General features: G+C 44.6%; 1 protein-coding gene across 4 annotated transcripts; it reads left to right on the top strand.

Moving 5' to 3' along the window:
• The first annotated feature begins 33,452 nt into the window (after positions 1–33,452).
• On the top strand, positions 33,453–104,290 carry UCK2 (uridine-cytidine kinase 2). Of its 4 annotated transcripts, none has more exons than XM_075616804.1 (7): positions 33,453–33,630; positions 91,150–91,309; positions 92,852–92,948; positions 94,547–94,689; positions 95,904–96,001; positions 98,844–98,892; positions 100,500–104,290. In XM_075616804.1, the coding sequence occupies exons 1-7, from the start codon at positions 33,457–33,459 to the stop codon at positions 100,640–100,642; spliced, it is 864 nt and encodes a 287-aa protein (XP_075472919.1). In that variant the 5' UTR covers positions 33,453–33,456; the 3' UTR covers positions 100,643–104,290. The 4 variants fall into 4 exon arrangements, with proteins under 4 accessions (XP_075472919.1, XP_075472920.1, XP_075472921.1 ...); XM_075616805.1 differs by lacking the exon at positions 33,453–33,630 and adding an exon at positions 49,125–49,319; XM_075616806.1 differs by lacking the exon at positions 33,453–33,630 and adding an exon at positions 57,008–57,077.
• The last annotated feature ends 5,982 nt before the right edge of the window (positions 104,291–110,272 follow it).

The raw sequence follows: 110,272 nt of genomic DNA, 5'->3' as shown, positions 1-110,272 counted from the left end.
AATAACGTACAAATAAGGACACACGTGCGCCAACAGATACGGAAGGTAATGGCAATCTAGTGGGAATAAGGGACAATGTTGAAACAAAAGTGGCTGCTCATTGTGGGACGCAGTGTGTCTCGGGAAGGGTTATGGTCCAGCTGAACAGTTGATCCCATTAATGTTTAGGGGTTGAGGATGTTAGGGGGTGTTAGCGTAGAATTTGGTTCAGCCGCAGATTGGGTTGGAGGAGGGGGTGGATAACTCAGGAAGTCTGTCAGGTTGTTTTTAAATGTGTGACAGCTGGGGGAGAGTCTCCTGGTACGTGCAGGGTTGCCACCTTCTGTTAAATGATAACCCGGAAACTTTTTTTTTTTTAAACGTTTTTTATTTATACATTTAACTGTATTACCGCACTGGCGGCATCTACCACGGCATTCTCCCGTCAAAATGGCTCCACGATGTCAAATGGCGTCGCGTTGCAATGACAATGTGACGTCACGTTGTCATGGCAACGCGGCACTGCAGGGCATCCCATTATCATGACAACGTGACGCTGCATGGCGCCGTGACGTCACGTTCCGTTGAGATGACAATGCGACGCCATTTGACATCGCAGAGCCATTTTGACAGGAGCATGCAGGGAGTGAAGACTTCCAGGTCGGACCGCTGGGGTGCGCCCCTCCCTGATCGTCCTCCTCTGCCGCCCTGCTTCAAGTTCACTCACGGCGACGATCCAACTCGTCTGCCGCCCTGCGCCCACGAGATTCTACATCAACTCCTGTAGCCCCGGGGATAAGTATCTCAAACCTATAGTCTCAGGGTTAAAGCCGGAGTGGTGGCAACCCATGGGTACGTGGTAGGGAATTTCAGAGAGGGGGCAGCATGGGAGAAGTCTTGTAGGCAGGAATGAGAGATGGTAAGAAGGCAGGAGCAAAGATGAATATTATGGGCAGAATGTAGGGGGCATTTAGGGATGTATTTGGGGATGAGGGCTGAGATGTTAAGCGCTTTGTAAGTCAGAGCTAAGGTTTTACATTTATTTGTAGAGGCTATGGGAAGCCAGTGTAGGGATTTGCATAGAGGAGCAGCAGAAGTGGAGCGGTGAGTGAGGTAGGCAAGTCTGGCCAGTGGCGGATTTAAAATTTTGCCGCCCATAGGCAGGGCCGGCGTGATGGTGGTGCCACTGCACCGAGCCCCGCGGTTACAAAGGCCCTGTGCTCTCCCCCACGACAATTAAAGTGATTGCGGGAGGAAAGCGAGGAGCCTCTGTAACTCTTACCTTCTTCGGTGGCATCTCCCTGCATGGTCCCATTATCATAGCTCTGCGACGTCCAATGGCGTCTCGTTGCCATGACAACAGGTCACGTGTCGTCCCGTTGTCTTGAGGAGGCATGAGGACTGGAGTTGAGCACCCCTGATTTAGAACAAACTAGGGGGGCTTGAGATTTTCTAGGAGACGCGGCAGTTACAGAGGCCCTGCACTCTTCCCCAAGGCATTTAAATAAAATGCCGCGGGAGGCACGAGGCCTCTGTAAATTCCCTTACCTTGGCTTCGGGCGACACGTCGCCATGGCAACGCGGTGTCAAATGACGTTGCCATGGCAACGTGCCGTCACATAACCCTGCTTGCGTCATTTGACGTCAAAGCCAAGGTAAGCGGGCGCGAGCAGGGGTGGAGAGAAGACTGAAAAGTTTGCACACCCCTGATTTAGAGGACTAACCACACCATCTGCTACAGGTCAGCGCTGCAACTTTACAATTTAATATTTTTCACAGGGCAAAAATTCCCTTTCCTAATTTTTTGAAAGACATTGGAGTCACGTTTTCTTAATTGTAGATTTTTGTATATATGTGTCCCGTTATTAGAAAAATAACACTTATTATGTCATGGGTGGTAGCGCTTCTTATCTGTGGATGCAAATGTCATATAGTGTTGTGAGGACAATAAAATGATAAGATTTCATGCTTTTAAATGCTGCTTTAAAGGGGAGGTCCTGCCTAGGATGAAAGTAAATGAAGTATAGTGGCATGTTTAATAGGTTGAAGGAGCTGTCCACCCCTTCCTCCCTGCACCCCTCTTATTTCCATGGTTGGGAAGCAGGGGGTCCCCGTAGCTGGACTGTGTTAATTTCAGCCCTGGAACCTCCTTGTTTCTGGAGATACATATCAAAAAAAAAGTGCCACTCGTACATCCTGTACATTTAAATCTCCTGCGTCATGTAGCTTCCTATTGGCCCGCGTAATGTGGTCCTCCATTTTGTTTTCCCTGGAGGGGACAGTACCCGCGCTACCTTTGCAGATATGTATTTCGAGAAGCAGGGGGTCCCTGCAGGTGAAATTAACACGGTTCAGCTCTCGAGACCCCCCCGCTTCCTACCTAGTGCAAAAACAAAATCCCAAGCAGAACACCCACTTCAAGTCTCCCAAGAGCCCAGTGTGGTGTAAAGGTTACCTTGGGAACCTCAGGAGCTAGAGATTAAGAAAATCGTTATTTTTAACACTACATTTTTTTCACATTTATTTTTCTTAATAAGGAGAGCATGCACAAGGGGCGATACTAACATGATATGAGTTACACTGATATAGGCTTCAGGGGGGGGGAGGAGGGTTTCTGCTTTAAATTGGATGCTGTTAAATGAGGAATTGAATCCGTGATCTGCAAACCTAATTTGTTTTCGGGAATGGATTGTCACCTAGCAACAGCTGGTGGGAGCAGGCAGGTCTCCCGGAGCACTGACCGCGCTCACGGTATTGATAACGGTCAGATAACGCCAGGAATAGTCAAAGATTGCGTAATATTCACACTGGATTGATATTCTAACACACATTGTCCTCCAATTATTGTCCATAAAATTAAGTTCATATGGGGTTGGTGCTTCCTCTTCAAGAGTTTTCCCAAAACTCTTTGATAAATACAAAAACTGCAGTGGACACCCTTATGCCCCTGAGGAAGTGATCTGCGAAGTGGATCTGCGAAACGTGCAGGGTGTGTCTAAAGGAGAAGGCAGGCCCAGTCGGAGACTCAGACGCTGAGGCATATCCATTACAACGCGACGTAATCACAGAACACCCGGTGGTAACAGTACACGATGATTAGTAGTGGCCTCAGTGGGGAAGAAGGTGGAGACAATCACAAAGAAATTTGCCTATTGACAGAGCGTCTACTCCACTGACCTGAATGCCACATTCTTCTGCTTGAGTGCAAGCAACTTAGCTGTGAGGGAGAGAAGTTATTTTGCTTTTAACTGTGTTAATACATTTATGTGCACCGTAGAGGGGTGTGTTTGTGCTCTTCTACCCCCCTGCAGATAACCCCAGAAGCCTGTTCTAAACAGATACAATCCCAACCCAAACAAAAGTTTGTATACAGATCGTGTAAGTAGGAATTATAGAATATAATGGACATACTGTTTCTAGCTCATGTATGCTAAATAAGAGACCCTGAAACGAGTATAGCTCTTTTAATACGGAACATAACAGATGTAAGACACTAAACAAAATAAAAAAGCCTTCTTGCATCATAGGAAATCTAGACCCAACTGCAGTCCTAAAAGAAGAACACTTCCAGAACACTGAGATAACTTTGAAGGATTCTAACACTTAAAATCACTTAATAGGAATTTAAAAAATATGTTGGGTTGTGAACCAGTATACAGTAGTTCTGTGACATCTAGGCAGCCTATAGAACTTTGTGTACCTTATTTAGGTGTGTGTGTGTGTGTGTGTATCTGTATATTTGATGAGGGTTGGTCCTCTTTACGATTTGGAGCTGAACCTGCAAAACAGGTCTAGAATAATACATGAATAAAACCAGACTAAAGTGTAGTGCAACTAACAGGGCAGCAGAAAGGTCAATTTTGGGAAAAGGGAGGGACACGTTGCTAGGGGACAATCCTTTTCCTAGAACAAATGAGGTTTGCACCCCATTGATTCCTGCAAACCTCAGCTTTGTTCTCCGGGAGATAGTGGTAGGGTGTGGTGCTCAATAATCAGGTATGGTTATGTCTAAGAAGCATATATTCCATAAGTATCCAGATATTAATGAAATGTCCACAGAATAGTCGCTGATAGTAACTGAGAGGGATATGTGCATAGTGGTGTCCACTTGACAACCACACAGATTGACACACCAATAAACACCCAATCAGTCTAAATACATAAAGCAATGTGCAGTATACACAGGAGAAATTACAGGGCACTAGGGCCCTTTACCTGTATACTTTCAGGGACACTTTCAGCACTTTATCAAATGCTGTTGCATGAAACGCGTAGGTGCGTTCATGTAGTCCATGTATTGTTTATAGCTTGCAATAAATTTTGATCTGCTATTTTGCCATTTTGGAATTGCCTTGGATATTTTTCCCTTTCTTCAAAGCTGGCAGTTGGAATTCGATGGCAGTGCTCTGTCTACACATGCTATCTCCTTGTTCGCCGGGAGGCTTGCCACCCTAGCAACAGCTCGTGCAGAATAGCCCTCAATTGGTAGTTGCTCTAAAGAAGGGAATTATTTGGAGCTCCAAGGGTCTCCAGTAATATTCCACAAAGGTGCATGAGGACCTACCTGCCCCCATGATAATTGGCACTGATCCCCTCCTTGATGCTGCTTTAGAAGTATTACCCTCTCTAAGAGAAGAGCAAGGCTATCCAAGTCCACAAAAAGTGTATAAATACTGTAATACAATGTGTTATCACTGTGTGAGATCAATTTATGACCTAAAGTGTGTTGGACGTGCATTTCATAAATAGCACTAACGTACAATTATGTTGTGATATAAAAGTGAATTATACCCACAATGTGTATATAGAGAAACAATTCTTAAACAACTTCCATTTGGGGATATGAGGGCCCGCTGCTGATTCAAAAGGAGATGTAAGGGCATCACCATCTATTAAGTGGGAAACATAAAAGAAAGCGCAGGACCTCTCATAGTATAGTAAATATATTAAATGCATTGGTATAAAATAATGAATGGTAAGATATGCACGTCCAAAAATGTAGACACTATAAAGCATGTTAGGTATAGTAACCCAGATAGCTGGGTACTGTACATGCTTTATATTGTGTACATTTTTGGATGTGCATATCTTACCATTTTTTTATACCAATGCATTTGATATATTTACTATACTATGAGAGGTCCTGCGCTTTCTTTTATGTTTCCCACTGAGAATGCCAATTAAAGCAGCAATCTCCTTCAGAAGCCTACAGTATGTGAGTTTAACTCTTAGGCTGCGCTTATAGGGCGACGTCGCTCCAAAACAAATCGATCGACTCCGTCGCAAGTGCTTATAGTAAGCGCGACAGCGACGGAGCGACTAAAAATTTGGAAGCTGGGTAAATTTGATTTTTTTTTAGAGACAGTCGCCACATGTGACTGTCTCTAAACTAATCAAATTGCGCGGCCCGCCCCTTTTAGTGACATCACTGGCCTTGTCGACAGCAACGTCGCTAAAAATCAAATTACAACTTTTGCCGGTGGCGACGGGTGACGTCATCGGTCGCGTCGCCAGCACTATAAGCGCGGCCTTATAATGCAGTATCTTGCCCTGCGGATATCCGGCTCTTTTTTAAAGTTTTGAAAATCATTGTTTTCTTAATTTCTAGCGTCTGATGTTACTATGGGAACATCAAACTTCACTGGGCTCTGGGGGGACATTTGTTTGGCCTCCCAGACATGTACTATTGTAACTGTTCATATCTTCCGAACTAAGCATTAGATTTTACAAATAATAACATTATCTGAATGTGCACAACGAGATCTTTGAAAGTGAATATAACAGACGTGGTGCAAAAACGACAATCAGTGCAGACTGCTGCATTCAATAAGGAGATCACAATACCTAACTCTTTCACAGCAATTAAAATCCATCCCCATCTCCGGCAATACCATTGATAGAAGTAAGGGGGGGGCAAGGATAATTGATGCGAATATAGAGCCTCTCATTATCATTTGACAACCCTGCCTTCACGTGGTGCCCCTCGCTTCTAACAAAATGGGCTCTGTCGACCCTTGGGCCTAGGGTTCCCTTGGGTATATCCAGCTAACAACTTCCATGGATCTTTTTAAAGTGAAGTTTTCCGTGGAAGTCGCCTATACCCATCCGTGGGTGAAGAGGCAGAAAGTAAATAAGATAGAAGTAAAAGAGGAGGAATTGCATAGGGACAATGTAAGTATGCCCAAGGAAGTAGAACGCACCCATTCTCCATGAGTCCAAACTCGAGATACAAAATCTTGGTGTTTGGAATGTCAGTGGTAAGTTAAAGAGACCAAGAGATCTCAGGTCGAATTTCTCCTCTATTTGTTGGAGTAGGGACCTCTTTAAGGAGACCATATTTAGAGTGATCTCCTGTCGGGATAGGGCATCTGCAACACCTGGGGCATAGGTCGCCGCTATGCGGATCTCCCTCTGTAATGCCCAGATTCACAATTGCAGGGCTTCTCTGTAAAGGGCTCCCACAACACATACCTCTCATCTAATTTCAATAAGATACTGCCATCCTGCTTCTATTTGAAAGAGGATAAATATCTCTGTTGTCTGGGAGCAACTAGGAGTAATAGCATTTAATGCCACTCTCAACTGTAAAATGTTTATGTGAAGGGAAGAATCTGTCGTTATGACCATGTCTGGCCTGTGGAGGAGGCATATCCACCTAACTGAAGTTATTTTCTGATCGAACAGTAGAGGGGAATTGGTTGTTTGCACAGTGTGCCGAGAGACAGGTGAGTATTGAGAGGAAATGTTGATGTCCTGCATTGAAGAGAAGCCAAGCGGAAACCTGGAGTAATTCCCAAAGTCTTTCAACGAGTGTCCAAAATAAAACCTAGGAATTTTATGGATAGAGTCGTTTTCAAAACCAATTTTTTCCAATTTATAGTGAAACCAAGATCATCTAACAAGGATAGTGTATAGTGTATTTATTTTGTTATCGCTGACTTGTCTCTATTCAACAATGGGAGATCATCTAGATACATGACACAAGTTGTGCCTCTGAGCCTTAGGTGGCCTACCACTGATTTGATCATTATTGTGAATGTAAAGGGGGCATGCAAAAGGCTAAATATCATAACTATCCATTGAACCTGAGAATCCTGCCATGACTGGTAAATAGGGACTGAATGGAAAGTATCCTTCATATCTTTTTTTTTTTTTTTTCATAGCCAAGCATCCTTGATGTGTGTGTGGAGATATCTTGTAAGCTCTCCACTCCAATTTTTGGGGGGTTTGACAAACTAGTGGTTTGACACTGAGGACTGGACAGGAGGAACATCCAAAAATATTTTATAAGAAACAAATGGCCGATCCAAACCTTTTTGGACAGGTCTGCCAATTCTATTTTCTTTTGTTCTAAGGCAACAATCGGCACAGGGTCTAGGATCTAACTGGTCATGAATACTAGAAAGAAAACATCCCTATGCAGGGCACTAGTCTCCTAAATTCCAGACTTGTCAAATGTGACACATTATAACTTTTACTTTTATTAGATCATAAATAAAATAATGTTATAGTGATTGATAATGACGCAGTGAATGAACAATTGAACTGGAGATAAAAGGGGAGGGTATTACTGCCTTGGAAAAGCATATACTTATGTGAAACGCGCGTCAGCCCTTGCTGATGGCGTCAGCAGGGAGAGTGTCTCGCTATGGTGTTTGTATACAGCTCGTGCTCTCTCTCCTGTCAGGTGCCACTAGGGAGCTTTTCTTTTAAAAATCACCCGTTTTAAGGATTTCAGTTAGTTTGAACTGAGGGAGTTAAAACGGAGACAATCACATATCTTTGGGGCGGGGAGGAGGAGGGTGTAAGAAAACCTATGTATTATGGTGACAATGCACCAGATACATAGATGCATCATGCATGTGCAGAGAAAATGACTGCTACTGGGACTGGAGGAGGGGTGCTGAGGACACAGAATAAAGTGTCATGGGGAGGAGTTCGCGCTGGTGGGCCATCTGCCCGAAAAGCGAAGCAAATGGTTGCCCCTCCACCCAGAGCGGCGCCAGCCCAGTGGGAGATATCCTGTCAGCTGGAGTAAGTCGTTGCTGAGTCCTTCTGGTAGGTGTTGCTCCCATTGGCCAGTTTGTATTTTTCTCCACAAGCCCTGATTGGCCAATGCAGGTGAGCCCTCGGCTCCTGATTGGTCCGTGTACAGCAGCGTTTCCCAAACTTTTTTTTTCCTTGACCCGGTTATTTTTGAACTTCTACTTCGTGACCCACTAAAATTTTTATATCGCCTATAGGTAAAATAAAACCGTTATGAATGTCCATACAGGTTTCATATATTCTCCCAATCCCCTCTATTCTCTCCCCCCCCATTCTCTCTCTGACCTGCACAGACGCACACAGTCACTGACCTACAGACACTCACACAGACAGACCAACACACACAGCCACTGATACACACAGTGGCTGTGGCTGATACACACACAGATCCATACACACACAGATCCATACATACACACACACACACACACACACACTCCCCATACACACACACAGATACATACACACACTCCCCCATACACACACAGATACATACATACATACAGATACATACACACACACACAGATACACACACCCACACCCACACAGATACATACACCCACTCTCTCCCCCATACACACATACAGCCACTGATATACAAACACTCCCCTATATATACACACACACTATCTCTCCCCTATACACACACACGCAGCCACTGATACACTCACCTATACACACACTGATACATACTCTCTCTCTTTCCCCTACACACACACACACTCTCTCCCTTATATATACACACGCACGCACCCACTGATGCACACACTCTCTCTCTCCCACACACACACACACTCTCTCCCCTATACACACACACTCCCCTATACACACACACAGCCACTGATACACACTCCCCTACACACACACACACTCCCCTATATACACACACACAATTTATTACAGAGGCAGCGACGGATGTGAGTGACTGGAGGGGGGGGGGGGCGGGGAGAGAGGAAAGGCCAAGTGATCAGAGCAGGCGGCTCCACGCCTCCCTCTGCCCGCCAGCGACCGCACAGCCACCACTGAGCCTATCTCCCGCACCAAGGGGACTGAGGGGAAGGGAGCACCAGGAACGGAGGCACAGGTGCGCCCCCGCACCACTTCCTACCTCATGCCGGGCATCGTGTCCTGTGGGGGGCGGAGCATGTCATGGGCGGCAACATCATGATGCGGGGCTGCAGTTGGAGCCCGAGTCAGCGAATCCCCGTTGACACCCCAGCGATAGCAGCCTGCACCACTTCAGCACTGTCCCACACCTCACCTCGGGCCGCCGCAAGGAGGGAGGGGTGGACGCCGCAAGGAGGGAGGGGGGGACGCCGCAAGGAGGGAGGGGGGGACGCCGTGCGGCCAGCCTCGCTGCGACCCGGCAATTTTGCTTCCGTGACCCGGTGCCGGGTTGCGACCCACCATTTGGGAAACGCTGGTGTACAGCATTGGTGTTGTGATTGGTCGCCAGCCGCTCTACCATGCTTTCCTATGGCAGCGGGGAATCTACAGTAGATAAGGGGAACCCGATCAGCGCTCCACAGCTCATTCGGATCCTAATGTGTAGGTGATCTAAGCGGTGTGCTCCGAAGCTTTGCTGGAGACACCCGAAAACGAGGCTGAGAGCCTTACCAGTGGGAAATTCAAATGTGCTTTGTGCTACAGGAGTGTAGCTGTGCCAGAGAAGTGGAGAGCAGGACTTTTCAGTGGGACATTTGAAAGTGGTCTGCCACGAATCGTACCAGATAGGTCTGGATGGTCCCTACATCCTCGGAGAGTGGAAGCCAACCCTGGGTAAGCCTTTGATGCGGCCATCAGCACTTAGTTAGCTACAATTCCCCCCCGTATGCCCCGTTTTTGTGATTATAGCTCTGATTGTGTTTTGTGCTGTGCTTCTTTATTGAACTGCTTTGTTCTGTCTGGTGAGTTGATCCCTAGGTTAAGTTCTGGTCTCCCGTGGCAGTCGCTATGACTTGATGTCTCGGAGGAGCAGTCACGTGATCACGAAATGCCGGAAAGACGGCTCCTCCACCACTCAATGGCCTAGATTCACGAAAGGTTGCTAAGCTTTAGCACACTTTAACGCCCGTTCAAACTAGCAGCCAAATGATAGCTTTGAGCACAGTTACTCACCATAACAAAATACATGTCTCTTTTCTTTTTACCTTTGCAAAGATCTCACTCTTTTCCAATTCTGTTGTTGATTTCTGGAGATATCCGTTTCTGACAATTTGCCTCCCTGGGATGTTAAAATGGCCACTGCAATTCACACTCATTAAGACAACAGGTTTTGTCATGGTAACAGCGAATGCCAGGGAAATATGAAACTGTTGTAAACTCGGCAAAAATGAAGATTAAATAAAAAAAATAAACGAATAGTAAGAAATACCAGCGATTGCACTTTCAACCCACATGCCAATATGCCCTCTCCAGCTCATTATAAACATATATCCATCCGAAAGAAAGCACGTCATATTTTCCCCCCTACTCATTTTCTTCTAATATTAACAATCTTTACAAATATTTCTTCCTTAATGATAGACGTAGGTTATGCTATGCAGTCGTTAATTACTCAACATGCTTATACATGTCCTTGTTACTCAACACTCAAAATGCTACAAGTTGCATATTGCTCTGCCCACCTTTCTCCTCCGCAATCTTTCTAGAACCCTGCAGGAATAATCATTTCTATCTGTCTTAAAGGAGCAATCCAAGCAGGCGACTCTTTTTCTTCAATTTTTTTTTTTACCATAGGATTGAAGCAGGGGGTCTCCGGAGTTGAACCCGGTTAATTTCTGCTCTGGGGACCCCATGCTTCCAGAGATACTTACCTACGAAGGGGGTCTCTCTGCTTTTTGAAGCTCTCCCATTGGCCAAAAGGAAGTCGCATCTGATGACGTCACGGCTTCCTATTGGCCCACAGGGCGCAGGAAAAAGCTTTGAAAAGCGGCTATTACGTGATCCCTGCTTGTAGCGCGGAGAGGCTACTGGCGCCCCCTAGGTAGGTAAGTATCTCTGGAAGCAGGGGGTATCAGGAGCACGGGGTTCAGCTCTGGAAACTCCCTGCTTCAATCCTATCTAAGAAAAATTGCAAAACAAAATAGTCCGCTTGGATTGCCTCTTTAACCTCTCCTATACTGGATTTGTATAACGTTGCATTGTTTCTCCTACACCCATCCCAGACCTACAACCGGGACCTACTGAAATAAAACATATAGGGGAACGAGGAAGGCAAACAAAGGGGCGGGAAACATGAACGGGAGCAGGGAAGCTGGCTGCCAGGGTATTGGGGTCTGTATGCAAAGTTTTATTGAAAAAGGAAGGTTTTTAATTCATTTCTGAATTGAAGAAAAGCTTCCTGATTTCTTAAAGCAGCAGGGAGCTTATTCCACCCTCGTAAGGCAGCTCTTGAAAAGCTCTCACACCAGCTTTATTGACCTTAAACTGAGGCTCAATCAGTTGAGAAGCGAAGGCAGATCTGAGAGTCCGATAGGGGTGTTACTGATTAGGCAGTTCTGAAGGTAAGGGGGGGCTAGTTCATGGATAGCCTTAAAGGTAAGGGTCAAGATCTTAAAATGAATCCTTTGCTTCCCCGAGATCCATTGCAGATCTGATAATACAGGCGAGATGTGATCTCTCTTTGGCTTGCCTGTTATAAGATGGGCTGTGGCGTTTTTCACCAACTGCAAGGCTTTGATATTATGGTTTAGGAGACCCATCAGCAGAGAATTTTCAAAATCCAGTCTGGAGAGGACCAAGCACTGAGCTACTATCTGTAGATTAATTTTCGAGTGCAATGCTTTTCATTTCTCTCAGCTGATGGATTTGGAAGTAACAGATTTTCACAATATCTGCAATATGAGGCCGATCAATGATGTTTATGTCAAAAATAGCTCCAAGGCTTCTCACCTTCCCTTCGGATGGCATAGTTATTGATTTTTAAGTCTTTCTAGGTGTCACTCATGGCATCTGTTGGTGCTTTAGCGCCTATCAGGAGCAGCTCGGATTTAGAGGCATTAAGTTGTTGCCAGTTCAACGCCATCCAATTGTAGACGTCACTAAGGCAATTATTGCGACCGCTCACCGTGATGATAGGATCGGTGGAGATGTCCAACATCAACTGGATATCATCTCCGTACTGATGGAACTGAATTTGTTTTCGACTAATAATGTCCCTGTAGGACACGAGTGCACAGGTATAACCAAGGAGGAGAAGAATGGGGAAAAAGGCAGAGCACTACATATAAATTGAAAAAAGGATTAAAGAGAAAACGTTCCCAAAGTGAAAAAATTGTTATTTATTGGATCAAAAAAACAGGCTTATAGGCCATAAACAGTGAAAAAAGTGCGCAACCCAAAAAAGACCAAATTGTGTTAAGAGAACAATGTCTATATAGTGAAACCTCTAAATTGAGTAAACCCTCCTTGATAATTTGTTAAATGCAATATTATCAAGCACAACCCTACTGTGGAAGTGATAAGAAATAACCATACAAAACCGTTGGTTCGTTACGTATGCTGCTAGGGTTACAGAGTGGCTCAACACTCCCAAGAGCTAGAGACAAAAGACAAAAAAACAAGCGCAAAACACAAATGGTGAAGTATATCAAAACTTATTTAGTGTTAAAAAAGGGTAAGTATTCTGCGTACATCAAAAAAATAGAACATAAGCATTTCGTGTAACATTACACGAGTTACCACACAGCTGTCAACAGGATACATGATGGAAGGGGATGCCTCAGGTATGTGGACCTCCGCACTTTCCAGATGTCGTCTGGCTCCGTAGTTGTGGTCAATCACCAGCATCCAGATCGTCTCCAGGTCACTCTCGTCGTAGCCTCCGTGATGGTAACGGGAAGTCTTTGCTCCAACAGGGCACACTATGTGTGCGTTAGAACAGAGTCTCTCAGTCCATTCAAGTGTATACCGATACGGGCAGGACACAACGGCGTGTTGGCGTCCACGCCTAGCAGTCCGTCAGTCGGCAGTGACGTTACACTTCGCGCATACGTGTGACGTCACACAAGGGGCGTAACTCCAATGGGAGACACCCGACGGGATAAATTATGTGCAGGATAACACGAAATTGGCATAAAAAGGTATCAATAAAAGCAGTAATCCAGATTGGATTACACTTGAATGGACTGAGAGACTGTCCTAACGCACACATAGTGTGCCGTGTTGGAGCAAAGACTTCCCGTTACCATCACGGAGGCTATGACGAGAGTGACCTGGAGACGATCTGGATGCTGGTGATTGACCACAACTACGGAGCCAGACGAAATCTGGATAGTGCGGAGGTCCACATACCTGAGGCATCCCCTTCCATCATGTATCCTGTTGACAGCTGTGTGGTAACTCGTGTAATGTTACACGAAATGCTTATGTTCTATTTTTTTGATGTACGCAGAATACTTACCCTTTTTTAACACTAAATAAGTTTTGATATACTTCACCATTTGCGTTTTGCGCTTGTTTTTTTGTCTATAGGCCATAAGCTGACACCAAACACGTTTCAGGCATAAAGCCCTTTATCAACCTTGCGATATTCAATGCCAATGTGAGAGAGAAAGTATTGTGGATAGAGGGAGGAATGTAAGACTTTCTAAAATGTTTAGCAAAAATACTAGTCCATATCCTTTTTTACTCTGGCTAATACTTTTGTGGTTGAAGGAGGTTTTGGTTTGTAGGTATTATCTGGCAAGTGCAGGATAAATTCAATGAATGCATGATCCGACCAATCCAAGCTATGGACTTCCTTCAGAGTTGAGGATATATTGTAGGTAAATACTTGGTCACGAGTGTGACCAGCAAGGTGGGATGGACCCAAGAGTGGCGACTCAAACTATACGTTGCTTCTAGAAAGGTTTTGAGCAGAGGAGAGTCGATTTTCTCTAACCAGAGATTGAAATCTCTTGCAATAAGGATGTTGTAATTGGCTAAGGATAACAGTGTTAACAAATCCAGGAATTCTTGAATAAATGCTCCGTCATTCCCTGGAGGGTGGTATACCACCAAAATGATGGCTGAAGCTTTAGCGTTGATAATCCGTTTTGGGTAGAGGAATTCAAAGTTAGTGGCTTTAAAGGAAGATCCTTTAGCCCATAAATTACAATTGAGATGAAAGTTGTTGATAAGAGCAACTCCTCTTAATTTATCATTGGCTCTGTGGGTTTGGAGGACTGAGTATTATTGAGGAATGGCCTCATTGAAAGTACAAATGGGGCTTTCCTTTAGCTAAGTCTCCGTTAAACCCCAGAAATCTGACTTATGCTCAGACAGAATGTTGCGAATTTCCATGTTGTGTTTGAGTACTGACCGGGAATTCTGTAAAGCACAGGAAATTTCACCAGGGATGTTCAACACCATAGGGCAGGGGTCGGTAGCCTGCGGCGCGGCTCCTCCCGCACCTACATGTTGCTGTCCCAGGTTGCCGCTCCCCAGCGGCTGACTCTCTCTCTCACTGTGCTGCGGGGGTACCCCGGCTGGGGCGGGTTAGGCCTCTATTTGCCGCCCAACCAGCACCAGCCGGGGTCCCCCTGCAGCACAGTAAGAGAGAGACAGCAGCTGGGGAGCGGCAACTCCCCCAGCCACCGACGGCACCACCAACCCCCCTCACAGCAACCAGCAGCACATTAAGGGGAAGAAGGAAAGGACAAGGATTAGGGAGTGATCAACTAAATCATACAAATTGTAATGTGGAAAAATAATAACTTCCAATCGATAATTATTAGTAGAGGTAGGTGCAACTGCGAATTTAAGTGAATCAAGAAAAATACATTAGCGGCGTGTTGTTAGTGTGTCCATGACAACCGTAGTGCTTAAATAGCTTCCGCTTCTCCCTATGTGCAAAATTGTCCCTGACGAAGCTCCATAGTAGGAGGGAAACGCGCGTTGGACGCGTGATCATGTCATCAGTCCCCGTTATGGGGCTGTTTTAACATAGTGTTTCTCCAGTAGCTCACTAGCGCAGCCATATATATATATATAAAAACAGTGTAGCAGCTAGGGAATGGCTTCACTGACAAAGTGTTGCTAACTGAATTTATGTGTATGTAGTGATCAATCCCTGCTGCTGCTTGTGGCAATGCATTCACTGTGCTATTGTGGGTAATTGTTGAGCCTTTGGGCTCACCCGTGCTGGTGGCACCATCTTCAGCCTCTAAGATTCCAGTATCAATCACTGACTGGATTATTTACATTTATGAGAGCTGTATTTTGGTGCTTGTGTGCTTATAACCATTTAATCTATTTTTAATGTTTAGTATACCATTCTTTTCGGTAATATATGTTTTAAGTAATAAATAATAAAAGTTAGATTTTATACCCTAGTAGTGTGCATATAAGTAACTTGCTTAAAGAAGCATACGAATAGCACTGTGAACATTCTGAACACATGATACATAAAGCTTGGCCCCCTGCAGACGCACTTACCAGAAGTCCCTCCTACTGTCTCTGTACGTTCTCTCTACCTACCAATTAGATTGTAAGCTCCTCGTGGCAGGGACTCCTCTTCCTTAATGTTATGTTTATGTCTAAAGCACTTATTCCCATGATCTGTTATTTATATTATCTGTTATTTATTCGATTACCACATGTATTACTACTGTGAAGCGCTATGTACATTAATGGCGCTATATAAATAAAGACATACAATACAATACAATACACTAACAGGCCCACCATCCCTTTAAGACAAAACAAAATCATAAAATAAACACGTACTCGTCTAAGGAGACACATGCAGCTTCAGCCCTTACTAACTGGATGAACAGCTAAGCCGGTTACCACCCCAAAACAGGTACTATTATAGCTACACATATACAGTCTCTGCACACAGCAATATAGTGTTCTCTTATCTGTTATTCCAGGGTTTGGAGCAGACGTCCCCGCTTCAGCGCGTCCTTCCTTCCTAGGGGTGCTCCGCCCCACGAGAGCTCAGAGAATCTCTTCTCTGTAAGTCCAATGTTAAGGACAGGACATCCCCGCTTCAGCACTCTCTCGCGTCCTTCCTGGGATAAACAACCCAGGCAGTCCTACCGGACTCCGCGACCACCGCCCAGCAGGCCTAGGGGTCTATGCCAGAGAACCGTGGGGAGAACTCTTCTCTGTCCCCCTTCTCTGGGAACAGCAGTCAGTCTCTCTCAGCATGACAGCTCTGTGTCTGCCTTAAAACACTTCTTTGTTCATTCAAACTCCATGAGAAATCAGTTGCATACAGTTGTGATATGTGATACGGTGATATGTGATAATGTGATGTCGATAGGGAACATACCCATGTGTTTGGAGATAGGAACCCCTATCGACATCACATTATCACATATCACCGTTATATAGATGATCTCATTATAGTTTGGTCTGGTACAGTTTAACAACTGCATGTCTTCTAAACTTATCTCAACACCAACACTTATAATCTGTCATTCACATATCACTTTCACCATCTCTGCATACAATTCTTGGACTTGTGTCTTTATGTAGGCATGGATAGTTAAGTATATACCAACATATACCGGAAGCCCAATTCCAGGAATACACTTTTGCACGCATCTAGCTGCCATAGCCCAAAGCTACTTAAAGGATTACCCTATGGACAGTTCCTTTGTTTACGTAGGAACTGTTCCACGATGGAACACTTTGACAATAGTTCTTATGATCTCATTAAAAGGTTTTTAGATAGAGGCTATGACCCACGATCAGTGCAATTGGCATATACTAAGGCCAGAAATAAACCTAGGGATGATCTTATCAATACTGATCTCTCCAGCTTTGCTCATACAAAACAGAGCAATAAATATAAACAGAATGACATAAATCAATGTGAACCACCATTCTTTATCACTCAATATAGCTGTCAAGCTATGAATATCAATTCAATAATTAGGAAACATTGGGCCATTCTCAATACAGATGTTCTCTTAAAGGACATGGTCTCTATGGACCCAAAATTTGTCTTTCAAAAAGCACACACATTAGGCAGCCTAGTCTCACCAAGTATGATCTCAGACAAGAATAAAAACAACAAAAACATGCTATTCCCAGATCTAATAGGGTGTTTTAAATGCGGAAAATGTAAAATATGTCAATATGTCCAAAAATGTAAAAGTTTCACTAACACTGAACAAACTAAAGAATTCAGAATCCTTTCATTTGTGACGTGTAACACGGATCATGTAATATACATGATCACCTGCGGATGCAATAAACGATATGTGGGTCTAACAACCCGCTTATTTAAAATAAGGATGTTAGAACATATTAGACATTAAGAACTTGGATATTACACATCCCGTGTCTAATCACTTTACGGAATGCCAGTTAGGTAGTCTCATATATTTCAAACAATCCAGGAGGAGCATATAAGGGATAAAGAGAAAGAGAGAATACACAAATTTAAGTGCAGATGTATGGAATGCAGAAATCTGGCTTATGCTGTAATCTTGGCTCGAGTGTTCAGCATACTCACAAGATTCAGATGTATATTGAGCAGTTTGCAATTTGGGCTGCTACCCGTATGGAATAAAGGCAGTCAGGATCTCCCTCAAGGGCACACTCAGCAATATGTAGGTGTATATAGGAGAGATAAGAGAACACTACATAGCGCGATCAGTCTAATAAACAAATTTTATGTATAAAAGATATAAAAGTGCGCACTTACAATGTGCATAATAAAATCGAGCATTTATCACATCATTAGTGAAAAACAGAGGGTCACCGCACTCTCACCGCCTCCCCTGGGTCTTCTGAGCCTCCTCTGCGTGTAGTCTGCTGTCGGGGCCTGTCTCGTTGCGCCCGTCCCGGCGTGTGACGTCACGGCTCGGCTTGAGAACTACGGATCGCCTTCAAGTCCTAAAAGATACCACTCTACGCGTTTCGCCCAGTCTGAATGGACTATCCGGCTTCGTCAGATAGTTAGGTAGTCTCAGAAATTTCAAATGTGTCATTCTTGAACATATTAGACCCCACAAACGCGGTGGACACAGATCCAGGGCTCTTTACCAACGTGAAGCGTTCTGGATCTTCACCATAGACACATTAATACCTAAAGGTCTTAATACAGAATGGGACCTGAAGGTATTTCTGTGATCTCACACTAGAGTTACTAATGGCTATTACTGTATTCCATGTTTCATCCCTACTACCCTCATACATTTCTCCCCTCCCCCCCCCCCCCTTTTTTTCCTTCTTTCCTTCCTTGGGTTCCCCCTATTTCAACATCATAAACATTATACAATATATTAATGGAATTATATATTCATTATACTTCTACTACTGTATCTGTATTTGTTATTCATGTGGAGCATTTATAATGCTGTATTATGTATTGAGAGATATTTTATATATATATATATATATATATATATATATATGCAAATATAACTGTATGCTCATCTGCATGTCTTAGGCAGGTCTGCAACCCCGCCTTTCCCCATTATCACCCAGCATACAGCACTTCCACTGCAGCAAGGGATTCTGGGAAATGACATGCAAATGAGCACACAGTGTCACTTTTTGCCTCAATAACCATTTTTAACATGGTTCCCTATTTAACCCTGGCTGTGCTCAAAGCTGTGACCATGCAGCAAGCTTAAGCCTATAGGGAACCATGTTAAAAATGGTTATTGAGGCAAAAAGTGACACTGTGTGCTCATTTGCATGTAATTTCCCAGAATCCCTTGCTGCAGTGGAAGTGCTGTATGCTGGGTGATAATGGGGAAAGGCGGGGTTGCAGACCTGCCTAAGACATGCAGATGAGCATACAGTTATATTTGCATATTTGCTTTCCTGTGGAGGGTTTTTGTCACTTTTTTTACTCACCATAACTTAACTCAGTATTATGGTTTAGCCTATCCCATAGCCTCTCTTGCATTCCCAGTAAAATCAACCCCACACTGATGAGACCCATCAAGGTCGAAACGGCTGTCTGTGGGTGGTTTTCTGGGTATGCACCTTAACCCTGGCTGTGCTCAAAGCTGTGACCATGCAGCAAGCTTAAGCCTATAGGGAACCATGTTAAAAATGGTTATTGAGGCAAAAAGTGACACTGTGTGCTCATTTGCATGTCATTTCCCAGAATCCCTTGCTGCAGTGGAAGTGCTGTATGCTGGGTGATAATGGGGAAAGGCGGGGTTGCAGACCTGCCTAAGACATGCAGATGAGCATACAGTTATATTTGCATATTTGCTTTCCTGTGGAGGGTTTTTGTCACTTTTTTTACTCACCATAACTTAACTCAGTATTATGGTTTATATATATATATATATATATATATATATATATATATATATATATAATATTTGCCTTGCCCTAATCAAGTGGTTTTGATTGGTTAGCATTATATACTTACCTAATAATTAACAATGATGTTTCCTATATGTATTTTTCTATGCAATCTGTGGACACTAGATATAGAATTCATACATATTATTATTTAAGGTATTATATCTTTGCATGCTATTGTACTATGATAATGATACCATGGTATGCATATCAAACTATTTTATTATATTTGTGTATATATGTGACTAACGAGTTTGAGTCCAATGTATTGAAATTTGCATAAATTTTCCAATTAGGTGCAACACATTAGTCAAATAGTAGAAGGGAGGTATAAATAACACCCTCCCTGCATGCTTGTGATACTCCTTGAGAAAGGGCAAACTTGCCCGAAACGCGTGGGAGGAGGTCCCCTAGTCATGTCTTGTTGGTATCTGTTTTATGTAGTTCAATAAATTGATTTTACCATCCTACCTGGTGAGTCTGACATCTAGAGGAGCCGCACTGGCATCGATCTTCTATCTTCTTAAAAATACTTACATTTATCTTTTTTTTTTTTTTTTAAAGATTTAAAAAATAGATTTAACTCTTAAACATACAGTATCACTGCCATTGGTTATTTGATAAATTAATTGATGACCATAAAAGTCCTTCACGTCTGTTGCTATAACAAAAGCTTCTCTTCTTCTTTAGACATTCTCAACATCTGTAGAACCTATTTCCAAAGAGATGTCCTTGGTGCTAAAAGCGTGTGTGCAGATCTATTTATGAAGAACTCGTGTTGGTCCGGTAAAATGTATCATAACCTGCAATGACAGACAGACAAAGAGGAACAGCTTCCACCTACGCCGGTAAGCAACACAAGAGCAAAAGTGCTTAACCAATGCAAACGTATGTGTAGAGCAAAAAGGAAACCTCTAGCGAAAAAGTGCAGTGAAAATAAGCCAAATAAATGCATTTGGTTAAGTGCAAAATAACTAAATATGAAAGGTTGTATATAGCGGCGGATTTCAAGATCCGCTGTCCCTAGGCATTACATCTGGCAGGCCGCCTTCTTGCTGCCGCCCTCCTCCTTCCGAATCGCAGTGTCAAATTACATCACAATGTGACGTCACACGGCGTCGCGTTGCCATGGTAAGGCAACTTCATGACGCCATTTGATGGCGCGATGTCACGTTGCCATGGCAATGAGACGCGGCATCATTTGACACTGCAATTCGGAAAGGAGGAGGAGGGCGGCAGCAAGGAGGCGGCCGCCACATGTTAGTGCCTTCCCATCAGGCCCCATAGGCCTGAGAGTGCGGCATCTGTATGTGGGGCGGACATTTTTGCCACCCCCAAATTTTGCCGCCCTAGGCCCGGGCCTAATTGGAAATCCACCACTGGGTGTATAGTTTGTGCTTAATCAAAAAAAAAAATCACTTGTTGAAATAAAACCCACTGTGACATTGAATGTGATTTTTATATTTTTATATTAGAAAGTGCAAATCTCATTAATATATATACATACAGATAACTGAAAATACTAAATTTCTTGCTAAGGTAACACCCTTACCCCCCCGCCCCCCCCCCCAGCTCACCTGTAGGTTTCCAGGAGGTCTGAGTCTCCGCAGATGGTAGAGGTAGTAGGCAACAGGACAGGCTTTCAATGTTGTTGGTGCAGCGCCTCCATCCTGCAGAGCTCTGCTAGGAGCAGAGGTATTCTCCACAGGAACCCTCCTAGTAGCTCACACGCCAGGCAGGGAAATATCATGCAAGAGAGGTACTCGTCACACTGCATTAGTCGTGTAATAATTCCCTCGCAGCTTGCATAGTGATCACTCCTTGACTACGCCCCCAGGAGCTTGAGGTGATCAGATTTTTTGGGGGGAGCGGGGCAGTTATAGAGGTCCCGCACTCTCCCCCAGGCATTTAAATTAAATGCCGGGTGACAACGAGAGGCCTCTATATCTCACTTACCTTCCCTTACAGTGTCGTGTGGTCCTGGTAACACGGCATCAAATGACACCGCGGGTCACGTTACACCACGTTACCATGGCAACGTGACGTCACATGACACCGTGCGTCATTTGACGCCGGGGTCGAGCAGGAGGGGGGGGTGGGGCGAGGCATGGAGGCGAGCAGGGAGGGGTGTGCACGGGGAAAAGTTTGCGCACCCCTGCCCTAAGGAGCAGACTAAACTAGAACACACTGAATTTGATAGAGAGCCATCTTTTATACCAGGGGAAGGTCCCACTCCTAAGCTCCGGTAAAATGGCAGCACGCCTCCAGTGAGAGCCCCCCCCCCCCCCATCCCGCACATGCTCCAACGGTTTCCAGACTGCACCGGGAAACCCGTAAAAAAAAAAAAAATTAACTCCTTGCTTGAGGAACTCACATGCTGGCCCATGTGAGAGGGATTTAACTGTAACACTGCCTGCTCCTTACCAGGATTTACCGGGCTAGGGCCAGGAAACACATAGCCAGGGGCACTGGGGTACATTAATATAGCCCTGTACTTCCCCTGTACAGCTGAGGCGCTGCTAGTTAAAGGAAACCCTCTCCAGGTCCGTACAGTAAGTATAAGCTGTTGGAAGATCTCCAGCACAAAGTTCACAGCAAACAGGGAGAAATAGAAAGAAAAATATATATAGTGTAATACGTGAAAAAATATATAAAAACGAATTAAAAAAAGAAGAAATACACTCACTTGTAGTGTACATAAATTAGACAATGTATACTGTAGCTGTGGCTGTAGCTTTGAATTTCATCCTATATCATACATGCATAGTTTCCTTAATCACGTTTGGACAGAAAAGGAACAAAGGAGAATAAAATAGAGACTGTGTAATCTTTTTTTTTTTTTTTTTTCTAAAGAGCATTTTGTGGGATTAAAAACGCTCCCAGATTTACAACTTGAATAAACATGGTAACAGGAGAGGAATCGGCACGTTGATGTTTGCAGGAAACGTCACAGGCGCCTGGTGTGAGCTCCGTCTATGGCATCTGACGCCACTTCCAGTTTCCACGTGACCACTGTTGTAAATCCTTCTCTCTGCCCGTCCAACTCGCTTGGTTAACCCATCGTGTTTCGAATTCTGCACCACTTCATCAAGGGATAAATTAATTTTTTTAAATGTATTTATAAAAATGTTTTACCAGGAACTAATATTGAGAGTTACCACTCGTTTTCAAGTATGTTCTGGGCACAGAGTTATGATGACAATACATGGTTACATTAAATGAACAGAGGTTATACGTTGTATTTAAAGACAGTTCATGGACAGTTAGAGAAAATATATGAAAAATGGGGGATTAGGGAAAGAAGGGGAAGTGACTCTCGCATCAGCTTAATGTACAATGTTGAGAATAATAACAAAGGTGCAAAAGGGGATAAGGAGTAGTTATAAAGTAAGAGACAAGAACACCCTCTTGAAAGCACTCATTGTAGTGTATGATATGATGAATAAATTAATAAGTAATACTTTTTTTTTTTTATAACTTAAATTTTATTGAATCAAGACAGCATAAAATACATTACAGAATACTTTATTAACAATGAATTAAAATAAATGGATATTAAACTAAAGTAAATAATGTGGCAATAAATGACTCACATGGGTGACCTAACATATAAAACAAACCAAAGTGCTCTATACAAAAACTGAAACAGAGGGGAAATCCATAACAAGCGATTACTTAATAGTAATGAAATAGCTCACGATTGATATAGGAGGACCCCTAGGTCCAGCACTAGAAAATGATTAAAAACCTGTACATTCTAAACAGGTAGCATGAGACTGACCATTTAGATATTCGTAAATGAATGATATGTGGACGTTCCTACAAAAACCACAGATAGCATAGAGTGGTCCGAAAATAATGTGTCAAATAACACAGTCAATATTACCAAGGTGCACAGCAAGTATAAAGGCACCTAGAATACTGAATCCAGGATCACAGCAAATAACTGAATAGTTGCCTAATCTATATATATATTTTTGAAAACATTTTATGTCCCTGTGTCTAGGGGCAATCACATTGGACCTTTGGCCCGTCACTCCACCTCAGGCCAATAAGATGACTCCCTTGGCCCTCCCGCCCCCGCACACCTCTCATTGGCCGGTGTGGTCTAACAGTGACACACACACACGATGTGCACCAGCCGCCGCCACCTCCCGCCCAGGTAAGTAAACCGCCGCCTCACACCCCTGCGCCTACAGCCTCCCCTCCCAGCGCAAACCCCTGCTGCCGGGCCGCCTCAAACCCCTTCGCCTCCCGCTGCCTGAAACCCCTGTGCCTCCCGCTGCCTCACCCCTGTGCCTCCCTCTGCCTCAAACCCCTGCGCCTCCTGCTGCCGCAAACCCCTGCGCCTCCCGCTGCCTCACCCCTGTGCCTCCCGCTGCCTCACCCCTGCGCCTCCCGCTGCCTCACCACTGCGCCTCCCGCTGCCTCAAACCCCTGTGCCTCCCGCTGCCTCACCCCTGCGCCTCCCGCTGCCTCACCCCTGTGCCTCCCCTTCCTCAAACCCCTGCGCCTCCTGCCTCAAACCCCTGCGCCTCCCGCTGCCTCACCCCTGTACCTCCCGCTGCCTCACCCCTGCGCCTCCCGCTGCCTTAAACCCCTGCGCCTCCCGCTGCCTCACCCCTGTGCCTCACCCCTGTGCCTCACCCCTGTGCCTCACCCCTGTGCCTCACACTACTGTGCCTCCCGCTGCCTCAAACCCCTGCGTCTCCCCTCCCAGCGCACACCCCTGTGCCTCCCGCTGCCTCCAACCCTTGCGCCTCCGCCCTCCCTTCCCGCATTGCCTCCAAGCTCACACCCCGGCCGCTAGAGTCAGCGGGGGAGCGGCTGCACGGAGAGAGCGCCCGGGACAAAGCAGGGGAGCGGACAGCCGGCTGGGGGAGCGGACAGCCGGCCGGGGGAGCGGCCACAACAATTTCAGACACGCTGCCTCTTGCCTCAGATCTGCGTGGGAGCGGGCAGACGGTGAGGGAGCGGCCGACGCATGCACGCGCCCCCATCTGCAGACGTCCACAACAGACGGAAGGTTTTGGGGGGGGACAGACGGACGACCGGCAGACAGTGGGGGAAGGGGGAGCAAGCGGCCGCCTGATACATTAATTGTCACTTACCTCCCCTCCTTCAACTGCCCCCCTCCCCCCTCCCCCCTCTCCTCCACCCCCTCCCCTTCACATCCCCTCACCACCACCCCTTCAGATCCCCTCACGACCACCCCCTTCACCTCCCCTCCCCCCCTTCACCTCCCCACCCCCCCCCCTTCACCTCCCCTCCCCCCCTTCACCTCCCCCCCCCCTTCATCCCCCCCCTCTCACCTCCCCTCCCCCCCTTCACCTCCCCTCCCCCCCTACCCCGCCTTTCGGCCGCCCTCCCGCCTCTGCCTTTCGGCCGCCCTTCCGCCTTTCGGGAACTCTCCCGCCTTTCGGCCACCCTCTCGCCTCTCTGCCTTTCGGCCGCCTCTCTGCCTTTCGGCAGCCCTCCCGCCTCTCTGCCGCCCTCCCGCCTCTCTGCCTTTCAGCCGCCCGCCCTTATGCTTTTCACCTCACTTCCTGTAGTGAGGAACAATCAAATCGTAAATCGATAAAGTGTAACACACACACTTAATTCAGCAGCCAACTGCTGTGTAGATTAAATGTAGCAACAAGAAAGGTACTACGATCATGCTACAACAGTATCAAAATCAAAAGGCTACTGTGTTACTCGCGTCATCGTCATGGCGTAGTAAACGTACAGTTAAGATAACTCCAAATAGGGTTATATTAAGCCCAGAATGGCGGTTTAGTAAAGTGTGTGGAGATCAAACCTGCGAAATAGCAATTTGCGGATAAACCAGCACTCAACGGTGCCTCTCACCCTCATCCCTGCATGTATGCGTCATGACGTCAGCCTGGTCCCGCCTCCCACCTGACGTACGTTTCATGGAGGCGCTTTGTCGAAGGTGGTCGTCACTACAGATTTGCTATGAACTACCTATTGCTGCCCAAAGTGCATTTTTTACATTTAATTTAGGAGGCGATAACTTGATACGGACTAGATCCGTGCCTCAGAGCCAATTCAACACACTTTGTGGGCTCTTATGCACTTTATTTATTAGGATCTATCATATTAATGTTTATTTAGCAATTAGGCAACTATTCAGTTATTTGCTGTGATCCTTGATTCAGTATTCTAGGGGCCTTTATACTTGCTGTGCACCTTGGTAATATTGACTGTGTTATTTGACACATTATTTTCGGACCACTCTATGCTATTTGTGGTTTTTGTAGGAACGTCCACATATCATTCATTTACGAATATCTAAATGGTCAGTCTCATGCTACCTGTTTAGAATGTACCACAGTTCCCAAAATGGAGGCTAAGCTCGTCCGTTGTCTTCTAAATGTCTCTCAGAGTAAGAATCTTCTCCCGCAGCTCCTCCACTCTCCGGTGATCACCCTGGCCAACAGTCATCCACAAATTATAAAAAAGTTGGAGCGCAGAGAGAAAAAAAGGCATTAAACAAACATTCACTTTATTTGGTACACTGTGCATATATAACTTACAATCAGTATAGCTGCATAAGCGATGGGGTTCCCACGCCCGTCCATCACTGCCCCTGCCCAGACTTGCTGTCTCCTGCTGCGGATCACCACAGTGCTCCGACACCCGGAAGCGGAAGTCTGCCCAATGCTGGGTAATGGGCGGGCTCTCTCGCGAGATTGCTCTCAGGAAATGATGACGTATGCGGGAAACGAACCGGACCCCTCTAGCGTGCAGGTATCACACTCCAAAAACGAGTGTGTACCATAGAATCTATGCAACCCCTCAACGCGTTTCGCGCACACTTGCGCTTCGTCAGGAGGTAATGGGACATGTCAGGGGGCTGCCTTATATAGGCCACCACCCCCCTAATTGTCCTTAACACAAAAAACATGTGCATACTTGTTACAGAAAGATTCCTAATGATACTGTGACTAAACACATACATAAACATTGCAAAAACATTACAAAACATGAGGATCATATACATTGTGTGCTTAACCCTATAAATTACATCCTAAAAATCTCTAAAATGTTATTAAGAATCATAAAAAAGGTAATATAAAAGGGGGGAGATTTGATTACTTACAATACAGTTATTTACCTACACATACTATTTAAAAACCTATTCTAGAATTGCTAGTCTGCTAAAACCCTATTATAGTCAATCATCTAGCTTACAATTTTAACTGATAAACTCATATATATCTATATATATATATACATAGATCTTCTCTTACAACTTACGATTATCTCTTTCAAATTTAAATTAATTAAACCCAAAATAAATTCATAAAATTAATAACTCTTAAGAATAACAATTAATTTACCCCTAATTTATATCAATACATAAACCTATGCATACTTATGAGACTATCTTATTAATAACGTATATACATATAGAAAAAACGTACATTATTATAATATCCCATTTATAACTAATTATCTATTTTTCATAATTTAATTACCTAACGTGGGTTAGACTCACATATCTATCTAAGGAAGGGGTTAAGTTCTATCATATCATTTAATCCACCGGGTATTTTGCTTCTTAGTGTATATATCCAATACTGTTCTCTTTGAAGTAACTTTAATTCTCTATTACCCTTCCTAATATCCCTTTGTACAATCTCTAAACCTCTAAAACGTAGACTTTCTGTTACCCCATTATGATATTCCAAAAAATATAGTGCTAAATTATGTACTTTTTTACCCTGTTCTACATGGCGTTTGGCATTTTTAATACCATTAACATGTTCGCCAATTCACACTTTTAGGGGCCTAATAGTCTTCCCCACATAACATTTATTGCATGGGCAATTGATGACATAAACTATAAAATTTGTTTGACATAAAATTAAATATTTTATTACATGTTGTAGCCCTGTCTGCTGATCTACACATCACACATTTGCCACATCTAAAATTACCCATCGGTTTGGTTAAAAAAATGAGTTTTCCTATCAACTAAAATCTTAGATCCCTTTAAAAAAAAGAACAGGGTAAAAAAGTACATAATTTAGCACTACATTTTTTGGAATATCATAATGGGGTAACAGAAGGTCTACGTTTTAGAGGTTTAGAGATTGTACAAAGGGATATTAGGAAGGGTAATAGAGAATTAAAGTTACTTCATAGAGAACAGTATTGGATATATACACTAAGAAGTAAAATACCCGGTGGATTAAATGAAATGATAGAACTTAACCCCTTCCTTACATAGATATGTGATTCTAACCCAATTTAGGTAATTAAATTAAGAAAAATAGATAATTAGTTATAAATGGGATATTATAATAATGTACGGCTTTTTCTATATGTATATACATTATTAATAAGATAGTCTCATAAGTATGCATAGGTTTATGTTTTGATATAAATTAGGGGTAAATTAATTGTTATTCTTAAGTGTTATTAATGTTATGAATTTATTTTGGGTTTAATTAATTTAAATTTGAAAGAGATAATCGTAAGTTGTAAGAGAAGATCTATGTATATATATATAGATATATATGAGTTTATCAGTTAAAATTGTAAGCTAGATGATTGACTATAATAGGGTTTTAGCAGACTAGCAATTCTAGAATAGGTTTTTAAATAGTATGTGTAGGTAAATAACTGTATTGTAAGTAATCAAATCTCCCCCCTTTTATATTACCTTTTTTATGATTCTTAATAACATTTTAGAGATTTTTAGGATGTAATTTATAGGGTTAAGCACACAATGTATATGATCCTCATGTTTTGTAATGTTTTTGCAATGTTTATGTATGTGTTTAGTCACAGTATCATTAGGAATCTTTCTGTAACAAGTATGCTCATGTTTTTTGTGTTAAGGACAATTAGGGGGGTGGTGGCCTATATAAGGCAGCCCCCTGACATGTCCCATTACCTCCTGACGAAGCGCAAGTGTGCGCGAAACGCGTTGAGGGGTTACATAGATTCTATGGTACACACTCGTTTTTGGAGTGTGATACCTGCACGCTAGAGGGGTCCGGTTCGTTTCCCGCATACGTCATCATTTCCTGAGAGCAATCTCGCGAGAGAGCTCGCCCATTACCCAGCATTGGGCAGACTTCCGCTTCCGGGTGTCGGAGCACCGTGGTGATCCGCAGCAGGAGACAGCAAGTCTGGGCAGGGGCAGTGACGGACGGGCGTGGGAACCTCATCGCTTATGCATCTATACTGATTGTAAGTTATATATGCACAGTGTACCAAATAAAGTGAATGTTTGTTTAATGCCTTTTTTTCCTCTCTGCGCTCCAACTTTTTTATTACCTGTTTAGAATGTACAGGTTTTTAATCATTTTCTAGTGCTGGACCTAGGGGTCCTCCTATATCAATTGTGAGCTATTTCATTACTATTAAGTAATCGCTTGTTATGGATTTCCCCTCTGTTTCAGTTTTTGTATAGAGCACTTTGGTTTGTTTTATATGTTAGGTCACCCATGTGAGTAATTTATTGCCACATTATTTACTTTATTTTAATATCCATTTATTTTAATTCATTGTTAATAAAGTATTACTTATTAATTTATTCATCATATCATACACTACAATGAGTGCTTTCAAGAGGATGTTCTTGTCTCTTACTTTAGAGAAAATATATGTTATGGGCGTATGTAAAAGTTGCAGACAAGATTAAAATGTGAGGCAGCTGGAGTCTTTAAAGAACTTGGCCTGGTGGCGGATTTGAGAGTCTCTAGTAGGTTGTCCCAGACATGATGAGCATGGTGACATGGTCTCCCGTAAGTTACAATACTCCATTCCTAATATTTTTTTTAACTGCTCGAAATTTAAATATTGCCTATTTGGCAAAAAAAAAAAAATCTAATCAGTTTAGTTCCAATTTCAAGTTAAAGATTTTATTAATTGTCAGAGTATGAAACAGATATATCTGATTGAGAAAAATAAAATGAATAAAGAGAATCAGTGAACGTATGAATAATATATTCAAAAGGGGATAGTTTGTCCAATCACTTTAAAAAGGTACACCAACAAATCCCCAAGGGACTCAAGTTTATGGGGATTGATAATTGATATAATCACATTTTAGAAGAGGCGATATTGTAAGAACTTTATCACAAAGAGAAACTTATTGGATCCATAGTCTTAAAACCTTAGCCCCTTTAGGACTCAATATCGATTAGACTTCGTTGTTTCTTATAAATGTATGAAAAATTCAAATATACAATGTAAATTCAGGGATAACAGCTGCCCATTGGAAAGGTCTCTATGTGTAGACTAGAGTCTTTCCATATTATTATTATTATTTTTTTTTTTAATGGTGCATTGATATGTTGATCCTGTTCTGGAGTGTTTATTTTTCTGCGCTCTCCATGTGTTGTTTGTGAGACTGTGTTCAATGCTCCTTTCCCTCCACTTGATGAGAGACACAGGCATTGAACTTGTTTCCCTCAACAAAGGGTTGCTACATTTGGGGCAAGAACCACATGAACCTCTTTGAGAGTTGTAATATCTTGGGATATCCAAGGCCGTATGGAAATGTTATGATAAATCCCAAGTAAAGTGAGTGTGGCTTTTTAATTTTCAAGGGTACATTGTTGGTGTTTCTGTAATGATGTATGTCATTTGTTTCTAAGAGGTCCAATACAATGTTTTTGTTTTACTGTGATTTGAGGCAACGACCCAATAAAATCAACAAACAAACTGTGTCTATTCTGGCTAAGGAGAAAATTAACATTTAAATTATACAAAAGCCAATGATATATTTGTGGACAATGGGAGATTTAGGAATCTTTTTATATAACGATAAACATGTTAATTTTGTATTATACATTCATGGGTTTATACATTAAGGGAGGTGTCTGGATAATCTCAGATCACTTTAAAACACATAAAATGAATTTAGAGATTTCATCAAATTATTTGTCCAAATGTATGATATTATTGTCAGTGGAGCCGTATATTAGATGTTATTGTTATAATGTTATTTTAATTTCTTTTATAATTAAAAAGAATCAAAATTGTATTGTGTTACAGGGGGAACCACTCCAGTAATTATTAAACTAATAAAACATATTTTTTAAATATTTTTGATAATATATTTTTTGTATTGTAGATGCTTGATTTAAGTTATACATATGCTTTATATTTTTTGTATTTGAATATGCATGTTGTCTACATAATTACAGTGGTAGTATTTCCCTCTGACTTATTTAATTATTAAAGTGTACCTGATAGATTTTACATGTTACAAATTGAGAGATAGGCAGAGGTGAAAGTAGATTTTTATTCTTACAGGAACTACAGTACTCCCCGCCCCCCTCCCCCCACCTTGTCGGCAACCTTGCGAGCCTCCCTCCCCTCTTCCTTCACAACTCCTTGCTCCCACCATCCTCTATTCCCTACTTCTCTCCATGTTTCCCCTCCCCCCCCCCTTCGGTGGTCTTAAGCTTTCCCACTCTTTTCCTCTCTCTCTCCCCCCTTCACTCTTCCTGTCCCCCACCTGCCCCTCTCCTCACACTCTCCCCCCTCTCCGCTATCACTCAATGATCCCCATTTCACTCAATCCTGCTCTCTCAATCCCCCCTCCACACTCATTCCCACCTCCCTGTCTCACTGCGTCTCTCTCTGTGCCTCCCTCCCTCCGTTTCCCTGCATCTCCCTGCGTCTCTCTCCACGCCTCCCTCCATTTCCCTGCGTCTCTCTCCACACACCTCTCCATTTCCATGCATCTCCCTGCGTCTCTCTCCGCGCCTCCCTCCGTTTCCCTGCGTCTCTCTACGCACCTCTCTCCCTCCGTTTCCCTGCATCCCTCCATTTACCTGCTACCCAGCGTCTCCGCGTATCTCCCCTTCCACAGAGCTTTCTCCGGTCAGTGACATAGGATGCCCTAATATGAGCATATCCATATATAGCCCCTATAATTCATACCGGTACTTATTGTTTTACCGGTACTGCATACCGGACCGGACCACATTCACCACTGAAGATAGGATAGGGCTACAAAAAGGCTGGTGGGAGACCAGGAACTTATCCCTTGATGAAGCGTTGCAGACTGCGAAATGCATAGGGTTTAACGGGCGAGCGAGTTGGACGTGCAAAGGGGATGAACGGCAGTGGTCATGAGGAAACAAGAAGTGACATCAGATGCCATAGGCGGAGCTCACACCAGGCACCTATTGTAAGGAATACACGCTTGGCTTTGATTATTGCTTTTGCAGACTTCTGCAGTTGCAAAAGCTTCCTCTGGCAATCAATGGCACATGTGCTGCCTCTCATTGCAGCTTCTGCTCTGTGCTCCATCATTGGAGGAATACTCACACACCCTCCTCCTGTGATTGGATCTCCGCCCTTTATATCCTGGGCTTTGGCACTGAACCAGTGCCGAGCATAAAATCCTACCTTGTACGTTACTGTCTCTGCCACAAACCACTCAGGCCTCTCTCCTAGTGTTCTAACCTCTCTAGTTCCTGAGTATCCAGAGGCCTGTTCCTGTCTCCTGTGCTGAAGAGTTGTAAAGCCAGCACTGGTACCTGCAGCATTCTCTCCTAGCAGTGGTTACCCTTAATTTCCTTAGGCCTGCTGCTAATCTCCATGCAGTGGCCTGCCTTGGACTTCTGTGCTGAAGCGTTGGTTTCCCGACGCTGCCCCGCGGTGTACTTCGACCAGCCTGCTGTCTCCCCTGCTGAGACCGGCATCATGGGCCGAGGCCGCTCCTCGCGCAGAGGCCGTTCACGCTCCTAAGCTTAAGCGGGGAACTCCTGACTACCTGTTGCCGAACTCCTGCTTGAATAACGACGATCCTGCCTTCTCCAATCCTGACCCTGCTACGTACGACTACGAACTGCGCACTCCGGATCAGTCTGCGCGGACTAAGGTCAGTGATTATATAACCCCACCTCAGCCCCGCGGTCTGGTCCCGGTTTGTGGCGAGCACCGGCGTAACACCTATGAAGTTTCCTGCAAACATCAACGTGTCAATTCCTCCCCGTTTCTATGCTTTTTTGAAGTAAATTTGAGAGTGTTTTTAATCTCATGAAACACACATAAAAAAAATAATTATAACATTACACTATTGGTGTTTCTCTTTTTCCCCCTTTTGTTTCATTTCTGTCCAAACATGATTAAGGAGAATATGGAAGTATCATCTGGGATTATATTCAAAGCTACAGTCACAGCTATACATATGCCTAATTCAGGGGGGCGCAAACTTTTCCCTGCGCCCCCCTGCCGGTGGTCCCCTCACCTCTGCGCTCACCTCCGCTCCGGCGTCGGCGTCATGACGTCACATGACCTTGCATGGCGTCATTTGACGCCGCGTTGCCATGGCGACTCGTGTGAGAAGCCGCCGGAGCCAAGCAAGGTAAGTAAGGTTTACAGAGGCCCTGCAGCTCCCCCGGCACTTAATTTAAGTGCTTTCGCGAAGGGCGCAGGGCCTCTGTAAACCCCGCGCCCCCCCCCCCCCGCAGGCAGTCTCACGCCCTCCCTGGGGGTCGCGCCCCCCCAGTTTGCGCACCGCTGGCCTAATTTATAGACACTCTATATGAGTGTTTCCTTTTTTTTAGAACGGAATACACTCTATATATTTTTCCCTGTTTGCTGATACATTTTCCCTGAAAATCTTCCAAAAGCGTCTATTATTCTTGTGACAGGGCCTTTCCCCGGTTTAAAAAGGCAGCACATCTAGAGCCTGTCTGTGGCTCATGAGTGCAGCAAGGAGCTGGTTAATTGTTGCCAGAGTCAATTAGCCAGTCTCCATCTGGCTCATCAAACAGGTATAAAGGTGTGCTGCACACTCTGCATGAGGTTCTCTAGCACAGAGGGACTGTGCTGCCAGAGAGAGATCCCAGGGAACCAGACCCTCTATTCCAGGGTGCAGCGGACCCTGGAATTCGCCAGAGGGGGGCCCTCTCACGAACATCAAACCAGAGACGGATGTAAAGAGCCCTTGCTTACAGATACCTCTTTGGACTTTGGGGTCAGAGGTTGGTAAGAGGGCTAGCCCCCCAGCCCTGTAGATAGGGACTGGGAAGTGTGAGTTAGCCCTTAGAAAGGGATAGGCTGTTTTTGTTTTGCATGCTGACATGAAGCTGTAATGTTTAAAGCCGTGGGCTAAATAAAAGCCAATGTTATTTTCCCTAACGTATGTCTCCGTGGTTATACCTTTGCACAGGTCTCCTATAATGCTGTATATTGAATTAGCACTGATGGCTGGTAGGTCCTACAAGAGTAGGACAGGCAGGGAATGGGACATTTGGCCACGACCAACTGACTGCCGGCGTTCAGCCGCAGATGGACCCTCTGCCACAGCCGATCCGCCGCTGAACACTGAGCTGCCTCCCGCTTCTAACAAAAAGGTACGTTTTAGTGGTTAGGGTAAGGGGTTAACTTTAGAGGTTTTAGGGGAAGAGGCTTATGATTTTTTGGGTATGGGGTAGCATTAGTGTTAGGGTTTAACATTAGGGGGTTTTACGCTAAGGGTTAAGGTTAGGAACTTAGCTTAGCGGTATACACACACATACACACACATACATATATGTAAAGTCAGTGTAGTGTAACGCGTAGCTCACTACAAACGAAGCCCGACCGCGGTGCTGAGGTAGGGAATTGAGAAACGCCAACCCACATCCACGCGGGCGCGTCTAGGATGTAGATTGGTCGTGCAAGCCGGATCAGGATTAGAAAGTGCAGAGTAGTCGTATATACTTGCCAGGTCTGGATTGGAGAATAGCGGATCGTTGGGGTACTTTGCCAAGTTTAGGATTGTAGAAGAGCGGATCGTCTGAGTACTTTGCCAAGGTCAGGAGCGGAGAGAAGCGGAGTCCAAGAAACTAGCTGGGTTCAGGCAATAAAGGGTTAATCAGGCAGACAAGGCAAAACAAGGTATCAGGAAAAGAATGCAGCAAGGCACGGCGTCACACTGACTATGCTCAGCAAAGGTAAGCTGGAAGTGCAGGGTATATATAGGAGGAGGCTCCAATAGCAAGCAGGGGTGGAACCAGGAAGTGAATAGTCATAGGCTACTGGTACACACAGGTGCGTCCAATGATGAAGCCGATCAGGTAGGAGGTTGCTTGCAGCCTGCACATGTCACAGGGTTCAGAGGGCGGGACTTGGAGTGTGTGATACTCCCACGCCGGTTCCTTGAGACATCAGAGCGGGGGCGGAGCCTGGAACACGCGTCACTGCCATGCTGGTGTTGTTTACCAACAGAGCGGGGACAGAGCCTACCGCGCGCATCAGCGGGGAGACTAGACGAGAGCCCACGACGTACAGCCAGGTGAGGGACGCTGGAACGGCGAATCCTCACAGTACCCCACCCTCTAGGAGCGATCTCCGGGCGACTCCATGAAGGCTTATCAGGAAATTTGGAATGGAAGTTACGGATCATCCTGGAAGCATGAACATGATGACTAGGAACCCAGGATCTTTCCTCTAGGCCGTAACCCTTCCAGTGTACCAAATACTGTAATGAGCCTCTTGAGAACTTTGAGTCCAGAATGGATTGTATTTCATACTCAGGTTGGCCTTGTATCATATGAGACGAAGTGGGAGGCGAATGAACCAAGTGAGTATTCTGGACCACTGGTTTAAGCAACGAGAAGTGAAAAACGGATGGGATCCGCATAGAAGGAGGTAACGCGAGACGATACGCCACGGGATTAATCCTTTCTGAGATAGAAAAAGGACCGAGAAATCTAGGTGCAAACTTCATAGACGGTACCTTCAGCCTTATGTTCTTGGATGAGAGCCAAACCTTGTCGCCAATCTTGAATTCCTGAGCAGGTCTACGGTTGCGATCAGCCTGGGTCTTCTGCCTATTGGTAGCAGACTTGATGTTTGCCTGAACCTTTTTCCAAAGATCTTGCAATGCTTTAATCCTGTCGTCTGCCACGGAAACCCCCGATGAAGATACAGAGAGAGGGAGTGTAGAAGGATGGAACCCGTAGTTTACAAAAAATGGGGATTCCAGAGTAGATCCACTTTGTGCGTTGTTATGGGCGAATTCTGCCCAGGGCAAAAGTTCAGACCAGTCATCTTGGGAATCTGAAACAAAACATCTTATGTATTGCTCTAGGGACTGATTGGTACTTTCAGTCTGACCATTCGTCTGTGGGTGGTACCCGGAGGAGAAATGTAGAGAAATGCCTAGTTGTAGGCAAAAAGAATGCAAAAAGCGAGGCACAAACTGAGAACCCCTATCAGACACGATAACCAGGGGTACTCCGTGAAGTCAAAAGATCTCTCTGATGAATACATCGGACAGTTTGGAAGAATTGGGAAGACCTTTGAGAGGTATAAAGTGGGACTGCTTAGAAAATCGATCCACGACCACCAGGATCGTATTCATGCCCTTGGATACCGGTAAATCCACAATGAAATCCATGGACTGGTGTGTCCATGGTCGGTTGGGAACAGGAAGGGGCTGGAGAAGTCCTGAAGGAAGATTCCTGGGAGTCTTAGTCCTGACACAAGTTGGGCACGCGGCTACAAAGTCCTTGACATCTTTCTGAATCTCGGGCCACCAAAAAGTTCTGGAAATCAGATCTAAAGTTCTCCTGGTACCTGGGTGACCAGCAGCTCTGGAGGAGTGGCTCCATTGGAGAACTTTCCTGCGGTGCGTAGGAGAAGTATACAGAAGACCCTCTGGAATATTGAGGTCTGCAGGGGTGTGATCTTGTTCTCATACAATATCTTTGAGAACATTGAAGGTGGTTGCAGAAAGAATCCACTTAGCAGGGAGAATAGGCCTTTGTTGGTCCTCGGATTTATCGTCCGAAGAGAATTGTCGGGAAAGGGCGTCAGCCTTGACATTTTTTGTTCCAGGCAGATATGATATTATGAAATTGAATCTTGAAAAGAATAATGACCATCTGGCTTGACGGGCTCCAAGACGACGTGCGCCTTCGATGTATAACAGATTTTTATGATCTGTTAAGATAGTTATGGGATTCTCAGTGCCCTCCAGAAAATGTCTCCATTCTTCTAATGCTAATTTCACAGCCAGGAGTTCCCGATTCCCGATATCGTAATTGCACTCAGCAGAAGAATTTTTTTTGGAGAAAAATGCACAGGGATGCAATCTGGATTGAGGATTCTTCCTCTGGGAAAGGACAGCACTAACACCGACGTCTGATGCATCTACTTCTAATGTGAAAGGCAGTTTAGGATCCGGATGAGTAAGGATAGGTGCGGAGACAAATGCACTCTTAAGACGAGAGACGGATTGAATGGCCATGGGAGGCCAAGAAGTAAGGTCAGCTTCTTTCTTGGTCAAGGCAGTAATAGGAGCTACCAATGAAGAAAAGTTCTGGATAAATCTACGATAATAGTTCGAAAATCCGAGGAACCGTTGAATGGCTTTGAGAGTGGTGGGTTGAGGCCAATCCAGTACCGCTTTGACCTTAGCAGGATCCATAGTAAGTCCAGTGTTGGAGATAATGTATCCAAGGAAAATGGTGGAGGCTTGGTGAAATTGACACTTCTCAAGTTTGGCGAAGAGTCTGTTTTCTCGTAGGCGAAGAACTACCTGCTTTACATGGGACACGTTCTTGTTTGGATTTGGAGAAAATCAGAATGTCATCTAAATAAATGATCACAAAAAAGTTGAGAAGGTCCCGAAAGATTTCGTTGACAAAATCCTGAAACACAGCTGGGGCATTACATAGACCAAATGGCATGACTAAGTACTCGTAATGTCAATCTTTGGTGTTAAAAGCAGTTTTCCACTCATCACCCTGGCGTATCCTGATGAGGTTGTAGGCTCCACGTAGATCCAACTTAGAGAAGATATTGGCGCCATGTAGGCGATCGAAGAGCTCAGATATAAGAAGAAGAGGGTAACGATTCTTAATAGTGATTTTATTGAGACCCCAGTAGTCGATACAAGGGCGTAAAGAACCGTCTTTTTTCTGCACGAAAAAGAAACCGGCACCTGCAGGAGAAGTAGAGTTACGTATGAAACCTTTCTGGAGATTCTCAGTAATATACTCTCGCATGGCCTTGGTCTCAGGCATGGACAAAGGGTAGGAAGCCCCTCTGGGTGGAGAAGAACCCGGGAGTAGTTCAATGTGGCAATCGTATGGACCATGTGGGGGTAGTACCTCAGACTTAACTTTATCGAAGACGTCGCTGAACTCTGCATACTCCTCAGGCAAAAGTACCCTTTCCTTTGCCTAGGCCGGGGTAGTACCACAAATGCTACTGGATTTAATGATACAGTTCTTGGTACAAAAAGAGCTCCATTGAATGGGATCCTTATTTAGCCAATCCACCCGAGGATTATGAATCTGTAACCAGGGAAGGCCAAGGATTACTGCTACGGAAGGCGTATGAATCACATTAAATTGGATGTCCTCCAGGTGATCAGTACCTGTCTTGAGATGAAGTACCTGGGTCTCCAGTAAAATAAAGGCTGGCTGAAGCGGTCTTCCATCAATGCCCTCAAGTCCAATAGGTTTCTTCCTAGGTATGAGGGGGATATTGTGACATTCAGCAAAGCCTTGATCTAAAAAGTTGCCCCCAGAGCCGGAATCGAGAAAGGCCTGGGTGGAAACACGAAACCCATTCCCAGAGAGAGTGATGGGAAGAAGGATTCTAGAAGGGTTATCAACAGAAATAGGAGAGAGAGAAATGGTTCCCAGTGAGACTCCCCTAATTCTCATGGAAATTTCGCGTTTTCCTGGCTTATTGGTACAAGAGCAGGCCAGGTGTCCAGGTTGTCCGCAATATAGACACAGACCCGCATTCAGGTGATGTTGTTTCTCTAATTTGGAGAGACTCGTACCTCCCAGTTGCATGGGTTCAGAAGTATCCATTGAAGGAAATTCCGTCATGCTCACCTGGACCGGAGTGATTCTGGATGAGGATGATCTGCGGTGTACTCTCTCTGCTTTCCTTTCCTGAAGACGGTGGTCCACTCTGATGCAGATGGCGATAAGGTTCTCCAGATCCGTGGGACAGTCGAAAGTCGCCAATTCGTCCTTTAGGGTTTCAGAGAGGCCCCGCCAGAAGGCAGCAGACAAAGATTCTTTATTCCAATCCGTCTCTGCGGCCACAGTTCTAAACACAAGTGTATATTTTGCCACAGGACGATTACCTTGGGATATATAGAAAAGGGTAGAAGCAGCAGATACCTTGCAACCAGGCGTGTCGAACACCCTACGGAACTCCCCGGTAAAGGCTCCGATGTCCTGAGTGAGATCAGACCTTCGTTCCCAGATAGGAGAAGCCCAGGCAAGTGCGTCATATGTGAGGAGAGAAATAATGTACGCCACCTTGACGCGTGGAGAGGTGAAGCGGGAGGAATTTATCTAAAATTGAATGAAACATTGATTCAAGAACCCCCGACATTCTTGGGGGCCCCCTCCATAACGGTTGGGCGTAGGTAACCGGGGTTCGTGGAAGGAATGAGGAACGGACATAACTTCCCCAGGAGTGGCAGGACTAGGAACAGGCCAGGATTCATGTACAGAGAGAGCGAGAGTTTTAAAATTCTCCTGGATAGTTTGCATATGATGGTCATAAGATGCAAGTCTTTCCTCAATGCTAGACAAAGCGTTGGCGTGCGTGCTCAGGACTCTTCCTACCTCAGCGGGGTCGAAGTTTGTGTGGCTGAGCATACTGTAACACGTAGCTCACTACAAACGAAGCGCGACCGCAGTGCTGAGGTGGGGAATTGAGAAACGCCAACCCACAGCCACGCAGGCGCGTCTAGGATGTAGATTGGTCGTGCAAGCCGGATCAGGATTAGAGAGTGTAGAGTAGTCGTATATACTTGCCAGGTCAGGATTGGAGAATAGCGGATCGTTGGGATACTTTGCCAAGGTCAGGATTGTAGAAGAGCGGATTGTCGGGGTACTTTGCCAAGGTCAGGATTGTAGAAGAGCGGATCGTCTGAGTACTTTGCCAAGGTCACGAGCGGAGAGAAACGGAGTCCAAGAAACTAGCTGGGTTCAGGCAACAAAGGGTTAATCAGGCAGACAAGGCAAAACAAGGTATCAGGAAAAGAATGCAGCAAGGCACGGCGTCACACTGACTATGCTCAGCAAAGGTAAGCTGGAAGTGCAGGGTATATATAGGAGGAGGCTCCAATAGCAAGCAGGGGTGGAACCAGGAAGTGAATAGTCATAGGCTGCTGGTACACACAGGTGGGTCCAATGATGCAGCTTATCAGGTAGGAGGTTGCTTGCAGCCTGCACATGTTACAGGGTTCAGAGGGCGGGACTTGGAGTGTGTGATACTCCCACGCCGGTTCCTTGAGACATCAGAGCGGGGACGGAGCCTGGAACGCGCGTCACTGCCATGCTGGTGTTGTTTACCAACAGAGCAGGGACGGAGCCTACCGCGCGCATCAGCGGGGAGACTAGACGAGCGCCCACGACGTACAGCCAGGTGAGGGACGCCGGAACGGCGAATCCTCACATGTAGTAACACACTCCAAAAAGTAGAAACCAAAGTGGCACGGAAGGAAAGTATAGTATAGGAAGTAGATGTCCAGCACACTTTTTGACAAAGGGCCCAATGGGGACCGACACGCCGATCACCTAATAAATTCACATTTAGAAAAATACTACGTGTGCTGGACTTGGACTACTTTGTTTATATATATATGTGAGTGTGTATGTATGTATATATATATATAATTTTATTTTTTTTTAAGTTATGGCGGGTGAAAAAGGCAACAAAAAACCTCCACTGTTAGCATATAGCCAATAAAGAATATCACTTGTGAGCACAGTCACAGGTCTGCAACCCTACCTTTCACCATTATCATCTAGCATACAGTGCTTCCACTGCAGCAAGGGATTCTGGGAAACAACATGCAAATGAGCACACAATGTGTCACCTTTTGCCTGAAAAATTATTTACATATATATGTGTGTATGTATATATATATATATATGTGTGTGTGTGTGTGTGGTTATAAATTTTTTACTTGTGAGCATGTCTTAGACAGGTCTGCAACCCTGCTTTTCGCCATTATCATCTAGCATACAGTGTCCAATGCAGCAAGGGATTCTGGGAAATGACATGCAACTGAGCACACAGTGCCACCTTTTGTCTCGTGTCCACATTACATGGAGAACCCTTAAGCCAATGCATGCTGCTTTAAACACAGCTTGGGATGAGATGCAAAGCCAATAAACCCACTCAGAGAGAGAATGTTTCGACCTTGTGAGTCTCATCAGGGTGGGGTTGGTTGTACTGTGTGTATATATACAGTTAGGTCCGTAAATAATTGGACACTGAAACAATTTTCATAATTTTGGCTCTGTACGCCACCACAATGGATTTGAAATTAAACAACCGAGATGCAATAGAAGTGCAGACTTTCAGCTTTAATTCAAGGGGTTGAACAAAAATATTGTATGAAACGTTTAGGAATGCAACCATGTTCATACACAGTCCCCGTATTTCAGGGGCTCAAATGTAATTGGACAAATTAATGCAATCATAAATAAAATGTTAATTTTTAATACTTTGTCGAGAATCCTTTGCAGGCAATGACTGCTTGAAGTCTGGAATGCATGGACATCACCAAACGCTGGGTTTCCTCCTTTGAGATGCTTTGCCAGGCCTTTACTGCAGCTGTCTTCAGTTATTTGTTCGTGGGTCTTTCTGCCTTAAGTTTTGTCTTCAGCAAGTGAAATGCATGCTCGATCAGGTTGAGATCAGGTGATTGACTCGGCCATTGCAGAATATTCCACTTCTTTGCCTTAAAAAAACTCCTGGGTTGCTTTCGCAGTATGTTTTTGGTCATTGTCCATCTGTAAAGTTAAGCGCCGTCCTATCAACTTCGATGAATTTGGCTGAATCTGATCAGACAATATATCCCTATACACTTGAGAATTCATCTGGCTGCTTCTGTATTCTGTCACATAATCAATAAAGACTAGTGACCCAGTGCCATTGTAAGCCATGCATGCCCATGCCATCACACTGCCTACAACGTGTTTTACAGATGATGTGGTATGCTTCGGATAATGAGCCGTTCCAAGCCTTCTCCATACTTTTTTCTTCCCATCATTCTGGTACAGGTTGATCTTGGTTTCATATGTCCAAAGAATGCTGTTCCAGAACTTGGCTGGCTTTTTTAGATATTGTTTGGCAAAGTCTAATCTGGCCTTTCTATTCTTTAGACTTATGAATGGTTTACACCTTGTGGTGTGAACCCTCTGTATTTGCTCTTGTGAAGTCTTCTCTTTATGGTAGACTTGGATAATGATATGCCCACCTCCTGGAGAGTGTTCTTCACTTGGCTGGATGTTGTGAAGGTGTTTTTCTTTACCATGGAAAGGATCCTACGATCATCCACCACTGTTTTCTTCCGGGGACGTTCAGGCTTTTTTGTGTTGCAGAGCTCACCAGTGCGTTCTTTTTTTCTCAGAATGTATCAAACTGTTGATTTGGCCACTCCTAATGTTCCTGCTATCTCTCTGATGGATTTTCTTTTTTTTTGCAGCCTAAGGATGCCGTGTTTCACTTGCATTGAGAGCTCCTTTGACCGCATGTTGTGGGTTCACAGCAACAGCTTCTAAATGCGAATGCCACACCTGGAATCAACTCTAGACCTTTTACCTGCTTAATTGATGATGAAATAACCAAGGAATAGCCCACACCTGTCCATGAAACAGCTTTTGAGTCAATTGTCCAATTACTTTTGGTCCCTTGAAAAAGAGGGGGCTACATATTAAAGAGATCTAATTCCTAAACCCTTCCTCCAATTTGGATGTGAATACCCTCAAATTAAAGCCGATAGACTGCACTTGAAGCCCATATTCATTATTTAACTGTAACTTGAATTTTATTTGGTACACAGCCGAAATAACAAAACTTGTATCAGTGTCCAATTATTTCCGGACCTAACTGCACCACCTTGAGACAGGTCCCACTGGGGGACCGAAACGTCGGTTTTTGTGTCTTCTATCAAATATAGAAAATGTATGATTTACTTACCTGCGTGCTGTCCCTTGATGTCGTGTTTCGTATGGTCTGTTATTGCTTTATGGGATAAGCACCAAAACTTATTTACTTGCAAATGGTGTGCCAGCTGTGCTTTGGATTCTCTCTCTCTATATATATATATATGTGAGTGAAAAGAGAAAAAAAGTAACCCGTATGGGAGCACTCAGGTATGCAATTTATATATTTGTTTATTTATTTGACACAGTGCAAAAAGGGATGAATAAACAGTACATGATTAAAAACACTTAAAAAAGAGGCATGTACCCCTGTCACGGGTGTTACCCTTAAACACTGATGAACAGCACTAGGGAACGACACACATTGTCAACCCTAAACATGAATAGGATAGTGACTCAAAAAACACTAGGGTAAGTCAAAGTGAATCACAATTGGTTATTGGGTTCAAAGGCACCTATACAACGCTAAGGATAATGCACACTACACACCAAAAACTAGACTGGTCGAAGTATAAATGACAGTCTCAAAGCATCACACATCTGCATGAGCATACAGTAATATAACCAATACCTACAGCGCAAATCATGTGTAGGAAAGGTGGTGAGATGGAATGAAATCCCTAGATGTGTAGAACAATGAAGTTAGTGAATAGCATATATAGGAAAATACCTAATGAACGCCTATTGTATAACCTTGTGTTTGTTATCAGTGTCCCTAATGAAAAAATTAAAAGTCACAGTCCAGAAAAATAGTTTGCATGAGTGCTGGGTAGCATAGTTACGTGAGCCATGGGTCAGGGGTCCTGCCTAGCACCCCCACTCCGACGCGTTTCGTCCAGAGACTTTGACTAGGAGTGGTGAGGGAACTAAAGCTGAATACTGTTTATGTAGGGTTGTTTTTCGCGCCAAAAACGGATGAGGGCGACAGCAGCTGCAGGTGCTTAAATGAATTACTGCTAATGTGCCGTGTCTGCGAGTCAGTCTGGCACGCATGATGTCAGCTCGAGTAATATGCGCATGCGCGGCTTGTAGGTACTAAGTCCTACATGTATATCTAATGCGCATGTGCAGAATGTGGCGTCCCAATATTTACGCCTAATATAATGATATACAAAGCGTCACGACACTCTATTAGTGCGTGTCAGCTTGGACCGCACACCGCGCATGCGCGCTGAGTGTGTCAGTTGATCCATGCGATCCTGCACGGTGGCGCTCACAAAAATGACTGTAGTGGCAGTGATGATTGCCCATTATCACATGTATACAGGGTATTGAGGGGATTGATGTGATTAATGTCCACTAATAGTAAAAAGAGCAGCAAGCATAATTCAAAACTAATCTAAGGAGTGCCACAGAGAAAGGCCCATGTATGGGAGCTGCAACAGCGCTCCCTAATGGAGCGGAGGCATATTGAGTGCATATTGTTATATCACAATGAGCTGTATACCCTCAGTATTTGGGCCAGATAACATAACACATCCAACATTGTGCAATACAAAAGAGAAATGAAAAACATGTACAACATGTATCAATGTAGTCAAAATATGACAGAGTCCAGTGAATAGTAATTAAATCCATGGTATCCAACTTTTTATCCCTATTATTCCAGGGATGTGCCAAGTGTGTTTAGTCCAGGTATGTCCAAAATTGAAATGTATTGGCATCCACGGTTACGGTGAACACATGGAGGTAAATTCCTTCCACATGATTACTGATGACTTATAATGTCTCTCTGTTGTATTAGTCCGTGGATGTTATCCATTGTTCTGTAGTGTATGGATCATGTAGAGACTTTTTTACACAGGCATGGAAAATTGGGACGATGTATTCCAAATTCCATGGTTGATATGGCTTTTGGTCAGGAAAATCTCTAACTTGAGCCTCTCAATAGCATGCAGTATCTAAAAGATTAGACTAAATACATGCAGTAAGTGCACTCATCAAATTGAATGTAGATTATTTACCCATAGACAGACAAAGTTAGAGCAGTTGTGTGTTACAGGAACATGGCATAGCCAATATAGTCATTCAGACCTTTCGGAATCATTGAGATGATTTGTGTAATCCACCTGGTCTCTTTTTTTAGGAGAGCTTTTTCCAGGTCGCCTCCACGTATGCCGAGGGAGACTTTGTCAAGCGCAAAGGCCCTTAGTAACGTGGTGTCCGCCGCATGTTTGTTCAAAAAATGCCTGGCGACACTTGTAATTTTTTTAAAGCTATCAAGGTCCCTTTGCGCATATATATATATATATATATGTAACCCATACTCCCCCCCCTTTCCCCCCAGACACAGATGCGCTATATCTAGGGTGTGTGAGGGCTGGCTACACGTGCTTGAGTGGGGCGTACCTGTAGGTAACAGGAGGGCCTGAGCTTCCCGCGATGTTGTTGGGGACACAGGACCAGGCTTCTGGGGTAGCTGCCTCATTCTTTAGTGGTGGTGCAGCGCCTCCATCCTCTATACCTTCCCAGGGATATGGGGTAGGACCCGTATAGAAGAAATGACACTGGTCCCAGGGTGGATGCTCCAGAATCACACAACAGTCTCTGGTAAAATCAGCAATGTCTCTCTTTATTGTCTCTAGCTCGCACACAGCAGCCTTGGCAGCGCACAGCAGCAACAACAGCAGCAACAACAGAAGCACACAAGGAAATCCCAAGGTGTACAGCCTTTCTCCTCTCCTCTCCTTTCCTCCAAGAGGTACTCCGACAGGATGGTCTGTGAGGGGCCTCAATACCTCAGTGCCCACCTCAGAGGATACCCTCTGGGTGGGGGTAGATCCTCCCCATCACCCCCTCATCAGGGTGAGGGGCATTGGTCCACCGGAGCTCTGCTCACTCTCCAACTATCATAGGCCAGAGTTCTCTTTCTCTCTCTCCTGCTCCCAGGACAGAGGACAGAGGACAGAGCTCGACCTACTCCTCTCCTCCAACTCCCAGGACAGAAAAAGAACCACTGTCACTCACAGGAACTGGCTGTTAAATAGAGTCAGCCCCACCCCTCATGATGTCAGCAGGACCTCCCCTCTGTCTCTTGCCGGCAGCAGAGTCAGGGGCCTGCATCTATCACTCAGGGCAGGGCGTGAAGGAGGAAAACCCATGATTACTACTGGCGCCTGCCCTTAACAGGACTTACCACAGTAGGAGAAAGATATATATAGCCCGTGCTGTTCACAGGGGGCTACATATATATAAATAATTTCCCCAGAAAATCAGCTGACTTTTAGGCAGCTCATTGACATATAATTTTCAGTGTTGGACTTTATAATATAGATGTGCATACAATATTGATAGTAATCACTTTTCACTTGTTACAGTATAACTAGTGCTTGTTCACTAATCACTACCATATATATATATATTAATTTTTGTATTTCTTTTTTGCACTGGAATTTTCGATTTGAAAATAATATGTTTGTACAAAGGTCCCACAGTTCTCACAAAGTAAACATATGTCACACATGTCATTTTAATATATAATAATAAACACACTAAAAATAATGCCTGTTAAAAATTAAACACAGGAAAAGTTTTTTTTCCTAAAAATTATTTGAAACGGCTTAATACGTTAAGAAAACAGTAATTAATAAAGACTCGGTTTCCCCTAAAAGGAATCACCTTCCAATTAATCCATATAATGTATTACCAAGAAATATAGGGAAAACATCAATCCTCAAATAAATGATATATAAGAAATGAGGACACCAATTCAGAAAAATGCAAAAAGTGTATTCAATAATATTACAAACATAGCATAATTAAGTATGAAATGTGAATATATAACTACACAAATACATGTATTCAAAAAACTTAAATAGGCTGACATACTCGCTCAGAGACTGGACGTTTCGGACGACCGCATACGTAATTTCCTACACCGACGTCATTAACCATACAGACACCATAACTCTCACGGAAACACATTTTAATCACTGGAAAAATAAGAGCATGGGAAAATAGCTACACCACACATACCACTATCTTCTTGAGAAAGTATATTCCGCAGTCTGTATTTCCCAGTGCTATTATTTAATACACAGACAGTGGCGGATTTCAAAATCTGCCGCCCATAGGCACTTACCTTGGTGCTGCACTGGCCGCCTCCTCCTACAGCACCGCCCTCCTCTTTCTTCAGTGTTGCGGCGTCAAATGACGCTGTGACGTCACATTGCAACCCGCATGCACGAACGGCAAGCGCCATCACGCATGCGCAAACACAATCTCCCATAGCGCTTGCGCAAATGGCAAGTGTCCATCGCGCATGTGCGAAAGGCAATTTGGCGGCCGCTCATGCGAGCCGCTTGTGCGCATGCTCAATCGGCGCTTGCCAGCCGCTTGTGCGCATGCGCGATTTGTGCTTTCCGGCCATGAATGCGCATGAGCGGACGGCGATCGTGCATGTGCAGCCAGCAAGCGCTGAAAAAATCGGGACTTTTTAAAAAAAAAGTCAGGATCCGGGACAAAGTCCAAAAAAAAGAGACTGTCCTGGTTAAAACGGGACATATTGCCACCCTACCCACGCTCTCCCCGGCAATCAGTGGAGAAGTGGAGAAGACCTCTGAATTTGGGAAAGGAAAAAGGGAAATCTGGCGCCCCAACATTTCACGCCCTAGGCCCGGGCCTAGTGGGAAATCCGCCACTGTACATACAGAGGTATCTGTGACATTGCATCCATTGTCACAAACACAGCAAGGGTCTATATATCGTCAATTTCGGCTCAAAACCTGCGGTATCTTCATCCTCCCATCTACAGTATGTAGCAAAATACTTTGCTCTCATTTTGTCCTGTCTGGCCCAGCCTGCACATTGGGGAGTGTCAATAGGAGGAGTTGGGTGGGGAGTTACATGGTGCACAGATTATAATGAGATGAATCACATTCTGCGTCTCTGTGCACCATTCTTTTCCCCCTTTTATTTACCAAAAGAAATCGGCCATATCTTAAGCGGCGCAAGTCTGAAATTCTACATCAGTTCTAAGGCTTCGTCCAGGGTAACGCAGACCGTGTGGACACATCCGCATGCTGAGCGAACAGACTGACTTAAGGCAGTGTTCGTGTACATGGTGCGGGCGCGTGCGTGCGGAGGCAGGATTTCTGATTTCTAAGCGCGACAGGGCTGTCACGTGAGCGGTTCGCCCAATGAGGGCGAACCAGCTCTGTGACGCGCCTAGGCACGCACCTAGACACACCCCCAACGGCTCATCCACTAGGGCCAGGGAAAGCACCCGCTTTCCCACAGACTCCACCTGCCTCCGCACGGGCGAAGGCACCATGTGCGTGCATACAGCCTTCGTCCGTGTGGAGGCGTACGCGTGCGTGACGTCACCCGTGTGAAGCGTTTTCAGGACATGGTAGTCGTGCCATCGGGGGGCGTCTGTGAAGGCATGGAGCTGATTCGCCCTCATTGGGCGAATCGCTCACGTGACCTGCCAGTCGCGCCGAGAAATCAGTTTCAACTGATTCCTCGCGCAACGTGTGCCCCCTCCTGCTGTTGCCCGAGCGGTCTATGGGCACGATCAATGCCTTAAGGCAGCGCTGCGCAAACTTTTTCAGCTGCAGCTCCCTTCCTGGGAGCCGCAGCGTTCGCGCCCCCCCCTCCCCCGAAGGCACGGCTTCAAATGACGTTGCGGGTCACATCACGTGACATTTGACACACGTTGCCATGGCGACACGTGACGACACATGACCCTGCGGCGTCATTTGACGCCGCTTTGCCATGGCAACATGTCGCCGTAGACCCGCTGCCAGTAGGTAAGTGAGGTTACAGAGGCCTCGCGCCTCTCCCGGCATTAAATTAAATGCCTGGGGGAAGAGCGTGGGGCCTCTGTAACAGCCCGCGCCCCCCCTGCACATTCTCCCGCCCCACAGTTTGCGCACCGCTGCCTTAAGGCAATGTGATCGCGCCGCGCACGCACGCATCCGCGCGGTTTTCGGCAGCATGGACAACGCCTAAGACGCAGAAGCAGTGCATCAAAGCACACTTTTCTACATTAATACATAGACCTCTATGACTATAGGGCACAGGTTATTACACCCGCTGATAACGCAGAATATTGCGTTATAACACAGAATATCACTGATTTTCTATAGGATTCAATAGCAGTGATATATCACACGAGCCGATGCAATAACCTTTGCTACATCTGTATAAGGCCAAGTTCAGGGTGGCTGCTACAGACGCGAGCGTCCGTGCGCGCCTCCCCTGTGTGCTCCTGCAGCCCAGCGATCTGTGTTCAGGCTGCAGGAGTCGGGTCGCGGCGTTTGGGGGCATGGCGGGGGCGGATCGAACGTGTCACGGAGCTGGTTCGCTGAACCAGCAAACGTGACGCGACTGCAGCCCCAAATATCATTTCTGGTTGTAGCAGCAAAATGTAGCAGCGTCCACGCTGCACTTTGCCGCCGGTGATTTTCAGTTTGAAAACTCCCACCGAACAACCTGAAATTGCGACGGACGTGCGCGCGTAACAGCCACCCTGAACACGGCCTAAGAGTAAGATATATCTGACACTCCTTTTTTTTAGAGACCCTGGGCACACATATATTAAAGAGGAAAACTGCTGCAGTACACTGCTTAGAAACAAAGAATAAAATACAGCTGTACCCTCCATTGCTGTGCACCTGGCAGTCTGATTTGGCAATACAAATGGCATCAGAAATCAGTAGGAGTATAATTATGTATGTTGGCATCTCTGGGAAGAGAAGGGTCTGAGAGAGGCATGAACTTGTCCCCCACCCTTTACAGCAGCAGCCTGGCACTGTGCCTACCAAACACCACCATGCCTACACAAGCTAAACGGCGACTGGGGGGGGGGGGGGGGGGGGGAGGTTTGGGAGAGAAGTGACGGGGTCTCGCTAGATCCAGCCCCCACCGATGCTTCAAATAAGAGATCAGGGCATCATCATTAAGAGGTGGAGCAGCAGACACAGCCGTACTAATAGCAGGCGTGAATCAGACAGCAGCACAGAGACTAGAGGGAAAGGGGAGGAGGGATTGAGCTGAGATCAGACATAAAAGAACGGGAAAGCATGGCTGGGGACAGCGAGCAGACACTGCCCCACCACCCCCCGCAGAATGGGCAGCCTTTCCTGATCGGGGTCAGCGGAGGCACCGCCAGTGGCAAAGTGAGTGGGACTTGCGAAACTTTAGCGGGGATCTTTATTAGGAAGCAACGTGCTTATTGGAGACTGTCTGCTTGATCACATGGAGAGGAGTTTTGTGAATGGGGTATGTCGGCAGAGCTCAGGAAATCCAGTTAGGGGGGTGGGGGTGGGGGAGGGGGTGGAGTGCCGATCAATGGGTCAGTGTTGAGGGAGGGGGGAAAGCGCTATGTTGCAGAAGGGCATCCGTTTAGCAGGGTCTTTTCTCGGATCTCCGCCTCCCAATGTGAATCTGAGCCGGAGATGACCGCGTGGCTCTCTTCCTCCCCCCCCCCCCCTCACCACCAGGCTCACATGTGTCCGGGTCGGTGGAACGCATGCTCTCCATGCTGTAGCCATCATTATAGTGGGTGAACTTAGTCAACGTTCTATGGAACAGTGGGGGGAGAACCTCAACGTTCCATGGAACATTGGGGGACAACCTTAACATTCTATGAAGCAGTAGGAGAAGAACGTCACTATTCTATGTGCCCCAGTAATCTGTAATGCGAAGATGAAGTGAAACCCCAGCATATCATTGCCACCGATCGTTTCTCCTTTTGCTAAAGTGTTCTACATGGTGTATCCGGTATTGTTGGAAGGATGCAGTTAACCCTTTGAGCAAGGTCTGAAACTGTCTCGTCCAGCTGCTTGCTTGGCCTAATCCAACTGTAAAGTGGGGGAGGAAGGGAGAGGCATGTGTGTTTTAATAAACCGCAGCCATGGTAATACATCTGTGCCCGAATTCCATATGCTTTCCTATTGCTATAAGGGCAACGTGGTGCATTTCCTTTTACATACAGCATGTGGTTATAATCATAAAACCATGTGCATGAATATACCAGTCCCAGGAAAGCAGATCACGTCTCTGTCATAGTAATATTATGTTTTGAATGTAATTCTTTCCTGATTCTCTGCCTCACTCCTGCCTGATGTTAATAATTGCATTGGATGCCTCCACGGAAGGAAGCTGGTGGGAAACCGTACTGCATAATACACCCTAAAAGAGGCCCACTGCTCACAAGAGGTTATTAGAGACAGCTTCGAGAGATCTATTATGAGTCACGAATGTTGATTCTTCTACCTTTCGGTAACTGAATTCATTTTTATATTCAAGGAGAGTTCAACGCGAAGATGAAATCTAAACTTGATTTTTTTTTGTCCCCATTGTTTGACAATACCTAATTATATTCAGCTGTTCAGAGTGGCATTTGTCACCGTCCATTCCACTCTATTTACTTGCTTTAAAAAAAATAAAAATTGGCAGTTAAAATAAAAACATATAAAAAATACAACCTGCCATTAAAACACCAGATTTTTGTTAATGAACACGCACAGCTGCTTGCATATTCGTTTAAATGGCTGAAGTGGGAATTTACACTGATGATGCTGCAGACACGAAAAATTAGGTCAAGTCTGTTGTGAGTATCTTCCCATTGCTCATTGAGTCCCTGCTCCTCCCTCCTTTTCTAACTGCACCGTGCAGACAAAGAACAGATGTGATTGAAGCAGGTGCTTATTAACCTCTTAACGACTGAATCACTGAGATGCTGAAACATCTCTCCCTCCATCATATATTGGATTTATAATCAAATGACACTGTTGGCTGAGGGGTCTTGTATTTGCACATAATCGGATATTGACATTTTTGTTTTAGCTGCTCAAGATATATTGGTTTCTCTGGCATTATATGAGCCTTTTCCTACTAAATCACCAATTCATACACCATACTACATTATAACATAGATGTTTTGATCCAAGGCTTAATATTAAAATAAATAAATAAAATAAAAAAATGTAAATGAGACATTTTGAGAAATTGGGTAAAAAGACAAGTTGACTATATATAATTTTTTTTTTTCTGAATAGGTGTCTGAGTAAATTTTAGCAAGTATTGGTAATGTTAGCGAATGTTTTGCCCATTGCAGAAAAATAAATAAAACGAACTCTTGCCATTTTAAACTACTGTCGGTGAGTACATTTACTGACTGCACTTCTTTAACAAGGCTGTGCGGAAAACTGTATAATACTGCAGGCATACTGAAAGCTTATAGGGGGTTCCTTTTTAAAATGGATAAAAAGCAAATGAGCGCAGTGTCCCCTTTTGCATGTCATTTCCCAGAAATCCCGGCTACAGTTGAAGCACTGTATGTTAAGGCCGCACTTAGTGACGTCGCCCGAAAACAAATGCATTGTCGCCGCGGCGTGCGCTTATAGTAAGCGCGACGTGGTGACGCAATTTTTTGTAGTCGTAATTATTTGATTTTTCGGGGGCTGTCGCCTCATGACAGCCCCTGAACCAATCAGGAGCCTGGTCGCCCGCAACGCAAAGCGAAATAAAACTTTCGCTGACGGTGATGTCACGCGTCGCCGGCACTATAGGCGCAGCCTAAGAGATTATGGGGAAAAGCAGGATTGCAGACCTGTCTGACGTGGATGTGCCCACATGTGATCTTTTAATTTGTTGTACCATTTTAAAGATATTCATCCCAAACATTTAAGTTCTAAAAGTAGCGCAGTAGAATCTCGCTTTTGTCTATATTAGGCATGTCTTTAAATATATATGTATCCCTGAGCATTTTTTTTTCTTTAGGTACTACCTATGAGACAATTGTAAAGTTGCAAGGTCCAGTTTGTATGAAGGAAAAGTTTAATTGGGTCTCATTAAACTCCCTTGTACAGTTGCAATATCATGCCATAACACCATGACTTCACTGATGTGGCACACCCAAGTCCACAGCCGCAAACTGTTATGAGCAGGAGCTTGAACATTTTATTACAGTGTCATCAAACCTCATGTGGGCTTTCGTGCTGTAGCTCTTACTTAATGGCTTTTATAACTTCAAGTGCCTACTTGATTTGTATTTTTTAAGCAATTCAATAATTAACGGTTGGATATTATTATTAACTTTAGTTCACATAGCACTTTTCTCCCAATGGGATTCAAAGTGTTTCACAATTTACAGTCTAGTAGGCAGCATGGTCCATAGGATTGATGCAATGCTTGCCCAGATGAGCTTACAATCTGTTTTTGGTGCCTGGGGCACAGGGAGAAAGTGACTTGCCCAAGGTCACAAGGAACTGACACCTGGATTTGAACCTGTTCTGTACATTGATGACTGTCTTGGTGGTGACCTCCCAGAAAAGCAATGAGTACCGCTGTGTAGGACTACTCAGAATAATGGGGAGGAGTAGTTGAGCCTTGGTTTAGATTGATGTTGAATACTCAAGCTTGTTGATTGAATTCTTGCCTCAGCCGTTTACGCTCCATGTGGTTTTATGCAAATCACTTGTCAGGAAATACTTTGAGATGTAGATATCGATGCACCTTGTGACGGAAAAAGGGGCTCAGGAACCAGCATAATTAAGGTTAAGCCCTGTCACTGACCCCTTGCCCATCTCCCCGTGGGCTCATCTGCCCACCAGATCCCAGAGTTAAACCATTTTTATATGCCCGGTAGCCCCTTTCTTATCCTGACATTGTATTCTTGGTGTGATCATGTACTGAAAGTGTAAAAATGTTTGTGCCCTCAGTAAAGCATAGCCAAGGTGTCTGTGCATACGGGGCTGAGAAATACTTTGTGCAGCCCACATGTCTGAAGAAATGGCTATTGCAGGGACTAGAGGGGGAGGAAAGGATTCAAGGAACAGAGTGGCAGAGGGCAGCGATCGGGCTGAGAGGCCATCTGCCCCAAAAAGCGGAGTATTTGGCTGTTTCGCCAGCTGGGGAAACTGTTGCAGAGCTCCTGCTTGTAGGTGCTGCTCTTACTGGCCCTGTTATATTTCCCGCCAAAGCCCTTTAACTTATTCCGTCCCGCCTCCAGGCCCGATTGGCCAATGCAGACGAGCCCTTGCGTCCTGACCTGGTTTCTGAGCGGCATCCATGCTGAGATTGATCACCATACTGTCTACCATGATTTCCTATGGCAGTTGGGAATCTATGTAAGGGGAACCCGATTAGAGCTCATTCTTATCCTGTCATGGAGGTGAACTAAGCGGTGTGTTCCCAGGCTGTGCTGGATACACCTAAAAACAAGGCTGGGAGGTTCAAAAGTGGGATTGTGTGTTGCCGGAGAAGTGGAGATCGGGACCTTTAAGCGGGAGATTTGCAAGTGCTGAGTCGCAAAGTGTACCACAGGTGTCTGGATGGTCTCTACGTCAACGGAGCGTCGCAGCAAACCGCGGGTTATCCTTTAATGTGGTGCTTGGCACCTACTCAGCTAGGATTCTCCCCCATATGCCCCTGTTTTAGCGAGGATAGATCTGTGCTATTTGCTGGCTTCCGGCTGGAATAAAAAATATTTATTGAACTGCTTCGTTCGGTCTGGTGCCTTGATCTGTTAAGTTCTTGTCTGCAGTGACGCACCTGAATACACACTTGCTAGGTATGCTATTGCACAGGGGAACGCAAACTTTCACCCATGCGCCCCCCTCCTTACCATGTGTCCGGAGTCAAATGATGCTGCGGCCTTGGCGACGCGTCGTCGGAGACAAAGGAAGATGGAGACCTCACGCGATCCCCGGCATTTAAATTCCATGGGGAACAGTGCGGGGCCTCTGCAACCACTGTGCCCCATAATTTGCGCACGCCGGCTATAGTGAATCACAAGCAGATACCCAGTTTCTTGTGCACAAATAGTGTTGCTGTTAATACACAAACGGTGAATAATTTTGTCCAGTGTTGGTGACATTTATGACGCTACCTTTGAAACCGCTGTTCAGACAGAAATGATAAGCCTATGTTGTAAGCTATAAATACTTTTTTTTTTTTAATTTTTTTTTTTAGTCTTATTGCTATCTCTTTTTATACAGTGTTATAACTTCAAAAAAACATGGAAGATACTTGTGCTGAGTGGGGAATGTTGCTGCACCAGATATTTGCTCAGATAAGATGTAGTCTGGGGGGGGGAATGAAACGCTACGAAAATGTATGCATTTCATAGTTGACAACACACTCTGTGCTTTATATTCTAATCTACACGTACAATGGAATTACTGTTGCTATAAACCACTATCATTGCTGGGGAATAAGGCCCTATATTGGAAAGCTACTATCTTTTTTTGTTTTTTTGTTTTGTTCCTTATCTCTCCTTATCTCTCCTTGTCTTTTAGACCCCTTTTCTCTCTCTCTCTCCAATAGACCTGCTCTGTTACCGCCTCTGCTTATAAGACTAAAAAGAGTAGGGGCCCCAAAACAGAGCTTTGCAGCACCCCACAGGGGACATCCAAAGGGAATGACGTTAAATGCAGGTCTTACTGCTGTATGGCGAGTAAATAAGGCTGCGCTTATAGTGACGACGTCGCGTCAAAACAAATGCATTGCCACCGTCGCGTGCACTTATAGTAAGAGCGACAGCTTGATCGCGGGAAGTCATCTCAATTTGATTTTTCCAGCGACCGCAGCCTGATGTCCCCAGCACGATAAGTGCAGCCTAAAACATTAAATGCAATATGTAACGAGTAGCAGCACTGGATCCGCACCGCTGTGCTGACCTGCTGCTGCAAAGTGAACATACTGGTTGAACATGATGCATATCAGGGGCGTAGCCGTGGCCCGTGCTCTCGGAGTGGCCCAGCTGTCTAGCAGAGGACCACAGAAGTCGGGGCCCCCTTCCTCCTCTGGTCCGTTAACCGCTTGCTGGCAGGCCCACTCCTAGCAGTGACTTGTGATCACATCACCACATGAATGCTGAGACGGAGAGCTGCAGAGCTCTGCCCGCCCCTGCGCTCTGTGACATCAGGGAGAGGAGTGACTATGTGCTGCTGTTTGGAAGGGTGTCTGTGTGAGCTTGCGGTGTGTAGATGTTAGTTTGCTCAGTCTGTGTTCGCCTCGGTGCAATTGAGGTTACACATGATAACAATCTTTATATTGGAGCATTTTTAAAATAGTTTGTGATTCTTTACACAGTTGTTTATACAGGCATACCCCGCATTAACGTACGCAATGGGACCGGAGCATGTATGTAAAGCCAAAATGTACTTAAAGTGAAGCACTACCTTTTTTTACACTTATTGATGCATGTACTGTACGGCAATCGTCATATACATGCATAACTGATGTTAATAACGCATTTGTAACAGGCTCTATAGTCTCCCCGCTTGCACACAGCTTCGGTACAGGTAGGGAGCGGGTATTGCTGCTCAGGACGTGCTGACAGGCGCATGCGTGTGCTGCCGTTTGCCTATTGAGCGATATGTCCTTACTCGCGAGTGTACTTAAAGTGAGTGTCTGGGGTATGCCTGTAGTTAACTGTATTAAAAGAAGTTACTGTGCAGTATACTGTAAAAAAGTGTTTTTCAACCACTTGGGGGGGCGGGGGGAACATTTTGCCTGGGGGCCCGCACCTAGCTACGCCACTGATGCATATATTTATTTGTATAGCACTTCACAGCAGTAATGCACATGCCAAAATAATAGGGAAAAAGCAATACAGATATTAGGAAACGGAATATGTCCCAAAGAGCTTACAGTCCAAGTACTTGCAGAAATGCATTCATATGGGGAGGGGGGGGGATGTGCTCTTAAGCACTGGGAAGTCACCTCACTGCGTGTTGAATATAAAGAGGCATTGGGCTGCGTCCATGCTGCCGCTGCGCGCTCACTTCAGTTAAAATCAATCTGTATGCTCGCGCGGCTCGTGAGCGTCCACATACGCTCTCCCAGGCTTGGCTCTTGGGGAGACAGAGCAAATTGATTTTTTTAAGCGCCCTTCAGCAACGAATCGGCACCCTTCAATGCGCACTGCGTGCACACACACACTTGAAATCCGGGGCGGGGGAGTATGCATAAAAAAAAAAAAGGAATGCAACACAAAAAAAATAAAACACAATCTAAGTGCAGGTGCAGTGAAATGCTGAATCAATTAAGAGTTGTATCTTGGCTCTATATCCAGCTTACTCACGAGATGCAAGTTGTTTTCAAGCGGTACCAAAAAGCTGTGGAGGTTTGTAGTCTGTGTAACGGTTAAGCTGTATCACCACCCAGAAAGCTCAGGAGGGACGGACCTCAGCAGTGAAAACCAGGCTCCATAGCACAGATCAATAAAGTAAAAAATGTATGGTAACCGCTGTCTCTGCTCACTCGCGTCTCGGAGAGCAGAGACAGCGGTTACCATCAGCTGGTGGCCACTCCACCTCAGAGGGGGCTGATCAACGGTGGGGTGGTGAGCGACTAGGCTGTGGGGCTTATCCAAGTACACTCGTTCGTGTGATGTGCCTGTTTTATACTGCACTCTTGTAAGTGCGCTTTTTATACGTTTTAATATAAAGTGTGTGTGTGTTATCACTTTCACAAACTATTATTCACTTCAAGAATAGTGATCACCTTTTTTGTTTTGATTGCCCCTCATTTAATCACACACTTAGGGCTGTTCTATAGTGCGGCTGCGTGCTACGCCGTGCGCGCAAAATGCCGTTATAGATGGCTGAGGTTAGTCAGCGCGTGCATGGCGGGGAGCCGACAGACAGCGGGGAAGACCAGAAAATAAAGATTTCGCGCCGTTTCTGCCGATTTAAGTGTGTCAATAAGTGCACAAATACTTTTTATTTATTCAACTTTTTTTTTCTTAAAAAAAAAAAAGTGTAAATAAGATTATTTTTTTTTTTAAATTACACACACACACACACACACACACACACACACACACACACACACACACACACACGATCCAGCCAATGCCACGCCCCCCTCGATCACACTTGCAAAAGTTTGCAGGACAGCGTGTGTTCATGCTTGGAGAGTTGGTGAGTTCACCGCTGTCAAGCATGCGTGCGCTCTGCGGCAGCGTTGCTGCAGCCTTAGACATTATCTGTTAAAATAGGCTAAGGTGTAAGTCACAGGATGATCTCTAACCCAGTCTGCCGTTAGTCTTCGACCCGAGATAGAACAAGATGGCTGTAGGGTATTTTATTGCTTCCCCATTCTGCAAGTCTTCGAGGTGAAGTCAGAAGTAGTAAGGAGAACATACTTTATTTGAACAAAATCACTATCTTCTAGAAAGCAAGATACAAATTCCTTTAAAAATGGATCATTGCTCATGTAATAACTACTAGAAGAATTGTTGACTAGAAGCTCAATAGCTACAATTGGTAGAGGTATCACCTTTTGTGTTCTATGTTCTCTCGTATAAAGTAAAAACTGAGGTAGGCGAGGCAAGGAACCAGTGCTGTTTAAAAAGGGGGGGAAAAATTATGCACACTTAACCTTATGTATATGCATATGTTTCTGTCTAGGAAAAATCCAGCATATTTACTTTTCCAAGAGCACGGATGATCTGCCTTATTAAAATCATGCAGGTGTAATTCATGTTGATACTGAAGTGTTTAAAGCAGCATTTCATTGTAAATACTGTGTATGTATTTGACTAAGTCCGTTGTAGTATTGGATGCTTACTGCATTTTTTTTTCTTTCTTCACTACCTTTTCCCAAATGTTTTTTTTTTTTTTTTGTAGTTTTATATGTATTAAGCGTCGTTGGGTTGCTATTGCAACTATTTAGGAAGCTACACCACTTCCTCTCTTGACCTAGGCAGCCATATTGCATGCCCTGTGGAGCAGGATCTTCGATAATTGTATTGCTGTAAATGTAAGGAGCTGCTGTAATTATTCAAACCAAAATACTGTAGGTAATTGCCCCTATTTATTTTTTTAGTCTCTAATTTTTGAGAACTAGAAACTTCTCCTCCAAGGTCAACTGCAGTGTGTACGTGGTCTCGAACACATCAGAGGCTAGGAGTTGCCCTGCAGCAGCATGATCTCACATTAGCAACCCAATGTTTTTGGGGTTTGGCTGCTGTAGAGGAGCTGGCCAACCCTTCCTCATTTTAGAGGAGAATCCTTGTCACTGTTATTGATGTTCTGCTTTCTCCTAGGGAGGGAGGTTCCCTCATGTTGTGGGATGATGCGACTTATCTGCTTTCACTTCCCACATTTTCCTCATAGAAACTTTAATATATGTTGGCCCAGTGATTTAAGAAACATACCATGTTTGTGTCTACAGGCGGCAGACAACAAGATGTGCCATGACCAGTAAAGTGTTATTTGCGGCAATTATTTATTTATTTTTCTTATGTTTTGTCCTTGATGTTTGTTTTGGCTTCATATATTTACAGCACATTTCTTTCATGATTGTCCTACTGGTTTTTTTTCCCCCTCCCCTTCTCCCTGTGCTTCTTTCCTCCTGCGTCTGAGAAATTGCTCACTTTATTCCATCTCGGCCAGAGGTCTAAAACTTGCAGCATTTTTTTCTTTTCTTTTTATAAAGGATCCAAACATATTAACTAAAGCTATATCTGTTCTGGAGTCCTTGGTGGTGTAACATTTTTATGCTTCTGGGGGGGAAGAATGTAAAATTTGACCCTGGAGTTTTTTAATGGACATCTTTATTGTCTGTTTTTGATTTGTGTGTTTTATTTAAACCAGCCTCAACCAGAGGGATTGAAGGAACAAATCGGCACATTTTTTATTAAATGGTCTCCACCTTTTCCATCTGTAGGACTCTGCACCGTTTAGTAAATCGGTAGCAATGAAAAACAATATCTGCTAATTAAAACGTCAGTGAATTTAGACCTTGTGGTAAACTATGCAGAGGAACCAACACTGCGCACCAATGTAAAAATTCCTTGGAGCCGGGCAGGGACACACTATGTTGAACTGCAGTTCAACATAGCGTGCGTGTGTGTGTGTGTGTGTGTGTGTTCCTGCCCGGCTCCAAGGAATTTTTACATTGATGCGCAGTGTTGGTTCCTCTGCATAGTTTACCTCAACTCGGGGTGCTGGATTCCGGCGTATGGGCGATGAGATGGCAAGTGTTAAAATTATGTGCGCCAGGAACTTTTGTAGTACAACTGTCTTTATTCACAATTCCAGGCACGGGGGACACATCATACACGGTATTTTATATACTCGTAATTATTCATGACGGTTTCCGTAGGTGCCCACTTTTAACACTCAATAGGAGGTTTATTTACTTGGCTGCCTTTCGTACATTGGACCGGTCCCACTTCGGATAACATCTGTTGTACCATGTTTGCTGTGGGCCCTTAAAGCTGCAGTTCAGTCTATATCCTGCATGTGTGTTTTTTTTAATAAATCAGTTCTGTAGTAAGAAAAAATACTTTTAGCATTTTCGGTTTTTAAAAAAACAACTTTGAAAGACCAATTTTCTTGTATTCTATTTTAACAAGCATTTGCTTAGGCACTGCCCCTTCATGGCCTGTCACAAACCCAGGCACACCCCTTTGTCAGCACTGCCCTCCCTCTCTCTAAACGTGCACTAGCATCTGGTCACATGATCTTCCTCATACAGTAGTACATTCAAGGAAGCTGGAGAAAAGGGATCAGCCATGCATAGCAGCTCGGATAGGCGATTTCAAACTTATTACAGTGTTTATTCCATTCATTGCACGTGTATATAATGTAAAAATTGTAATAATTCCATTTATAGCAAACGTGTATATGTGAATATTATTTAGATGTATATGTATGTTACTGAAATGTGGAGTGAGTGTGTAGGTAAATACACACAATACACTTCCACTGCATATATATATATATATATATATATATATATATATATATATATATATATATATATATATATATATATATATTATATATTATATATGTATGTATATGTGAAGTTATGTGAGTAAAAAAGTGACAAAAACCCTCCATAGCAAGGCAAATAGCAAATGGAAATATTACTGTATGCTCATTTGTATGTATATATATATTTATATACACACACACTTCAAATACGGATAGTGATTCACGTAAATGATATATATATTCACTTTCTGGGAGTATAAGAGTGACTGTCCTGTTGTTCCTTTTTTTGTATCCATCATTGAATGGTATGCACCCTCTCTTTACGTTTATTTTATACTAGCTGAGAGACCCGGCGTTGCCCGGGATGTAATGTTCCCGCTCCTCTCTCTCTCCTCACCCCTCCCCCTCTCTCTGTTTGTCCCCCATTCACATCAATCCAGTTCCCCCCCTCCCTCCTTTACAGCTTCATGCAGTGTGTGTGCGTCAGTCATTGTGTGTGCGTCAGTCAGTCAGTGTGTGTGCGCGCGCGTCAGTGAGTCTGACGCAGAAACACAAACACACACACAGACTGACTGACGCACACACACACACAGTCAGTGTGTGCGTGTGTGTGTGCCTCAGTCAGTCAGTGTGTGCGTGCGGCAGTCAGTCAGTCATTCAGTAAGTGTGTGGGTGTGGGGGTGTGCGCGCGCGCGCGTCAGTAAGTGTGTGTGTGTCAGTCAGTGTGTGTGTGTGTGTTTGTTTGTGTCAGTGTGTGTGTGTGTGTGTCAGTGTGTGTGTGTGTCAGTGTGTGTGTATGTGTGCAGCAGTCAGTGTGTGTGTGTGCAGCAGTCAGTGGGTGTGTGTGCAGCAGTCAGTGTGTGTGTGTGTGTGCGCGCGTCAGTCTGTGTATGTGTGCGTGTGGCTGTGAGGGGTTGTGTGCATGCGGCTGTGAGGGGTTGTGTGCGTGCGTCAGTATGTATGTGTGTGTGTCAGTCAGTGCGTCAATCAGTCAGTGTGTGTGTGTGTGTGTGTGCGTGCGTCAGTCAGTCAGTGTGTGTGTGCGTCAGTGTGTGTGCGTGCGTCAGTCAGGGTGTGTGCGTGCGTCAGTCAAAGGGCAGGCGTGGGGGGGGTGAAGGGCAGGGGTAGGGGGGGTGAAGGGCAGGGGTAGGGGTGGGTGAAGGGTAGGGGTGGGTGAAGGTCAGGGTTAGGGGGGGTGAAGAGCAGGGGTAGTAGGGGGGGTGAAGGGCAGGGGTAGAGGGGGGTGAAGGGCAGGGGTGGTGAAGGGCAGGGGTAGGGTGGGGTGAAAGTGAGGCACAAATTGTTGGCAGGAGTAAAATGTCCCTACACACACACACACACACACACACACACAACGGGAGTGAGAGGTGGTGGAGAGTGGGACTGGCGCAGATCCGAGGCTGCTTGGCCCCCCAGCGGCTGGGGAGTTGGCGGCCGGGGGGGTAAGGGAGCAGGCGGGGGGGGGGAAAGGGAGCAGGCGGGGGGGTAAGGGAGCGGGCGGGGGGGGGAGGGAGCGGCGAGGGGGTAAGGGAGCTTTGGCGGCTGGGGTAGGAGGGCCGCGCTTACCCCCTTTGTGAGTGTTTGTATGATATAGATATATATGCACACGCACGCATATACATGCGCACGCGCACACATACACGTGCACACGCACACATACATGCACACACGTATACATGCGCACACGCACACGCACACATACATGCGCTCACGCACACGCACACAAACATGCGCACACGCACACATAAACATGCACACACGTACACATAAACATGCACACACGTATACATGCGCACATAAACATGCGCAAACGCACATATATACACACAAACATGCACACACGTATACATGCGTACACGCACATATACATGCGCACACGCACACATATGCACACGCACACAAACATGCGCACACGCACACATAAACATGCGCACACGCAAACATATACACTGTGTGCGCATGTTTATGTGCGTATATATTTATGGTATTGCTTGACCTGAGGAAGAGGAAAACTCTTGAAAGCTTGTCCCATGACACAAATTGTTGGTCCAAATAAAAAAAAGGTATCAATAAATACTGAAGAACATATATATATATTTTTTTATATATACTGTATGTATATATGTATATGTATGTATGGATATATAGCGAAGGTCAGCAGCCGGCAGCGGAGGGAGAGAAGGACGGCATCCTGCAGCGAAGCTCGACAGCGGCAGAGGACAGTAGCCGGCGGCGGAGGGAGAGAAGGACGGCATCCTGCAGCGAAGCTCGGCAGCGGCAGAGGACAGTAGCCGGCGGCGGAGGGAGAGAAGGACGGCATCCTGCAGCGAAGCTCGGCAGCGGCAGAGGACAGCAGCCGGCGGCGGAGAGAGAGAAGGACGGCATCCTGCAGCAAAGCTCGGCAGCGGCAGAGGACAGCAGTGGTGGAGGAAGGGAGAAGAGGACCATGTGAATGGGACAGGAGCGGGACAGGAGGGCGGTAGGGAGGAGTTACGCTGTAGCAGCGGCAGACACTGGAAGTCAGAGAATACTTCTGTCAGACCGCTTGTGTGTGTGTGTGTGTGTACACACACACACACACACAAGCGGTCTGACAGAAGTATTCTGACTTCCAGTGTACACACACACACACACACACCTCTATCTAGACAAATCACCCAAAAATCTACTCGCCCCAGTCCCACCTTTTAAAAAAAGAAATGGAATAAAATTCCTAGTAAGAACTAATAACATTTGTTTTTGACATAACCGTTTATTTATTGTATTACATTTATACTTTACTTCAACTTGTCCTTGTTACTGTACATAGTTCCTTACTAATCTAATAAAAAAAGCCAGATATAAATGAGTGAGGGAGAGGGTGGGCGGGAGAGAGTGGGTGGGTGGGTGGGCGGGAGAGAGTGGGTGGGTGAGTGGGTGGGTGAGTGGGTGGGAGAGGGTGAGTGGGCGGGAGAGGGTGAGTGGGAGGGTGAGTGGGTGGGTGGGTGGGCGGGAGAGGGTGAGTGGGAGGGTGAGTGGGTGGGTGGGTGGGCGGGAGAGGGTGAGTGGGTGGGTGGGTGGGAGAGGGTGGGTGGGTGGGTGGGAGAGGGGGAGTGGGTGGGTGGGGGGGAGAGGGTGAGTGGGTGGGTGGGTGGGAGAGGGTGAGTGGGTGGGTGGGTGGGAGAGGGTGAGTGGGTGGGTGGGTGGGGGGGAGAGGGTGAGTGGGTGGGGGGGAGAGGGTGAGTGGGTGGGTGGGTGGGTGGGCGGGGGAGTGGGTGGGCGGGAGAGGGGGAGTGGGTGGGTGGGCGGGGGAGTGGGTGGGTGGGTGGGAGAGGGAGTGGGTGGGTGGGTGACTGAGTACTTGTGGTGGGTGGGTGTACTTAGTACACACTAATATATACACACACACACACACATATATATATACACACACACACACACACACACACATATATATATACACACACACACACACACACACATATATATATACACACACACACACACACACACATATATATATACACACACACACACACACACACACACACACATATATACACACACACACATATATACACACACACACACACAAACATATATATATACACACACACACACATATATACACACACACATATATACACACACACACACACACACATATATACACACACACACACACACACATATATATATACACACACACACACACACACACACACACATATATACACACACACACACACACACATATATATATATATACACACACACACACACATATACACACACACACAATCACCACCTTGCTGCCACCACTGCTCCGGGACACAACCCCCCTGCATCTCCCGCGCGGCAGGGAGGCAGGCTCAGGGACCGGAGCAGAAGGGGACACATCTCCCGCTCCCCCCTCCCTTCCCCACCCCCCACAAGGCAGCGCAACCCCCCTGCATCTCCCGTGCGGGCAGGGAGGCAGACACAGGGACCGGAGCAGAAGGGGACACATCTCCCGCTCCCCCCCCCCCCCCCCCACAAGGCAGCGCAACCCCCCTGCATCTCCCGTGCGGGCAGGGAGGCAGACACAGGGACCGGAGCAGAAGGGGACACATCTCCCGCTCCCCCCCCCCCCCCACAGGGGCAGCGCAACCCCCCTGCATCTCCCGCGCGCGCGGGCAGGGAGGCAGACACAGGGACCGGAGCAGAAGGGGACACATCTCCCGCTCCCCCTCCCTTCCCCACCCCCCACAAGGCAGCGCAACCCCCCTGCATCTCCCGCGCGCGCGGGCAGGGAGGCAGACACAGGGACCGGAGCAGAAGGGGACACATCTCCCGCTCCCCCCTCCCTTCCCCACCCCCCACAGGGGCAGCGCAACCCCCCTGCATCTCCCGTGCGGGACCGGAGCAGAAGGGAGACACATCTCCCGCTCCCCCCTCCCTTCCCCACCCCCCACGGGGGCAGCGCAACCCCCCTGCATCTCCCGCGCGCGCGGCAGGGAGGCAGGCACAGGGACCGGAGCAGAAGGGAGACACATCTCCCGCTCCCCCCTCCCCACTGGCGGCACAAGCCCCCTCCATCTCGCGCAGGCTGACAGCCACAGGGATCGGGCAGAAGGGGGCACCACACAGCGGCATATCGGGAGCGAGCACACGTCACTGGGAGACTCATGAATATTCATGAGTCTTCCACTGACTGCCGGAGGCAAATTATAAACAAATGCCAGCTTTTAATATGTCACAAAAATTTCGCCGATTAATACATGGAGAACGGATTGACTGACAGCTATACAGTTCTTTAGGTAAATAGAGATTGCCCACATGAAGCTATTAAAGTAAAAAAATAATTTAAAAAAAAAAAAAAAAAAAAGACTGAACTGCAGCTTTAAAGGGATCCTAGCCGGTTCTGAGCAGGTACCGCTTATACTTTATTACTGATTGGGAACTGCCACTTTTCCACTGATTGAGATTACTTGGATGGTTCCGCCTGTAGAGCTGGTCCGCTGAGACCCAAGGGCCCTCTCCAGTCTGCCTGCTGTGGAGTGTCTGTTTCTCTCTATGTAATACCTGCTTGCTTCCGTTGGCCATATAATTGGGGTCCTCACTATAAGGGCACTTTCCCTATCTTTAACAGAATACTCTTCTATTCATGAGCATCCTCTATATCTACACTCTCCGAGGCTCCTCGCCTCTTGTCCTCCAGGAACCTCTTCCAGAACCTTCCTCCTATTCTATATACTCCCCTGTGACATCAGTATCCCTGCGACAACACCGCGTGAGGCTCAGCATATGCTATTCTGCTATTAACCCCTCACTGCAACCTGGCAACCCCATTGAAAGGGGGTGGGGGGTTGTGTAATTGTAAGAGAGCCAAACATTAAGTAACCGTATCTTGTGAATATATGTTTATCTGTTTGACGAATGATGATGGCCTCATTCCTCAACAAACAAGATCGAGCAATGCTAACCATTTAGTTGAAGCTTTGAGTACTGCCAGTTGTATCGCCAAAAGCTATTACTCTTCAAAGGATTTATTCAAAATGGCACGGTTGAAAGGTAAACAAAACAAGTACTTATCTGTTTTTTTTTTTTTTTTTAAATGTCTATTGGCTACAGTACATTTATCCTATTACACGTCACTCTGTGGTTCCTATTCCTATGCAGGTGTATATATAATATTTTTTTCCAGTGATATGTTTAATTAGTCTCATGGGTACTTCCATTTTCTTTACCCAAATCTGACATCTGACACCTAATAAGTATTTGTAAAAGTTAGACTTGGGAAGGGTTTAATATCCTCCCGGTTAATCTGTGTTCAGTATGGGCTTGTACAGCCAGAGCCTCATCTCCCCAAAGTCTTAATAATCCGGGAAATTAGTGCTTAAATAATGCTCATTTGACCCACCTTGCCTGTCCATGTTTTCTACAAAATCGGAAACTGACAAACCGAAGACCCCCTTATTTGTGCGATGCTACATCTGTATGGCTCCTGTGTTTTTTATATCTGTCATTTTGGATTTTTTCTGTAATTGCCTTATTTTGAAGGTGCAATCCTTTTATGGATAGCCAAATAAACTAATCTAGCCATGTTAAAGGGAGGGCTGGATTGTTTAATTTCAAGTTACCATATGTCTGTATTTTCCTGGACATGACCACCTTTTGATTTGAAGCTTGTTGTCCAGGAGGAGTTTTGAAATATCTTAAAACGTGTTTTTTTTTTTTTTCGGCCACGCACACTTGGGCAGCGTTTGTGCGCAAACAAAGCCGACCGCATGCGTTAGCACTGACTGCATGTGCTAACGGCTTTTGAGGACCTCTTTTAAATAAGGATTTATGGTAACTCTAATTACAAATTGCATGCCTGATTACACTTTGCATTGGAGAGTGGTTGTTGTAAAGACTATTTTTTTTTTTGTTTGTTTTTGTTTACCCTTATCCCTGTCACATTATCAGAGAGCCAGTAGATGAGTGAGAGATTTGGGGCTCTGCCTTTGCAAACTCTTACAGGATGCAGTGGAATCTGCCAAAACAGAGCAGCCTGAGAATCAAAACCCCTCTGAAGTCTCCAGTTACCATTGTGACACCAACTTTAAAATAAATAGTAGGGGCCCTATTTTGGTTTAACAATAATTAAAAAAATAAAATGTTACTGCCACTTGCGCACTTTGCTTCCAGGAGAGAGTGCTGCTTTCAAAGCGTGTGTGGGGTGTAAAATCTGATGCTCCTGGAGATGAACTATTTCAAATGCCTGTAGGTTCTAGAGGTTAAACTGCCCTGGGCTTTGGGGAGAACTCCATTTTAAAGGTTACCATGGTAACTTGAGCAGCTAGAGATTAAAAAAATAAATAACACGATTCTCAAACCTTGATGAGCAGGATATAGGTGGTAAACTGTGAACATTGAGTTAAACTCTCACACTGTAGTCTTCTAGGGGGATTTCTGCACTTTTATTCTGCCCCCTGAGTCTGCTACCCTGCAGTTTCAAAGTATGACCCCATGTCCTGTTCTTGCTATGTTCTCAGACATGTGCTTCCCTCCTGGAACTCCTTAATTCATCTGAATTCTGTGTTCATATCCCCCCTCTCCTTTCTTTTTTTTTTTTTTTTCTTTTCTTTCTAATGCAGTATGTGAGCATTTTCCCTGTGCTGGAGAAGCTTTTTAGTACCATTCATTTGACTAGAACTCCTCCCTTTTCTGTTTGGAAGTGTCTTCACAGCATATTGAATGGGGACCTTCTTGTCGCAGGTAGAACAAGTTAATTGTGGGTCCCGGTGCAACTATATGCACAGGCGCTCTAGCACTCGGTGTGCTGGATGGAAACCACCCAGGAAGTTGGGCTGACTTCCGGTGGGGCTTAAGTCCCCCCTGCCCCACCCTCCCAAACGGCTGGACCCCGCACCACAGGTAGGACCGTGGGAGGGATGCAGAGTGGGGCCCCACTGCCCCATACTGTACACAGCAACACTCCTGGTTAGGTTTAACCACAGAGACATTTCGCTGTAATGTCAGCTCCTGCGCCCAACCTCTGCCGTGTGCCCGACCGCCCTCGCCGACAACTGCATGTTTAAATGTCCCGCGCAAGACCGCTACACTGCCTAGATAGGCGGCTCCAAAAAATGGCGTATCAGAGCGGCCTGTCTAGGCTGTTGCAGTCCTGCGCGGGACAGTTAAACATGCAGGTGCCGGCGGTTGGGACATGCAGTCGTCGGAACAGCATGCTTGGTTTGATGGATCAGATGGGCGACGGACAACGGTTGGGCTGGCGGACATTGCTGGGAGCTGTCCTGCAGTGGTGTTTTGGTGGCGGCCAAATGTCCCATTCCATGTTGTATGACGTACGTATATTTCTCTCTGTTATATTTATAGCTCAGCGGAGTGCGACAGGGAGTAAGTGACACGCAGTAGGTTAGTGGTGATTACTGCGTATGTGCAGTAGAATGTTCAGAGCAGAGTTCCAGTACCATTGGTTGACGCTTGGAACCTTCAATTTACTAGAGCAACTGGGGATAATGAGATGCTTACTGTATGTGTAAAAAGGACGTATTGGGTCTTTTTTTAATTTTACCATGTAGTGCCTGTGTTCTTGTAGATTTCAGTGCAGTCATCCATTTCAGAGTCCTATTTATCCTCCTAATCCTTCTTTTTTTTTTTTTTTTTTTTTTTTTTAAAGCCAGCATCCATCAGCACAACTCATTACAGCCCCAACTGATGGCAAAGAGTTTAAAATAGCTATTTCTGGATCCATAGCACAGAATAGTGTGTGTGTGTCCAAATCAATAGTGAATTGTCTACCATTTTATAGATGACAATGTTTTTGCCAGAAGACCTCCAGCAAACAATTGGAGAAACAAGAAGATGGGCCTCCATATAAATCTCTCCAAGACCAAAGTGATCAACAAATGTCAAATCTATAAAGATCACAACGCATGGCATAGAATTAGAAGATGTCCCTGTCTACCTTGGCTGGCAAGTATCAATAGATTTGAACTTTTTTCTTTTTTTTTTTTTTCCCCTTCAATGAAATCAATAGGAGACTGGAGATGGGATAGAGCGCATTTGAAAGAAACAAAGACTATCTTACAAGGGGACCTTCCACTGAACCTCAAAAGTAAAGTGCTTGACGAGTGTCTCCTGCTTGTGGTCACCTATGGATGTGAAACTTGGACCCTTAAAGCTTCAGAGAGCTCCAAGTGTAGAGATGTATGTACTATTTTTAGTCTTCTCCCCCCCCCCCCTCGTTCAGCATTTGGGAAATACATATAATGCATAGGATGAAGGATGTTGTGTAATTGGTCCCTAATACATGGGTATCGCACAAATTCAAGTTGCTCAGTAGGACAATAGAAACATCTCCCTGCTAGGTCAAAAATCACCAGGGATATAAATAATCCAGAACTGTTACAAACTTTTTCTAGGAAGCATCCCAGTGCTCAATCTTTCACAGATATTACCTTAAATCGCTTCCATCACCAAGGATAAAAAAAATGTCGTATAATCGCTAGGGGTCCATGGTAACCATGTGCGGAGAAAAAGATGCAATCAACCACTCGTCGGACGGACAATGTGTCCGAAAATGCAGTTGCTTCAGAAACGTGCAATGTTCAATTGGAGCACGAAACCGTACAAAAGTAGTACAGTGCTTGGTTACAGGAAAAAGATGTTGCAAGAAACATACAGTATAATCCATGCAGACCGTTTCCTAAAATAAACGGGATTAAAAACGGAAAATCTAACTAAATTACCACAATATCAGATTGTCCAAGAGATGTCATGGATTTGGATTTAAAAGAATTTACGTACCTTATTGGCATCCGACACTCCTGAATTCCTATCTCAGATGCATGGTTTTACTCCCCAAAACCCCTGTATTGGAAACTGAATAAGACCACCTTCTGGGTGTCTCCTTACCATCTCCTAATCGCACTCTAATGTCTTCAACTCTATCCTCTATCCCTGTAACTCCTATAATATTGTGACCCACCTCTTCGTGTTCCGGTGAGTTGGCCACAGGTAAAGATTAGTCTTGACAGGGTTTTTCCTAAGTTTGAGAGACAAATGGATATCGGACATGTAGCCAAGTCAACGTGCTATTTTTTTTGGTCTTAACTTGAACAGCAGACCCCACTGGTTAAAAATATATATTTCACTTTGAACTGTATCGTATGCCAAATATCTAATTTAGTAAATGTATAGGGAAAATGCAAATGTAACTTTGTCACACTTGTGCATCTGCTTGGGGTGTTTATGGCAGAATGGCTCTTGCTGTGTACACTCCATTGTATGATAAACGGTTGTGTTGGGTTATGGCTTAATTGCCCCCTAATCCCAGAGCAGGTTGCGCTTGGGTAACCCCAATTTTAGACAAGAACCAGGGTGGGCGTCATTGATCTGACTCACCATACGATGTATTTTCAATATATAACTTGTAACTCTAACCGTCTGCGTACCGACGTGGTAGAATTACTGCATATACATATGGACCTGGTGTGCAACGTGCACGGTATACATCTTGGGGTTGCTAAAGCATAACCCTTTTCCCAGAAATGTCTAGCCAGTGGCTGTAACTTGCGCAGGAGTTTCTGTAGTGCAGCCGAGCGCTTTCTGTATAGATAAACAATGCACATTGATTCTCTCCTTACATTTTTTTTTTCTAGTGTTCTCGCCGTTTTCCCTTCTCTTATCCCCCCCCCCCTCTATCGGCATGGGCATTTGATAAAGTAGACCACATATGTGGAATCACAGTTCATGAAGTCCTTGTCTATATTTTAATCTTGGTCCCATTGTGTGGATGCGTGTTTGTGTTTTTTCCAGTGATGAGGAATGTGTGTGTCCCCAAACCCAGGTCCGATGAAGACTCAGCACTCCAAATTGAAAAATCAAAAAGACTAATTAAAAATCCAGAATAACGAGTCCTTATCGGACCTGGGGTTTGGGTGAAGTATTTTTGTATTTATACTTTGTCGTGCAGATTTGAGGTGTGCCAGTAACTTTAAATGCCATGGCTAATCCCTATTGTAAACTCCTCACATTTTACCGTGACTGTACACCGCCCTGATGAAGGTCCCATACTGGACCGAAACGCGTGTTTTTTTTTTTTTGGTCCACAATTCATACTTTTTTGAACATTTATTCTGAGGTGCTGTTTTCATCAGACTCTCTGATTTGGGTCAAGTATTTGTTTTATTCATTTGATACGTGCACATGCCTATTTTTTATTCTGTTTCTTTTATGGAGTGCCTAGTATGTACGTGTATATTTTCTTGGTGTCCCAGGTGGGTCAATCTCTGGGACCTTTCTCAAAAACACGTGAACAGGCCTACAAAAAAAAACCTCTGTGCCACATTTCATTTTCTTGATCTTACTGTACATAATTTTTACACAGGAGAGATGATGGGTTGTGTGGGTGGACATTTGTACTCCGCCTGTTCTGTGTGCAGATGCAGTGTTTTGGCAGGACATCATGTGCACGCTGTATTGTGTATAAACGTAGAGCCTCTCTCCGTTCTTGTTATGCTTTTTCATATCTGCTGGTCCTCCACTCCAGTCCTCAAACCTCTCCTCTTCCCCCCTCCCCCAAACTGGTCGGGTTTTGAGGATATCTAATTGAGCCACTTGTGCTGAAGCAGGGATAGCCTGGAAACCTTGGGGTTGGAGGGAGAAATCAATTTTCTCTTGAATATGCTTACTCTGTATTGTTTACCTTGTCAGGGTGCTGGATTCATGCAGTGATGGGTGCCCCGAACATGCAACCAGCAGTTTTATTAATCGCCATCCATTTAAATCTCATTGACATGGTGTATATATAACTTGGTGCATAGTCTCATCACTGTGATTTGCTTGTGCTGTCTGTATTATCTTCCCTAGCTGTCCCTCTATCTCAGCCCAATGGGGAGGTACTGAAACTTTACTGCTTGTTACCCAAGTGATCCCTGTGCTGTGTAGTGTTGGTGGTGGTGCTCCATCGCCTTTGGCCTCAGCCGGTCCATGCCTGTCTAGTCTAGAATGTTTGGCCGCGACAAACGCAGCCGCAATGTCCACCACGTGCTTCCACGCCTGACAAGCCAGGTCTGATAAGTGCATGTTTAAATGTTTGGCGCAGGCTGCTCCGAGGCACCATCTTGAAATGACCTGTGTGGGAGATTTAAAGATGGTGTGACCGGTCTAGGCAGTGTAGCGGTCTCGCGCAGAACATTAAAACATGCACTTATTAGACCTGGCGGGTTGGGCTTGCGGCGATGTGTCGCTGGCGTTTTGATCGCGGCCAAACGTCCCATTCTGTGTCTCCGTATTCCATCTCGGGTATCAATACCATCTCGTAGCTGCCTGGGTGAGCGTCTGCTATGGACCCTCCGACTGGGCTGATCCAGCTATGCCCCGGGCTGCGTCTTGGGGGAACCCCTTTTTGAGGCATATAGTAAACCTATGTAAATTGAGTAGTGTGGAGCCATTCCTGGAGCCGCGATATAATTTCGGGAAACGTCCCTAACTATAATACAATAAAGGGGATCCTTACCCTATATCCTAGATTCATGTTTATGTTATAATATAGACTATTCACAGTGAGGCCCCTCACCTGTGACTCCTCCAGGGACTGTCTATAGATAGATAGATATATCTCTCCTGCAATGACCTCTCTAACATTAGGCAGAAAAGGGCAAGGCTATAATTTTGCCAAGTCACCCAGCACCATGTGATGGGGATGGGGTATTAGTCTTTGTGGGCCCACACAGTTAACGCCTTATGGTCATAGTAATCCCAAACGGGGTTTACATTTGTGTATATGTATAGTGGTTTGCAGAAGTATTAGCTCTACCAATTTCCCATGTTGACTTACAAATAATGTATGCACAGTTTTTCGAACGCCCTTTTATCTGAACACTGTTTTTATGAGGTTAAATATCGGTAAAGGAAATGTACAAAATAAAATTTACTGGTTGGGTAAGTATTCGGCCCCATAAGTACTTGGTAGAAGCACCTTTTTGCAGCAATTACTGCTGATTCTCTTTTTGGATCGGTCTCTACTAGCTTTGCACAGTTGGATGGGGACATTTTTAACAATTCTTCACGGGAAAATTGATCCAGTTCTGATGTGTGTGTTTGGGGACCATTGATGGACTAAAATTGTCAAGTCTCACCATAAATGTTCGCTTGGATTCAAGTCGGCACTTTGACTGGGCCACTCCAGAACATTCATTCTCTTCTTGTTCAACTACTCCGTGTAGCTTTGTGCTTTGGGTCATTTTCCTGCTGCCATGTTAATTTCTTCCCCAGTTTCATTGTCTTGGCTGACTCAAACAGGTTTTCCTCATTTGTCTCGTCTGACCACAACCTTTTTCCACATGTCTGTAGTATAATCTCTGTTTTTCGCAAACTCTCTACGTGATTTAAGATACAGGCCATCTTTGAGTAGAGACCATGTGTGAACACTGACTTCCATCTTGGACAAAGAACTTTGCAGATCTTTCAAGGTCATTGTTGGCTTAAGTGTGACATCCCGAACCTGTTTGCTGGGAAGGGGTGGGGGGTGGTGACCTGGGTAGTATGATTAATCTTCACTTAATGATGGTCTTCACTGTGCTGAGAGGGATAATGAGTGCATTTTTTAAACGTTCTTGTACCCTTCTCCTACTCTGTGCCTCTCTACCATTTTATCCCTGACTTGTTTTCGAAAGCTCCTTGGTCTTCATGTTTGTTTTGTTGTATCACTATGTGAGTTGCAGCTTGAAAGTCTTTATATACCAGAAGGACATTATCTACAAGTTAAACCACTTTGATTACACACAGACAGTAACCATTTCACTCAGTTTGTGACCTTTCAAAAAGCGAATTTGCACCTTGGCTCATTTAGGGCAGTAGTAGCAAAGGGGTTGAATACTTGTGCAACTGAGATCTGTTTTTCTGTAAATCTTACTATATATTCTATTGCATTTTTTCTAACTATCACTTTTTGGAGTATATTTTGTAGATTTCTATGTATTAAGTCTAATTTTGAAATGGGATACACACAGTAGTTTGCAGAAGTATTCACATCTATCATCTCCCAGAAGGCAAGAGGTGGTAAATTCTGTATGGTCTCGAGCTGTGCCGTTAAGTCTGACTGTTTTTTAGTATGAAGATTATAAAAAAAAAAAAAAAAAAAAAAAAAAAACCAGGTCTGATCCACTGAGCGGTACCACATTTTGATGCACCCAAACCATTAATGTGAAGAGATCTTAAGGCCAAAAATAAATACCTGGGGGAGGGAACGACGCCCCACTGCCTCTGGTATATGAGCAGGGGTAGTCTGTGTCCTGGATCGCTGCTCCTGCCTCAGCTCTCGTGCATCAACCACCTGCTCCCCGTGCGTTCCACATACTAAGCAGCGTGCTGGTGACAGTTGTCCCTTGCCGCAGCCATTCGTCGCATCAGGCATGGAAGCAGACTGGGGAGGGGACGTTGTTGCCGATTGCAGCACCGATTGATGGGTCGGTCAGCACTGCGCACCGCTTTCGGCGACGAAGTGCCCAGGTTTTTTCCAACGCTGCCTTGAGGTGCTTCAACACTTTATACCACAGTGATTTGCAGATATATAGCCAGAAACTGTTTTAATACTAAATTAACACGATTTCTGAAAGCGGTTTGTATTGGGAAGTGTGTTTCCTTTTTATTTATATAGCGCCGACCGTGTACTGAGATTTTTACAATGACAATACAGTACAGGGAATTATTATAATACAATAAGCACAGCAAAGTCACAGTAGGAAAGAAAATCCCTGCCCGAAGAGCTTACAATCTAAGTGATATGTTGGGAGACATGAAGACAGCAGGTGAGGGAATAAGGGCAGTAGGTGGCAGTGTTTGGTCACAATGGTTGGTAGGAGCGACTGTGGGTGTGGGACAGTAGCCATGAGGCCAGACGATTGGGGTGCTTCATTTAAGAACTGAGTTTTAAGATCAGTCAGTATTAAATTTAGATGGGTTAATACCATGAGTGGGGGTGGAGGAAGGTGTGTAAATAGTGGTGTAATGTCTGGGCACAAGTATAGGTGGAGAGAGCAGAAAAGTTTAGAAATGAGTGAGGCAATAGGGGAGGACATGAGATGCAGGGGGGGAAAGGTAGGAGGAGAGCATTCCCAGGTACTGTAGAATGAGTAGCTGAAAGAGAAGGTGTATAAATTGGGCTTGGGAGGGCAGTGTAGCACCGAAGGTTATACCGCAGCTTAGAAAGCCAACTTCTCACAGTTGCCGGGTTAGAGGTGTTCAGACTGTGCTCTGCCTTTTGGGGTATAGTGGCACTATACATTATATAATGTACTGCGAGTGCTCATTAGAATTTCATTACCCATAGCGCGCACGCACACACCTCCCTGATGTCAGGAACGGAAAAGGAAGCCTCACTGATACCTGTTTCAGCTCTTTCAAATAACTATGCTAGTGATCAGACCTAGAGAAGGGCAGATGCCTTGTGCTGTTCAGGAACATATTCCCTGAACAGAACACCTGCAGTGGTTACGATCATTTTCCTGCTTGTAAGCTGAACCTCAGCTGAAATCTGAGACCAGTGATGCTGGAAGTGAGTGAGACTGTGAAACTAGAGAGCCCTGAGTAATAACCAACCGTAGACTGTATCCCCCACTACTGTTTTATAGACTAGGGGCCTGCAGCAGCTTTACATTTTTGTTAGGAATCGGTAAAGCTTTGCGTTCTTCTTCTTTGCTAGGATTTCCGTCGGCTTTGGCGTTCCAAGAGAGAATTTAATTTTGAGGTTTTAAGCCTCGGGCTGAACAGGTCCAGCCACTCCTGGATTCCAGTTAAGATACTAGATGGTCATGTTTTCCCTATGGGCCCCTGGTTCTCCAGCCTGACTCTTCTACGGTGTTAAGTAACTCAAATGGAAGTAAAGGTCCTGCTACACTTTTTTTTTTTTTTCTCCTTTCATTGCTGTGTGTGAACTCCTGCTAAAAATTTAGTTTTTCCGTCCTTAAGCACTTGCGTGCTCCATGCTGTTACTACTACATATAGTATTGAGGTCTTTCACGCCAGAGACCCTATGACATAGCAGCTATGCCATGAACCGTGTTTGCTAGGGAGGGGTGTGGGGGGGGAATTGTGTTCTGAACAGAGGAGGGTACATGGAGCTAAAAGGAGCACACTTAAATATGGCATGATTGCAACTTTAAACTTTTGTGGTTGGAAACCGATTTGATGGGACCAGGTCAATAGTTTTTTTGATAAAGGTGCAGTTTTTGTTTTGTTTTCCCATCTGTTGGTCCATTGGAAGCTTTTGTAAGAAGAAAGATCTGAAGAATGCGTTGCGTGCTTTTTGGATATAAAGGTGCTTAAATAGTCATAAAGGACTACATTCAACTCGTGGTTGCTTTAATGGTGGTTGGTTGAAGTCCACTAGTTTTGGTTCTCTGATTTTGGAGGGAGCTGGGATATATCTGAAGATTTGGAATTGAGGAAACATGGTTGATGAGAACTTTTTTTTATTTATTTATTTTTTTCCTTTTTTTTTATAATTTTTTTTCTTTTTCTTCTTCTAGATCTATTTGTGTTTATCTCCAACGACCGCTCGATCTCTCTTCTCCCCTTTTGCCTCCAAGTGACTTGTATACAACTTCTGAACTCCCTTTCTCTCCTCCCTGCTTGATTCTTTGCAATCTGGGTTCTGTCCTCTACACTCCACTGAGACCGCGCCACCTTACAGCTGAGTCCACGGGTCACTTCTCCCTACTAATACTCCTGGATCTCTCTGCTGTCGATACTGTTGATCACCCCCCCTCCCCCTTCTCTGACACGCAACCAGCTCCATTGGCCTTGGTGACACTACCCTCCGTCTCCTTGTTCTCGTCCTACCTATCCAACTGCTCCTTCAGTGTTTCCTTCTCTGGTGTCTCTCTTTCACTTCCTTTGTTGGGGTCCCACAAGACTGTTGTTGGCCTTTGCTCTTCCCACTACACCTTCTCTTGGTGAACTAATAGTCTTTTGGCTTTCAGTATTCTCTATGCTGATACTCAAATTGACCTGACTTCTCCCCCTCTCTTCAGTCCCGTCTCGCCAGCTGTCTCTCTAATCTCCTCCTAATATGTCCCACCTTTGCACCCTACGCCTGCTATCTAGGGGTCATCTTTGACTGATCTCCTTAATTCCTTGCATATAGTCCTGCAGTCTCCGCCCCTGAAATATTACCGTATTACGCCCTTTTCTCACTCCTGATGCAAACAAAATCCTAAACAGTCCCACCTTGGCTCCTGCAACTTTCTAGTTGACATTCCGCCTGGCCCAACTCCAATCCATCCAAAATACTGCTACCAGACTCTTGCCTCACTCACCGTTCCACAATGCAAATCCCTACACTGGCTTCCTATATCCTCTAGCATAAAATAAAAAACCTAGGTCTGACTTGGAAAGTTCTCAACGGCACTGCATCCCCATCCTCCCCAAATGCCCCTATGATCTGCCCATGATATCCGCCTTTCCTCCTGCCTTTATTACCTCCTCACTCCTGCCTAGAAGACTTCTCCTGTGCTTCACCATCTCTACAATTCCCTACAACACACTATATCAGACTCAGACATTTTAAAAGCTCGACTCTAAAGTTATCTGGGCATACCTCCTATTTGGAAGAGCCACACAGCTGGTCCCATCTCCACTCCATCTCGCACCCCTAACATCTCCACCTTTCAATTTCAATGGGATCAGCTGTGTGGCTGGACCATACCCCATCCTGAGGCATACACTGTCCCACAATAAACAGCCACTTTAACTTTTTGGTTCAACATTGTCCTTCATTTCCCTCTAGATTGTAAACTCTCACGAGCAGGCCCTCATTACCTATCAGATCAGTTTGTGATGGTCCTTCTTTCGTATGTAACAATGCTTATGTAGTTTACATCTCTGTCCCCCTCATTGTCCACGTTGTGGAATATGTTGGTAAAGCACCAACAAACACTAATCTGGCAGCCATACAATTTGGAAGCAGAGACTGGGGCATGGCTCACTCCTGCGAACTAAACAGTCTGTCTGCTTTGAGCCGGCACCACTAATTGGACTCTAAGCACTTGGTTCGTAGTTCCACCTTGCACAGCATGTTTGTATCCGTGAATTTTCATCTAGCGAGGTGCCTTGCAGCGGGAGGGTTGGGAATTTCTCAGCCTCTCTTGCCCCTGGGGTGTAGGCAAGCCCAGACACCGGTTCATGTTGTGCTGCCGGTCTGCTTGGAACCAGGCCAGCTTGCGACTAATTTGTGCACACTCGGCAATTTCATGGGTGCCTGACGGAGCCTCCCCACGGCCAGCTATTTTCCCATGAACAAGGATTGAATGTGATCAAAATGCATGGTGGTAAACTTTCGGAGCACAGAATGGAGAACGAGGAAAGTTTTTACCTAGAATAAAGGCTATAATTACCATCTCATGCCAGTATCTAAATAATATGCAAATTGTGTTTAAGGAATATTGGCCACATTTCGATCCCTCTGAAAGTTTATCTGGGTACAGGGCAAAAGTGAAATGTCCACTGTTTAGTATGCATATCTTGTGTTTTTTTTTTTTTTTTAATACCCCCAAAAATGGCCTTGTGGGCAGAAACAAGTTTTTTTTGCAAACATTTTAGATATAAATGTGACAACAATCATAGGTGAGTTTTGATTGAACCCCACCCACAGCCAGCACTCACTACCCACGCGCAACCCGTACTGAACACCCACCCGCCGCCTCACACACGCTCACACCCTAGCAGGACACACGCCTCACATTTTTACATCACTTATGTCACCAAAATATACATTGTACTGTGGTGTGTTTACAATAAACCATTTTTATACAACATCGTATTACATTTTCTTCCATCTTTCTTTTCAACATTATTGTCCAACCTTTACAACAAATAGTCACCTATTGGTCCACGATTTATAAATAATACTACCTATTACGGATTTACATCCCGGGCAACGCCGGGTATATCAGCTAGTACTAATATATGGAGATTACACATGACCAGTTGATTGTATCACCAATCATTTGAGAGGTGAGAATTTGCTTTGACTGCAGGATAAGGCAATTTCCTCTTCATACTAATTATATGGGTAATTGTGAAATAGTGGTGAAAATAAGAGAAGCACAATAATATAGCTTCTCTGTGCAGCTTCAAATAAACAGTCTCTAGAAAAACTGTGTACAAGTATTACTAGTGCAAATGTAAGCGCAATAAAGTGCTAACCACACAACATACAGACCAGTATTACTCTGTGAAACTGATAATTGTGCTCAAGTGATGAAGTGAACAAATCGCTCACATAGATGTCAACAGGAGAATATCTGTCACGCTTCACTTTCTCTTAATACATAAAGAGAACATGGCGAGATACCGTTTATTGCACATAAATAAATGAAATTGTGAAAGAGCTATATCTGCTTTCAGAGATGCCAACCTTCACAGACTAAAATGAGTAAAAATTAGGAGATTCTAAACCAAAAAAAAAATCGGTAATTTTTAATAACTGGTGAGCAGTGTCTGTGTTTCCTGAGCCACTTTGCCCTCAAACTGGTTAAATTACATATTGTGCATCATTAGGCTCTCTGTGTGACCCTGAAGCGGTGAAACTACAGACCCAGGTCTCTTGGGCTACGGCCCCAGTCCTCACCACTGCACGCGCTCCTTGCGGCGCGTGCACAGTTTAAAGCTGCGGTCTGTGCGGGGGCGTGGCCATGACAGGGCATATCTGCCCTTTCATTGGTGCGCGCCGACCAGCGTACGCGTCACAGCGCCTTTTGCGCCCATGCAGCCACTGGGGCCTGCCCCATAGAGGGCTGTGGTGTGTAGCTCCCACTGCAACAGCCACTGAGGACCTCGCCTTACTTACATTTGAATCCAACAGTTCCAGAATGTATTTTATTATTACTTATACAGTATTGCAACATGTTAATTATTTGGGATTGGCCCTCCATACACGCAATAAGACCGTTCCACTTGCTGCTGGCGTGCGCCAACTGGCACCCAGGCCAGAGAGGTGACGGCAGAGAGCCTGAACGTGTTAATCTGTGGGGCGTCTGGTTTTGTTTTGCCATCACGGGTTTTATTTGTCCATGTGGAGTTCCAGAGAGGAAAAATCCACTTACTGGAATGTGAGAGACGGCAAGGAATCCACACGCAGGTTGTGGGAAGGAAGGCTAGGGAAAATATCTGTGTAAATGTTCGGTTTTATAGTGAAAGCAGAAAAGTTGCAGAAGAGATCCTTTTAAAACAGCGTCCACTTTTGAGCCCCTAGCACCCAGAACCCCGGGACATTTAAGAAAAATATTGTAGGCACCTGGTGCATTTTTACTCCGCTGCACCAATACAGACACCTCGCTGCACAAACCTCAATGCACTGATCCAAATGCAGACCTGGTGATGCATGCTATGAACCGTCATTGTCTGATCTATCATTGTACTGTACCTATCACCGGGTCTGTATTTACACTGGATCAGTGCATTGAGGTGTCTGCCTTTGTATCCGTGTTGGTAAGTTTGTGCACCGGGGTTACAATGCATTTAGGTGTTTGCCTTTGCTATATATGAAGGAATATGCCGTTAACCTGTTAACTGCCAGAGGGGCTAGCAATGCATTGCTCTGGCAGTGAAGAGCACAAATCGCCAAAAACCGAGACAGTCCCGGAAAAAAATGGAATGTCTGGTCACCCTAATGGATACACCGACAAAAGCGCCCCAATGCTACATCCAGTATGACATTATTTGGTTAATTACAGTACTATATTTTCTCTGGTCCTTTACTTAAATACTTTGGGCAAAACATTTCAAGCCTGCAACCACATCAAGGTACGCCCCCCTCAGCAGATCCTACACTCCTGATTTTTATACGGTCTTCTGTATTTCTTCCACTGCATAGAGAGAAGAGGAAACAAAACATTGCGGCCAACAGCATGAGGTGCGTGACATGTATGCAGTGCCTAAAGGGTTCATTTAAGAAGCACTATATGCCATGTATGAGCTACAGTGCTGTTTAAAACTGGTTAGAAACCAGAAGTGCTCTAATAATCATAATGAGAAAGTTAAAAGAGAAATTCTAGGGGAAAGTGTGTGTGTGTGTTTTCTGTGTGTGTGTGTGTGTGTGTGTGTGTTTCTCTCCACCTCTCCTGGGGGAAAAGATGTCTTAAGACTACTCCTTCACAAATTACAGATGTCCAGGGAACCCTTACTGCTGCTAGAAGCTTCCCCCCCCCCCTCCCCCACCATATATGCTTCTGGCAGCAGTTCTCTCAACCTGTGTAGTTTATTTTATTATTATTTTTTCTCCCTGTAATCGGGGCATTTCTCATTTTCTAACCAGTTTTAACGGCAGTGTAGCTCATACATGGCATATAGTGTTTCTTAAATTATTGACCCTTTAGGCACTGCATACATGTCACGCACCCCATGCTGTTGGCCGCAATGTTTCGTTTCCTCTTCTCTCTATGCAGTGGAAGAAATACAGACAGTATAAAAGTGTGTAGGATCTGCTAAGGGGTTCGTACCTTGATGTGGTTGCAGACTTGAAATCTTTTGGCTTGCAACGTGTGTGTGTGTGTGGTGGGTTTTAAGCTTCCTAAGACTACATATTGGTAGTAAGTATGGTAAAACCTATCCTCCTTGCTTCATTTTTGCATAGCCAGTATAACCAACCCCACACTGAGACCCATTAAGGTCGAAATGGCTGTCTGTGGGTGGGTTTACTGGCTATGCATCTTAACCCTGGCTGTGCTCAAACCTGTGACCATGCAGCAAGCTTAAGCCTATAGGGGAACCATGTTGAATGGTTCTGAAGCAAAAGGTGGCACTGTGTGCTCATTTGCATGTAATTTCCCAGAATCCCCTGCTGCAGTGGAAGTGCTGGGTGATAATGGGGAAAGGCGGGGTTGCAGACCAGTCTAAGGCCTGGGACCCGCTGCGCCCGGCGGGGCGCGGGCAGCCGCACGAGCGTTCCCCACCAGCAGGGGAATCCTCCCTGCGCGGTCCCAGTCCCCCCCCCCCTCACGGCACAGCTCACTACACGCTGTGACGTGTCAGCCGCTAGGGGATTCAAGAGAATTGTAATCCCAAGCGTCGACCCGTCACGTGGTGTGGCTGTGAGCCAATGAGGAGGGGAGGCTTCGTGGAGTAGGGAGGAGAGTGTGGAGGGAAAGCAGCGTGTGCGTGTGCGTGTGTGTGTGTGTGTCAGCCCGCAGCAGCTCCCTCCTGCAGCCCGAGCCCGTGGAGGGGGGGGGGGAGGGGGAGTAGCGGTCCCTCCGCTTAAACCACGCCCCTCCCTCCCACTCCAGCCCCGGCTCCCGCTCCCTACAGACCGCATATTGCGGTCTGTGTCTGTCAGCGCCCCGCCTGTCTGCAGTGCGGGCGCGCTGACTGAGGGAGCGGGGCCTTAGCCTAAGACATGCAGATGAGTATACAGTAATATTTCCATTTGCTATAAGACTAAATAGATACACCAATTTGGTGCAATACCCTTTATTGATTTAAGAGACGATATGGGTAAAACAGATGTCCACTCATTTCAGTGCTTTCCACTATATCACAAAGGCAAGCGCGTACAAATGTTACCATGCGGGAACTAACTGGTGGGGCTCTGGATGGACCTTTCTCAGTCTGGGGGGGGGGGGGGGGCATTGGTGCCAGTACTCTGCCGACACTCCCGCCTGGCATCTCTGGGTGCGCTCACAGATACAGGAAAAAGTTCTACCTTTTTGACTTGTCTGCTCAGAGAACCTTGTTGCAGGTGTGGTGTGTGTGTGTGTGGTGTGTTCGTTCCTTGCTATCCTTCTATGGACACCTTTCAGTCTTTTCTGATTGGTTGTCATGAACACTCGCATTCACCAAGGTGAGAGCGGCCTGCAGATCTTTGGATCTTACTCTAGGGTTCTTTGATCTTTGTGACTTCCTGGATGATTTGCTGGTTTGTTCTTTAAGATTTTGGTAGGGTAGTGTCTGTGGTCTTCTACTTTGCTACATTTGTAGACGATCTGTCTGACTGGATTGGTGGAGCCCCAAATCCTTAGACCTGTTTTTGTAACCCTTTCTAAACTGAGCATCAATAACGGCTTTTCCGAGGTCCTCTGATTTTCTTTTGATCATGGCATGACGTGTTCCCACACACCTGTATGGTGAAGAGCAAACTCACAAAGTTTCTGATATTTTATATAGGGTGGGGCCTCCCAAACTCTCACCTGAAGATCTACCTAATTATTAAAACTCCTGATTCTAATTATATCCTTTAATTTAACTGATAAAATCAGGGTTTCACTTTTGCACATACCCTGACTCTTAATCATTATCTAATTCACACGTCATTTTGTTTCAAAAGACCTGAAATTGGTTAATATAAACGCTATTGGATATTTAAGAAAAGACTGGTTTTGATTCTAGAAGGTTATCATGGAAACTACGTAATTTCCATAATTCTCATTGGAGTTGACCTACTTTTTCGCCATGGTATATAAAAATAGTGCTTTGGATTATAGAAAGATTCTAAGAACATAGTTACAATAAACGCAGAACAGTTTCTTAAAGCAATCCAAGGTGACATATATTTATTATTATTATAATATTATATAATAGAATGTGATGCAGGGTGTATCTGGAGCTGAACCCTGTTTAATTTCAGCTCTGTGGCCCCCCAACTTCCCGAGATGCTTACCTCAGCAAGCAGGGCTTTCAAGTTTGCCACTCCTACATCACATGGGCCAATAGGAGGCTGTCACAGCTTCCTATTGGCCTGCAGGACGTGAAATCCCTGAACAGAAGACATATTGTGAACCCTGGTAGCCGAGGAGAGTAGCTTCTGTTGCCTAATTCGCAGGTAAGTATCTCCAGAAGCAGGGGGTCCCCAAGCTTAAATTAACGGGGTTCAGCTCCAGAGACCCTCTGCTTCAAATATCTCTCTGTGTATTGTTCTCCACCTTGGATTGCTTCTTTACAATAAAAGGACAAAAGAAACCGAAATCCCTAAAGAATACGTTGCCATAGGTCCTGTCCCAGAGGTCACTGGAGTAGAAGAGAATTTGTGTGTTCTGATCCCAAAACACACCTTTTTGAATTTTGATTTGTAATTTTACAGCTCAACCCCCTTATAACGCTGTGCTTGGGGTCCAAAGAATCACATCGCATTATAAGCGGATCGCATTCGAAATAATGTACAATTGTATGCATTCTACAATAAAGTATTTAAGACACCAATAATCGTGTTGTAAAGTATTCATAAATACGAAAATTGGGAGCCACGCTTGCATCACGTTAAGCGGATTCGCGTTGTAACAGATCGCGTTAGAACAGGGTTGAGCTGTATTTTTATTTTTAATTCAAATGTGGCGACATTTATTCCCAGATCTCCTTGCATTAAACCACACGACCCACACCCATCGTACATCGGCTCTCCTGACATTTTTATGACTTACAAAAAAAAACTCTAAAAAGATGTTTTAAAATCTGATAATACTTGGGCGCCATCTTCACCGTTATGTCTGTGTACTTCACATACACGCCCGCTTATAAAATTTGACAGCCTAATGTCTATTTTCGCAGGAGAAACGGCTATCTGTCTTTGGCACCTCTTACCCATGCAGTGTGGGGTATGATTTGATTTGTCTAATGGCAACGGTGGCAGATTAACCATTTGTTACTCCTATAAATTGTCAGGCCCATCATTTCCTATATCCTATCCCTTGAGCGGTAGGGTTATTTATGGCCCTTGGCACTCTGCAGAATCCTTCCAGGAATGCTTCAAGTACTTTTAAGTGTCCTGTTAACTGGGGTGTCAGAGGGGCCATCATTTAATCCCATCTCTGGCAAAACGGGTGTTCTTATTTCTAAATACTATTAGTCCTGGACAAGGGTTTTAGCGGGCCATAAAACATTTAGTTGTAATTTTTACATCCAACTTGTAGCCATATTAACCCCTGAAGTACCAGATTTGCTTAAAATACTAATGTCCCTGCCATTTGGGACTATACAACTTTAGTATTCATAATTTTTTTTTTTTTTTTTTTTTTAAACCACGTCCATCACTGGCTGAGTCATCATAGACTGTATACTATGAACGTCAATATATACACATGGACATGTAGCCTTAAATCCATTCGTGCCTCCACACTTTGATTTCTGCATTCACTTTTTGTTGGTGAGCTTGGTCATGAACTTTTCCCTCTGGTGTGTAATTTTGGGCCTATATCTGTTTTATATACTTGACCGACTTGTATCTATCATTCACTTATATTGAGTGTAAGGTGTCTGACAGATGGTCGAATGTGACAAAACGTTTTGCAGGTTCCCCCCCCCCCCAGAACTACTCCAGTGATGGCATATTGGAATATTTTCTTTATATATTTGTAATGGATGGGAAGCCGGGGATCCCCTGAGCTGAACAGCATTATTTCCACTCCGACGACCTCTGGCTGTCTGCATACTTCGGGGAAAGGTAGCACTGGTACTTCCGTGTGTAAATCCCCCATATCACGTGTGCAGACAGTCGCAACTTTGTTTTTAATGTTGGGGCTTCCTATTGGCCTGAATGACGTTGCACATTTAAACCACCATTTTGTTACCTCAGGAGAGGATGGTACCAGTGCTACGCCCAGCAGGCAGTATCTCGGGAAGCAGGGGGATAACAAAAAGGGGGGGGGGGGGGAGAATACAGCATCTCCATCTTTCCTCTCCAGTCCCCACACGTCTGCAAACACTCCTTTTATACACAAGACTGTGATTTAAGTGTACACCAGCATAGTGGTGCAGAGTGTGCGCTCCTCCGTCTCTTGCTGTAAATGAAGCATTTGGCAGAGCGGAGTCTAGGCCGGCTTGATCACACGCTGGCAGTTGCATTTACCTCTCGGTGTGTAAAATGTACCGTTTTCTTCTTTGGCATTTGAGGAACTAGTTGTTAATGTCTCCTGCGTAGAGGAGGCTGTACACGCTGTGTGTGGGGGAGGCGGCTGAATGAAGGTTCCCCGCCACGTCCTCTTGTATTTTCCTCTGTTTCTGTTGGCCTGGATTACTCCGATTTTTTTTTTCTTTTCTGTAGATGGGCACGATGTGGTATTGTCTTTTTTATTTGTTTGGAGCCAATCTATTCTACAGAGCAGTGTAATGTGGCAGGGAGGACAATAACATTTATATAGCAGCGTTAGACACGTTACGTTTCTGTCTCTTCCCTATTTATTTATTTATTTATTTAAAAAAAAAAAAAATTCCCCCTCTTCTCTCCACCTTTTTTATCTTTTCTTTTCTTTCCTTCTTGCCTTCTCACTGCCTGAGTGCAGGAAGACGCACCTCGAACACGCAACAGGCCTCCCAATAGTCCCTGGTGTTCCTTGGCTAGTTGGGAGCTTGGAGCGTGCTGTATATCCGACTCCCCAGTACCATCACACTTCAGTCGCTGCCTCTACTGGGTCTTTGGGACCCAAATGTCAAGATTTGGGTTTAAGTGAACTTTCATGAGGCCTGAGAGGAGCAGAGAGGTGAATGACAGGCGACATCAATTTAAAAAGGTTAATGTAAGCTGTGTATCTGCGTTGGCAAGTTTCCTGCCAACCGGCATTGCCACTCCCTTCATGGTATTGATCAATTCCCCCACCCCCTGCATAGCACCAACAATGTACACAGCACTCTACCTCAAATACTGCAGATGGAGCTCCTGCCCCAAAGAACTTGCAATCCGATTTTGGTGCGTCACCAGATAAGGAGATATATATATATATATATATATCTCCTTATTTCCCTCCCTCCCAACTCCCCCCCCCCCCCCCCCCCAAAAGTCATCAGTAGATGGGAGTTATTGATTTTAAGCTGCTACAGTGCAGACCTGGGCACTCATAAAACGTCCACTGGCGCCTGATCGGCACTATCGCAGTTTAATAAATAAAACACTATGAACTTTTCATGTTTCCTGCTGTTACACGGCAATAAAGCCAGTCATTCCGGTTCTTCCATTCTTGGCTGATGTGATTGTAGCGATTTTAATGTGAAGGGAAGAAAATATATTAAAAGACCTGGCTAGCAGCCCATCTATACAAAGGTAAATTCCTTTCCAACTCCCGGATCTGTGCAACTTCTACAAACCCTGTGAACCAGGAGGAAAGCTGGTGTCTAGATATCGACGTGGTGTTATTGCAGACAAACCCTTATGTACTTTTTTTTTTTTTTAAAGGTATATTTTCCCCACCAAACTATTCGTTTTAATTTCTATTTATTGTGCATTACCCAATTTATCACATGCTCAATTTTTTATTATTGGGTTTTTGACCCAGATTATGCATCGTGGTGTCCTCCAGTTGAGCTGATTTGTGGTCCCCCTGGTTCCTGAAATATTGGTAGTTTTTTTGTGCTGCTCCTTTGGACACTGATAAAACTACCAGTGTGGTCACCGGTCATCAATGGAAAGTGGCAACCTCGTTTCCTGGTGATTTTTTGTTTTCACATTCCACTGGCTTCTGGAGTAAAGCTGACCGAATGGCAATATTGTGTCCACCAGACATGCTCGTTGGAGAAACTGCACATATCTCTGGAACCTGGGGCGAGTGTCTGGGAGGGGTTCCCTGAGGTAGGGGACTGCGGATCGTCTCTGAGGGACCTCTTGGTTTAGGTAATATAACCCCCCCCCCCCCCCTCCTACGGACTCAGAGCAGCTGTGGAATTTTGATTAATTGATTCCTAGTATTTTATATTTTTTTTTTTTTTTTTTTTTTTTAGTGCTCTGAAATTTAAAAACCTCTAATGACCAATAATCCCCTCTGGTAACATATAATGCGGTAGTGGCCATCTTTGAAAATGGCCAGTCTCGACGCTTGGGGAACACTTTCTAAAACCTACATCTGTGACACCTATTTTGATATATAAAGGAGCAGCTTTCCCTTATTGGAGTAGACTGACTATTCAAATGAATGGGCCTAAAATCTTCTCCATCAGTGAAGTGGACTCATTGCATTGGGGAGGGGCGGGGGAGCGCATTCTAGGTTTTTCTGCACAAGATCTATATGGCTTTAAATGGAATGCATCCTAAACCTTGTATTTACAACTGTTCTTGCAAGGGCATATACAGTACATACAGTACTTATGATGTAATTAAGCTGTAACCTCGTCAGGTCCAGAAAGGTTGATTGCAGGGCTGTTTTATAACCATTGTTTTCATCCTGTGGGCCAATACCGTCCCACAGAGGGTCTTGGAGGGGATAGTTGGACTGTCTGCTCTTGCTAAGTTTTTATTTTTTTGCTGCTCGGTTAGCAAAGTGCAATTTGAACCATTTGAAAATCTCTTATAATATAATGGAAACAAATAATATAGTGGCGCTGGTTTTTATAAATGGTTTTACAGGCGGTCCTCTCTTTTTTCCGACGGAATGCGTCCCACTAACCGCCGTCGGCTAACGGACCATCGGATTGGGGGTCCCATATTAATCGGCGGTGGTGACAGTCGGATAATGCGTCCGGTGGACTGCATTATGCGGCGTCGGATAAGGCATCAGTCTGTAAGCGGGGACCACCTGTACAAAACTTTGAAAAAGGCTAAAAAATATGTATTCCACAAAATGACAATACTTCTGGCACTTCAATTTATATAATATTATTTTTAATTTATTTTCCTGATTTTGGCCCCCCTTGGATATAGGTTAAAGAGCCATGGGGTGATGCAGGATAATGTGTATCTGGTTCCCTTGTTAACACTGCAGACCAAGCAATATCCTAATATCCTACACGTGGGTTTTATTTCATTTGTTTTTTTTTTTAATATATAAATCGGTTCTGTACTACGAGAAAAAACTCAATGACCTTTTTAATGTATTATAATGTAAACCACAAAGACAAAAATACATAGTTACATACAGTACTTAAATACTCCTACTGTCTCTGTACATTCTTTCTACCAACCATAGATTGTAAGCTCTTCGGAGCAGGGACTCCTTTTCCTAAATGTTACTTTTGTCTGAAGCACGGCTTCCCTTTTTATGTGTTATTTATATTTGTTATTTATAATATTGTCACATATATTACTGCTGTGAAACGCTATGTACATTAATGGTGCTATATAAATAGACACATGCTTGTATTCTCATAAATAAGGGTCATTTAGTTAAACCCTTTGGCCAACACGTTATAAGCCTGCAGCCACGTCACGACATGACCAGTATGCACTACCTGTGAAAAGCCTCATTTGCCTCGGCTGTGGAAGGAGAATGGTCTCAATAGACCTGTCCTGCACCGGTACATGAAGAAACCTGCTACTTAAAGTGGTCAGGGGCAGAACTACTCACCAGTGGGCCCCAGTTTGTTCCACTCTCCTGCTTCTCCACCAGTCAGGACTCGCGTAGCAGCCCCTCGTGACCTCCACGCATTTGCGTGCTTCGTCTGGTCTTTCTGACGAAGCACGCAAGCGCCTGGCGGTCACGAGGGGCTTCTATGCGAGTCATCACTGGTGGAGAAGCAGATCGGTAGGAGAGAGGAACGAACAACTGACTGAGCTCCACTGGTCCGCACCTGCGCCTATACTTCTGGATCTCCCCGTCACCTACTCGCACCTTTTTTTAGTTGCAATTTTATTGTCATGTTATTTTTGATCAGTCCTATCGTGGGACTGTTTTATTCCATAAAATTACATAATGCACCTCCGTGCGCCGCCTTCGCTTCATTTCGTTTCTCTTACTTACCAGTCTGAAGGTGTTTTTTTTTTCTTCTAGTTCTGTTTGTTTTCCAGCTCTCTGCTCTTTAAATATTTGCACTGTACATGCAGAAATGGTTTTCATCAGGTCTCCTGCCATTAATTCGCGCTCTCACTTTGGCCGTGTATTTGTCGTCTATCTGTTCTCTTTGTATTTACCTTCTGCTCCCTTTTTGGCACTGGCTGATTTTTACCTTCCCATTTCTTTTAGGTCTTCAACCGCTTTACTACTGAAAGGGCGAACTATATTAAACATCTGTCTTCTCTATTCAATACAATAATTCTAATTCCGCTTACGAACACTCTAGGACCGGCGATTATCAGTCTCATGGCTGAAGAACTGCGCCAGATTTATCAATGGAAAAGTGTTAGTGTGTGTTAGTGTGTGTGTGTGTGTGTGTGTGTGTGTGTGTTAAATATGTGCTGCTTTTTGTACCAGATTCCCAAGCTGCACGCTTCGATAAACAACTCTTCTACACTTCTTACATCTTGCAATTGTTGCTTTCCACACACTAACTAGGCTGGTACCTTCCTACCTTTTTTATCTCTAGAAGAGGAACCGTGAGAACCAGTGTCAGATACTGTATAACTGATACTAACACCACGCCACTAATGGGCCATTCTCTGCCTCCAGATATGTCCATGCTGCTTGCATACATCTGTGAACTTCCTCTCCATGAATAGATAAAGTCCACTTATTAATACGATTTGCTGTCACAGGTTCCAGAGTTTCCATGTGTGATCCGTTGCGTTTCCCTGATCCAACTTGATACAAATGCTCACTTTGGCTTCTTTGTACGGGTTGCCCTAAAATGCCAATGTTAATAACAATAATAATGCTCTTTTTATTTAGAAATGTCTAACTGATTTAATTTCTTAATCCGTCTTGCTGCTTAATGATTCTTCTAATGATATCGTGGTTTTATTTAAAAAAAAAAAAAATTTGCATTGCATCTCTGGTACAAAAAAACTCATCTTTTTGGTCCAGTGGCTCTCTTTACCTGCACAATCCTTTTATAAATCAACTTTGCAGTGCTGGATAAAAAATGTATTTGAAAGGAGCAACTGAATCTACTGTATATTTTGGAAAATGTTTGTCTGCTATGCATTTGGACACATCTTAAGATATCAGAACCACATTTTGCAAGTTATTACATTTTCTCTGACCAGCAAGTCGGCTACTGGGTGTTGTTACCTGTCAGATACTTTGCCTACCAGGTACATCATAATGCACACATGCAGGTTACTGTGGGAGCTCAAATGCTGGTCCCTTAACATAATCAGTTCATTGTATACAGAGGGGACCATACAGGGGAATATGTTAACTCTGGTGCAATTCCAATTCCTCATGTGGAAATACACTGTTCCCTGGAGATGTCTATGAAAGTGTCATCATTTCTCCTTTTCATTAGGGTAGCCTATAAATATATGAGAGTACTTACTGTTGTTCCCCTGTAGGTTTTCGAGCGTGCAACCACGTCCAAAGTACAAGAGAATCCAAAATGTAGTGTGAGGTGCACTGCAACAAGGAGCTGGTCATATGGCAATAAAATATGATTTATTCAAAGCTGCATTTAAAAAACGGTGGCGGGTACAAAGCTCCTACGCGTTTCGTTCACTCCTTGATAAAGTGCCTCACGGCACGAAACGCGTAGGAGCTTTGTACCCTCCACTGTTTTTTAAATGCAGCTTTGAATAAATCATATTTTATTGCCATATGACCAGCTCCTTGTTGCAGTGCACCTCACACTACATTTTGGATTCATAATGCACATAGCCTTGTGGCAAATAAGACGAGTCAGGTAGCTATAAAGTTTACACAGGCAGCAGACAAAAAAGAGGAAGTAAGTTGGCACAGCGAGAGAGATTCTTCAAATTCCCAAGCAAGGCCGGGTACTTCCAGCTACAATAATAAATGATACTTGGTACAAAATAAGCATCATCGACTGTGCTGTAAACTTTATCAAAATCCAATCGAATGTGTTAAATAAATAAAAATAAGCCGCTGCTGCTTACAATCTTGGGCGCTCCACCTATCCAATAGTAGACCTATTTGGAACTTGAAATTATTGTACATTATGTGGTTCTGTCTGACAGATCAAATAAATAAAACATATTTATTTATTTTTGCCACAGTCGTCCGTGTGTTCGAAGATTGTGCAGCTGCTGGGTCAGAATGAGGTGGACCATCATCAAAAGCAGGTGGTCATGCTGAGTCAGGACAGTTTCTACCGTATACTAACTCCAGAGCAGAAGAGTAAAGCACTTAAAGGCCAGTTCAACTTTGATCACCCAGGTAAGTTCTACCTGACACGGCTCTGGGCTGTCACTTGTATACACAGAGCATAGGGAAGGGTGGGGGAGAGAGAAACATGTGAAGAAAGCATTTCAAGGAGCCTTGAAGGTAAAATCTTCTGAGATGAGCGGTTGATGACCAAACTAACAGCCCACACCTCCATTGATCCTTGTAAAGCTTTTTCTGAAGTGCACCACTATATATAGAATAATAATTTTGAATTGATAAAAATAATCCCTGGGATGGGATCATTCATGGTGGTATAAATTTAGACCTCCAATGATAACCATTTTTAGTGCACCAATTTTCCCATGCCCAGCATGTCATACTCTTTCTAGGTGTAAGCCTTTTTGTTGGTAATGCATACCTCCAGTAGGGCTTCTGTTTGTCCCAAGTATTGTTTATTGATTGATTTTATTTTTATTTTATGTATTTTGCCCTTCTAATTTCTGACCTGACATCACAGCAACAGTTCAATTCAAGTAGAGTTTTCCCACCATAAATTAGAAATGAGAATGCATTGCTTGTCTCTTGTTTTTAAATGGTTCTGTCCTATGAATGTACCAAAGCGGCACCTCTCCTTGCATTGGGATCCAGTTACCTTGCCTTTTTTGAGCTCTTCTTCTCTTCTTGGCTCAGTAGTGACTGTTCTAGTTCAGGTAGGAAATACTCTTGCTCGTGTACAAGGGTTGGCAGGCCCAAACCACATAAAGCTTCTATTACAGATGCAATACTAGTTTTGTTCTCTTGAAATGTAAGATGCGGCCATAATACAAATGGCTACAAATGTTTTAACAAGTCCAAAGTTTTTAATTAAGAAATGGACTGTAGACACCTTGTCTCATGCTCTGCTTTGCCATGGGGTGCTGGCCCATCTGGCAGCAAAGAGGTTAAGATTTAGCAAGGAACACCTCTTTAATGGGACACAGCAACATTAATGCAGAGAAGTTCTTGTTGGGCCAGGATCACCCTCATGTTGGGCTGTGGTGTTGTGGAAGCAGGAGATTCTTATATGGTCAACTGTTCTCTTTCTAGATATCAGCCCTGAAGTGTCCAAAATGTAAAAAGGACATTTTATCCCACTAATTTTTATTATTTATGTGGGGGTGGGAGAGGGGAGAAATGTGCAGACTTAATTTCGTCTGTATGTGGGTCTGTGTATATCCTTACATATACTACCATGACTGCGTTTTTAGATTATCTGCATCAGTGGCCCTTTATTCTGTCATCTCTGATACCGCCAACCCAGCTGTATTGCCCAGATTCCCCCATTAAAGTCACGACTTTCGTGTGCCGACGATTCCAGAATAACAGTTTGCGTGCATGTGTCAGTGTATGTGCATTTGTATCGGGGAGGGATAAAAAGTACCAGGTGCTGGCATACAGTCTCAATGGCTGTAAGTGGCGCAGGGCACAGTGAAGTAATGTTGTGCTGGTGGATGGGTTTAAACCACCTGGTTACAGTAGACTTCCCCTGTCTGACTCCTGTCCCCCGCACCAGCAGCTCACGCCCTCCCCCCCCGCACCTTCTTTTCTGTGCAGATGCCTTTGACAATGAACTCATCTTGCAGACACTCCGAGAGATCATGGAAGGGAAGACCGTGCAGATCCCGGTGTACGACTTTGTTTCCCACTCTAGGTAATGGAGAAGTGTGTGTGTGTGTGTGTGTGTGTGTGTCTCCCATGAGGACACCCTGCTTCCTGAGCTAATTGCCTCCATAGGGGGTGCAGGACGCAGCTCTGGGTGGGCTGTGTGGGGCTAACGAAATGTTGGCATCTTCTTGGGAGTCCCATGATTTTTATATTTTTTGCCCACGTGCTTAAACCCTCGCGTGCCATGTGGGGCCTGGTACTCCTAGGTTAACAAAATATTCAGTCAACGTAGGAACAGTTTCAGTGTTTCTTAAAGGTGGCACTTTGACCCCTGCCCTGTATGCAGAACTGTCTCTCATAGAGCCGGTTATCCCACCCTGCTTCGGTCCTACAAATCTGACGGCACATCTGTCCTATGTAAGCCATTTACCAGTGAGGGGGGAGAATTCATTATGGCAGCTTGACAAAAACGCTGGTACTTTAAAGCACTTCTAGTTAGGCTCTTGCACAGTGTTTGTTCAGCTGCAAGTACCCAATACTCTCAGAATATCACTTTCATTTCATCCGGTTCATCATGCCCCAATAGCGGCTTTGTAAATTAGGGTGGCAATTCCCATGTTGTAAAATAAATACATACTGTAAAGTAACCTTCTCATATGTAGTCCACTTAGTTTTGTTTTTGTAACGAATAGTAATGCTACCAACAGTTTTAAAGGGGGCACAGTTTCTCCCCCCCTGGTGTTCTCTGGGTTGATGTTACTGGAAACACAATACAGGTGGTTCTCGGTATCCGACGGCCCGTTTCTCGTCGAACGGCTTATCTGACATCAGAACCACTTATCCGATGCTCACCGCCGCGGGTTAACATGGACTTGTTATCCGGCTGCGGTTTGCGGGACGCGTTCCAGCGGATAAGCGAGGACCGCCTGTACCCTGTGTAATTGCAAATGCCTTTTTGTTAGTGGGGGCTTCTACCATTTGTTTTTTTTTTCCTTTATATATTGCTGCTGACCGCACTGCATCTGTGTGTTGGTAATTTTGCACATACAGGCTCCTTGATCCTGATCTGCACATACACATTTGTACAAAGATGCACACAGAGCCACACATGCTTATACCCTGAAGCAAAAGCCTAATGCTTTTTTTCCTGCTTATGTGGGTGCTAGAACCTTGGTACTATATACTTCCCCTACCCAGTAAGGGGCCTTAAATGGGTGCATGTGACCTTGAACATAGTCCTATATACATCATTTTCATGTATCGTGTGTGTGTGTGTCCCACGCCCTGCCACACTTGATTCCACAAATTCGCATAGCACTTTGAGTTCCATGGACTTTTTTTTTATAAGGTTGAACGCTATGGTACCTCCATTATTTGCCCCTATATTTTACTATAGCCGTGTTTCCCAACTCCAGTCCTCAGGGAACCCCAACAGGTCAGGTCTTAAGGATATCCCTGCTCCAGCACAGGTGGGTTAATCAGCGGCTCAGTCATTTTGACTGAGCCACCTGTGCTGGCGCAGGGATATCCTTAAGACCTGACCTGTTGGGGTTGCCCGAGGACTGGAGTTGGGAAACACTGTGCTAGAGGAACATGTTCTTTTTTTCAGTCTCACTTATTTTGGGTGCTTCCTGGTCATTGTAGGAAGGAGGAGACTCTGGCTGTGTATCCTGCAGATGTAGTGCTGTTTGAAGGAATCCTGGCTTTCTACGTGCAGGATATTAGAGACATGTTCCAGATGAAACTCTTTGTGGACACTGATGCAGACACACGGCTCTCCCGGAGAGGTGAGGTCAGCGCCGGTCACTGCAATGGGCACAGAAGTGCAAATATGCAACTTAGATCAGCAGAAACATCTCATTCTCAACCAGCGTCACCCGGCCAACCTACTTTGCTAGCGCACCTAGACACCAGCCAAAAAAAACAAAAAAAAAACACACTGGCTAATGTCCAGGTATTCTAAACATTTTCTAAAGCCGGTCCTTTAACCTATTTAACGTGTCGCTGCCATTGGTTCACTTTTTGGTCCTAGTTCTTTTAATCTCCCAGACCAGCAGTAAGAAACTATGTGACTTGGCACTGAAGGTTCCATTGGCTTCTTTTGCTGGTTCTCAGGTTTGCTGCAGGTGATCAGGGAATCCAGAGATCAGATGCAAGTGTAATTTATAAGTCCAGGTCTCCCTGTAAGCTATACAATTCTCTGGTAGATTGTACGCCCCTTAGGGCATGAAAGAAGTGAACAGCTTTTTGTATAGGTATGTGTAAACTTGGTAATATTTTGAATTGTATCCCCCATACTATTCTCAGGCTGCGGTTTTGGGAGGAAACATGCAAAGTTATTTTGGGGGAGTGGTACCGGGGGATCCTCTGAAACTCAACCACTATTTTCAGGATCGTAGGGGTTGGGAGGGGGGGGGGTGACTCTGGTTCCTTAGTTGATTATCTTTGAAGGAACTGGGTTTAAAGTTCCCTCTTGGGGAAACAATATGGATGCCAAATCTTGCGGGCTCCACTGCAGATGCTGGCAGAGATATTGAATTCTCCATGAAGGTGCAACAGTACCGTTAAGTATCTCGGGGGTCAGAAGGTTCGTAGAGCTAAAAGTAGGATCAATTTGACGTCTTGGTGGAATTGCTCCTTTAATAAAACCCATCCTGTCATGTTATGAAACGAGCTGTATACATGGGAGAGGGGGCAGATTTCTCAAACTTTCACACTTTTTTTTTTTTTTTTTTTTTTTAATTTATTAGCAAATCCAGTATATTTTGCCAAGGTGGCGTTGAGGTTTTAAAGACCTGAACTGGCGCAAACTTTTAAGATGGATTTCAACGTCCAAATTGGGATGAAAGCACCAATGTGACAATCCGCAGGCTGAAGCTGTTCCTTTAACACCCCATTGTACTGAGCCAGATACATAAACTCCATATAAATAACTTCTGATGAGGAATGCTGCTGAACTGCATCTTACCACGGTGTCTGTTTCTCTCTGCTCCCCACGCAGTGCTAAGGGACATCAACGAGCGTGGAAGGGATCTGGAACAGATTCTCTCGCAGTACATCACTTTTGTGAAACCAGCCTTCGAAGAGTTTTGCCTGCCTGTGAGTAACCCGCATATTACTTCCCAAATGTATCTCTTGCTGCGAACAGTTCACCACCTCCATATGTGAGAGCACGACAGAGGACTGGCGTACTCGCAGTGACAGGGTCGGCAGCTCCTGTTTTTGTATTTTTTTTCTTCTTGCGCCGACTTGAGAAACAGGTTTTTGTTGTACGAATAATTGCCATCAAGCTAGGGTGTCTCCCTCTCTCCCTCTCTCCCTCCCTCACTCTCTCTCTCCCTCTCTCCCTCCCTCCCTCTCTCCCCCTCCCTCTCTCCCCCTCCCTCTCTCCCCCTCCCTCTCTCCCCCTCCCTCTCTCCCCCTCCCTCTCTCTCTCTCTCTCTCTCTCTCTCTTTCTTTCTTTCTTTTTTTTTTTTAATTCCTGGTGATGCTGGACATTTTAAAGATGGCTGGTGCAGTTGTCCACTACACAGCTGCAACTGCATCCTCTTTCATGGCTATTTTGATTTTCCCTAAAGGGTGCGATTCAGCTCTGGAGGGCCCCACGGCTCAAATGTGGTTTGAAAACAAAACAAACCAAAATGGAGGGATGGTGCTGCTATAAAAGTATTTGTTGGGCGTTTCCAAAATGACCTATTATACTGAGCCCTGGTCATTGTGAGCTCAGCTTCTATTATAGCAGTATGGACTGTATTGTCTGGCGTCTGCTAGCACAGGGTGCACAACTCCAGTCCTCCAAGACCCCTCCAACAGGTCAGGTTTTAAGGATAATATAATAACATGTTCTTGTATAGCGCTGCTGGGTTTACGTAGCGCTTTACAGAGACATTTTGCAGGTTAGGTCTCTGCCTCGTGGAGCTTACAATCTGTTTTTGGTGCCTGAGGCACAGGGAGATAAAGTGACTTGCCCAAGGTCACAAGGAGCCGACCCCGGGAATTGAGCCAGGTTCCCCTGCTTCAAACTCTCCGTGCCAGTCAGTGTCTCTTACTCACTGAGCCGCTCCTTCTCTGGATATCCCAGCTTTAGCTCAGGGTGCTCAGTCTTCGACTGAGCCACTGAATGAGCCACCCGTGCTGAAGCTGGGATATCCTTAAAACCTTACCATTTTGGGGGGGTCTGGGGGGCTGTAGTTGTGAGCACCCCTGTGCTAGATCTCAAAGGAAGTGGGGGAAAGGGGACATTGGCCATCAGCACAAACTGTTGCTTTAAAATGTACAATCTTCCACCCTGATCAGGGGCCAAAGAGAGGAAATGTACTTCCCTGGTGAAACAAAGGGAATAAAGTGCGCAACTAAAACCTATCTCCGATTTAACCACTGTATATACCAAGTGATATAGGGTTGGACAATATTACGTGATCCAATAGGTAATTGAGAATGAGCGTCTGCAGCTGTGTCGACAGGGGTGGCTTAAACACCCCCAGGAGCTAGATCAGAGAGAAAAAAGACAAAAACACAGCGCACAGCGCTTATAGTGCATTAACAATTATAATGTTCAATTGTGCAATACAGGTGAGTATTAAGCGTACATTAAGGATGATTTAAAACAGCATTTCAGGGATTGTTACCCAAACGCCAACCAGGTGTCTCCGGGGCGATGTCATCTAGGTTGGTCACAGATTGATGACTTGTAGATCTTGAGATACACTTCTAGTACCCTTGGTACTGCTTTGGCAGAAACGAGTTTAGCTGGTGAGGGTGATGGCTTGTGGTGAATCACTGCATCCGGGATGAAGAGACCCCTGTGGTTTCGAAACGCGTTGGAATAGACTGCGATTCGATTACCAAGTGAACAAGCACATCCTAAAGTCTATACTCTGAATTTGGATCGGTGAGGAGATTGAGGCGCGCGATATTCACTGTCGCGGGAGAATGACGTCACGCATTCCGAGACGGAGAGTCGGGCAGCCGCAGGCATGCAGTGATTCACCACAAGCCATCACCCTCACCAGCTAAACTCGTTTCTGCCAAAGCGGACACGACCCAAGGGTACTAGAAGTGTATCCCAACATCTACAAGTCCTCAATCTGTGACCAACCTAGATGACATCGCCCCGGAGACACCTGGTTGGCGTTTGGGTAACAATCCCTGAAATGCTGTTTTAAATCATCCTTAATGTACGCTTAATACTCACCTGTATTGCACAATTGAACATTATAATTTTTAATGCACTATGAGCGTTGTGCGCGGTGTTTCTGTGTTTTTTTCTCTGCTCTACTTCCCTGGCGCATAGGATTGGTTTCTTGATCACCGTTTCAAACAAAGGCAGCAGGACTCCAGGGACTTTGCGTTGTATTTTACACTGACGCATGCTGCTTAACCATGTGAAATAAATGTATACTGATGATGAATATTTGTATTTTATGGTGTGCTGCCTTATCATTTGACAACCAGACTTGGGTAGAAAAGTAATCCAGCATTCTCGTCAACATTTTCCGTGTTCATTCACACCTTCATCCTATGGGCGCAAAAACGTGCATGGATAGAAAAATAAGTGTTCTGCGTTTTAAGACTGGTTGTGCTCAATCCTGTTGGCTGCAATTAATGCGCAGCCAAAGAAAGAGAAATGGGCACCATGTTTTTGAGTGAAGACTGTGTACATTGTGCGTTTTCTACACCTGTATTGATGGATGCCCGTACCCGTACTGATCAATGCTGAAAAACGGAGCACAAAAGGCATGCTGGGTTTTTTTTTTTTTGGAGTTTGGTTCATCACAAGGTTGTGTCCACATCCTGCAGATTCTTCTGCCTCCAGCTGTCAGACGCCCTCATTGATGAACAGAAAGCAGATGGATTGCTAGCGTGAGAGCTCTTAGTGATTTTTTTTTTTTTCCTTATTATTATTTTAATCACACTCTGGTATTTTCTGATTGCCTTGTAGACCAAGAAATATGCTGATGTGATCATTCCCAGAGGCGCTGACAATCTGGGTGAGTAGCGTGCGGGAGGTGGATGTAGAATGGGAGGGGGGGGGGGGAGGAAGAGGGTCATATTGGGCTGCAGGTAACTTGCAGCAATTTGCTGTACTTTTGTACTAACTTGCCATTGTTTAGAGCTGCTACCTGGCCTCGGGTTAAATTTAAAAAAATAAACCCCTGCTGAATTCTGCTGCTGTGTTGTGAGATTGAAACCTTTTTGTGCTGTATTTTTTAAAGGGGCTATCTCTCCTAGGACAAAGTGCTAATGGCGGTGACCTGTTTAAATGGTTAATGTGAGACGGTCAATACTTCATATTTCTGCTAGAGGGGGAGGGAGAAGGACACTTAGAAGTATCAATACTTTAAAAAAAAAATGTTTTCCACGAACTGGTGTCACTGGCACTCAAGGGGTTAACGCGCCCATATTCAACCCCTTAAACATTTCACAGTGATTGGCTCATTTCTGTAAACTGGCCTTTCCCCCGTGAATAAGCCGCAGTCTGAAGCTGATCATTAACCTGTTTCGAGCCCGTAACGCATAGATAGGAGGTAACTGCATAAAAACTCCCTTTTTTATATTGGCCGAGCGATACATTAACAGCCCCCGTACAGCAGACAGGAAGTGGGGAGGTCTCTTGTCAACCCACCTCTGGCATGTTTTTGGCTCAACTTGGCTGCCAGCAAGATGATGAGATGGGAGGGGGAAGGGGGGGTCTGCTTTCTAGAGGCCGTGGGATGAAAAGACCCGATAACACCGAAGTATCTGTTCATCCCCCGTCTGTTTAGGTTTGCAGCAAAGCGACAGTCGGACCTTGTTAGTTGGCTCTAACCTTGGCAGGCCTCACAGTAGCACACAATAACCCTTTCACTGGCCTTGTTGTATAAATAGGATGGGTGGGTGAGATCTGGTCAGTTGGATGGCTTCCTCCCAAGGAATGTGCTGAAGCATAGAACTTGCTAAGGAATTCAATGTTTAACCCTTGCTGTGCTAAAGGGCGGCTCTACTTAAGGGAAAGGCTCATAACAGCTTTAATGTAATCTCTTCTGTCTGACCACCTTTTATTTTATTCATATTTGAAACCAGGTGTCTAATGCCTAGTGTGGTTTCAATCTAAAAGGAGATGGGAGCAACTAAGACTGGTTCCTATTTTATTGCACACAGCTGCTTTGCACCATTGAGTAGGAAGGATGGGTCTTGTTGAGCTGGTAGTTGGGAGGATATGTTGTGTGGGGTAGGCAATGGGTGACACCTTGTAACCGGAGGGGGTGGTGTTCCTTTCCAAATGATGTTGATACAGATGCCTTGGTAATGAGGGTTCTACATTGGTTTTGGTGGAGGTGGATCGCCGCGCATTTTTGGCAACCTGCCTCCCTTTCCTAAACCTACCCCTCTCTTCAAAGTCTCACTGCCCCTGAGGGAATATCCCATGACATTACAGAAATGCTTCCTTGAGCTTCTGCACATACTCGCTCTCAGCAGTGAGAGGGACACTGGGTGACCATGGCGTTGGTCCTTATGGGACTATCTTTACTGTGACCCTACAGCCTTCTGCGTCCCTTAAATAATAATAATGCTGCGCGGTCCAACAATTCCTCTAACTTCTGCTTCTCTCCCACAGTCGCCATCAACCTGATCGTTCAGCACATCCAGGATATTTTAAATGGGGGCTTAAGCAAACGTCAGAGCAATGGCTACACGAACGGTTACAGCAGCCCTCGGAGCAGACACGCCTCTGAGTCCAGCAGAAGCCGACCTCACTAAAGTGCCTTTAAATCCTGGATTAACTCATTGGATCTGTAAACACTGCCCACCAATACATTGTGTGTGTGTGTGTATATACCATGCCTCTTCTCTGCTGGAGAGACCCCTGATGAGTGATGTCCCCTGCAGGAAGGTGTTGCCCTCGTTTTCTCTGTCGAAGGTTTAAATGGTGTCCAGTGCGCTGCAGGAGTTGGGTTACCCTATGACTGGAACCAAACCAAACTCCTGCAGAGCTTTACTGGTCTCTCTGTCTGGGAAGAGGGTAATGGAGAAGCCATGGACAAATACACCAATGCCTTTGTTGTTGTTTTTTTTTTTTTTTTTTTTTTTTTTTTTTCCTTCTACTTTTTATTGGACTGGGGCAGGAAGGGTAAAGGGGGGGCTTAATAAATAACAAAACTTGAACTACCACAGCGACTACTGCAAAAATGAAATCCAAACCAACACCTCAAAATCCAATATAAATATATATAAATATATATATATAAAATATCTATTTTTGTCTAAATGTACAATTTATGTAACATTATTTGCCGCCACAAGTATTTTCCAAGCTTTGGTATTGTAAGGGTTACCTCTAGGGCTAGAACAGAGAGCTTGATCGCCTGTAGTCGGGATGGTATCATCCAAGCCATGTTATGGGGTGGGTATGTTTCAGACCACTTGCCATTACAAGAAGCTAATTTGTGCCTGGTCCCTGCAGTCTGATTTTTAGGTTCTGTTCTATGTTCTTGGTCTGTTATCTGGTCATATGCTGTGTTAATGGGATGGGGGTAAAGTGTCTATGATAATCGGTGTTCACCCGTTCTTAGGTGAATTTGGTGGGACAGTACCACTTAGTAGACCAAATGAATAATGATGATAAACACCTTTAATATCTGCACTGCTCAATTAAAAAAAATGTGTTTTTTGTTTTTTTTTGTTTTCTTGGTACCCTCTGAAACTGCTGGTTCCTTTCTCGGATCCTGTGTTTGATCTTAAGCTTGGCTCCCTTTTGCAGATCTGGGCCTAAGCATGCCTTTACTCCCATTCAATTTTAAAGGAGTATAGGTGTGCTAATGCTTGGGCCCCTTCAGTGGAGCTGGGCCTTGGTGTGGTTTTTATTTCTGAAGGTCTGTTACAGATTAACTCTCATCCCAGTTCATGAGAATTAACGTTGCATGGGGTGTGTTGGCCTGTAATGGAGCTTAATGAATAACCTGTTTTAGTGTATTATGCCGGAGACACCAGGTTACAAACGCAGGATTCCTGGGATGAAATAAAATGTCTATCACACGTTGCGAAAAATATCAATAGTGTAACTCCTCTTTATTTTTTTTTATTATTTTTTTTTATTATTTTTTTTTACACAAAAAATAAATAAAACATGCCTGGAGAACAGGGCTGCCTCATAATGAACGCCGTGGTAAATATATTTTGGGGGTTTTAAAAGATTTTGGCTTCGATTTGCCAATATGTGCTTTGCCATGAGACAACCGTTAAGCGCTGGAAGGCTCCTTATGCCATATTGACTTGTCTTCCTGTAACAGAAAGGTGTCTAATGCAATAGCACTGCTTACTGAATATGGCCCTAATCTCCCTTTAACATGAAAACGTCACTGTGTAGCAATGTGTTTGTTTTTTTAATGAAGGGAACACTGGAATCATACTCGTCACTCACAGTATTGTCCTCAAGATGTGGCTGCTGTTGATGGCAACAGAATTACCTCCCAAGTGAAAGAAGAACTGGGGGGGGGGGGTTATATTTTTACTACCTCAGATGGTTGGAGAGGAGGGGAAACCTTCCAAAGCAAGTGGTTACCTAGAAAATGTTAAACATCTACATCTTTTTAATAGCCTTATTCTCCAATATCTGATCATTCAGTCTTGGAGGAGCATGGCTCACAGTGACTGGGTTATACATATAACTTTGATAGTGGGTGTGACTGTTCCCTTTATTGGTTTCATGTGCCCCCTCTCCATTACATGTGCACTGGTTTAGGTTATTAACAGATGTGGTCAGGCTCCTATCTGTTGGCTATGTCATCAGCAGCTTGAGCCAGATGACATAACCAAGATTTCTGCAATCTTGGGCCTGGGGTGAATAGGATGAGTCCTGATGATATCACCTGGCAGATCAGATTTTGTCACTAGCACCTGGAACCAGGTGTCTCCATCTCCTGTGTAGTGTTTTATTATTTTTAAACCTGTAAATTAAGCAGATGATGAAGGCATTTTGCCTTGGGGTGAAGTAGACAATAAATAAACTTTAAATATGGGATCAGAATACAGAAATGTTTGATTTTGTTTTTTTACCCTCTAGTGTCCAAGATGCACATTTTTGGAACCTGGCTTCAAGGTATAAATTTGGCTTGTTGCCTTAACTTGGGGCATCAGTAACAGAGAATATCCTCATTTTTATAAGACCTCCAGGAACTGAATGTCACTGCAACCAAACATGCTTAGCACTTGCTGCTTTTTATTTTAGTTTTCAGACACATACCCAGAATCCTCTGCACCTCCTTGGTTCGTTGAACTGCTATGGCAAGGAATCTATAACCAGCATGTGGCATGAAAGCAAATGCCTGAAATTGAATCCCATGCTGTGCATAGAAGCGAAATAGTTCAGGGCCCATGGATCACTGGATTCTCCCGTTTCTTAGTATTGTGGTGCCACCTACTGGGTGCTGTTGCTTTTTGCAATAACCAAATAAAAGTAAGATCTGGGATGTGCACGAACAGAAAGGTTGCTTAGGTGTGTGTACGCTTACACTTGTATTTTCAGATGGGCTTGGCTAGAACTGCGTGAATGAATCATTGTTCACACCTCCCAGCCATTTCTTGCTGAGTATTAATGTGTGCATAGATGGTTTTGACAAATCGTTACTGACTTACTACACATGCCCCGTGTCTGGAGGTTGTGGTGGTACTAATGGGTCTGGAGTACCAATACTTGACCAACTCTGAGTACCAACACTTTATATTTACAAGCTTCTACTTTAAGGTCGCGCCTATAGTGCCTGCGATGGCGAAGCGTGACGTCACCGCTAGCGAAAGTTGTATTTTGCTTTGTGGCGGCGGCCTCGCGGGCGACCAGGGCATTGATTGGTTCAGGGGCTGTCACATGAGGCGACAGCCCCTGAAAAATCAAAGCTTCCCGGTTTCCGAAAATCCCATCGCTTTGTCGCCGTCGCGCTTACTATAAGCGCACGTGGCGGCGGCGACAAGGCATTTGTTTTCGAGCGATGTCGCGTCGCCGGCACTATAAGCGCGGCCTAAAGCAGCAGTCCAAGTTGCCGTTTTTTTACATTGCTTTTCCTTTAATGTGTGCCTCAATACAATCCACACAATGATTGAGTAATTAGCTAAATTGCCGATCGATCAGTGACGATTCGGCTTGGGGGTTTCACTAAATGGTTGTCGGTGCAGCAGAAGAGGACCAAAGATGCAAAGTTCTGTGGGGATGATCATGTGACCAGGCAGTCACTAGATATCATGTCAATACAGAAATGCACCAATTGTATCGGTGACTTTGTAAATGGTTGCTATAGAAACTAAAAAGGCTTGATAACATAATTAAAAATGTAATTCAGAGTTGTTTGAGAAAATACTTATAGCATATATAATTTTTTTTTTTAGGGTGCAGAACTCATTTTTTTTTTTTTTTTTTTTAAATAAAACAGAATATTGCTTGGTCTGCAGCTTTAAAATCAGTTTCTTATTGAAAAATATAAAGGTACCTTCTTACACTGCCACACTCCCGCTACAAATTTACAGCCTTCTACATTTTAAAATACAGCAAACCATTTTGTTAGCATCACTGTGACATCCCCACGGACCAAGCATTTAGCAAGCGGGTGAAGATTTTTAATATACCCAAACCTTATATATATATATATATATATATATATATATATATATATATATATATATATATATATATATATATATATATATCTCTCTTAGAATAGCCTTTTCTAAATTGTATGAAAATGTGTATTGGACAAAGAAAAAAAGATGAATTTATACATGTATGTCTTTTATAATCATTTGAAGACTGTAAAACTGATTTTCTTGCACAATTTCATGCCAAGATGTGTAAAATGTGCAGATTTAAAATGAAATGTGCAAAAGCCTATTTTATTTATTTTTGTCTCGTATACGCATATTGTGCGAGGAATAGATGATGTGGTTTGATATAAAAACTTGCTGATAGTCGTCTCCTGATCTAAGCAATGTTTGAATTTGTGCTAAATTAAAAAGTTGATTTGCATAGTATGCTTTTCACAATTCAGTTTTAAGGCTGAATCTGCTACGCTGGTTTCAGTTATTAAACAAGTACTAAATATAGAACAGAGGCTGTTACATTGCAGCATCTATTCACAGCTCTGGTGCCTGCTGGTAAGAGGGACTGCACGATCGTAACACTTTTGTTGGGTATTGAGTGGTGCAGAGGACAGAGACACGTACAGTATAATTAAATACATATGAATATAAATACATTTCTTTATAAAGTTTATATTGAAATTGTTAAAAAGCACCCAACATATATAACGCTCGGTCACTTCCTGTACTCCCAACGAAAATCAGTAATGATGTATCCAGGACCCGAAGAAACAAGAGGCCTCACTTGTCTATTAACTCCGTCAATATGAATGTTTTTCCACCACTGAATTTTTTTTTGGGGCGGCTGGGGGCTCATTAAATGGCTCAGTGCAGCAGAGGAGACCAAAGATGCAAAGTTCTGTGGGGGTGATCATGTGACCAGGCGGTTACTAGCTACAATTGGGGCACTGCTAAAGAGAGAGAGAAGGGGTGTGTCAGAGCCTGTTTCAGAAGAGGAATGGGATGTCTTTGTAAATGGTTGCTATAGAAACAAAAAATGCTTATTACATTATAATACACAAAAAATGTCATTTATACTGGCTTAAATGCTACAAGTATTTTCTCATAGTAGAACTGATTGATTTAAAAAAAAAAAAAATGTAGGATATTGCTTAGACTGCAACTTTAAGTATGAGTCTCCCACCAAACATAGCTCTAGCATAGCTTTATGGCAGGGAAGCAAAAACTTTTTGAGCTGCGCCACCTTCCCTCCCCCCCCTTGCTTTTTTTGGGAGCTGCGCCCGCTTTTGTGCGGCGTGACCTCATTTCCATGGAGACAACCGTGTGACGTCACCCCGCGGCGTCATTGGACACAGCGTTGACATGGCGATGCGTCACAGCGTCTGAATCAAGATAAGTTTTATTGTTGCAAAGGCCTCACGCGATCCCCCTCTGCAAGTGCCCGCGCCCCCCAAAACAAATCCAGCGCCCCCCACTTTGCGCACTGCTGCTTTTATGGTAACTTGCGTCATAAGAAACCCAATATATACTATACCTTGCACCAACTTTGAAATGATACCTTTTCCACTTTACAGTACAAATATAAGAAGCTCATGGACAAATGGCTTATTAGCCAACAACATGCTGAAGGATCATGTAAAAAAAAATCCTACATATTATGAATAGTTTAACAGGTACAGTGTACATGTGCTCTTACCAGCCAGCCACTAGGGCAGCGGCTACGCTGCCGCTGAGCGCGCTTGCCGCTTTCACTTCAATGAAACTATATGTACGGCCATGCTCACGCGGCGCTCTTGCTCGTACACTCTCCAAAGCTCAGCGCGTGGAAATTGAATTTCCCGGTCTCCAAGTGCTGAGCAGGGTCACATGATGCTTCAATAACCAATGGGGGGAGAGAGGCAGACACCGAATGGGGGGGAAGAGAGAGACTGTATCGGATGAGCAGGGAAGGGAGGGAGGGTGGATAGAGGTGGAAAGGGGGGGGGGGAAGGAGTGAATGGAGGGATACAGCCCCGATCCAGCCAATGACATGCCCCCCCACTCCTGCTCGAATTTGTGGACAGCCGAGCGCTCATGCTTGGAGAGGTGGTGACGTCACCGCTCTCAAGCATGAGTGTGCTCAGCGGCCATGGTCTGGGGTGTGGGAGACAGCAGGAGGGGCTGCGTGTTGTGTGAGGAATCGGTTGAAACTTGTCTTGGTGTGACGACAAGTCACGTGAGCGGTTCACCCAATGAGGGCGAACCAGCTCAGTTACGACCCAGACACACCCCCAATGGCGCGTCTAGCATGTCCTAAAAACGCAGCCGATTTTACGCGGGTGATGTCACAGACACCCCCGCACGGGTGAAGGCTGTATGGACGCAGCCTTAGGCAGGTTACAGATGCTGCATACCTGATGCAATGACTGCAGTCTCCTGTGATAGAACCTTCTGCATAGTCTGAGTTAACCGGCTCATTGTCCTTGGGCCTATTCCCCCAGCACTACAGCCGTCAAACATCCATGTTTTGCCTGCCACTTATCCGAGGAGATGTTAGTCGCACAGCCATTCTGAAAAAGGATTTAAGTCGTCATATTTTTATTTAATCCCTCAAGGACACGTGCCAGCACACAGAAAATAACAGTATTTTTCAGCTCTTTGTGTCGGAAGCATGTGTTTTATACAAACGAGCAATAACACTTGTCACACTGTAATTTGTGTATGATCAGTTTCGAGGCATGTAATATTTTGGCGGTGCTGGTTTAGCAGGGCCCTGCATGGTATGTCGGGGCAAAATGAATAACTGCACCTGTTTACTGAGACATCCGGTCTTAAACCACATGACCATCTGGCCCTGGAAGTAGTCTATATAAAGCAACCAACAAACACCCAGCCCTAGAGGTAAGAGGTTATTTATGTTTGTAACAAGACACAGAGACACTTATTACTAATGTTGAGAACACAAGTTGAGTCATAGAAACTTCCAAATTTTGAGGTTAAAAACTTATGTAAATTAAAGGATCATGAGAGGGAAGGGTCTTTATCACTACCTTTTTTATTAAGCCATTCAACACATGCAGTTAAACCGGTTCTGTGTGTCCCTCTCCTGTGGTATAAGATAAGTTTTAATACGCAGGAGCACCCAAACAATTAACTGCACCAGGAGCATGATAGAGAAGAATTACAGAAGATGTGAAGACTCCGTACACATTCACATGGATCTTCATAAAGTTCTTTATTATGATTGATGTTTCGGTCATATATGAATACCTTTATCAGGATGAAGGTCCTACTGTAGTGCTGACAAGTATTCTAAAACAAATCTGGGGCAATCGCCAACAAGACCTAGGTACATGCTGGGTACATGCTGCAACATTTCAGTGACATTTCTGCAGATAGAGTAATGGCCCATCGGATTAACAGCGGGAGTCCCTGGCAGTCCCATTCAAACTGAATGGGACTGCCAGGCACCGCTGGTGTGTTAATCCGATGGGCCATTAGTCTCTGCAGGAATGTCACTGAAATGTTGCAGCATGTACATGTACATTCTTTTGAAGAAAATCCACAGTGCCTTGATTGGCTTTTTTTCATTGGATCACATTTTGGATTACTGACAGGTTTTCCCTGGGGCCAGGAGCACCGGTAAATATCGTTCATTTATTTAATGCTGGTGTGCAGCATATACTCTTGTTTTGCATTGACATCAGAAACACACCTCTTCAATTCTAAATGCATATTCCCAAATGCATGGATTATATCCTAAATTTCATTGAAGACAACATACAATAAGACCGCCCTTTTGGGTGTATTCTTGACTCACCTTCATCAACCTCTAAAATGACACCGTTTGGCTAGAGGGGGGAAAAAACTAAACCTTTTGAATAAAAGGATGCCTGGCTATAGAAAATGTCCCATATATTGTATTCCTATAATACGTAGAAGAATGAGATCTACAGTATACTGTTGCATCTATATAAATACACAGAAAAACAGGCCAGGGCACTGTTGTTAGGCCAATTCTTCTTCAATACTCCATAAGGGCATTTAATTATATTGTTACTGATACATTGTGTCATAGGGGTAGGTTATTGGCTCGCCTGGTTTCTGCTTTATTGAGCAGTTTCTTGGATATGGTGCCTCCCTTCAGTACAGAGCCCCTACCAATTCTCCAATCAGTATAAAGGTATTATACACCTCATTGTCCGTCTACACATCACTCTCCACTGAAGAGCAGGCGAGTGTTTATTGCTGACAGAAAGAAGAGATATATGTAAGTTTTAATATTTCACACTAGGGAATTTGTGCACCCACGGTTCACCATTATAATAAGGGAACTCTGATACAGGCTTTGGACAGCTTTTAATTGCACTAAATCACAAAAGCATAGGCTTAATTTATTTAACCCCCTCAGGGCATTTTCACATATTGCACAAAGTTTAGTCCATAGGACAATAAGAAATGGCATATATTCAGTGTAGGTTCCTGCTAAACGGAGTCTACCTTGACGTGGTTAGCGGCTTGAATCATGTTCTGATCAAAAGGTAGGGGGGGGGGGAGGGGTGAAGAATTGTTACACGCAGAAAGTCCCAATCAAGTAATTGGGATTTTCAAAGAGAGTAGTGCTGAATTGGCATGATTTCTCACTGTGCCCATATCCTATGGAAATCCAGCCATAGAGCTGGTAAGATCAGTATCCCAGTGCTGACTTCCCATTATATTTAATCCTAGAGCAGACCTGTACTATATTCTGATGTTGATCCTCTTAAATCACCAGTCAACGACTAACTGTATCCATCAACCAATCTCCGGAGCCTAAAAATGACTGCTCTAAAAGTAACAGTGTCACATACAGCAGCATGCTTCACCCTGATACACCCCCATACATTGCAGGAATGCACAAAACTATTTTGCAAGTGGATTTGCTTTTATGTGAATTATGCCACGATAATCATTATATGCAGTAATAGGAAAGGCTTAGAATGAAGTATATACTTGATGTACATATTTATTTAGTTCTGCCTCCTTTTTTTTTTTTTTTTTTTTGCATTAATCTTCTCCCATTTTAGCCACCAGGTGTTATTCTTGCTCATAGCCAGGCTGGTGGTAATTGGTCCATAGCAGTTGAAAGGTACATTCTATTTGCTTTGGGTGCTTGTGCTGCATTAGACTTCATGTTATATTCTCAATAGTAATTATGTCAAAAATAACCTACTTTAATGAAGTGTGTTAGAGAAAGCTTGGAATCCCTGAAGATGCTCCCAAGGCAGAACGGAAACCTTGAAATGTGTCATAATAAGAAGTACTGCATACTATTTAGTGACCTTTCAATGTACCAATATGATTAAGTAAACCCTTTGTTTAACGTGGAAGGGCTTCTGTTCCTTTTTGTTTTGAGAACGTTCTCTTGCCTCTAAAAAGTATCCGTGCATCAAGTACTGATTAGGTTTGACACCAACACTGGAGACGGAAAAATATTGCATAATTGTGGGGCTTCCTACATTTTCTACACTTTGCAAACAATCTGTTTTAATATACTCTCCCTTATTCAGTATGCTGTGTAGCAGCTTTCCTGTGCTAGAGAATATATTAATCCCATTCGTTTCAGTAGAGTTTAACGCTTCTTCAGCACTGGGAAGCAGCTTCAAAGCATATTGAATAGGATCCTTATTCTCAATCTCAAACCCCTTTCCTATATCAGTATGATGCACCTCTTGTTAGTGTTGTGCCTCATGCTCCTGAAAATATATATGTAACAGTGTTTCGCCCACCCAATCGCAGATAGCGGCCATTACAGGGTGTATGGTGCATATACCTGCAGGCAACAGG

Source organism: Ascaphus truei, chromosome 10 (genome assembly GCF_040206685.1).
Source record: "Ascaphus truei isolate aAscTru1 chromosome 10, aAscTru1.hap1, whole genome shotgun sequence".
NCBI lineage: Eukaryota > Metazoa > Chordata > Amphibia > Anura > Ascaphidae > Ascaphus > Ascaphus truei.
This window is presented reverse-complemented; position numbering and strand designations above follow the sequence as displayed.

Coding starts and splice junctions, on each gene's coding strand:
- UCK2 (XM_075616804.1), top strand. CDS start 33,457: ATGCTGTATATTGAATTAGCACTGATGGCTGGTAGGTCCTACAAGAGT. Junction 94,690..95,903: donor CACACGGCTCTCCCGGAGAG/GTGAGGTCAGCG, acceptor CTCCCCACGCAG/TGCTAAGGGACATCAACGAG. Junction 98,893..100,499: donor CAGAGGCGCTGACAATCTGG/GTGAGTAGCGTG, acceptor TCTCTCCCACAG/TCGCCATCAACCTGATCGTT.